A 121,896-nucleotide genomic window follows, 5' to 3' on the forward strand; every position below is an offset into this window, starting at 1 on the left:
TGAAACCCAAAACGAACAGAAATTACAACAAACAACTGAGTCAAATTCAAAACGAGCAAAAACTAACAAAAGTAGGGGTGAAAATCCCCATGCCTTCTCAAAATTAGAACGTAATTTGCACTTTATCGAAAAAAAATGATCACGGATTTTCAGTTTAATATATATTTAATATTATTTTTCCTTAAAGTTTTAATATGTTTTTGTTTATTAAATTGGAAAAAGCAAAAACATTTAAAATATATTTTGTTTTCAGTAAAGTGTAAATTATGCTCTGGTCTTGAGAAAGCATGGGGGTTGTCAGCCCTACTTATGTTAATTTTGCTTGTTTTGAGTTTGACTCGGCTATTTATTGTAACTTCTGATTGTTTTGGGTTTCATTTATCCATTGCTTGAGATTTAGAGTCGTTGAGATTTTTGAGACTCGTTTTGAATTTGACTCAGTTGTTTGTTGTAATTTCTGTTCGTTTTGGGTTTCATTTTTTTATAAACATTTTTGTAGAAAAGAGCATGATACTTCTACAGTAGGGTTCTCTGATACGTTGAATGCGATGGTGTGATTTTCGCTGAGATCGTATGACTTTTAGGGGGTGTTTCCCTCTATTTTCCAAAACAAGGCAAATTTTCTTAGGCTCGTAAATTTTAATGGGTAAGACTACATTTGATGAAACTTATATATTTAAAATCAGCATAAAAATCCGATTCTTTTGATATATCTATTATTATCGAAATTCCATTTTTTAGAGTTTTGTTTACTATCGAGCCGGGTCACAGCTTACTACAGTTTGTTACCACGAACTGTTTGACAAGACCTAAGAGCTCATATGATACTTGTGACGAGGTCGGAAGAGCCAAGAGCTCATATGGCATGAGCTCTAGCAAAATTCTGAGAATAAATAGATTGATTGAAAAGGAAATTCAGAGGCTTTGCGCCGGTCAGGATTTAAAATTAGAGCTCTGAGACTCTAATTAATAATCTAATAATCTGAGATATTTAGAGTTCCTCTAAATATCAAAATTCAGTACGATCTGATCACCCATTCGTACGTTAAAAATACCTCATTTTTTTCTAATTTTTCGTCTCCGTTCAGCCCCTCAGATGGTCGAATCGGGAAAACGACTTTGTCAAGCCAATTTGTGCAGGTCCCTGACACGCCTACCAATTTTTATCGTCTTACCACGTACAGAAGCACCGAACTCGCCAAAGAACTGGACCCCCCTAATTCCCACAAAGAGAGTCAATCACGTATCTACGACATTTGCTTATTCTACCCACGAAGTTTCATCCCGATCTCTCCACTCTAAGCGTTTTCCAAGATTTTTAGTTTCCCCCTCCAGCTCCCCCTAACGTAACCAGATCTGGTCGGGGTTTAAAATAAGATTTTTGAGAAACAATGTCCTTCTAATTATCAAATTTCATTAAGATCCGGTCACCCGTTCGTAAGTTAAAAATGCCACAATTTTTCTAACTTTTCCGAATTAACATCCCCTAAAATCCCCCAAAGAGATCGGATTCAGTCCGGTTATGGCAATGGCGTATCTACGACTTGATTTTATTCTTCCCATCAAGTTTAGTCCCGATCTCTCCACTCTAAGCGTTTTCCAAAATTTCCCGTTTTCCCCTCCAACTCCCTCCAATATCACCAGATACGGTCGGTATTTAAATAAGGGCTCTGAGACACGACTTCCTTCTAAATATCAAACTTCATTAAGATCCAATCACCCACTCGTGAATTAAAAATACCTCATTTTTTCAATTTTTCCTCTCACTCCAGCCCTCAGACGGTCGAATCGGGGAAACGACTGCTATTAAGTTAATTTGGTAGGTTTTCATCGTCCTAGCACGTCCAGAGGCACCGAACTCGCCAAAGCATTGTAAATCCCACTAATTCCCCCAAAGAGAGTGGATCCGGTCGAGTTATGTCAGTAACGTATCTAGAACTTGTGATATATTCATCCCATCAAATTTCATCCTTATCTCTCCACTCTAAGCGTTTTCCAAGATTTCCGGTTTCAAAATTTTTTTTTGTTTCTCCCCTCCACCCCCTGTGTCCCCGGATCCAGTTTGAATTGAAAATGGAGCATCTAAGACATAAGATCTTTCTATATTACAAGTTTCACTAAGATCATATCACCCAATCTTAAGATAAAGATACCTCAATTTTCACGTTTTCCAATATTCCTGTTTTCCCCCTCCAACTCCCCCCAACATTAACAGATCTAGTCGGGATCTAAAATAAGAGCTGTGAAGCACAATATCCTTCTAGATATGAAATTTCATTAAGATCAGGTCACCTGTTCGTAAGTTAAAAATACCTCATTTTTTCTAATTATTCCTAATTAATCCCCCCAACTCCCCCAAAGAAAGCCAATCTGCTTTGGTTATCTCAATCACGTATCTAGGACTTGTGCTTATTCTTCCCACCAAGTATCATGACGATCTCTCTACTCTAAGCGTTTTCCAAGATCTCTGGTTTCTTCCTCCAACTCCCCTCAATGTCACCGGATCTGATCAGGATTTAAAATAAAAGCTCTGAGGCACGAGGTTCTTCCAAAAATAATATTTCATTGGGATCCAATCACTCGTTTGTAAGTTCAAAAACCCCATTTTTTCTAATTTTTCTGAACTACCAAATTAGCCCCCCTCCCCAACTCCCTCACAGAGAGCAGATCCGGTCCGGTAATGTAAGTCACGTATCTTGGACTTGTGATTATTCTTCCCACCAAGTTTCATCCCCATTTCTTCACTCTAAGCGCCCCCCCGTCCCAACTCCCCCCATGACACTGGATCCAGTCAGGATGTAAAATAAGAGATCTGAGTTACAAGGTCCTTCTAAATATCAAATTTCATTAAGATCCGATCACTCCTTCGTAGGTTAAAAATACTTCATTTTTTTTTCTAATTTGTCAGAATTATCCCTCCCCTCAATCCTCCCAAAGAGAGCGGAGCTATTCCAATTATATCAATCACATATCAGGGACTTTTGCTTATTTTTCCCACCAGCTTTCATCCAGATCCCTCCACTCTAAGCGCATTCCAAGATTTCTGGTTTCCCCCTCCAACTCCCCCAATGTCACAGGATCCAGTCAGGATTAAAAATAAGAGCTCTGAGACACAATATCCTTCTAAAGTAAGTTAAAAATACTTCATTTTTCCGATTTAACCGTCCCCCCACTGCCCCCCCCCCCAAGATAGTTGAATCGGAGAAACGACTATTCCTAATTTAATCTAGTCTGGTCCCTGATACGCCTGCCAAATTTCATCGTCCTAGCTTATGTGGAAGTACCTAAAGTAGCAAAACCAGGACAGACAGACAGACAGATAGACCGGCAGAAATTGGACCGCTATATGTCACTTGGTAAATACCAAGTGCCATAAAAACCAAGCAGATTTAAAAAATTAATTTCTTAACGAATTGAAATGACTCAAATTCAATTAAAGGCAAACTGAAATAAATAAGACACTCCTTCCATAAAAGAAATTTTTAAAAGTAAAGTGAAGAGCTACATTAAATTAATGATGAGTAGAAATACAGTGAAATAATTTTTTAGGAGTAAAACTAGCATAAATGACCATAAAAAATTAAAACCCAAAAAAGACAGAAATTACAACAAATAACCAAGTCAAACTGAAAACGAGCCGAAAGTAAGACGATTAGGTCTGATGTCCCTATTCATTCTAATGGCCAGAACATAACTGGAACTTTACAGGAAACAAAATAGATTTTTCATGTTTACTTATTTAAAACTTTGAGTCATCTGAAATTAATGAGACTTTCAGCAATGAATACTAGCATATAAATTAAACTATCAATCCACATTTATTTGTTCCTTCAGTAATCTTGGTTTTGATACTGATTTTATTTCCCATTTTTACAATATGAGAAATATAAACGCATAGTTTGAAATAAGGATTGTTTTCAGTGCACAACATTTACAAAAGTGCATCATTTTCGAATTCATCGCTGCAGTTCGATTTCTTATCAAGATTATCAGTTGCTTCTGCCAAGGTCCGAGAACTTATAATATCTCCTTCGGAGAGAACCTCCACTGGACTGGTCACAAGGCCCATAGTCCATACCAACCCAACTGTAAAATCTGTGTCGATGTAAAGAATTTTTCTTGCGTAGCTGCTTCCAAGAAGAAGAAGCAAATGGGCCTAAGTCAAGGGACTAAGTATTCTCACAGCAAAGAGAAAGCTGCATCCAAGAAGAAGAAGCAAATAGGTCTAAGTCAAAGGAATAAGGTACTAAGTCTTTTCACAGCAAAGAGAAAGGAAAGCTGCATCCAAGAAGAAGCAAATGGGTCTAAGTCAAAAGAATAAGGGACTAAGTCTTCTCACAGAAAAGAGAAAGGAAAGCTGCATTCAAGAAGAAGAAGTAAATGGGTCTAAGTCAAAGAAATAAGGTACTACGTCTTCTCACAGCAAAGAGAAAGGAAAGCTGCATCCAAGAAGAAGAAGCAAATGGGTCTAAGTCAAAGGAATAAGGGACTAAGTCTTCTCACAGAAAAGAGAAAGGAAAGCTGCATCCAAGAAGAAGAAGCAAAGGGGTCTAAGTCGAAGGAATAATGGACTAAGTCTCATCACAGCAAAGAGAAAGGAAAGCTGCATCCAAGAAGAAGAAGCAAATGGGTCTAAGTCAAAGGAATAAGGCTCTAAGTCTTCTCACAGAAAAGAGAAAGGAAAGGTGCATCCAAGAAGAAGAAGTAAATGGGTCTAAGTCAAAGAAATAAGGTACTACGTCTTCTCACAGCAAAGAGAAAGGAAAGCTGCATCCAAGAAGAAGAAGCAAATAGGTCTAAGTCAAAGGAATAAGGTACTAAGTCTTCTCACAGCAAAGAAAAGGAAAGCTGCATCCAAGAAGAAGCAAATGGGTCTAAGTCAAAAGAATAAGGGACTAAGTCTTCTCACAGAAAAGAGAAAGGAAAGCTGCATCCAAGAAGAAGAAGTAAATGGGTCTAAGTCAAAGAAATAAGGTACTACGTCTTCTCACAGCAAAGAGAAAGGAAAGCTGCATCCAAGAAGAAGAAGCGAATGGGTCTAAGTCAAAGGAATAAGGTACTAAGTCTTCTCACAGCAAAGAAAAGGAAAGCTACATCCAAGAAGAAGAAGCAAATGGGTCTAAGTCAAAGGAATAAGGTACTAAGTCTTCTCACAGCAAAGAGAAAGGAAAGCTGCATCCAAGAAGAAGCAAATGGGTCCAATTCAAAGGAATAAGGGACTTATTCTCCTCACAGAAAAGAGAAAGGAAAGCTGTATCCAAGAAGAAGAAGCAAATGGGTCTAAGTCAAAGGAATAAGGGACTAAGTCTTCTCACAGAAAAGAGAAAGGAAAGCTGCATCCAAGAAGAAGAAGCAAAGGGGTCTAAGTCGAAGGAATAAGGGACTAAGTCTTCTCACAGAAAAGAGAAAGGAAAGCTGTATCCAAGAAGAAGAAGCAAATGGGTCTAAGTCGAAGGAATAAAGGATTAAGTCTTCTCACAGTAAAGAGAAAGGAAAGGAGATATCTATAAAAGAAATTTATAGAAAATGAGAAGCTTCATTTTGCAGTCAGAATTTTGTCAGAATTTTTGATAGGAGTCAGAGATTTGTTAGATTTCGAATTAATATGGTGTCAGAAAAATACTCGGAATTTCTGTGGTCGATGTCGGAATTTTTAGGGATTTTAAGCAGACGGCACGGAAATTTCTGGTTGGAACAAAGTGGGAACAGTAAATATATGAGCAACCTATATCAACTTAACTTTTGAGCAAAATACATCATATTAGCTTATGAGTAACTTTCGTATTTTGAATCTTAAACAGCATCGTTCATTAGTCACTTATTTTATGTTTACTCTTGAATAATATACCTCATGCCTAACTTATGGTAGGTATGTAGGTAGGTAGGTAGGTTTTATGTTTATCCGCAATATAAACATAAATAAAAATGCCACTACTAATAAATTATTGCAGCAAAAAGAAAGTCTTAAGGACTTGTGCTGAAAATTCCTGTTATGAAAATTTTATGTGCAAATAATCTCAACTTTAACCCTTGAATAGCATACCCCATGCAAAACACATGAATAATGTATCTCAACTTAACTCTTGAGTAAAATGCATCATAATAATTTATGAGTAACTCTTTGTATTTTGAATATTGAGTAATATAATTCAGGAGTCACTTATCTTATGTTTACTCTTGAATAATATACCCGATTCTTGACTCATGAGCAAAACATCTCAATTTTAGCCCTTGAATAGCATACACCAATGTATGCTTGTATGCTTGAATAGCACACAGCAAGCATAGCATATGAGTAATGTATCTCAACTTAGTAAAATGTTTAATACTCCCTTGAGTAAAATGCATCATACTAACTTATGAGTAGCTTTTCGTGTTTTGAATCTTGAGTAACATGTTTCATGAGTCACTTATCTTATTTTTTACTCTTGAACAAAATGCCTCATCGTTACCTGATCAGCAAAGTATCTAAATTTCGACCCTTAAATAACATAGCCCATTTATAACATGTGAGTAATGTATCTCAATTTAGCCCTTGATTGAAATGCATCATGCTAAATTATGAGTAACTTATCACATTTTGACTCTTGAGTAGCAAACCTAATGAGTAGTTTATCTCATATTTAATCTTGAATAGCATTTTCATGCTTAACTTAAGAGTAACATATCACAACTTTTGCACTTGGATACTGTATCCTATGCGTAAAATATGAGTAATATAACTCAACTAAATTCTTGAGTAAAGTGTATTATTCTCATTTTTGAAAAAAAAAACAGATTACATTTTAACTCTTGAGTAATGTATTCTGTGAGTTAATTATCTAATATTTGGTGTTGAATAATACATCTCATGCTCTGTTTATGCGAAATGTGTCTCAATTTTAACTTATCCCATTTTAACTCTTGAGCAATATATATCATGGCTAGTGTACAGCAGCATAATAACTCTTGACTGGTATATCTCACTTATCCCATGTTACTCTTGAGTAATACATCTCATGTTTAAAATACAAGTAATGTTACATTTTGACTCTTAGTTAACATTTTATGCTTTATGAATGAGTAACCTACTTTATGTAATTTTGATTCTCGAGTAAAATATTCAATGTGTCCCTTATTTCACTTTTACTCAGAAAAACATATCTTTGTTTCTCATATTATGAGTAACATTTGTCAATGATATTCCTTGAATAATGTGTAGATGCGTAACTTTTGAGTCATAAACTTTCAGTAAAATCTATCGTGCTAAAATATAAGTAACTTAACTAGTTGTAATTTCTGATAGCCTGCTCTACAGCTTTAACGAGTTCACCTTTCGATGCCCTGTCTTGGTTAAACATTGAAGCAGCTGCGTAAAAACCTTCATCTTGTATCGCAAGCGTGATCGAATGGCTTATGGCTTACTGAAAATACGAATGGCTTACTGAAAATGAAAATTTTGATGTAGTGTCACAACCCAAGAAGCCATCCAAGAGTAGAATTTCAGCTGCTGGGTTACTGAGGCTTTACTTCTAGAATACTGAGAGTTACTGCACAGCTTCGCACTAGGTTTGCTTTCAGTTTAGTAGAAAAGGTATTTGATGGTTTCCTTCGAGTGGTGAAGTAGATCCAAAAAATCTATACCGACAACAGAAACTTCCTTCGAAGTTGAGATTGAAAAATCTGTCTTCATAATGAGAAAGTCGGCATCGCCGGTGGAAGGGTGAAATTCAATTCCCCTCTCTTTCAACCGTAGCGCAATATCTGTATAGGAATTAGAAGCCGCGTTAATTCTAACATTAAAGTTCAGTGACAAAAAATTTTAATTTGAGAATTATGAAAAAAAATTGTATTTTTTCTCAAGGCGTATACGCGTAAGATACAATGTACAACCTAATGTTATTGCTACTACTACTAACAACCCACTACAGCACCATAACTCCTGAGGCCAACACAGCTACGCACGCCCCTCCATCTCAATTTTTTCAGAGCCTACCTGTTTACACACTACCAAGTAGTTATAATCTCTCTATAATATTTCCTTACGACATCCTCCAACCCCATTCAGGGACAACCCACTTTTTGTTGGACCCTAGACAGTTGGGCGACAAGGACAATATTTGACAATCTTTCATCCTTCATCCACGAAACGTGTCCCATCATATTTCTCTTATTATAGCTCTCGAAAGCAGGATTGAACCACATTTTTCCTACAGCTTACTATTCGAGATACGGTCAGTCAGTCGGGTTCCCAAATCAATCTGTAGGCCTTTTTTCTGGAAAACATCAGCGTTTTTTCGATCACCCCTCTCCATTTTTCAGAGCACCCACGCTTCAAAACCATTCTTGACCTCTACCATCATTGTAGCTTTCAATATTCTAATCTCGATTTGCAAACTTATCTTCCTGCCCTTCCGAATCTTCATTGCACCCACCGTCTTTACTAATAATACTACTTAGGTAAGTGGAAATGTCCAATTGATCGATCTTCTCGTTATCCAACATCACCTTTTCACCTTCACCTATTTCTAGTCTTAGCGACTTAGTCTTCTTGACATTCAATTTTCAAATCTACTCTTGCACCCTGAACTTCCAAGATCTCTAAAAGTTGATTCATTCGGATAACATTTTCATCTAGGATGCTTAAATCATTGGCATAAATTATGTCAAGGTGAATTTTACTTCTCAATTTGAATCCATGCTCTCCCATTATCTTTGGTGTGCTCATTAGGACAAAGTTCATAAAAATGAAACATATAAATGGGGATAGAACGCAACCCTGGGGATAGAACGAACCAGCTTGGCTGTGATAATTGAAAGGGCGACACACGCCCTTTTTATAACTTTTCAGGAGAGCCAAAAACGAAAAAAAGTTAGTCGGCTGCCGCAGCCGACACGGGGCTGCGGTCGCTCTGAAGGAAACATATGAAAGGAAGATAGAAAGGAGATAAAGGGAACATAGTCTAAACCAACTTTTTATGCTTATTTCAGTGGTATAGATTAAATTTAAGTATTCCGAGCGAATTACATCATTTAATGGCGTATGTCTCCTTTTTCCATGACAAAAAGGAGACAAATGACAGTAACCTAACCTAACCTCATGTTATAGTTCCATAGGATAATCTTCTTCTGTCATTCTGAATTGTAATAAAACTGAATAAAAAAAGACACACGCCACTTAGTAGCGTATGTTTCTTTTTATCTTCGTAATGGTACGAGATAAGACAATTCTGACTGCACCATCCGATTTTACTGATTTTACCCACGATACATACGTAACTCATCTTTGACAAAAATGGTCGAGTTACTAACCACATTTCCTAGCTTAACCGCAGCAATAATATTCTCGTGCATAACACTAATCACTTTAATGTATTGATCTAGTATACCTTACAAGAATAGGACCTTCGCTAAAGCCGATGAATCAAAGGCTTACTTTTTTTCTATAAGACTGAGGACTAAGGGCGTTTGATGACTCAGGCCCTTCTCAATCATTAATCTAAGAGTTTAATATTCTCGACACATCCTCTGCCATTCCTTAGATCTCACTGTTCTCTTAAAACCTTATCTACAGCATCTCTAATTCTTAAAAACATCATTATGCTAAGTAATTTGCTTCTTACAGAAACCAAGTAAATGACTCTATAATTACCACACTCACTCTTATCACCTTTTTTGTGGAAGGGTTTACTTAGTGTTTTTATAAGATCGCTAGGTACTTCCTCCTTTTCAGAAATCATACTCATAATCTTCAGTAATTTATCTCTGACCTCACAACTACAATGTTTAAAAACTCATTTCCCAAACTATACGCACTTGCGGCCTTATTATTTTTTAATCCTTTTAGTACCGTCACTAATTCCTTTTTGCAAAATACATCTCCCTTCAAATCCAAAGTGTCACATACCTTTTCATTCTTTCTTATATCTTTTCCTGTTACTCTATTACGGTTTAGCACATTCTCAAAACGTTCTGCCATTCTTTTTTTAAGTATTTCCTTCTCACTAAGCGTGGCCCCAATCTCATCTTTAACTGGGACAATTCGTTAAAGTGCTAGTTTAATATTTTACTTAATTCACATTTTAATGCTTTCTTCACTTTCTTTACACTTGATATTCCCCTTATTCATTATAAGCCCTACTCCTTGACTATGCACCCCATCCTCCCTGCCTGAGCAAAACATTATATACCACCTAATTTTATATTTCATGCCACTGGGATATGAATCTCTAAAACTCCTAGTAAGTCCAGTTCTAAGCCTCTGAATTCGTAAAAATGTCTGCACAATAGTTTTTTTTTTTAATGTCGTAACATTCAAAGTTATAATTTCCATATAATCTAGTAATATATCTATCTAGTAATAGATCCCTTCTAATTTATTAACATGCTAGTTCAATATTTTACTATTATGGCGTCGGGATACATCTTCCATATCTTTTGCAGTTTTATAAACGGTATTCACTTCACACCTTCTTAATTCACATTTTAATGCTTTTTTCACTTTCTTTACACTTGGCATTCCCCTTATTCATAATAAGCCCTACTACCTGACTATGCACCCCATCCTCTCTGCCTGAGCAACAAAATTCTATATAACCTAATATTATGTTTCATACCACTGGGATATGAATTTCTAAAACTCCTAGTAAGTCCAATTGGAAGCCTCTAAATTCGTCAGTCAAAATTTCTGTACGCTAGTTGTTTTTTTTAACGTCGTAACATTCAAAGTTACAATTTCCATATATTCTAGTAATAGATCTATGAAGTTTAAACATGGGCAACTTTACACATGTCCACTACCTCTCTTGTATGCTTAATGGCATAAAGAGAGAGACGAGAATTGAAACCATTCTAAGAAATTTCGTGATCAGATTTTACTTTTAATCCAGAGTTTTAATCCTGCTAAATTTTAGGATGAAAATCCTGTAGTGGATAAAATAGGTGTTTAGTAGCGAGGATTTTCCTTTCCTATGTCCGTTTTCTATGTTTATACCTATGGGTATTCAAAACCAATACACATTTAATTTCAATTGTGTTGCGAGAGCAACACTTTGGTTTTGTCCCGGTTTTTTTTTCTTATGCCGCCGATCTCAGCTTATTCCTGGAAAATGGTAAGGGTCTAACCTGTGCGGTTTTTAGGGAAAGTGTGGACCTCAGGCCGGATTGATGAATATGACATTAAGTTTTGGAAAGCTCTGCAGAACTCTTGGCTGGGGCCAAAAAGAATGGTTTTTGCTTGTCAACGAGCCAGAGCCTATGGTGTCCAGAGTGAAGTGGAGGTATACAGCCTATGTCAGAGAGGAGTATCTGAAGTTGTGCAGCCAAACTTTCGTTTCATCAAACCATGTTTCTGCTTTCGAGTGGAAAGCTCCGTTCTAGTAGGCAAGCAGGCAGGCACCACTTTCAAATTGAAGATGGACTAAAATCTATAAGTGTTAAATATATGCGGCAGTTACCCGGCCCCACAGCCAATATATCTTCTTTGAGTGATAAATAGAAAAATTTACAGAAGCAAAAATGTGGCATTTTCCCACGGGTCGGAAAATGATGCCATCTATTGTTTCTACCCATTTCTGTTCGTGATTTCAGCTGAGTTTATCATTCGGTTTTTCGGACTTGGGACTGCGGTAGAGAAATGGTATCAGATGTGCCTAATAAACTTTAAAAGTTCTCTCATTGCTAAAGAAATTGGAGCTTATCCTTTGCTCCTTTCTAAGTGGTGACGTTAGAAAGTTAGCCTACGGCAAAAAAAAAAAATCAACTTTTGAACTAATACAGATAGAATTTTTTTTTACAGCAATCGATAGCTCTTGATGAGCTGATCAAAGTACATGATATCCGTTTTTTGGTACAAAAATTCCTTCACGAGGTATACCAGTTTGAAAATTTCCAGGGGCTGACAACTTCAGTAGTAAGGTACACACTGAAACGAAATCTAGGCCGATACAAATTGTAAGACATATAGAGGACTTGTAAGCAACAGTCAGCTGTTAGGTAATAATCACCTTCGGCAATGAGGGGTTAACAACTTTTACTAGCTGTGTATCTAATATTTGTTTCCCGTGTATTTAGTGGTAAAACCAATTTGGTTTCAGTGGTAAGACATGTAGGGGACTTGTAAGTAATAATTTGCTGTTAGGCTACAGTCAACTTCAGCGATAAGGGGTTTGCAACTATGCTAGTTGGTGTACCCATTTATTTGTTTCCTGTGAACTTGATGCCTATCACGGGAGAGGGACGTAAAAGTAAGAATCGGTTCATTTTGGGCGAGAAACGGCTGTTAGCTCATAATCATCTTTGGCAATAAGGGGTTTGCCACTTTTGCTAGTTGGTGTACCTAATATTTGTTTCCGGTGTATTTGATGGTTAAACCAATTTGGTTACAGTGGTAAGACATGTAGGGGAATTGTAAGTAATAATCGGCTGTTGGGCTACAATCATCTTCAGTGGTGAGGGGTTTGCAACTTTTGGTAGTTGGTGTACCCATTTATTTGTTGCCGGTGAACTTGATGTCTATCACGGGAGAGGGACTTGTAAGTAAGAATCTGTTCATTTTGGACTAGAAATTTGTGCAAATTGGTGCACATTGTATTCGATCTCTTTAAATCTGACAGAATTTAGTGTTCACGCGATGGGTACAAACGATAACGTAAAACAATGAGGTAGTTTCGTGATAATTAGTGTCACCTATGGTATTTTAATCCTGAAAAGTTAGGGATAGCTTTATAATACCAACTAGATTATATAAGATATAGTTCCAAGTTTTCATCCGTCACGATGTCTACGATTGAAAAGGATAAAGTTCAACTGGCTGCAAAGTCAATTTAGTCCCTTTTTTCGATATTATTTTGTAGTTGGTATTTTTTTAACGCTGAGGAATAGCCTTTGGTCATGTGATAACTGATTGCGTTCTTGTTTGAACATATCGTTTTAAAAACTTCGATAGGCTGACAACTTCATCATTTAACCGATAATGAAGAAACAAGCACAAACGAGAATATAAAACAATGAGATAGTTTCATAATAATTAATAGAATGTCATCTATGGTATTTTGATCCTGAAGAGTTAGGGATAGCTTTATAATACCAACTAGATTATATAAGATATTGTTCCAAGTTTTCATCCGTCACGATGATTACTTCACAAAGTCAATTTAGTCCCTTCTTTCGATACTATTTTGTTGTTGTTTTTTCAACGCTGAGGAATAGCCTTTGATCATGTGATTACTGATCGATAGCGCAGAAACAAAACCAAAGTGTTGCTCTCGCAACACTTTAGTCGGCAAAGCCGGATAAAGGTTGCCGCTACACTTCACGTTGCCCGGGCAACGTAGGTCTAGTTATTATTGGGATGACCCAGTGCCCTTGCAAAAAAGCAATTTTTGCCATGCAATGTTTTCGTTTGAACTTGTTTCAGATTTTAGTACCCATGGTCTGTTGTTTGCTCTTTACTAGGTTGTAGCTTATCTGCAGCCATAATTGAAAGTCAAAGAAAAATGTCGATCTTCTCAAAATATTTTTTCGGCTTTTATTGGATACAGTGAAGATTTTTGTTCAGCAACAAGTGATTTAGGACCTTAAGCTGGGCCTCACTTGGACACAATTTCCCCCTCAATTTGTCTGGACATATAGTTTTCCAATTATTTGAACATTTTTTTTTTGTCCTAAAAAGTGTTTCTAAAAAATTGAGGGGGCACAGTATTTTGAATGGCAGTGGGGGTACGGTTAAAACTTCGAAAAAATAGATGTAGAGGGAAAATAGACATGATGCAATAAGTCGTAGAAAGCTAAAGGCTTAGAAGAGGGAGGGGAATTTTAGCTCTGTGTATTTTATATGCTATTTTTCTAAAAGCAGATGTTGAACGGCTTCCTGTTAGACCCTAGGTTTTTTAAGACCGACTGTTAGGTCCCCAGCAAGCCTCAGTTCCAAATCAGTAACAACATCCAATGCAAAAACTTTCACTCTCAGTCGTAATTTCTTAATATGTTACAAAGCAAACCCGTTTAGATCATCTCCGGGGGCCAGTCTTGTTGCGATAAAAAAAATCATACATGTTTTCAGTCCTAAAAGTTCTGGTAGTTAATAGATATTTTTTATTTAGTAAATAGGGGGAAAAAATGCGAAGACTCATTCTTCTTGTTCTGGTGTGTGATTCACTGTGTGATGAAAGTGAAAAATGTGGACCACTTTTTGTGGACCGATTTCTTATCACGAGACGTTGGTAAGTCAGTCAAGGACGTTGGCATAAATTTTCTACTGGTTGAGGGGCAAATATAAGATTTGGTATGAGCACAGAATTGAGGCTACTGAGAAGGAAAATGTTAAGGAAACACTTCTTATTTCATAATATGCAGAAAATTATAGTTAATACATTTGAAGGCGATTCAATTATACATTTACAACCACTCGCCCCCAACCTAATGTGCCCAACTTGTATATTTCCCTTTCTTGCCATGCGTCGGAAAATATTTATATTTTCACATAAGCTAGCTAAGATGGAAATGAATACATCACGTGATGCCTTTTCTTATTCTTTTTTCAAGTTAAATGACTGCTTCTGGGAGGAATTAGATCTTTAGCCCTTAAAAGGGCTAAAAGGGCCTAAAACAGCCAATAGAAACCAAAAGCTTCAAAATGAGTTTCTAAGAAAACTGTCTATTTAAAAAAAAAACTAGTTATGGTTGATTCAGGAACAGTAGTTATTATTATCATTCGTCGTAAAAGTGAAATATTAATTTGTAGTAAGTAATCGGATTAACGACGCTTCTTGACTACTAAAGTTTTTGCGTTGGCCCTGCAGGGTGTTGCTACAGCCTAGGTCCATCTCTAGTTCCTGTATTACAAAGCTAAGGTCAAACAACTGTGACATCATGTGACTGTTTTTTTTTTTTTTTTTTTTAAATAGCATCATAGGTATCATTTTTCATAGTACAATCGTGATTTTACACTCTCCTTCTCGAGAGGAGGATTCGAGTTCACACACCATTCTATGGCAACATTTCAAAAACACACGTCTGCGATATCTCAGAAGGGCATCAAGCCTTTTCTTTTTTTTTAAATAGCGTCATAGTAAAACATTGACATCATTTTCGAGGGGTCTCTGGCTCTTTTTTAAAAATTCCTACAAATTTGTTTGATGACATTACACTAATAAAATAATAATTACCCTTCCTGATCAGCCACAAATGGCAATCCCCCATACCGACAGTTTTCTTAGAAAAACAGGTTTAGTTAGGTTTCTACGGGCTGTTTTGGACCCTTTTAGCCCCTTTAACAGCTCAAAGTGCAATTTCAACCAAAAGCAATCACTGAACTTGAAAAAGCACAGAAAATCAAGTAATCCGCTCACTTTCATCTAGCTAAATTATGTGAATATTTACTCATACATCGCTCTTGTTTCAACCCGTGTTCCGAAAATTATATCAACGCTGACGAAATCAAGAAACATAAACACAAAGGGGAAATATATAATTTGGTAGCCCAGATTGGGTTATATATTTGCACTTTAGGGGGTTCTGGGGTAAAGTATTGTGAAACTACCCTCAAAATCTATTGACTAAAATTTTTCCGCATGTTACGAAATAAGAACTTTTTTCTTAACGTGTTTAATTTTCGACAGCCCAAGGCTGTATCCAGAAAAGGGGTTTTGCTGTTTAAACCCTTTTCCCCCGAAGTAATTTTTTGACTCGTAAAAATGTATTAAAATGCAAATAAACTAATTTTTTTGCGCTTTTTATAGTTTTTTTCTCACATTGTAAGTTGCAATAATAAAAAAAAAATTGTAGCCCCCCCCCCCCGCCAAAAAAATTCTGGATCCACCCTTACAATAGACCCAGTCCTAGGCTGCCATCTAACATTTGTTTTTCGGTAATGGGATGCCAAGATTTCCCGTAGAATTCCTGATTAGAACGCGAGTTACGTGAATGAAACGCAAAGGAATGAATCCAAAGCCTTAATGATCTATTGGGAGACTGCTTTGAAGCACCTACTTCCAGATTCACTCCTTCCCCCTTCACAGGGCTCTGACCTTTGGTGACCTTGTACAGTCTTTGTGTTATGAATATGAAGCTGTTCAACTATTTCTTGAGATAGTATGAAATCCAAAAACTAGAACTTTGCCCAAGATCAACGTTGCCAACAGTTTGAGGTAAATTGTTACAGTTTTCCAACTAAAATTGTGCCACAAAAAATTATATTGTACCGCCTGAAAGGTATATTAAAAAAAAATTGTTCGCGTTGTTCTTCAATGCTTACTGGCGGTTATGTTTAATTAATTTTTCTGAAAACGTCTCAGCTTGATTTAATAACAGCCATAAAACACTTTGATGAAAGTTTCAGCAAAATAAACACTCAAGTTTTTCATAGGTCCATGGACTAAGTTAGCCACCAGCTTGGGTCCTTGGGTCCATGGACCCCCGGCGAATTTCGTATTGACCACAAAATTCGTTGGTCATTCTACACAATTTCTTAGTCGTATTTGCTAAACGGAATAAAATTGATTTAACAGAAGTATTCTGACTCTATTGCTCAAGAAATCTGGTTAAACCTTACAAAGGTAGTTATATTGAAACATTGAAAAAAATATCAAAAGAGGAACTTTTGTGCTAGTCGGTCGTTATTTATTCCTGTTTGTTTTTATAGCCTTTCATTTCATATAGCCTTCTACTGTTTTTACAATTCTTTACTACTCTAGCGCGGACACACTGGGCGGTAAACATTCTACCGTCGAAACATTAGTCGATCCTATTATATGATAGAGAGATCTATCTTTTAGATCATAAGTAAACGTAACTAGATCATAAACTTATTTGCATTTTCATCTCAACACATTGTACATTGATGCTATATTCATATGACTTTATTGCACGTACTGGTATTAGGGGTAGGGAAGCAGTTAATCTAGAAGCTATTCTGAAAATCAATAGGTGGAAGTTTTTTTTAATGTAAACGAATTCTATTTTTTTTAAATACTATTTAATTCGGGCATGTAAAATGGATTGACAGTCAGTTTTTGTTATCTAGGATAATAAATAGCCTTTGTTTTTCTTAGGGTCAAAAGGAGGGACTAGTTTGGTCCCAACCCCCCTTACACTACAAACTTCCTTTAGGGTTTTACCACTTCCTAAATAGTGACAGCATAGTGAGTTTAATGGCAACCCTATCCCTTAAATCCCCGTCCCTACCCATTTTTTCAACTTCTTGAAGGTGCAGGTGCATGTAATGTAATAGAGAATGTTTTCTAAGAGATGCAGCTGTCTATTACGTCATCTATATATCTATCTTCTATCTATATATATAAAAATAAGTTGTCTGTGTGTGTGTGTGTCGAGTGACGTCATGTTTTTGTGTCGACTGACGTCATGTTTGTCGACTGACGTCATTATAAGGATTGAGCTATATGCGTCATGAAGTTGTTTGTCGACCGACGTCATGTTTGTCAACTGATGAAATTACATACTGTTACACCGGGACACAAATGACGACCGGGACACAGGGAATATAAATGACGACCGGGACACAGGGACACAACTACAACAGGGACGCCGGGGGTACAGGCGGGATATATAAATGCGACCGGGACACAGGGGTTGTTCGAATAGAAATTACAGACCGGGACACCGGGACCCAAATGACGACCAGGACACCGGGACACAGGGAATATAAATGACGACCGGGACACTCAAAGAGAAATTACAGACAGGGACACCCGGACACAAATCACGACAGGGACACAGGGAATAAAATGACGACCGGGACACTCAAAGAGAAATTACAAACTGGGACACCGGGACACAAATGACGACCGGGGCACAGGGAATATAAATGACGACCGGGACACATCATTAGAATAATGAGGTATATATCTGAATACGGATTGTTTTTCCCATGGACAATTATATGTTGCATGTTCAAGAGTCAGTAAACCTGACAATCTATTTATATGTAACATATATATATATATATATATATATATATATATATATATATATATATATATATATATATATATATATATATATATATATATATATATATATATATATATATATACTAGCTGTTGGGGTGGCGCTTCGCGCCACCCCAACACCTAGTTGGTGGGGCGCTTCGCGCCCCCCAAGCCCCCCCGCGCGCGTAAGTCGTTACGCGCCATATTGGTTACGCGCCATTGTAGTTGTGTCCCTGTGTCCCACCTGTGAATATAGATAGATTTATATATGTGTTTCAAACTACGTAAAAATTGCGAATATACAACATTCTTGGCTTTCCTATTGTCTGTCCATATACAAAGCCGTATGTACTAATAATGACGTCATATGCAAACGCTCTTTTTACAAACAAACAAACATGCATACACACAACTCGTTTTTATATAGATAGATAGATTGATAGATACAATACAAATTAACTACGTAAAACTTGCGAATATACAACAGTCTTCGCTGTCCCATTGTCTGTGCGTATAAATAGATTGTCAGGTTTACCGACCCTCAAAGATGCAACATACAATTGTACATTGGTAAAGCAATCTGTATTAAGATCTATACCGCATTTTTCTAGTGATTGCCCTTGAGCTTTGTTGATGGTGGTTGCAAATGCTAATCGAATTGGGAATTGCAATCTTTTAAATTGAAAAAGCAGATCCGTTGGAATCATGGGAATGCGAGGAATAAGAACAGCCTCACCCTCATAAGGCCCTGTCAAGATTGTGGCCTCTATTAGGTTTTCCATTGTTTTTTTTTTTACGGCAAGTCGCGTGCCATTGCAAAGCTTTGGTGGGTTGATATTTCTTAAAAGTATTATTGGTACGCCTATTTTTAGTTGTAGCACGTGTGGTGGAAACCCTGAAGGATCTATGGAATTTAAAAATTCAGATGGATAATTAACCGCTTCATTTGGTTCCAAAATACAAATTAACTGCGTAAAACTTGCGAATATACAACATTCTTCGCTGTCCAATTGTCGCTGCATATAAATAGATTGTCAGGTTTACCGACCCTCGAACATGCCACGTACAATTGTCCATGGGAAAAATAATCAGTATTAAGATCTATACCACATTTTTCTAATGATTGACCTTGAGCTTTGTTAATGGTGATTGCAAATGCTAATCGAATTGGGAATTGCAATCTTTTAAATTGAAAAGGCAGATCCGTTGGAATCATGGGAATGCAAGGAATAAGAACAGCCTCACCCTCAAAAGGCCCTGTCAAGATTGTGGCCTCTATTAGGTTTTCCATTGTTTTTTTTTACGGCAAGTCGAGTGCCATTGCAAAGCTTTGGTGGGTTTATATTTCTTAAAAGTATTATTGGTACGCCTATTTTTAGTTGTAGCACGTGTGGTGGAAACCCTGAAAGATCTATGGAATTTAAAAATTCAGATGGATAATTAACCGCTTCATTTGGTTCCAAAACTGTGTCGACTGACTTGTAAAGGACTGCCTGGTCTCGAATCTTGGTCAAAACAATATTGTTGATTTCGTGGACGTCTATATTTTTGGGTGCGAGAATCGCTCTTTCACTTAGCCATTTATTATTTTTATAATTTTTTAGAATATTCGGAAATACTTTTTCAATCAATGCATTTTTGGACGTCACTAAATTACAGAAATCAGCAGGTAGTTGTATACGTCCTGAAATTGAGTCTACTGGGAGCTTTCCGTTTCCCATTGCCAGCAATTGATCTGAAAATGTTTGACCAGAGTCATCGTTTTGCAATCGGACACGCATATTTGTAGTTAATTTTAATGTTTTTACGTGTGCCCATAAATTAGAATTTTTCAGGCAAGCCAAACAGCTTCATTACTGCTTATGTATCTTCCAGCCTGATATTGTACGATTTCATCGAAATCTTTGATTTCGGGCTGCAAGCCAAAAACTACCATGTCACTGCCTTTGTTGACGTATTTACATATGTATTTGATTGCCTTTACGGAGTTACAGTATTCAACGTTTATGTGTGCATTAAATGTTTTTGATAATAATGGGGAATATGGAACAACCCACTGGTTATCTACTTCGATGGTGGTACCGTTACACTTCTTTATTATTGCTGTTTTACCGCCATCTTCAGTAGATCTTCTTCTATATTGTGGGTAACCATCATTGCCAGTAATTGTGTTTGATACTAAAAGTCGAGGATATTGCTTTGTGCACCTTCCTTTGGCCATGCATGGTGAATTTTCGTTCAGTGCACCGCAAGGTCCATGTATCATATTTTTTACAATAATATCATGTAACCCCTTATCGACATTTTTATCGGGTATTTCAGCGGAAATCACATCATCAATTTCGTTCGAAGTAATTTTTTTATGTAGCCAGATTAGTATATGTGCGTGTGGCAAACCTCGTTTTTGCCATTCCACTGAGTACATCCAGCATCACACTGACCCAAACACTTCAAGTTTTACAATGTAGTTTATCAGTGATTTCAACTTTTGCTGGAAGACACGGGCCGTAATGTCATGCCTATGAACCGCCGATTGTCCTTGAAGTAAAAGCTGCAGTATCTCGTCCCAAGATTGATTACAGGTAAATGTAATAAATAAATCTGGACGACCATAGAGACGAATATACGCAATAGCATCTTGAGCATATTCATGCATATGACGGGGACTGTCAGCATATGACGAAGGTAAAATTGTTAATCTTCCAACGTTTGTGGTATTACCGTCATTTATAACTGCATCTCGCAAATGAATGTATTGTTCAGAGAGGAGCTTGGTCTGATTCAGGCGGATATATAGCAAACGTTCTGATTCAATTTTAGCATTAATATCAACGACGAATTGGTGAAACAATTCACGGCATTTTAAAATATAATTTTCTTCATCCTGCCGAATCATTAGTCTATAGGAATAATAATGCATTGCACTGCATTTATTATTCATTTCTTTGTTAGTGGCTGGATTCATCAATTTAATATTAAAGTGATAGCCGTCGGCTCCATCCCAAAAAATGATAGGATATTGTAGGGCATCGTAGCATCGATGAGTTTCAGCAATTCTTAACAACTGAGCGTTTCGCTTATGAAGAATAATATCTCGAGGTAAAAACTGATCACCGACCATAACGATTGCCACTTCGTCGATAGTTGGAGCATTGTATCTACGCACATGTTGGCCAGGAGGCGTTTTGTCAGCGGAAATAACAATTTTATGCGTATCAGTAGGCATCAAATCGATGGCTGTTTTGAACGCACTAAATTATTATTTTCGTGGAAAAGATGTTGCAATTGGGAAACGATTGTCCTTTCAACGTTGGGAGAAATTTCGCAACGTGCATTCAATTCAGAATTTCTATCACTGATGAAGTACAATTGTAAAAATTTATGATTCTCGCCTGAGAATGGTAGAAGGGACCCTGCTCTATAATAAATTTGCCCTTTTACTTTGAAAGTAGACATAAATTGATCTGGATTTTAGATTTGGGCTCCAAACGACGTCATTTGGAAACATGAGTTGTATTTTCTGATTTTTGACAAAAAACGCTTAGATTCTGACGTAGTTTCAGTAAGGAAAGTCTTCAATGGCTCTGGTGGTGCAGCCAATAGAGGAAGTTTAACTTTTCCTAAGGCGCAACACATTCCCATTGTTTCACCATTGAATTTCAAGGCCTTGCAATAGGGACAAATTTTAGACATTGTCCCGATTTGAACACATCTACTCAAGCTATAATCGTCAGGTTGCTCTGATTCCTCGGCACGCTTTCTTTTTTTACTTTCTCTATCAGCAGCAAGCCTGATTTCTTGCTGTTCTTGTGATTCCTCGGCACGCTTTCTTTTCTTACTTTCTCTATCAGCAGCAAGCCTGATTTCTTGCTGTTCTTGTAATTCCTCGGCACGCCTTCTTTTTTCACTTTCTCTTTTAGCAGCAAGTCTGCTTCCGCGTTGCTCTGGTAGTTCCTCGGCACGCTTTCTGTTCTTTCTTTCTCTATCAGCCTCAAGCCTGTTTCCTTGCTGTTCTTTTGATTCCTCGGCACGCTTTCTGTTCTTTCTTTCTCTATCAGCCTCAAGCCTGTTTCCTTGCTGTTCTTTTGATTCCTCGGCACGCCTTCTTTTTTCACTTTCTCTTTTAGCAGCAAGTCTGCTTTCGCGTTGCTCTGGTAGTTCCTCGGCACGCTTTCTTTTTTGACTTTCTCTATCAGCAGCAAGTTTTTTGGCATAGACTCTTTGAGCATCTTCATCGGCTTTTGCCATGGTAAGTTCATCAGTCATTGTAAACTTAAACATTAATAGATTTCTACGTGAACATATGTCTTAAATATCTTGAATGACGTCACCGTCAAAGCAAAAATGACGACAACTAATTTCATGACGTCAGTCAACACAGAAACATGACGTCACCTGATCCACAGACAGACACACAGACAGACAACTGGCCCATTTGTAAATCCTACTTACAAACATGTTATAACAGGGGACTTGTCAATAATAAAGCAAGATGATCTTCAAATTATAATGAATAAAGGGGCTAATTTACGTCTTTCTCATCATCTGAAACCATCGAGTGTTCTTGATGGCTTGGAAAATGATTTTGATTTATTTATTGATAAGTGGTGTAAGAAAGAGAATAAAAATAAAGAGAGTTTTCAAAGTTGGAAGAATTTAATTATTAGTAGAGTAAGAAATAAAATATATTCTAACTTAAATAATAGTAACACTAAATCATTATTTTATAATGCGAAGATTAAACAAGCAATTGCTAATCTAAAGAATGAATTTGTAATTGTGCCAGTGGATAAAGCTAATAATAATTTTGCCATAATTTGTCAGAAGCTGTATTGTGATATCTTAAAAAGGGAGTTATGCACAACTAATGTTTATGAAAAGGTAAATATAGAGGATGAGAATTTAATTGAAAAGACTGAAGAAATACTTTTTAAAAATTTTAATATTAAAATAAATGACAATGATAAAAAGTTCTCTTTCCTATATTGGACTGTAAAATTTCATAAGAATCCTCCTAAACCACGGTTTATTGCTGGAGCAGCTAAATGTCCAACCCGCATTGCTGCTACTGACCTCTCTTTAATTTTAAAGGAAATTGTAAATAAACTTAAAACCTATTGTTCTGGTATTAAAAAATTTTCGAATTTTAATCCATATTGGAGTGTTAATAACTCACTGCAGGTGATAGATTCTTTAACAATGGTTTCAGCTAAAAGAATTGAGTCTTTCGATTTTGCGACAATGTATACTAATTTATCACTTAATTTAGTGTTTGATAATTTAAAAACTGTTATAAAGAAATCTTTCCTCTTATCTAGTAAAAGGTTCTTAAAAATAGACAGTTATAATAAAAAAGCAATATGGACAAACTGCTTTAATACTACAGTTAACTTGAGATGTTACAGCTTGGATATGATTTTTGAGTTATTGGAATTTGTTTTATACAATACTTATATAAGATTTGGGGGCGATTTGTACAAGCAAATTATGGGAATTCCCATGGGGGGGAATGCCAGCCCATTTATAGCTGACTTGTTTTTAAGTCAACTAGAATATAAATATATGATGGATAAAAATAATCCAATTAATTTAAAACATGCTTTGTCAAATAATAAAAGATATTTAGATGATATTTTGGTCTTAAATTGTAAGGATTTCATTGATATTTCTAAAAATATATATCCATCAGAGCTTATTCTTGAGCCTAGTCATGGCGCTGGTCATGAAGATCATTTCTTAGATTTAAATATTAATATTTGTGATAATAATAAATTAAGTTTTAAAATGTATAATAAAACGGATGATTTTGATTTTGAAGTGATTAGTTTCCCATTCCCTGAAAGTAATATACACTCAAATATCACATATTCAGCGTTTTTCTCGCAGTTACTTCGTTATGCAAGGATTTGTAGTAATTATATTGATTTTAAAAATAGATGTAAAATCTTAAGCCAAAAATTGATATCAAGAGGTCTTTCTGCAAATAAATTAACTTGGCAATTTAAAAAATTTAGTTTTCATTATAACGAACTTTTAAATAAATATCAAAAGAATTATCTAGAAATACTTAAAGAAATTTTTAACTAATTTCGGAGGTTCGAGAAATGTTGTCACAGCGCCATTTATTTTGAATTATGTTTCTAATTGAGCGCATTTTTTAAAAAATTAGCCACATGGTAAAGATGAATTCTATAATTGTTTAGTTCATTCAGGTTTTTTGCAATGTGTTAATATTTGTGATTTGGTAAAATTTATAATATTTAGTTTACCTATTGTTGCTAAAGGGAGGGATATATTAACAGGATAAGCTTGTTTTGGTTTTACTTGGTTGTTTTAATTTGCTGTTTTTTCTTTCATAGGCATGTATTTTGGGGGTGATACCTGACGCGAGGATGCCATGGATATTCTGTGGTAGCCACAACACTGTGCTGGGTAGAGAATTTAGAGTGGCGAAACCCTATATAGGCCAGTGTATTCTCCTGATGAGCCCTTATGTTGGGTGTTGCCTCTGAATTATTTGTCTATATTATTTTTTCTATTGTTCGGTAAATGACGACTTATACTTATTGACGACATGACTGCCTGTCCATGGATTATTCTTTATGGTTGATTGTGTGTGGCTATGCTGTTTGACCTATGTGATTGTATGGATGAGTAGGGTTAAGGCCTCATTCAAGTGCTGGTCTATATTAATCACTAATTTAGGAAAACAGTCTTCCTTTTCTCCTTCTGTCTCTCTTTTTTTTTTTTTGTGTTTGTGCTGTAGCATTGGTGATTTCTCTTTTCATGATATATATATATATATATATATATATATATATATATATATATATATATATATATATATATATATATATATATATATATATATATATATATATATATATATATATATATATATATATATATATATATATATATATATCACAGGTGGGACACAGGGACACAACTACAATGGCGCGTAACTAATATGACGCGTAACGACTTACGCGCGCGGGGGGGCTTTGGGGGGGGGCGCGAAGTGCCCAACCAACTAGCTAGTCTATCTATATATATAAAAATAAGTTGTCTGTCTGTCTGTCTGTGGATCAGGCGACGTCATGTTTCTGTGTTGACTGACGTCACGAAATTAGTTGTCGTCATTTTTGCTTTGACGGTGACGTCATTAACGGTATTTGAACGCAAAACCGCGCAGTTAGATGAAAATCCACCTGGACAGCGAGAGTCAAAACATATCAAAACTGAAAATGATAGCGATGATGATAGGGTTTGGGATTTTGACTTGGATAAGGTCATCAATGCCTACCAGATTTAAGTTAAAAAAACAAAGGTTCGTCGATATGTACTTCATAGTGACGCTGAAAAATAAAGAAGAAAAAGAAAACTGAAAAAAGAAAAAAGGTAAAAAACTAATAAAAAAACTAAAAAGAAAAAACACTCAAAGAGAAATTACAGACCGGGACACAAATGACGACCGAGACACAGGGAATATAAGTGACGACCGGGAACCTCAAAGAGAAATTACAGACTGGGACACCCGGACACAAATCACGACCGGGACACAGGGAATATAAATGACGACCGGGACACAGGGACACAACTACAACGGGGACGCCGGGGGCACAGGCGGGATATATAAATGACGACCGGGACACAGTGATTGTTCGAATAGAAATTACAGACCGGGACACCGGGACACAAATGACGACCGGGACACCGGGAAACAGGGAATATAAATGACGACCGGGACACTCAAAGAGAAATTACAAACTGGGACACCGGGACACAAATGACGACCGGGACACAGGGAATATAAATGACGACCGGGACACAGGGACACATCATTAGAATAATGAGGTATAGATCTGAATACGGATTGTTTTTCCCATGGACAATTATATGTTGCATGTTCAAGAGTCAGTAAACCTGACAATCTATTTATATGCACAGACAATGGGACAGCGAAGAATGTTGTATATTCGCATGTTTTACGTAGTTAAAAACATATATTTATATCTATCTCTATTCACAGGTGGGACACAGGGACACAACTACAATGGCGCGTAACTAATATGGCGCGTAACGACTTACGCGCGCGGGGGGGGGGGGGCTTGGGGGGCGCTTCCAATCTGTTTATATGCACAGACAATTGGACAGCGAAGAATGTTGTATATTCGCAAGTTTTACGTAGTTAAAAACATATATATACATCTATCTATATTCACAGGTGGGACACAGGGACACAACTACAATGGCGCGTAACTAATATGGCGGGTAACGACATACGCGCGTGGGGGGGGGCTTGGGGGGGGCGTGAAGTGCCCCCACCAACTAGGTGTTGGGGTGGCGCGCTAGTTAAAACATATATATATATATATATATATATATATATATTCACAGGTGGGACACAGGGACACAACTACAATGGCGCGTAACTAATATAGCGCGTAACGACTTACGCGCGCGGCGGGGGCTTGGGGGGCTGCGAACCGCCCCCACCAACTAGGTTTTGAGGTGGCGCGAAGCGCCACCCAACAGCTAGTATATATATAAAAATAAGTTGTCTGTCTGTCTGTCTCTCTGTCTGTCCACATATGACCTCTGAATTATTTCATCATATACCAATTCAAAAACGAATGTATTCAAGTCGAAGTAGCTGAGTTGGTAAAGCGTTATGTTCCAGGTTCTAGGTCCGAGAGGCTCAAGGTTCGAACCTTGGCTTTAGCATTAATACAAAAGAAGAAAAAAAACTAAAAAAGGTAAAAACTACAAAAAAAACTAAAAAGAAAATATAAAAAAACTAAAAAAGCTAAAAAGCTAAAAATAAACAAAAAAAGGTAAAAAATTAAAAACTAAAAAAGAAAAAAACTAAAAAAACTAAGAAAAGGTAAAAACTACCAAAAAAATTAAAAAGAAAAAAAAACCAAAAAACTAATAAAAAATAAAAAAATTAAAAAAACTAAAAACTGAAAAAGAAAAAAAAAGAAAAAAGGAAAAAAACTGAAAGATAAAGGAGAAAAAGAAAACTAAAAAAATAAAAACAAAAAAAAATAAAAAAGGTAAATGTATTCAAGCCGAAATAGCTGAGTTGGTAAAGCGTTATGTTCCAGGTTCTAGGTACGAGAGGTTCCAGGTTCGAACCTTGGCTTTATAAAAGAAGAAAAAAAAACTAAAAAAGGTAAAAACTACAAAAAAAAAAACAAAAAAGAAAATACTGAAAAAACTAGAAAAGCTAAAAAACTAAAAAAGAACTAAAAAAAGGTAAAAAACTAAAAACTAAAAAAGAAAAAGAAACTGAAGAAAAGGTAACTAAAAAAATTAAAATAAAAAAAAGGTAAAAACTACAAAAAACTAAAAAGAAAAAGGAAAAAAAACTAAAAAAGCTAAAAAAGGAAAAAACCAAAAAAAAACTAAAAAAAAAGGAAAAAAACAAAAAATTTATTTCATCATATACCAATTCAAAAACGAATGTATATACAGACTGGGACACAGGGAATATAAATGACGACCGGGACACTCAAAGAGAAATTACAGACTGGGACACCGGGACACAAATGACGACTGGGACGTGTGTGTGGACTGACGTCATGTTTGTGTGTCGACTGACGTCATGTTTGTCGACTATAAATGACGACTGGGACACAGGGACACAACTACAACAGGGACGCCGGGGGGCACAGGGGGGATGAGAATCTATTTATATGTACAGACAATGGGACAACGAAGAATGTTGTATATTCGCAAGTTTTACGTAGTTAAAAACACACACACACACACACACACACACACACACACACACACACACACATATATATATATATATATATATATATATATATATATATATATATATATATATATATATATATATATATATATATATATATATATATATATTCACAGGTGGGACACCTGTGAATATAGATACCATGACACCATGTGTAATATGGCCCGAAACGACTTACGCGCGCGGGGGAGGCTTTGGGGGCGCGAAGCACCCCTACCAACTAGGTGTTGGGGTGGCGCTACACAGGGAATATAAATGACGACCGGAACACTCAAAGAAAAATTACAGACTGGGACACCGGGACACAAATGACGACTGGGACGTGTGTGTCGACTGACATCATGTTTGTGTGTCGACCGACGTCATGTTTGTCGACTGTAAATGACGACTGGGACACAGGGACACAACTACAATGGGGACGCAGGGGGGCACAGGGGGGATGTGAATTTATTTATATATACAGACAATGGGACAGCGAAGAATGTTGTATATTCGCAAGTTTTACGTAGTTAAAAACACACACACACACACACACACACATATATATATATATATATATATATATATATATATATATATATATATATATATATATATATATATATATATATATATATATATATATATATATATATATATATATATATATATATATATATATATATATATATATATATATATTCTATATTCACAGGTGGGACACAGGGACACAACTACAATGGCGCGTAACTAATATGGCGAGTAACGACTTACGCGCGCGGGGGGGGGGTGGTTGGGCATTGCGAAGCGCCCCTACCAACTAGGTATGGCGAAGGGTGGCGCGAAGCGCCAACTCAACAGCTAGTAGGGAATATTTTTTAAACGATGCCCGTGTTAATTACTTAAAACCCTAAGGATGTGGGGAAACCTTCAGGGGCCCCACCAAATCCGGATTTCGTAGGTTGTCAAACAGTTCGTGGTAACGAACTGTAGTAAGGAGCGACCCGGCTCAATAATAACCAAAACTCTAAAAAATGGAATTTTGATACCAATACCTACATCAAAAGAATCGCATTTTAATGCTGATTTTGAATATATAAGTTTCATCAAGATTAGTCTTACCCATCAAAAGTTACGAGCCTGAGAAAATTTGCGTTATTTTAGAAAATAGGGGGAAACGCCCCCTAGAAGTCATAGAATCTTGACGAAAATCACACCATCAGATTCAGCGTATCAGAGAACCCTGTTGTAGAAGTTTCAAGCTCCTATCTACAAAAATGTGGAATTTTGTATTTTTTGCCAGAAGGCAGATCACGGATGCGTGTTTATTTGTTTTTTTGTTTTCTTGTTTTTTTGTTGTTTTTTTTTTCCCAGGGGTGATCGTATCGAACCAGTTGTCCTAGAATGTTGCAAGAGGGCTCATTCTAACGGAAATGAAAAGTTCTAGTGCTCTTTTTAAGTGACCAAAAAAATTGGAGGGCACCTAGGCCCCCTCCCACGCTAATTATTTTCCCAAAGTAAACGGATCAAAATTCTGAGATAGCCATTTTATTCAGCGTAGTCGAAGAACCTTATAACTATGTCTATGGGGACGACTTACTCCCCCACAGTCCCCGTGGGAGGGGCCACAAGTTACAAACTTTGACCAGTGCTTACATATAGCAATGGTTATTGGGAAGTGTACAGGCGTTTTCAGGAGGATTTTTTTGGTTGGGGGAGGGGTTGAGAAGAGGGGGATATGCTGGGGGAACTTTCCATCGATAATTTGTCATGAGGGAAGAAAATCTCCATGAAGGGAGCGCAGGATTTACTAGCATTATTTAAAAAAAAAACAATGAAAAAATAAATATGAAAAAGTTCTTCAGCTGGAAGTAAGGAGCAGCATTAAAACTTAAAACAAACAGAAATTATTACCCATTTGAGGGGCTCACCTCCTCCTAATACCTCGCTCTTTACGCTAAAGTATTTTTAGTAATTTCAACTATTTATTCTACGGCTTTTGTGATTCTGGGGTCATTCTTAATGAATTGGGACAAAATTTAAGCTTTAGTGTAAAGAGCGAGGATCTGACAAGGGGCGAGCCCCCTCATATATGTAATAAAAATATGAGAATACAAAGTTTCTTTACGTAAGCTAATTTATAAGTTTCGTAAATCTTTTACTAATAAAAATATTCGTAAAAAATGAAAAATTCTAGTTGCCTTTTTAATTAACCAAAAAATCGGAGGGCAACTAGGCTTCCTCCCCCGCTCTTTTTTTCTCAAAATCATTTGATCACAATTATGAGAAAGCCATTTAGCCAAAAAAAAAAAAAAAATGCAAATTTTGTTTTAATTATTCCTCTGCGGAAAGCCAAAATCAAAACATGCATTGATTCAAAAACGTTCAGATTTTAAATAAAAAAAAACAAGTTTTTTTAACTGAAAGTAAGGAGCGACATTAAAACTTAAAACGACCAGAAATTACTTCGTATATGAAAGAGGCTGCTTCTTCATCAACGCCCCGCTCTTTACGCTAAAGTTTGTTACTGTTGTAAAAAGAAGAATTGAGAGAAAGAGTCAAACTTTAGCGTAAAGAGCGGGGCGTTGATGAGGAAGCAGCCTCTTTCATATACAAAGTAATTTCTGGTCGTTTTAAGTTTTAATGTCGCTCCTTACTTTCAGTTAAAAAAACTTGTTTTTTTTATTTAATTACGTAATAGGCTTTAACTGTTATCTTATAGTTTCTTTGATTCTTTAAAAAACCTTCAGGGCCCCACCAAATCGTGATTTCTTTACTTGTTACGTCATAGGGTTTGGGATTTTACATATTACAGAGTTTGTAAAAACTCGCGAGGGTTAGAGCTTGCAGGATTTCTTTGGATGTTGCTTAGTCAAGCGGGGAAGACCCGGTTGAAACTGAGGTGGACACGCATGTGGGTGGTAAGTAATGACAGGGGCACATGTGGGATATTAAGTAATCACAGTACACACATCGGTTTTGCATAATAATTCTTTCAAGGCTTTTTTTCTTTCAAGGCGTTTTTTTTTCTTTTTGAGATTTTATTTTCTTTCGAGACGTTTTTCCCAGAGAGCCTTTATATTTTAAAGATTTTATGTCCGCATTAAGTTTCGAAAGGGATTTCCCCTAATCGGAATGGAGTGCTAACCAGTTGCATTATAAAAGTCTTTCTTATATTTTGATTTACGTAATACTTTCTACATAATACGGTGTTTCTCATTCGGGGAATTCACTATCTCGCATACTAGAATGATTAAATAGAGTGCATGTTCCAATATGACTGCAATAATTAACACACACTGGGAAAAGCGATTATTGGAATTTGGTTACATTTGAAGTCCACATGCTTGCTAAGTAATGCTTTAGAAAGTATGATCAGATAATATTGCGGGTTGCTCTTAGCGTATTTTTTACTAATAGATTCTTTTACTCTATTAGAAATTGAATGTGCTATCAGAGATGAAATAAAAGCGAGAGTATCATTATGGCTAGAATATGGTACACCTTCACATACGCTCAAAAATCTTTCTTTTCTTCTTCATTTCATAGATTTTAAACTTATATTAGAGGCATTCTTGAACAAGCATACATATACATAGTTTACAAGGAGTTAAAGCACAACCAACGAAAAGGGAAAAAACTTATAAAGGATAAAATAATAGCAAAAAGGATGATGAATTAAAACAAGGTTTCATCCCACCGGGCATTTCATCCCACCGGGGGGCCCTAACATCCAATTCAACCGGGGACCTAGAAACCAATTTCCATGGGACCCTAGAGAATGATTACAGTGGATCCCCTAACATTCAATTCCACCGGGGGCCAAGAACCCTATTCCAGTGGGACCTTAGCGAGAAATTCCAGCAGGGCCCTAGCAACCAATTCCAACAGGGCCCATTCCAGAGGGGCCCCTAGTATATTTTTCCATCGGGGGAGGGAGTAATAGCAAGCAATTTTAGGGGAGAGGAAAAGCTATCAGAGATAGATTTAAGGCATATTAATAGATATTTCTGAGAGATTTTAATGAAATAGCATCGTTTCTTTGACTGGGTATTAGATGTCCGCCCCCCACCGCCGAAAAATTCTTTTAATACTACCTACCTTAACATTAGGATGTAGAACATGTTATTCCAAGAAATTCACACCACCATGGCAATCTACGGCTGGCCTGTGGCATCCACGTGATACGTATTATCATTCCAAAGGTTTTATTACCAGAAATTATAGACATTACTCATAATTCTACCAAAACTCAACCCTAATTCTGCTGTGATTCTATCCAAAGCCACTGATACTAATCTCTTAAATGAAGACATAAACAAATTATCGCCAGAAATTACTGACATTTCTGGTAATTCTACCAACATTCTATAACAATTCTACAGTAATTCTAACCAAAGCCACTGATATTAGTGTCTTAAATGAAGACATAAAGAAATTATCACTAGAAATTGTCGACAGTACTCGTAATTGTACCTGAAGCTACTGATACTAGCCTTTTAAATGAAACAAACAAATTATCATCTAGAAATTATTGTCATATTCACAATTCTACGAAAATTCTACAATAATCCTACCCAAAGCCCCCTGGTACTAGTCTTTTAAATGAAGACACAAACACATTATAACCAGAGATTATTGACATTATTCGTAATTCTACCAATTTTTTTTTAATCCTACTGTAATTCTTCCCAAAGTCGCTTGATACTAGTCTCTTAAATGAAGACATAAACAAATTATAACCAGAAATTATTGACATTACTCGTGAATCTACCTAAATTATACTAAAATCTACCATAATTCTACCCGATACCAATGATATTAGTCTGTTAAATGCAGACATAAACAAATTCACCTCCGTTTTTAATGGCTTCCACCCCGGTTCAACCGATTCCAATTCCCACTATGTCCACTCCGCTCTGATCCGAACTTCAAATCTCGCTCTGGTTTTGTCAGTTCCGGTTCCCACACTTCTGCTCTCGACTCTACAATTCTACTTCCTCCAATTCTACTCCAAGTTCCACCAATTCTAAGATTTTGTATGTGGCTGCCTCCGTAGTAATCTATGGCCGGTCATTGACAATAGATAGTTTATTGTATGTTTTTGATCAGTATCATTTTTACACTGGAAGGATAAAGACTTACATTATATTCTTAAGAATGAATATGAAGCATTCCAAGAAAATGTGCCAGCAACTGTGTGTGTGTATGTGCGTGTGTGTTTGTGTCTGTGGTTGTGTCTGTATGTATGTGTGTTTGTCTGTGTGTGCGTGTGTCTGTATGTATACGTGTTTCTGTGTGCGTGTGTCTCTATGTGTGTCTCTGTTCTTGTGTCTGTGTGTTTGTGGTGTTTGTGGTATGTGGTTTGTGTGGTGTGTGTGGGTTTGTGTGTTTCTTTTCGTGCGAATTTTGGAAAAATCCGGCAGATTTCTCTCTGGCTTTGGTAAAAAAAACCTGCTAGCTAACTCAGACTCTATTAGATCCCCCGTATGAGCCTGGTAGTAGTAGCTTTGTCTCTAAAAATTCCTTTTATTGTGTCTCCAACTTTTCAAACGTTGGAGCTGTTAGCATACCCTAAAAATAAGGGGTATTCATTGTTGATAATGTCGGGTTAATGGACTGCATCTGTTGTAAACCCATGAAAGTAGTAGTAAAGTTTGCTGGTGCTTTGTTTTTCATCAATTCATCTTTAATATTCTTGTTGATAATGTCTGCTAGTGCTCTTTATATTTTACTTGTGGTTTCACTGTCTATTACAACATTAATTTTATATGGGTCTTAGTTTTGCCACCTGGATAAGATATGGCTTATGACACTTTTACAGCAATACGCCTGTCTTCTTCCTGCCTTCTTTTGAATGCTAATACCAGAAATATGGTGATAAGATCTATCAATGAGTAACGTGGTACCCGAACTATTAGCAAGAAGCTTGTGCTCGTAATCAACTAAAAGTTTTACACTTGCATTCTCTTTGCGCACTACCATCTCTGAAAATGTTACTCTCGCATATCCACACTCAGTAATGTTGATTTTTTTAGGTATTTCAAATGAATTTAATGCCTCACGGTCATGACAACATACATTTCCAATAAGATCCCAATCAATGCTTCTTTCATAGCTCAACTATTTTCTTTTCAGTATTCAACGCAACTGTACCTTAATTATTTTCACACATTTATTTCAAACTATCTATTCATCATTTAATCGGTTTAATTTGGTTTTAGACTTGTTTGTGGGTTCTCTTTAACTTGTTGGATAGAGACTGTGGGGAAGGAAAACGTCACTATCAATCCTTCTTTTTACTTGGAACTGCGCTAGGTCACTACTAACGTTATATTTCGGGAAATAGTTTTTTAGTCAATAAAGTAGATATGAAGATAAAAATCCTTTAAACCTGACTAAAAAACAAAAATTTAAAGAATACAATGCACAAGTACCATAATATATTGACTTGAACACAAAAATACACTAGGTTTAATGAAATATTTGGAATAGGATTAATTAACCAAAAGTTTATCACTGATTTTGGTGTCATAGATTTTCAGGACAGAAGCGTTTGTGCTACATGTACTCAATCAAGTATCAGTTTAATTTAGGAAGGCACATACCCCAATGCCTTCTGCTATGTAATTTCACTTCTTATCTTAAACTTGCAACATTGAGGCTATCCATTGGCAACAAAATAAATCCCGAGAATCTGGAAAAACGAAGTAGTTATTGCAGGTATTAAACAAACAGAAAATAGAAAAGTTGAAAGTAAGTAATTAACGGGTAATTTCTGGAAAAAAGAATACTTGTATAACTCTACCATTTTGTCCAAATTTTACTTTTATATTTGCGTTAGAGAGTACCTGAGTCATCAGCCCTTTTAGTCCTTAGATTTATAGATTTTCATTAAGCGTGGGCATTTCCGATAGAACAGCTTTTGTGAAGGTACTATACTAGTACGCACATTAAAATGACTTGTGTCATGTGTCATGTAGAAGAACAATATGGCAGTGGTTAAGATAGGTTGGTAGCTGGTTTCATATGCAATCAAGAGTTAAGTAGGGCTGCCTTCTATCACCATTTATATAATCACCTTTCTATCACCATATCTTTTTCATGGATATTGTCCTAAAGGGACGTAACAAAAGCCACAGGAGAGCATAAATTCTAACAGGAGAATAAAACTCTCCCAGACCTTGATTAAGCTGAGTACTTGAGCATCTGAGACAAAAATATGAGCTAATGATTGATCTTTTGAGGTCTTTAGATTTCAGGGTGCGAGAATAGGTTTGAAAATTTATGTTAAGCCGATCAATTCGCTTAGACTGGGAATAAGCAAAGGTGAAGAGGTGATATTGGGTAACAAAAATATTGTTGAAGTGAATATCGTCACTTACATAGGTAGCGTCCTTAGTAAAGATAGTGGATGCCGTGAAGATGCTAAATATAAAAAAGCTATGGTTCAGGGGGCTGATTTAAATTTGAAAAAAAGTTTGGAAGAATAGGTCTGCGAACTGAGATTAGAATGTTTGAAGCTACCGTGACGACAGTAGTCAGGTATGGCTCTAAAACCTGAGCACCGCGAATGACAGATGAGGATTAATTTTATCTCTAGAGAAATTTTCAAAATATTATTTTGAGTACCCATCTAAATGACCACATTATAAACAGTAAGCTGTACGAAAAATGTGGTTATATCCCACTTTTTAAGTTTACAACAGTAGAATAGTTGAGATAGTCTGGAAACGCTCTGAGGATGAAATTTGACAGATTGCCAAAGAATATTATTTTCGGCCAACCCTCTAGGGTCATACAAAAGCTGGTCACTGCCAGATTGGATTCAAAGATGTCATATGGGTGGATTTAAGGGAAATTGCAACTTCTTGGGAAGGTGTAAATAAGATAGTTTTAAATAGATTGGGAGGGAAGAGGGGCGTCTGGAGTTGTATCGGTCTTACGCTGCTTGGCACTGCGGGGGGTTGTTAGCAGCAGCAGTAGTAGTTTTCCGCCAATCTCCGGCAATATTTCTCTTTTGATTTTCGAGTTTGTTCTTTAGTGCTTCTTCCACTGACGAGAATCATTTTACTAGAACTTCGTTTTTAATCGCCGTTTAATCGTTGTTTTGCTTAAAATCTGTTTCTGATGGCCAGCCCGTTCATCGTTTTGCTTATTTGCGACTTTACAAATCGCAATGAGGCCAATGAGTTTTAAAAGATAATTGTAAGATCTCTATGAAAATGGCTTGACTGGCTTGAAATATAGATGACGGCGTTTTTACTATTTTGGAAAGTAGTTGAGCTTACTGAAAACAAATTTTAGACTTAGATCCAGAGTCCAACAATGGTATCAACTGAAGGGGGACGCTCCCTCTTCCTTAAACTTAGAAAGATACTTTGGGGAATTCTTTTTACAATTTTTTTCGTATTTCCCTTGAAAAAACAACAATTCCACCCCCCCTATTTACCCTACCATTCCACCAATTTTCTTAGCTTTCCATTTCACCAATTTTCTCACCTTTGGGCAGTTTCAGTTGTTCACTGCAAGTAAAAAAACCCACGCTACTTCAGCCATCCATGCTTAATTCCTGTTTTTACTGAAGAACGCCTAACGCCCTCATTAACGACCACCGTGCAGTAAAAACGAAAATTAAGCACTTGAACATTCAACTTTGTCAGTTCAACCACTTCACTGAACCGTGATCAAAAATGCAGCTTATGTTATCTCGATCAAGAGTTCTGTTTCGACACAGACAGTTAGATTGCGTTCGAGCGTCTCTTACCAGATTTGTCTGGATCCTAAATTTCTGGGGTGTAATTCATAGGAGATAACAAGATTTGCTTCTCCGGCCACGCGTTAGCTGCATTCCAATGTGAATTTAGCATATTTGCCGATCCTTCAAAGTTTGCCCATATCCAGTATTAGCTTACTATCCCATTCTGTTTCCTCCAAGCAATTTTATATGTTCTTTTTGAGTTTCTGAAATTTGTGGAATTGTCTGTTTACATGTGACGTGTGTAACTTATCTGACGATCTATTCAAACCGGTTCAAGCTAAAATCCTCACGTTCTACAAATGAAAGATGACAGATTGCCAAATGTCGTCCTTTTTGGCTAACCAACTGGGGTCAAACAAAAACAGGCAGTCCCAGAACTGGGTAGGAAGTGGTCATAAGAAAGAATTTTAGAGAAATTAGAACTTCATGGGAGGATGTAATAAGAGATGTTTTAAATAGAGTCAGATTTAGGAGAAGCGTGCGTAGTCGTGTTGGGCTGCTGGAACTTGGTGCTGCAGTGCGTTGTTAGTGGTGGTAAAAGTGGTAATATTTATCGTTGCCGTTAGTACATTGGTGTAGCTTTTCTTTCAAGATTTAGTTGTCATTAGCGATCAACAGATGAAACATACTTACTGTTCTTACGGATGTAAAGCTTTGTCAGACTTAACCAGTTAGTTTTGCTTATTTAAATGGCCCAACGCGGTGATACTTACAAAATTAGATGCTGGTCTATAGACTTCATAATTTTGGAAAAACGAAAAGAAAAATATCAGAAAATCACAGTTTACAGTTATGAATAGAACTAACATGGGTTAAGTGTGGAGTAAAATTGATTTCAACACCACTGGAATGTAATATTGAAGACTAGGCTTAAAATATTTCCGTAAGGACGGAGATCAAGTCTTGGTGTCGCCGATTTAGTTGGAACAAGGATCATTGGTGCGACTCTGTAAGCTCAGCCAGAGTAGACCCAGCTCTAACTGGGTACAAGAAGAAATCAGGAAGACTCTGGAAAAATATAGGGTGGCTGATCCCCAACCCCATAGCACAAACTTAGGGTCAAGAAACGGAGATCAGTACCACCGGTTTGGATTATACAATCTAGTGGCACATTCTCCTCTTCCTCCTTCATGCTTCAGATAATCAATAAAGATTTCAAAACTTACTCTAAAAGTCTCTTTCAAACTTTAAATGATTACATAGTTTTATATTTGAAAGTTCTTCGCTGGAGTACATGATCTACTTAGAGTGTACCAGTGGTTTCCATATGATTTTCATTCTAGGGACTAGAGGTCCATTTAAATTTAGCAGTCGCTAGTCTTATTTCACTAAAGAATAACAATACTGCATACTAGGTGGTCTGACAAGATCAATCCTCTCTATGATTTGTATAATCAAGAACAATGAAATAAGAAAAATACAAACAATGATAATATTTTCTCTTTACGACATTCTCCCACCACATTGAGGGGCGCCTATTTTATTTGGCCGATTGGCTGACAAGGACAATCTTTAATTATCTGTCAGTCTTCATTCGCAGAGCGTGTTCTAGCCATCTCAACGTTTACCTCATTATAGAGTCATTCAAAAATGTTAGCATCAGATCCCCTTTTACGAAGATATACCAGTTTGTTAATTTTCGATTTGAACAGTATATTGACATAGTTTTCTGTTCCTGTTCGCACAATTTTGTATGTCTCAAATTCATAAATATGTCTCTGAATACAGGTATGCATGCTCGGAATGAATTAAGGGATGGTTAGAGTTACTTCAGTGCAATTAATCATTTATATATTTTTACTTTCATAGTACAGGTAGAACAACAGTCTTCACATCTACAACAACTATTACGCTGTTACCTACTGTGTTATCTACAGTGACTACAAGTTGTTACGTAAGAGCAAAAAAAGATTGTCCCCAGAGAAGAAGAAGAAGTACATATATAGAAGAAGCTCTTCACCAGGAACAAGTTTTCCCAGAAGAGATAAAAAATATTGAAGAGTAAGTATTGATTATTAATTACCACTGCAGAAAATCCAGTGATAGTCATGCATAAGTATTCTTCTTGTAAAGCAAAACACTATAGAACCAAATTAGGGAAAATGTACTAAAGGGTAGTAGTAGGAAGAGTAGTAAGAAAGAGTGGACACAGTTGAGACAGTTTTAATAGTTTGTTTTATTACCAAGTCACGCTTGATATTGACCGGGTCAAAGATGTTCAATTGAACAGTCTTTCAAGCGAACACCTTAAAAAAATTTATTGAACGTTGAAAGTGTGTCAAACTGCCCCCTTATCGGGGCAAGCTGCATCAACATGAGACAAGGTGTTAGAGTGATAAGGACGGTTGATATTTTGAAATGACTTTAATGAATAGATGGTTCCAAATTAATTAAAAAAAATTTCTTAACTAAACTCTAAATTAAGTATTAAGAACCTAGATTCAAAGACACCCCTTCAAGTTAATCACTAAACCGCTCTCGTGTTCAATTTGAATCCGAAACATTGGATTGTAATACCCCACCTGAGCTACATTTTTAGATGCGTAGAATTTCTTATCCAGTCCACGCGCGATATATGCCCGTCTTTTACATAAAATACACTGAACTTATCAAAACCAGATTTGGATTTTGAATGCCGCTTCAAACAAACGAAAAACACAGCATCTGTTTGCTGCACGGATTCTCGTTTTTATCTAGTGTCGGTTGCTATTTCTTTCATATTTATAATCAATCTCTTCATTCTTAACTTTCACACCTTTGTATTTGTTCCACTTCATTTTCACTTTTCCGCCTTAATACTTTCTTTATTAATATTTTTCCTTCAATTCTTCTTTCAATATTTCCTTAACATGCATATTCGTTAAAATTTCTTGCCTCTGGTTGTGTTTTTCTTTTTTATTGTTTTCTTTCGCATGCTCAAGGAAATGGATGTATCAAATGTTCAACTGAATTTACAATTCATGTTATATTTTAAGCCTCTGATAAGGTTAGCCGCAGGTCTTGGTTTGAATTTGATGAAGCAGCAGAGGAGTTACGTGGATCGATGATTCAATTTTCCCCTCAACGTCTCCTCGGATATTTTTTTCAATATCCTCAGTCTTAGCAGTACTTGGTACAGAAGTAGTAGTTCTAGTGACATTAGTGGTAGTAGTAATTGTAGTTGTGGTAACTGTAGAAGCAGGAGTAGTTGTAGTAGTAGTACCATGCAAATATGGTCTTTTTGGTCAGTTGATAATCTCCCTTATCATTTCCTGAAACTTCCTAATCAACACAAGCATTCATTCCTGAGTTTTGCCCTTTCGACAACCCATATCCACATAACAGGTTTTGATTTGGTTCAACACTCCCCTCAACATTCCCTGAAAGACTCATCTAAATTTTCTTGGTATTTTGAGAAATTATAAGTCAAACATACATGCCTCTTCTCAATAGCATATACTATGCATAAACAATGAAAAACTGCCTAACTGACAGCCCTTGCTCTAAAACTTCGGAGGGGGGGGGGCATAATCCAAACGGATAATTACTGAACCTTTCAACAATACTGGTGTGGGGTTGCTTTTAAATCACTTTGACTCATAAAAGTGGCACTGTAACATCCAATTCAAAATCAAGTGAAACCCATCCGCATTTTATACGACCACTTAGTCAATAAAAACCTTATATACCCCCATTGTATGACTCAAGGCCCTTTCCTTGGGGTTGTGAGGTTGTGTCAACCCTGGAGCCATTGTTATATATTCTTTTGACTATTTTAAACAAAATGGCCATCGCACAATTTCAATCAAATGTGTTTGGTGAAAAGAGGGCAAGTTGGGGGTGGGAGGCTAATAGAAATCCGTTATTTTTTACTCTTAAAAGGGAATTAGAACTTTCAATTTCAGCCAAATGAGGCACATCTAAAGTTTATACAACTATCACTTCTATAAGAACCTTAAATACAGGAGCATAAATACAGGGGCATAATTTACAAATGAGGGGCATAACTTACAACCATCCACCCCACAGCCTCTGATAGTTTATATTAATCCCAAAAAGCTTTGTTATATTATCTTTGGGCTACTTTGAATAAAAGGACTGTCTCAAAATTTCTATTAGATGCATCTCGGGAAAACACGACGTGTGTGGGGTGGGGGGTAGCTGAACTCTGATCACTTTGACTCTTAAAAATGGCACTTGAAATTCTGATTACCAATCCAATGAGTCCCCTAAAAAAGCATATACGGCCCCCCTTTCTATAAAAACCTTATATGCTCCCAGGGCATAACTTACAACCCTTGTCCTGAGAGCTGTGGGTGGCTGTCTTCCTTATAGACATAATTTCCGGACCCTTCAATTATGATGATTAAAATTGCTATCTCCAAGTTTTGATTGGATGTGTTTGGGGAAACAATGGGTGTGGGCGGACTGATTACTCTCAAATCACTTTTGCCTCTTAAAGAGGGCACTATAACTTCCAATTCCAAATCAAATGAGCCCCATCTTAGGTTTATACGACCGCCCACTCCATAAAAACCTTATATGTCCCCAGGGCATAACTTACAACCATATCCTGTTTTGCTCTTACATTTGGTTAATGTGGATATTATGAGATTTTATCTCCATGATTCATGTCTCACATCTTTTGCTGATTACACGGCTATTTCTTTTTGTGATATCTCTGTTGATGATCGGATAAATAAAGTAAATATAGGCTTAAATAACTTAAATGTGTTTACAACTATAACTATGTTGGCAATTAATGTAAAAAAGACAAATTTTATGGCTTTCAGTCGAATTGACACACCCGTACATCTGAGAGTGTGAATATTATTATCTGGCATATCCCTTGAACAGGTTGATTGGGTGAGGTATCTAGGTTTTCACGTGGATTGTAACATGTCTTTGAAACTTCACAGCGATATTATGGCATCAAAAGTTGCAATAGGCCTTCAAATTTTGATTAGATGTCTTCGGGGAAATGATAGTTGGGGGGGGGGGGGGCTCTCAAATTACTTTTGACTCTTAAAAAACGTAAAATAACTTCCAATTTCAAATCAAATAAGCATAATCTGAAGTTTATACGACCACCCATTCCATAAAAACTTCATAAACCCCAGGCATGACGTATAGCCCTATCCTTAGGGCATTGGGGCTGTGTCAGCCCTAGAGGCATTGTTATTTGTTCTTTGGAATATGTTGAGCAGAGTTATGGTCTCACAATTTCAAGAAGACTCCATTGGTGAAAAGAGGGGTGGTATGGAGGGGAGTGCTTGTTACCCTTCATCACTTTTGACTTTCAAAAGGGAACTAGAACTTCCAATTTTGAACCAAATGAGCCTCCTCTAAAGTTTCTACAACCCTTCCACAAAAACCTTATATGTCCCTGGGGCATGGCTTACAACCCTTGTCCCCAGGCTTTAAGGGTTTGTTTCAACCCCAAAAGCCTTGCTATATGATATTTAAACTATTTTGAATAAACTAGGTATCTCAAAATTTCTATTAGATGCGTTTACGGAAAATACGAATTTTGTGTGTGTGTGTGTGTGTGTGTAGGCGGGGATAACTGCCCCACAATCACTTTGACTCTTAAAAAGGGAGCAAGACCTTCTGATTACCAATCCAATGAACCTTCCAATGTTTGTAAGACCATGCTTTCTATAAATACCTCATATACCCCCAAGGAATAACTTACAAACCTTGCCCTGACGGCTTTGGGGGTTGCAATCCTCAAAGTCACAAATTTTTGATTTTTAAACTACGTTGAACAAAACAGCTATCTAAAAATATTAATTGGATGTGTTTGGGGAAATGATGGGGACAGGAGGGAGGTTAGTTGCCGACAATCGACCTTCAATACGAAGTCTCCTAGTCTAAAAATTAAGAAAAGAATAATATGCCAACCTTGTTCTTTACTTAGGCCGCGCTATTGCGCGGCTTATGATAAATTTAATCATGCTGGTGTCGCTGATTTGCTGTTGATTTAGATGTCTGGACTGAAACCTATGAGCTGTTAGCCATGGTTAGTTCGTAGCTTAGTCCTTCAAAATAATAAATTTACTTAAGTCAGATATAGAAAAAAAAGTTAAAAAATGCAGCAAAGGATACTAAAACAAAGCAATCTCTAATTGGAAACGTACCATTGGCAGGGCAAAAGAAAATTTTCGCAACCTCATCGTCAAAACTGGGTGACCAGCTGAAAAAGATCCTAAACAGACACGGCCTAAACATGACAGTCAGTAACTCAAGTAGGTAGGTAGGTAGGTATGCATTTATTTCATCAAATAAAAATTACTAAAATTGCACTTACAATCAATAATATGCTGCTCAATTTAGGGACCTAAAATGTCCCTGTTCAGCAGCAAAACTACAACAAATAAATGATAACTATTCATTCAAAATCAAAGAAATACGCAAAAAAAAGAAAGAAAAAAAAATAACAGACGAAACACTATAAAATCTCTAAACAGCCATCTCTCATCATAAAAAAAAAAGAAAAAAAAGGAATAAAAATTTAACCAATATAATCTATAATTTATTGAAAAAATAATTTTGTATTCTTACTTTAAATAACATAAGGTTTTCAGAACACCTAACACTCTCTGGAATTGAGTTCCAAGTAACAACACCTACATGTTTAATCATAAACCCAGATCGCGTTGTATGCCTGATTTCACTAGTCAGCTGATCAGAGCTCCTAGTAGAATAATCGTGATAATTTGAATTATATCGATAAAAACTTCTAAAATATTGAGGAGACAATCCATTTAAAACCTGGTATACAAAAATTAAAATCTGTTGAGATATAATCTTCCTGTTGACCTACCATGCAAGTAAGACCTAAACCAATCCAAACACTTCTCAAGGACTCCCAAACAAGCTAGCCTACTTAATAAAAGATTAAAATCAACGGTATCAAATGCTTTTTTAAAATCTATGAACACAGTAAGAGGGATAAGATTCCTTTCTAGGGCACTATTAACGTACTCCATTAGATGGTATGCCGCATGAACAGTTGAATGTTTAGTTCTGAAACCGAACTGTGCTTCACTTAATATTCTGAGCTTGTCTAAATGTTCATACAGCTGTCGATGTACTATTTTCTCGTATATCTTTGAGAATAGTGGTAACAAGCTTATAGGTCGATAGTTCGTCATATCTTGCTTATTGCCTGATTTGAACAGTGGTAGGACCTTTGCTTGCTTAAGCGCTTCAGGGAATTGGCTGACTTCAAGTGACAGGTTAACGAGGTAGAGAAGACATGGTAGTAGATACACTGAAACTACTTTGAATGCTTTCAGATTCAAACCGTCAATACCAGCAGCATTTGACTTTAAATTCTTCACAATTTTTGTTAATTCTTCAATTGACGCTTTTTCAAATTGAAATTTATGATGTTCACCTCGATTATCTTCAAAGAGCGTGTCACTTTTCGTTGGGTCTCCGTGAGAAGTGTCTTCCCTGATTCTACTTCCAATACCAGAGAAGAATTTACCAAACTCGTCAGCAATCTGCTGCTTATCAGTGACTGTAAAACCCTCGACAGTGATAGCATTTATGAGGCCATAATGTTTACCTGTGCCTTTAATCACGCCGTTAATGGTCTGCCAAGTCCCCCGCATATCTCCCTTTTGTTCATTAAATTTTTCGATGTAATATTTTTTTTTTTTTGAACGTCTTAACTTATTCACTAAATTTCGTTGACGAGTATATTCATTTTTACTTTCTTCAGATGAGTCATTTAAACTTTTAAAGAAGCAAGCGTTACGAGCATTTATAGCTTCAACACCTTCATCATCAATCCAGGGTTTTCGGGGGATATCTCGTTCTTTTTTCCTAGTAAGTTTCAAGGGACAAGCAGACTCAAATATCGGAGTAATTATCCCAAGAAAGTTGTCGAGGGCACGCGAGGGATCCGGTTCTTCATACACTTTCTCCCACGATATTACACTTATTTGTTCACGGAACTCATGTAAATTTGCCGGCCGAAGATCTCTTATAAGTTTACGCCTAGACTTTTCGTAAGACGGGCTCTGTTGCTTTATCGTACATGAAACAGGAAGATGATCAGATCCCGGATGGATCATGATATCACAATATGAATCAGGAACTAAATTTGATGGGAGAAACACATTATCAATAAGAGTAGCAGAATGTTCAGTTATTCTAGAAGGAAGGCGATTCATTGGAAAATAACCATGCGATAACATCAAGTTAAAAAACTCAAAATTATAGCTGTTCAAACATAACAAATCAAAATTAAAATCACCCATGATTATGCATTCATTTTTTACAGACAGAAGTTTACATAAATAATCATCAAATAAATTAAGGAACTCAACCGAGGGAGTGCTAGGTGGTTTATAAACCAAACAAATTACTATCTTTTTATTCTCAACAAATACAATTTCCACCTTCCCTTCAATCCAAAGGCATAAATCATCCCTTTCTTCAAAATTTATTCCATTTTTCAACAAAAAAGACAAACCTCCTTGTCTCATCCGATTTCTAACCTTCGAAATCATTTGGTAACCTGGAAAAATGTAAGACGAGAGACGGCTGTCCATAGATAAAAACGTTTCACAAATACCTAATACATCAATACTACTATTCATAGCAGACAAAAAATTTTCAATATCCTCAGACGGTGACGTAACATGGCAATTCCATTCAGACACACGAAAACTCTTATTTTCTTTCCGTATTGGAAATTCAAATGATACATACTGACTTTTTCTTACTGGCTCAGGGCATTTTACAACACTATCTTGAGCAATTTTACACTCTAAAATTTCATTAACATCTAAAGCATTATTTTCTAATTCATCCAACCGATCCTTCTGGTGTAACGGCAAAACTAATTATCAAGAAATAAGAACAATATAAACTGTACTGATTCCTATTGAAAAAAAAAAAAAACAATCTAAGCGACATCTTGCAACGACCATAGGCGACGGGGGAAAGCATCACTCGCAAGACGTATATAAATTCGACCTTGATCAGACCACACTTGTTTATTACCGTATTTTTCACGTGCTAGGTTCAGAATGTCCCGTCTCTGCTTTGTTAAATTTTCTGATACAAATATACCAGTGCACACTAGTTTCGACTTAAGCTTAAAAACTTTTTGGGCAATTTCTTTCGACCTGAATTTGACTAGGACCGGAGCTATGGTATCTTGACGAGTTGTAGAACTGTTTATTTTAAATCTTCTCACTTCCACAATATCACCATCAGACACTTCAGATATTTCCATTTTATTGCGAATCACACCCCCGATTACAGACTTTAAGTCACTAGTTGGAGGCTGTTTGATACCGTTGAAAAGAAGACTATCTAGCCTTAAGTCCTGATCATACATATCCAATTTCTGCTCTGCATTCTTAACTCTCTCCTCAAGAAATATTATTTGATTTCTTAGAAATTTCAGCTCGTTACTGAGGGCTAAGAATTTCGGTTCAAACTCAACAATCAAAGCTGAATAAACTTCACTAACGATAGTTGAACTCTGAGCTTTTATGGCATGCAAAGTGTCACTGGATAGAGACTGCCTACCAGCGGCAGTGGCCACTAGTTTTTCATCCAGCTTTTCGTCTATTTTTTTAGCAAGATTTCCCATCACACTTTGGATTTCCTGTTCTGTCGCGGAAATGCGAGTAATAATAGCCGACGATCCCGCTATAGTTTGTTGCCCAGGAATTTGAATTTGAGCTTTTAGCTTCTCTTTGCAAAGTTTTATATAAATGTTCGGTTGATGAATAAAATCATCAAATGCTCCCTTTACACCCTTGCTAGTAGATTTCATAGCTTCAACCTTATTTGCTTCAAACTGCATAAGCTGTGACTCGAGAACAAACTGGGTGTCACGTGACCCGTAGCAAAAAACCAGATACTTAAAGACTTTTGACTTTGAGTTCGCAGTCTTTGGATCCAAAACCTCAATAATACGAACTGGCCAATCGTGGAATCCTCGAAACTTTGCTAGAACCAGATCATAAATACTAAATTTAGCCATTATCTTTAGCTCAAATTTATCAAAAGTAGTTTACAGACCTGCTAATTGATTTCTTCACCGTACTGTTAAAAAATATCCAAATATCCAAGGATCCAAAATAATCGTGCCAAAAATCACACGTCACTAATTATCAGGGCTAGCGAAATGCGACTGCATTGAATGAATGCTAGATGCGAACTCAAATAAAAAAGAGACTTTTTACAACTGTGGGAAAGATGAGACCATCCCCACACTGGGAAGGGGTGTTTACAGGATCCCCTGTTCCTGCGGTCACTTCTATATTGATAGAATCTATATTGATATGATCTATATTGACAGAACAATTTATTTTTAAACCCGTATAAAGTAACAGACTCCCTCATGCTAGCCGGCAGATTATTCCAAACAGAAGGCCCCAGATTATGAACCACATATGATGATCTGACTTTTTTTCTTTTTTCATGGCTTAAAAGTTGTGAATTTCTTGTATCATAATTATGGTACTCCTGGTTTATGGAAAAAGAATCTTGAAAATACTCAGGGCATATATATGTTTCATGCTCTGGAACACAAAAATTGATGCCTGATAGTCACGAGTATGATCAACATTTAAAACACTACACGGGGAAAAGCCAGCAATAGTTTTGGATTCAACCTGCTCTCTTATGCCCGCAATCAATCGAATGCTTTTATTTTGGAAAATCTGGATCCTTTTATAATTAGAAAACAAAAACTGCTGGCCCAATGAACGCAACCGTAATCTATATCAGGATGAAGAAGGGAAAAATAAATGATTTCTAAAATCTTGAATGGAAATATTTTTTTTTTATACGTCTCAGGATTCCTAGACCCCTTGCCATTTTCGCACCAATAACACTACAATGCTTTTTCCAACTAATATTATTGTCTAAATAAAACCCCAAATACTTAATTTCAAAAACTTGTTTAATGGGTAAATGTCCAAAAAATATGTTATTATTATCATTAAGTAACCAACCTGTTCTACTAAAGATAATGTAATTTGTTTTAGATATGTTAACTGCTAGGGAACTACCAACTGTAAAACTGTGCAAAAGTTCAAGTGCTAAATTAGCCTTATGTACAACCTGCATCAAACAACTACCAATTACTGTTATCGCAGTGTCATCCGCGAAAGAGCCAACGAATTAACATAAATAAGATAAAGTAGAGGTCCCAGCACGGAGCCTTGAGGTACTCCACTCTTAACACCGAACTCTCTGCTTAATATATCTGATAAAGTAACTTTGATAGTGCGGCCATGTAAGTACAATGAAAACCATTTTACACAAGTACTACCTAACCCAAGCCCGCTTAGTCTACTTAGAAGAGTATTGAAATCAACAGTGTCAAAAGCCTTACGGAAATCTACAAAAACAGTTAAAGGAACCATATTGTTTTCAAGCGCATTATCAACAAAACTTAAAAGTTGGTGTAGCTGCATGACTAGTGGATTGTTTACTTCTGAAACCAAACTGTCAATCATACAATGATGGACATTCTCGAATTTGAAAAATTTGGTTTTTTCTTCGAATTCAAAAATCATACAATCGCATATAAATAACTTTTTAATAAATTTTCCTAAATAAAGGTAAAATGTAAATCGGTCGCCAGTTACAGGGATCCGAGGTCACATTTGAATTTTTTTTTTAAGAATGGAAAGATATGGCTGTTAACCAAGATTGGGGTATTAGAGGCTACAGTGAAGATAGTGTTGAGCTATGGTTTTGATGCGTGGGTGCCCAGAAAAACGAAGGAGGACTTGCTAGATGCTTTCCAAAAATTGCCTAAGGGTTGTTTTTGGCACCCGACTGACTTACCGTATTTTAAACAGTTAAACATCTACAAAAATGTAGAATTTTGTATTTTTTTACCAGAAGACAAATCACGGATGCGTGTTTATTTGTTTGTTTATTTGTTGTTTTTTTCTTTTTCCCAGGGGTGACCGTATCAACCCAGGGGTCCTAGAATTTTGCAAGAATGTTCGTTCGAACAGATAAACCCCAGGCATGAGTTATAGCCCTATCCTTAGGGCATTGGGGGTTGTGTCAGCCCTAGAGGCATTGTTATTTGTTCTTTGGAATATGTTGAGCAGAATTATGGTCTCACAATTTCAATAAGACTCCATTGGTGAAAAGAGGGGTGGTATGGAGGGGAGTGCTTGTTACCCTTCATCACTTTTGACTTTCAAAAGGGAACTAAAACTTCCAATTTTTTTGGAATTTTGCGAGAATGTTCGTTCGAACAGAAGTGAAAAGTTCTAGTGCCCTTTTTAAGTGACCAAAAAATTGGAGGGCACCTAGCCCCCATGGGAGGGGCTGCAAGTTACAAACTTTGACCACCAAATGATTTTAAAGCAGAAGATGTGGCTAAGTTGATCCCATCCTGCGAAAAAGCTGAGCAGATCGGTCAGTCCCGCACTTTTAGACTTTATTTCCCGTCAAAAGAAGCCTTGGAGGCTTATATGAAGGAATCTCTCAAGATCGGTTTTGAATGCTTTCGTATTGATGTTTTTCAAACATTACCACGCCGTTGTTTCAAATGCCACCGTGTAGGACATCTGGCGGTCGATTGTCATAATGCCGAGGTCTGTTCCCAGTGCGCAGGCTCCGACCATAAAAGTACCAAAGAGCAGCCATGCATGCAGAAGAAAAGATGTGTTGTGTGCAAAGCTTCGGGTCACTCATGTTATTCAGTGTCCTGCCCCGAAAGTTGACTGCTAAACAGTACAAATCTAACAGCTTTCAATGAATATTGATGGTTTTCTTTCTGTTATGTCATGGAATATTAACGGTGGCATTCTTGATAAACTACCAGTCCTGGAAAAGTTATGCGAATCCCTTAGTGTCATCTGTATTCAGGAACACTTTTCGACGGATTTGAATTCTCAGCTTTTATGCCCTTCCTCTAATGTAACATTACATCTCTCCCCTGCAAGAAGATTTAAAGCTAAAGGAAGGCCAAGCGGTGGTTTAGCCGTCGTGACAATTTGTCAATCAGAACTACTTGAAATGAGTGATTGCTATCTTGCTGTGACGGTTGATAACTTGGTAATAGTCAATCTTTATCTTCCAACCAATTAAAGGGACGAAGCTTCTGAAAGAAAATTTGCTATTGCTTGCAGAAAGGTGGCCAAACTGGTAAAAAAGATCGAGAAGATGAACAAAAAGTGTATACTTATTGGAGACTTTAACTGCGATCTACTTGAGAATTCAAGTGCTAGAGCTGAAACGTTTCTATCTATTCTACCAACCATTTACTCAATTGTACCGAAAGACCGAAATTATTCGTTTACTTCAACTTCTGGAAACACTTCTAATCTTGATCATGTAATCTTTCTCCATCCTCCCAATCCAGATCTTATTGTGAAATTCGGTTTGGAAGGTGAATATAGTGATCATATCCCTTTGTTCCTGTTGATTCCCGTCCCAGATACTCCCTCTTCTGAATTTGCCAAAAGGAAATCTAAATTTTTACATGTTAAATATTGGGACAAGATTGATAAGGGTATCTTCCAAGGGGAGTGTGACTTCATGCTAAATAAAATCCGAGTTCCGTTTCAACTGCTCCAACGGAAACCTGGGATGGACAAGTCTGACATTCGTATTGAAATGAATTTTTATTGTGCGCAGTTTACCCACGCTCTAAAAAATGCCGAAAAATTTGCTGTCCCAGTGAGAACGTGTAGATCTGGAACCGAAAAATTTGGATGGTCCAGTAACGAGAGCCTCAGATCCGCTTGTCAGTCCTCTAAATTTTGGTTACGTCTGTGGAATTATTGTGATAAACCTAGAAACGGAGTTGTAAATACTTTACGGTTACTTACTAAGCGCCACTTTCAGAAGGAGCTCAAACCTCACCGGGTTGGCCAAGGTTTTGCAATTGCGGAATCGATCGCGAATGACCCTAATAAGCTATGGAAAACTCGTTTGGCAAATAATAAAACTCGGGAAAGCAAAACTACAATTAGTGAGTACCAGTGGCATTCATATTTCAAAAGTCAGTTCACCGAACCTGACGTTGACATTCTCAAGAAATTTGAAACGGATTTAAATAATCGCTTACGTACTCCTGGACCAGGTACCTTTGTAGTAAGTTCTAGTGAATTATGTGATGTTATACGAAAGCTTAACAAAAGACAGTCCATGGGTTATGATGGCATATGCGCCCTTCATTTACAAAATGGGTCTGATAAGCTTATGTGTCATCTTTATTTGTTGTACCAAATGATTTTTTGCTGCGGTATAGTTCCAGATTCTTTCTGTGTTGGTCTTATTTCACCGATTCTAAAAAAAGGGAAGGATCCGTTTGAATGCTCATCGTATCGACCTATAACTGTTTCAAGCATTTTTGCGAAGGTGTTTGAATTACTTATAACTAATAACCTACGTTCTTTCTGTTACATGTCTCCTCACTAGTTTGGCTTCCAGCCTAAGCTTGGTTGCTTCCATGCTCTAAAATGTCTGTGCAATTTGTTGATCGATGCAGATAAATCCGGTGGTACTCTAGCGCTTGGAACATACGATGTTAGTAAAGCATTTGATTGGTTGTTGCATCCCCAAGCAATGAATGAGCTTTTGAACCGTGGTGTATCGCTAGACTTTTGACATCTTTTGTACATGTACCGCCATATGAAAGCAAAAATACGTATACCTGGAAGCAATTTGCTGACTGATGATATACCAATTCATATCGAGGTTAAGCAGGGTGCGGTTACTTCTCCCACGGTTTATAATAATGCAACGCTTCCAGCTCAGTGCCAACTTTCTTCGTGCTGTATATATAATGGTACTGATTGGTCGATATTATATTATGCAGACGACGTTTTTAATATTAGTAGGACTATCAGTGGGCTACAAAAATGTTTTTTGGAGATATGTAAAAACTACAGTGATATTGGACTTTCCCTAAATGTTGAAAAATGTGATGTTTTGATTTTTAATGAAATAGATACAACTAGATCAGATAATACATCAGATCAGATAATACAGCTTTGTCTTAAGTTGAAATAACTTGGCCTTCATATTGGAAAAAAATCTGAAGAAAACCAGGCTATTAATGCTAGAAAGTATGGAAACGAAAATCCGTTGTGCATATGGTAAAATTGTTAGTTCTCAGTTTCATTTGAATAGAGCCCATCTTGCGAGAATTTACAATAGTGTCGTCGTGCCACATATTCTGTATTAAGTACCGTTTTACCCTATATTTAGTGAATCTAACCTTCTTAGGATGAAACACGTTTTCTTCAAATTTGCTAAGTTTCTGTTGCGAGTTCCTCCGTGGACCCGCAACTCCTATTTGATGAAAAAATATAGCTTGCCTCACCCGTGCACTAACTTAGCTGAGCTGAATGTACACATGTGCTATAAGTAAACCGGCCATGAATGGCAAAATGTTGTTTTTTGACGTGTAATTATTTTTGATTGTATTTTAGAATGTAATTACGATATGTTGTTTCTTTCTTCTTTTTTTCCTTTTTTTTTCAATGTACTCCATCACTTCATTATTTTGTATGATGGGTTATAAATAAATACATACAAACATACACATAGTAATAGTTATTGGGAAGTGCACAGACGTTTTCAGGGGGATGTTTTGGTTGGGAGGAGCGGTTGAGAAGAGGAGTTATGTGGAGAAACTTTCCATGGAGGGATTTGTCATGGGGGAAGAAGATTTCCATGAAGGGGGCGCAGCATTTTCTAATATTATCTAAAAAAAAACAATGAAAAAATAAATATTAAAAAGTTTTTTTTCAGCTGAAAGTAAGGAGTAGCATTAAAACTTAAAACAAACTGAAAATATTACGCATATAAGGGGCTCACCTCCTCCTAATACCTCACTCTTTACGCTAAAGTATTTTTAGTAATTTCAACTATTTATTCTACGGCCTTTGGGATTCAGGGGACAAAATTTAAGCTTTAGTGTGAAGAGCTAGGTATTAACGAGTGGGCGAATTCTCTCATATATGTAATAAAAACATACTAATATAGAAGTTTGTTACGTAAGCTAATTCGTAAGTTACGTATATCTTTTATTAATGAAAACGTTCGTAAAAAACTAAAAGTTCTAGTTGCCTTTCTAAGTACCCTAAAAATTGGAGGGCCACTGGGCCTCCTCCCCCCTCTTTTTTCTCATAATCATTCGATCAAAACTATGGGAAAGCCATTTAGCCAAATAAATAAAAATACGAATTTCGCTTTAATTATTCATCTGCGGAGAGCCGAAATCAAAACATAGATTAACTAAAAAACATTCAGAAATTAGATAAGAAAAACAAGTTTTTTTTTTACTGAAATTAAGGAGTGACATTAAAACTTAAAACGAAAAGAAATTACCCCGTATATCAAAGGGGCTGTTCCCTCTTCAACGCCCTGCTCTTTACGCTAAAGTTTACACTGTTTTAAAAAGTAGAGTTGAGAGAAAGAGTCTAACTTTAGCGCAAAGAGCAGGGCGTTGAAGAGGGAACAGCCCCTTTCATATACGGGGTAATTTCTGTTCGTTTTAGGTTTTAATGTCGCTCCTTACTTTCAGTTAAAAAAACTTGTTTTTTTTTATTTAATCAAAAGTTAAGAGCCCGAGAAAATTTGCATGATTCTCAAAGAAGGTTGAAAACATCCTTTAACAGTCAAGGAATCTTAATGAAAATTCCACCATTAGATTTAGCGTACCAGAGAAGTTTCAAGTTCCTATATAGCAAAATGTAGGATTTTTTTTAAAAAGTAAGTTTATTAATTTCAGCTATTTATTCTACAGCCTTTGTGATTCAGGGAGCATTCTTAAGGAATTGAGACAAAATTTAAGCTTTAGTGTAAAGATCGAGTTATTGACGAGGGGGTGAACCGCCTCATATACGTAATAAAAACATACGAATATAGAAGTTCGTTACGTAAGTTAATTCGTAATTTACGTATATTTTTACAATCAAAAATGTTCGTAAAAAAATACAAGTTCTAGTTGCTTTTTTAAATCACCAAAAAAATTGGAGGGGAACTAGGCCTACTCCCCCGCTCCTTTTTTCTCAAAATCGTCCGATCAAAACTATGAGAAAGCCATTTAGCCATAAAAATAAATTAATATGCAAACTTTGTTTTAATTATTCTTGTGCGGAGAGCCAAAATCAACACATGCATTAATTCAAAAACATTCAGAAATTAAATAAAAAAAAGGTTTTTTCAAATGGAAGTAAGGAGCGAAATTAAGACTTAAAAAGAACAGAAATTACTCCGTATATGAAACAGACTGTTCCTTCCTCAACGCCCCGCTCTTTACGCTAAAGTTTTTTACTTTTTTAAAAAGTAAAGTTGAGAGAAAGAGTCAAACTTTAGCGTAAAGAGCGGGGCATTGAGGAGGGAACAGCCCCTTTCCCTCCTTGAGGAGGGATACGGAGTAATTTCTGTTCGTTTTAAGTTTTAATATCGCTCCTTACTATCAGTTAAAAAACCTGTTTTTTATTTAATTTGATCTGAAAAGGACATTTCATGATTATTTTGTAGACAACAGACTCGCGTTAGAATTTGTATCGCAATGTAAAACTCTCCGTTTTACAGAGAGAAATAACTGGATTTCCAGAGTTTATATTACGGTTGATATGTTTTTCATTTTGAGCAATGAAGTATTCTTCATTCAGTAGGTGAGACCAAGATGTTACCTCATAAATCTATAAATTATTTTATATGCTGTGTGACGACTTTAATCTTAATAATTTTATGCCTAAGTTTTTTAAATAATTTTAATTGTATATTGAAATTTACTAATTTCACAGTTTCCGTAGAAAATTGAAAAGTGTTATAGGTTCGTTTGTTGTTGTGAGGCTACGTATTTACTTTTTACTCTTAAATCAATATTCTTGGTTTTTACTTGGCTTTTGTGTTTTTAGTAAACGCTAGTTATCTGTTATCCTAGAAACATAGGAACATATCAACAGTAGATTTATTTGCATTACTTGTATTGATGTATGTTAGATAGGCTATGGAGTAATAATCATTGTTCGTTTTAAGTTTCAACTTCGCTCTTTACTTCCCTCGGAAAAACTTTGTTTTTTTTTTAAATTAATCTTTGGTCGTTTTTTATTAAAATTTAATTTAGAAACAACACAACACTATCATGGCCTTTTTTATTTATACTGAATAATTTCTATTCGCTTTAAGTTTTAATGTTGATCTTAAGTTTCAGTTGAAAACGTATTTTTTATATAATTTCTAGTCAACTCCAATTTAGGGGAAATAGGACACCTTAACCCTTATTAAGGAGCTGAACTAAGAAGGCGTACGAGAATTGAAAGAAAAATTAAGTTCAAAGTGAAAAAAAAACTCAAACACAAATGAAAAAAAATCAAAAATTTAAAGGGATAGCTCTCTCAATAATCTTCGTTCAATAGTTTGTTAAACCCTATCAGGCCAAAATGAGTTTTTCTGAATAAAATGGTGGAAACAAGCATGATATATTGTATGGTGCATTTGGTGCATTATATGGCTCTTTTACTGTTAGTTAGATTTTTAGTGCCCTTTTGGGCAAATTTTGTTTAGCTTGTTTTATTCCCTTGCAAAGAACTTAACTTGTTCGATCAATTTGAATGTTTTAGATGTCACTTAAAATATGCTACTTTATAGAGAGATGAGCCTGATTATCGATTCCGACTATCCAATTTACCGAGAACTTGAAGGTTCTCAAGTACTGGATCTGGACTGGAAACTAAGACTTTGGAGACTTTGGGGTGATTTCAGACTTTGGCCGTTTTTACCTATTACATTGCGGTACATCGAAACTGATGCAATTGTTTCTACAGTATCAGAAACATCAACTTTTACGACCACCAATTCAATTACAGTGGCTTGCAATCCTACATTTGCTGTTCAGTTTTGTCCATAGGATAATTTTTATTTGCATTTATTTAATTACTAATTTATTTAAATGATTAGCTATTTAACCAATTGACGATCTTGCTAAAACGGCTAAATTTTGTGCTGGTATGAGATTTTTTTTTGTCAAACATAGGAATTTTGCTTTTTAATTTCTTGATCTTCATAAAATTTCATAATTCTGAAATTTAGTTACAGTTTACGAAAATTGGATTTTTCAACTATAGTTTCTTCAACTATAACTACCACTGATTCACTTACAGTAGCTTGCAATCCTACATTGGCAGTTCAGTTTTGTCCATAGGATACTTGTCAGTTGTATTTATTTAATATTAATTTATTAAAATGGTTAACAATCTAACCAATTGATTATCTTGCTACAACGGCTAAATTCGTGCTGGTATGAGACATACTGTAATCCAGAATTGGGATGTTACCTTTTAATTTCTTGATCTTCATAAAACTTCATGGATCAAAAATTGAGTTATGAGTTATCAAATTAGATTCTTTATGAAATCAATAAAAATGTGACGAGAGACATAAAAAAAACACACAAACATAGTACACATCCTCAATATAATTTGCCACCATCCCCCAGTCAAAAGTATGTGGCTTGCTAAAAAAACAAAATCGTTTCAATTAATGGGACAAACAGGACATGTCTAACACACTATGAAGAAAATCCGCCACCTTTTCAAGAAGTCTTCTGACCTAAATTTTTTTTTATCGTGACGCATTCTCGATGTCCTTAGTCTTCGGAAAAAAAAGAAAAAAAAAGAAAAAAGAATACAAAGACAAAAACGCACAGCTTGTGCTCCCTTCTACGCATTCAAAACCTACTAACTCCGAGACCCGTTAAAATTTCAAATGAAAAGAAATTATTCTGCATAGGAGGGGTGTTGTCCCCTCCTCAATACTTTTGCTCTTTGCTTTACAGTTTTCAATACTTTTAAAAATGTTTTTTATTCTCATTAACCGGCTTTTGTGTTATCAGGTGTCCTTTGTAAAGAATTGGGACAGAAAGTAAAACTTTAGCCCAAAGAGCGAGGCACTGAGGATAGGATAACCCTCGTCATATACGGAATAATATCTGTTTGTTTTAAGATTGAATGGCTTTCCTTAGTTTCATTTGAAAAGAACTTCTTCTTCTATTTAACTTCTGGTTGCTTTTCAAATACCGCGAGAAAAGCCTACTCCCCCCATAGAAAATTTCTTCATGAAAAGTTAATCATAAGTAAAATCAACCCTATTGTGACCCCTCCAGAGAGCAATTCAATTTTCGCTGACAATCCCCTCCTTGCCCATCCCCTCCAAAAATTTTTCAGGAATGTTCCGTCAGAAAAATTCTTCTTTGAATTCTAAAAAAAAGACTTCGTCTCTCTGGAAACACGGCTTTAATTTTTGATCGAATTCCAAATCATACCAGATATTTCTCTTTCATGGAATTTTTGTCCCGAGAGGTGTTTCATGGAAACAGCTCCCGTGGATAATTCCTCCATGGAGAATTTCTTTAGGATAAAATTCCCGCTGGAGAATTTCTCCTGTGAAAAATCCTCAAGACAATCCCAAACCCGCTGAAAATTCTTGGACAACACCCCGGAACATCTCCACATACGACATTGAGTCGGAAAAGAGAAAGTAAGACAAATAAAGAATCCTGTATAGAAATTCTGGTAAATTCTCCAAGTGTGTAATTTCACACTGAACGTGAAATTTCACCCCGGAAATTTTCCTCCCCACGGAAAATAATCCCCAAACAAGAAGTTCCACCCCCAGCAGGAATTCTCCTCCCCCAAAAAATGTCCGTATGCTTCCAAATAACAAACTTTACACAGAAACAAAGAGCAAATGTCATAACATGCAACCCTTTTACCCAGGGTCATATTATTCCTAAAGGTATAGTTTTTCGTCTTTTCACATATGTTGAACAAAATGGCTATCTTAAAATTCCAATTGGACAACTGTGAGGGAAAGGGGATTGGGAGGGTGCTAGTTGCCCTCCAGTCTTCTTGGTCATTTCAGAAAGACATTATAACTTTTAATTTTGTTGGAATGAATTACTTCCCGATAATTTATGACCATTGGTTTGATGCAACTATTCCTGGGAAAAACAACGACAAATATACACGCACCTGTTCTTCTTGCAAATGCTACAAAATTCTACATTTTTGTATATGGAAACTTGAAACCGTAACAGTGGGGTTTTCTGATACACTGAATCTAATGGTGAAATTTTCATTAAAGTTCCATGAATGTTGGGGTGTTTCCGCCCTCTTTAGAAATTCTTGCGAATTATGCTCTTAGATTTCTATGAGTAACGCTACGCTGAATAAATCCTTTATATATATAGAATCAGCAAAAAATATTCCATTCTTCTTATGTTTCTATCGTTATCAAAATTACGTGTTTTAGAGTTTTGGTTGCTATCAAGCCGAGTCGCTCGTTACCTACGAATAAAGTGTGCTCGTAAATTTGTTTTTTAATAAAAATGTATTTTTACAAAAATGTTTATCTTTTCTTTCGAATAAATTGTTTTTTCGGGTTTCTTTTTTTATATATAGATGATTATCACCTTCAGCGACTACCGACTACCACTACCACTGCCACTTTCACTACCACTGCTACTACTACTACAACTAACACTGCTACTTTTACTTCTGTTACTGCTCTTACTTCTACTACTAATAAACCACTAGAACTAGTGTTTATACTGCAACTACTTGTACGGCCAAAAGTATTAAGATGAAAAGGGGATAAAAGGGGGGGGGATCAGAAACATTTTTGGAACGGCGTACCGCATCACAATAAAACTTCCTGAACCAGTACTATTAAGGCTAAGCATAGAAAGGTGAAAATTTGTGTGAATATTGAGGGGAAATTTGAATTAAATCAAAACACACCATATTCATGGAGATTATCAAAAGGGCGCATCTCAGGAATGTATTCGGGTATTAAGTTGGAACTTTCAGAGAATGCTTAAAGGGGAAGATCAATTGGCCAAAAGACAATATGTGCACACTTTTACTAATCAGTTCAGTTTGGTTCAATCGGGTTTAACAAAAAAATATATATATATATATATATATATATATATATATATATATATATATATATATATATATATATATATATATATAACACTCATAACATATATAATCTCTCTTCTCTATGCCAAAATGCATGCTGAGACCCTTATCGCCTCACACTTATTGATGCACTATGGCTCTCCCTCCACTCCTTCATACAATCATGGCCCCTACCTTCTACCATGGCCCTAACATCCTTAAAAGTCTCTACCACTTCATCCAGGAGCAAACCACTCCGATCCCTACTTAAAAACAAATATTACTGAATAATTACTAATATATCTTATCTATTTAAACTCTTCATTTAATTTAATCTATTTAAAAATAAGATATTTTTTTATTCTTTTTTTGAAAGAACCAAGGGAGATCCTACCTCTCAGTTCAAGTGGAAGGGTATTGTAGGCCTTAGTGCAGACGATGTCAGGCGAAAAATCTGACCTCACTGCTGGCATATGTTGAATTGGGATCTGTGCAGATAGTCTTGTATTTGGAAGGTGCTGTTCGGCTATCAAACGGAGTAGATTCCTAAAAGGTGACGGAAGCAAGCTGGAGAGAAATCTGAAAACAAAAACCAAGCAGGAAAGCTCAAACAGCGATTTCAGCGAGAGATAATCTTCTGTGTGTTTGATGATCTTTAAGGCATTCTTGTGGATGGAATCTAGTCTTTTCAGATGGGATTTGAAAGTCGACTGCCATACCATTGCGCAATACTGTAAATGGGGTTTGATGAGCACATTGTGGAGAAGGTTAAGGATTATACGTGGGAATGTATGCTTCAGTTTCTTCATAATGCCCAGATTCTTTGAAAGATTTAATTCTACAGTATGGATGTGGGGAAAGAAAAAGGTTTTCATCCACTATTATTCCTAAATATTTTGCTCATCCATTCCCTGGTCGTTGAACCTTTCCACGAGACGTCACAATTCCTGTTATTTCCGGGTGAAGTGTTCCTGCCTTAAAAAATAATAGGATGCAAAATCTTCCGACATTGATGACAAGTTTGTTGGCATCCATCAATGGGTAAGTTTCTTTTAAGATGTTTTCAAGCTTCTGGTGGAGTGAAGGCATGTCGATTTCGCAGCCGGTCATTGTAGTGTCGTCTGCGAATGCTATAAGTCCATCCTGCTCGTTCGTAATGTCCTCAGATGTTTGATCAAAGCATAGGTTTTACAGTATTTTGGAACTTTGTGGTTTGGGTTCAGGACACGAGTTAGGTCATTTACATGGACTAAAAACAAAAGAAGACTGGGGATCGATCCTTTAGGCACAGCGAATTTCACAGTAATGTCGTTCCTTGGGTCGTCAACAATATAGATGCACCTATTTAGAAGGTAAGATTCAAACCATTGCAGGGACATCCCTCTCACTCCAATATATTCTAGCTTTCCCAGTAAGATTATATGATCTATACTGTCAAATGCTTTCTTGATGTCAGCCAATATAGCAGCTGGCAGAAGACCTGAGTCATGTGCCCTGTTGATGATTAAGCTTAGGGATGCCAGAGCGTCTTCTGTTGAATGACCAGGTCTGAAACCGAACCGACGACTATTAAAAAATCCTTTTTTTCAAGAAACTGCTAAAGTAGTATTAGCAAGGGTTTTTCAAATTTTTTTGAAAAAACAGATAATATTGATATGGGTCGGAAGTTCAATGGATCATCCTGAGGGCCATCTTTATACAGAGGGCTAATCTCGCTTTTTTCATTATCGAAGGAAAAACACCACTTCTTAGAGACAAGTTTACCAAATAACTTAATGGCTCTAGGATAGAAGGGAGGACTGCCTTCAGGGCTGTCGTATGTATCCGGTCAAATCCAGATGCTGATGCGCCTTTCAAGGTCTTTACAATTAGATCTTCTTCAGTTGATGTCGCAAGAATTATCGCCATTGATTTGGTGCATGTTGAGGCAAAGTAATGCTTGTAAGGTCTCCGAGGACTTCTCGCAGAAGCTCAAGGAAAAGTGATTCAAAAATACCTTCCACATTCCGGCTTAGTTGGTTGTTAATATGCACAGCATATTTATTCCTCGCATAAATAGCCAATCCTCCTCTGCGAGCTTCTTTTCTATGTAGAGACTTTGATGCATAGTCTGGTATATCTATCCGGGTATATCCGTTTGTCCCGTTAGAAATTCAATTATGTTGGGTTGCAGCTATTGTCATATTGAAGTTAATTCCGTAAACGACGAACATAGTCCTTGACAGATAAGTTGAAGCACAGAGAACTGAGAGTCAGATGGCCCCTTTGTCAAATCTATTGAATCAACATATTTACTTCTAGGAAATTTACTTTCACTGAATAACGGCAATTCATAATCATTACTTATTTTTTCATAAAAATTTTTCTCCAAATCGAAAAAAGAATTCTCTAATTGTTTTAATACGATATAATTTTGCGGTAATGAAGAGGTAACTAGCCCCTGGGATGAACAATAAGAACTCAGTGCTTACTTAATAATTTCCAGGAGAGGAAGGCCATATCGTGGAGTGAAGCAAAAGCCATCAGAAATACACACACCCGTAGGAATTTTTTTTAGCTCTGAAAGAGAAAAACGAAACACAGGAAATGGAATAACTTGGAAAATCACTTAAATACACATTTTAGACAGAAAAATGTAAGCAAGCGGCAATAAGCTTATACTGACAACTACTTATGAAGGAGAGGAATAAAAAATATATCAAAAATCAAGTAAGGTTCGAGAACTTCTGACGCTGGCAAGGATGGGGGATTTTCAACATAAAAATCTAATAAATCGGCAATCAACTTATACTGACAAAACTTATGAAGGAGGGGAACACACATACTTACATCTCAGAGTCTGATTCCTCAGGTTTGATAGTTGGCTATTTAACTAGGTCAAAGCAAATACTTCGCCCACTGTGAATTTTCAGACTGTTTCCCAACTACATTCTTAGGCCTTGTTGAACAGGACGAGTTTCTGCAACTTTCTCAGCTGTCACTTTAGATGTTTTTAGCTTGTACCCTAATGAAAAAAGTTCCTTTCTTCTTCTGTTAAATTCCACTGGTAGGTCCATCGATATACTTAACAACGTCTTCTTATGTTTTCCACACTCCTTCATAATCACCGACCGATTGAAGCAATCTAGGCTTACAAAAATGGCCCTACAACTTTTTTTCGCTGCGTCCCACTTCAGAGGCTCAGACCACTCTCTTGTTCTGGTCGACTAGATTTCTTGGAAATACGATAAACGGCACTCATACGTATTTAGTCAGCGTTTGGTGTTCCAAGCTTAGCCTAAAAAGATAAGGCTACAGTCTATCGAAGATTTTCCGAGCCTTAAGAAGCTTCAATTTCGTGTATAATGATGTTATTTTTTCTTGCATATAGTTCTGTTCGCAAATTAAAAGTCTTCACTTGGACGAGCTCAGTCTTGAGCAAATTATTTTCGGCTTTGAGTAGTTTATCTTTAGTCTGTAACTTCGAAATTAACTGTAGAAATTCGTCCGTCCGCCAGTCAAAATACTCTTTTGTATTTGCCGTTACTGATTTCTGACGATAGTGCCGCTTTGCCTATTTGGTATACTTAAACTTCATCGAGTGAAACTTACTGGCAAGGGCCCCGTTTTGTAATAAAACCAGTTATTACCACAGTTTATATACCAATACAGTTATGAAAACTCCTATCTTGCCCATGAGAAGCTTTTGGTACAGAGCTCTGTACTTGGCACCTCCTCCAAGCCCGCGCTCCGACGCGTAGATCGTACTACAACACCATAGGTGGGAATTAGTTAGGTGGGATATTGGTATCTAAGCTGTGAATTGCTCCAACTTTCAGATTCAGACTGCCAGTTTCCTGTCTGCAGCCGCTAGCATCACTACCGCGCACTGTGTCCCGAAAATAAATCGAGTTTTTCGAGTCAATCGATTCACACAGCGTGAATTCTCAGCGATAACTGAATGAATGCTCAGCGATATCTGAATACTGCTACTACTACTGTTATTACTACTGCTACTCCAGCTATTATTTCTATTGCAACTAAGGCTAAGAGCATTAAGATGAAAATTTCGAAAAGTGCTATGGGAGGAGTTAAACAAGACCGAAACTATGAATATACAGGTTATCAAAATAATACATAAGTAAAGGTATATATCATAGCAACGATTAATTGTATTAAGTTAAAACTGCCAGGGCTTGATAAGGAGGATAATCAACTGACAAAAAGGCAATATGTGAATGCTGCTACTACTTCTGCTATTAGTATTAGTGCTTATACTGTTAATACTACTAGTCCTGTAACTAGTAATACTAGCACTACTATTAATACTACTGCAATAACTTTTACAACTATGCATAAGGCTAGGAAGGTGAAATTGTCAATGAATATTGAGGGAGGAAAATGAACTGAATCACAACAGGCCACTTGAATGGAGATGGTCAAAAGGATGTATCAGCAATATCTTGGAACATTTTGGAGTGGAAAGTTGAAACATACTGCTACTACTTCTACTACGACTATTGTTCCTACTCAAGCTAAGAGTTTTAAGATGAAGCTTTCAAGGAATATTCAGACAAATGTTTAACTAAATCAAAATGAACTATGAACATGTACTGTCAAAAGGGTTACACAGCAATATATAATGAACAGCTTACATTATTAGGTTGGAACTTTCAGCTTAAGTAAATAAAATGCAGTATGTGTATAATATTAATACTACTGCTATATTGCTGCAATTAATGATGCTAAGGGTATTAAGGGGAAACTTTTAAGGGAATTTTAAATTAAACGAAAACAACTATATGCATGCAGGTTTTCAAAAGGGCATAGAAGCGTAGAATCATAAGAAATGTCAAAAGAGCTTATTCAAATGGAAATTAAAAGTTCTACTGCCCTTTTTAAGAGTCAAAAGTGACCTGAGGGCAAGCAGCCCTCCTCCCAAATCCATTAATTCTCCAAACACATCCAATCAAAATTTATTGAAAGTCGTTTTTTTAAGTAGAGTTGAATGGTCCAGTAACTATGATTCTAATGATACTGGGAATGTCAATCCCCCTAGGTTATGCAATTTGCCTATAATGCCCTAAGACTTAATGTTGCTTTAAATCTAAATCAAAAGGCATTGTGTGCATGCTGGTTGCCGATAACACGTCTCAGCAATACCCCAAGAACGACATAGGGAATTAAGTTGAATTTTGCAGGGCTGCTAATATTACTACTTCTGTTCTTAAAATTGAACTAAATCAAAAGGGTGCAAATGTATCGTGGTTGTCAAAGAGATTAGATGCAATGTTTTGATAGGTTTTATTTATCAAGTCAACTTAAGGAGGCATAAAAAATGTCAAAAATTACTTAAAAATTTTCTGCAGTATAGAAATAGCAAGGCAAACTATGGATTCTTATGGAAAAAATCCGAAAAGATTTAAAATATTTGTTTTCCTTGAAAAAGGTTATGTCAATAAAATAGCGTACAAAAATTGATTTTGAAAACCTCCCAAAAAATAAGTTTTTCAGAGAAAATAAAGAGCTTCATTAAACTAAGAAAGAGCAGAAATAAAGTCAAACAATTTTCCGAGCTTGAAACTACCGTAAGTCACCATCAATAAATAAATGAGCCCCCCTGCCCCAAAGAAAATTACAAACAAATTAAAACAAATAACTGAGTCAAACTCAAAACGAGCAGAAATTAGCTTGAGCAGGGCTGACTTCTGAGCAGGGTAGCTTGTAGTGTATCAATTGTATTTATGGGTATATTCGCATCTGTTCCTATTGTTGTTTCAATTTGTTTAATAAATTTTAAGGATTGTCCATTTCATCTTAAAAGAAGAATTTTTTTAGGTCAGTTTTAGTCATTTGAATAAATTGTCCTATATGGATATCAAATTGGTCAACGTTGGTTTCTCCCTCGTATTCGGGGAGGAATCTTTCAATTTCTAATGAAGTTCCGACTACTTGTTTTTCTCTAAGTAGATTTTGTGCTTTATTTGCCATTTCTAATTTCAGCTAGTTTTTAAACAAGATCACTTTATCTCTGAAAATGGTAAGGGAAGATAGTTGTACACTTAAAAAGGGACAACTAAAAAGCACTGGGTACACTGGGTACTATTTGTGTTTACTTTACAAGCTCAATACATCTCTGTGACATGCCTCTCATTTTAAAATGAAATACTGACCGTGCCACATGAGACGTTTGTATACGTGCAAGTATTTGACTTGTTTACATATCTTTTGGGAATTCCCTGAGACTACAGAGATGCAAACCTGTGCTTCGAAGGCAAACAGTAAACAGTATAGAGACAAGAATGATTTATTATTTACATAGACAAAGGAAATACAGAGTAAAATAGCTTACAAGAATAACATCAGTGTCTTAGCTCCACAAAGCCGACGTACAAAGTCGATCCTATCTCGCAGTATTTAAGGAGTGCGTCCGTTTGTGTCCGGTGAGGGTTTTGAGAGGATAGAGTCCTTTCCGAACTAAGCTGTATTATATGGTACTCGAAAGTATTATTACCTCTCCCATTTTCCCTCCAGTGTTCAATAATTTTCCTTGTACACGAGGAAAGTTCGATACAAAACCAAATTTATATTGGGATCATGAAATTCTTTTATTACTTCCTTAAAGATTTTCAACGGTTTTTGTAGTTACTGCTTTTGTGAATATTTTCAAAAGAGATTAATAAAATACTTCTTAATTATTTGAACCTTAATTTCTTATTACACTTCGGTATGCCTCAATGGATGCGTCCCATTATTAAGATTGATATAAAATTACAACTTGCTACGGTCAATTTTATTTTACAAAAGGAACTTGCTACTATACCTAATGCAACAGTCTCTCTCACTCTGGCAATAATTCATGTACGGAAAAAACAGGTTATAAGTTCTGTTGATTTTGCAATTGAAAAATTAAGAGCTAGTGGAAATAATATCAAACTGCTCGTTCCACATACAATCATAAATCAACGAGATGTTGCTAAGGGTTCACGTACCTACACCGACTTCACATTTATCAATGGTGAAATTTCTTCAAAATTTCTTTGGCTTTTGTAAAAAAGCTAGTGCAATTGGAACATGGTCAAATTCTCCACAGAAATTTGAAGTGCTTGGACTTTTATCTCTTGTATGTAAAGCAAATGAAATTCCGCTCTACAGTTTATCTTTTGATAAATCCTACAGAATCCTATATGAATTGACAATGTAATCCCTACATGGAGATTCATAGCTATTTGAAAATGGTATACCCGATACAATGTTTGCAAAAACTCTTGGCTATCATTGTGTTGGATTTGTCTGGTCCTCAAGATATGAATATTGTCCGAGTGTCCCTTTGCCGAGGGATTGACAGAGAGTGTAGAATTCATCCCACTAAATCAATTTGACATCTATTGGAAAATTAACCCTAATGGCAGTGTTCTATTAAACTTGGCACCACGAAAACAAATTAAATCAATGTATTCAACATGGATCCGTACATGTTCAAATACAAAACCTATTGCATACCCTCGGATTTCCTTGAACATATTCATAACGCTAGCGATAGCATTATCATTGATAATAGTAGTCCGTCAACTGTAAAATGGGTCATTGGCTATGCATCTTTCAAGCAGTGACGAATACTGAATGTTTCGATCCTCTTGGCATACCGTATGCATTAAACACACCCCACATCAAAAATTTTGTTGAGCAAAGTGGAAATCTATTATTCAAAATTGTATGCGAGTACAAGATTTATCAACCAAAAGCTGTGGTTTTCATGTACTACTATATTTTATCTTTTGATGTCATGGCTATACCTGCAGTGACTTTCCCAGCATTAATGTAGACAATCCTCGATTGAACAACTTTACAGTTGAAAACACCCGCCCTACCGGGTGTTATATAATATTGATTTCAGTGCCCTAATAGTAAAGTGCTTTGAAAATATTTGTAAATGTATTTATTAATAGAAAAGTATGTACAGTAAGTGTTCATTCCTTGTATTTCTTCTTCCAAGTATAGGTAACCATCGGCAACGATAAGTGGCGGCAGCCCGTCAGGATTCAAGTTCTACCCATCTTGACATGCAAAGTCAGGGGCATTTTTTCTACAATTAAATAAAAAAAGTTTTTTTAAATGAAAGTAAGACGCGACATTAAAACTTAAAACGAACAGAAATTACTCCGTTTAAGAAAGGGGCTTTTCCTCCTCGACGTCTCACTCTTTACGCTAAAGCTTAACTCTTTCTCTAAACTCTACGTCTTAAAACAGTAAAAACCTTTAGCGTAAAGAGCTGGGCGTTCAGGAGGAAAAGTCCCTTCCATATACTGAGTAATTTCTGTTCGTTTTAAGTTTTAATGTCGCTCCTTACTTTTATTTAAAAAAACTTGTTTTTTATTTAATTTCTGGACGTTTTTTAATTAATGCATGTTTTGGTCTTGGCTCTCCGAGTATAAATTATTAAAACGAAATTTGCATATTAATTTTTTTTTGTTCTCATAGTTTTAATCGGAAGATTTTGAGAAAAAAGGAGAGAGGGAGGAAGCCTAGTTGTCCTCCAGTTTTTTGATTACTTAAAAAGGCAACTAGAACTTTTAATTTTTTTAACGAACATTTTCTTCTTTCTCTCAACTCTTCTTTTTAAAACAGTAAAAAACTTTAGCGTAAAGAGCGGGGCGTTGATGAGGAAGCAGCCCCTTTCATATACGAAGTAATTTCTGTTCGTTTTAAGTTTTAATGTCGCTCCTTACTTTCAGCTGAAAAAACTTTATTTTTTTATTTAATTTCTGAACGTTTTTGAACCAATGCATGTCTTGATTTTGGCTCTCCGCAGAGGAATAATTAAAACGAAATTTGCATATTTATTGTTTTTTGGCTAAATGGCTTTCTCATAATTTTGATCGAATGACTTTGAGAAAAAAAGAGCGGGGGAGGAAGCCTAGTTGCCCTCCAATTTTTTGATTTATTAAGAAGGCAACTAGAACTTTTAATTTTTTACGAATCTTTTACTTAGTAAAAGACATACGTAACTTATAAATTAGCTTACGTAAAGAACTTTTTATTCTCATGTTTTTATTACATATATGAGAGGGTTCACCCACTCGTCAGTACCTCTCTCTTTACACTAAATCTTAAATTTTGTCCCAATTCATTAAGAATGACCCCTGAATCGCAAAAGCAGTAGAATAAATAGTTGACATTACTAAAAATACTTTAGCGCAAAGAGCGAGGTATTAGGAGGAGGTGAGCCCCTCATATGGACAATAATTTCTGTTCGTTTTAAGTTTTAATGCTGCTCCTTACTCCAGCTGAAAAAAAACTTTTTCATATTTTTTTTTTTATTTTTTTTTTAAATAATGCTAGTAAATCCTGCGCTCCCATCATGGAAATTTTCTTCCCCCATGAAAAATTCCTCGATGGAAAGCTCCCCCAGCATATCCCCCTCTTCTCAACCCCTCCCCAACCAAAAAATCCTCCTGAAAACGCCAGTACACTTCCCAATAACCATTCCTATATGTAAGCACTGGTCAAAGTTTGTAACTTGTAGCCCCTCCCACGGGGACTGTGGGGCAGTAAGTCGTCCCCAAGGACATAGTTATAAGGTTTTTCGACTACGCTGAATAAATTGGCTATCTCAGAATTTTGATCCGTTGACTTTGGGAAAATAATTAGCGTGGGAGGGGACCTAGGTGCCCTCCAATTTTTGTTCACTTAAAAAGGACACTACAACTTTTCAATTCCTTAGAATGAGCCCTCTCGCAACACTCTAGGACAACTGGGTCGATGAAACAAAAAAACAAACAAACAAATAAACACGCATCCGTGATCTGCATTCTGGCAAAAAGTACAAAATTCCACATTTTTATAGATAGGAGCTTGAAACTTCTACAGTAGGGTTTTCTGATACGTTGAATCTGATGGTGTAATTTCGTTCAGATTCCATGACTTTTAGGGGGTGTTTCTCCCTTTTTTCTAAAATAACGCAAAATTTCTCAGGCTCGTAACTTTTGATGGGTAAGACTAAAATTGACTAAACTTATATATTTAAAATCAGCAATAAATTGCAATTCTTTTGATGTAGCTATTGGTATCAAAATTTCATTTTTAGAGTTTTGGTTACTATTGACCCGGGTCGCTACTTACTATAGTTCGTTACCACGAACTGTTTGAAAGGGCTTCTAAATTTGTAAAAATCTTATTATTCTAGTTAAACGGCCATTGTGTGTCAGGAGTCATACTTAAATAATTGGAACAAAAAGTCAAACATTAGCGCAAAGAGTGAGATACTGAGAAGGGGGTAACCCCCTTATATACGTTATAATTTCTTTTTGTTTTTTGTTTTACTGTTGTTCCTTACTTTCAGTTGGAAAAAAAGTTAATTGTTTTTTGCTTAATAACAACCACAAGCCGAAGACATACAATATCTTTGGTTTATTATCACATAAAATTCATAGTTAAGAAGCTAATAATAATAAATGTCGAGATTGACCATAAAAATAACACAAACAAAATTATTCCTTATATCGGCCATTATTTTACAAAATTTGAACGTTAACGTTTAGAGCGAGATATTGACGAGGGGGCTAACTTCCTCATATACGTAATATCAATACCTTGCTGTTTACGCTAAAGCTCAAATTTTGTTCCCATTCTTTAAGAATAGCCCCTGAATCCCAAAGACTGTTTAATTAGAATTAATAGCTCTTTTGAAATTACTAAAAAAAACTTTAGCACTAACAGCGAGGGATTGACGAGGGGACGAACGTAATATACGTAATAATTTCTCATCAGAATTTGATAAAACTTATATATTTAAAATCAGAGTAAAATTCGATTCTTTCAATGTACCTATTGGTATCCAAATTATCCGTTTTTTAGAGTTTCGGTTACTGTTGAACCGGGTCACTCCTTACTTACAGCTTGTTACCACGAACTGTTTGATTCTGAAAAAGGGTTATGCCAGCTTTGCCTTTCACTGAGACTATCTGTTTTGGCTTTATAAAGCAAGTATCCCAAGTGATATTAGAAAATGCAGCTAATAAAGGCCTGAATGTTACTTTTGAGCATGTGACCTCCCAATCATGCCCTATGCATTTTGCTTCATCGAAGTATCCTTGTAATTTTTCTCTTTCTTATCATACAGAAACCTTTTGCTCTGCACAATATGTTCTTCCCGAAAAACAAGGTCTTATGCCATTCCTAATCTGTACAATCTAACCACCTTCTAACCAATTCTGTCTCCTTCTAACCAATTCTAATCCACCTTCTAACCAATCTGTACATCTTCCTGTTAAATTTCTTGCAACTAATCTTCGATGTAATTGGTTGAAACCTAGGCTTAGGTACTGGTGAGTTGATCGGAAATGAACTATTACCACGCCTAGGACTGAGTCTCTGAGATCCGTGTGAACGGAAAGTTTTTGCAAAGTCGCAGTCGTAGTCGCGACTACGACTTTGACTAAGCCTGTGTGAATGACCACTCAGGCCCCTAGTAAGTCTCCATTCCAATACTAACAACTTTCAATACAAACTTTCACTTTCATTCATAATTTCCTAATATGCTACAGAGCAAACCCGTTTAGGTCTTTCCGGGGGTCATTTTTGTTGTGGTGCAAAAACCATACAGGCTCAGTTCTCAAAGTGCTGGTACTTGATAAATATCTTTTTTTTTAATAAATAGGAAAAAAATATGCACAAATTCTGGTGTTTGCCCTGGTGTTCTGGTGTTCTGCTTGCCCTGGTGTTTATTTCTCAGTGTGCTGAAAACAAAAAACGTGGACCACGATTTTTAATTGCAACAACGTAAGTCAATCAAGGACTTGGGCATATTTTTTTCATTGACGGAAGGGCAAGTATAACATTTTTTAGTAATTGTGTGCCAAGATTCAAGTAAAATTATTGATTAGTAGCTTCTCTTTATTTTTGAAAGTAGTTTAGCTAGGATAATAAAAAAACCCAAGAATGGATCCAGAGCCTTAGTGATGTCCTTGGGAGGTATCTGAAATACCTACATTCGCTCCTACCACTTTCAAAGTGCACTGACCTTTGATGAGTTTTTTACAATCTTTTGTTATAAACATGAAGCTGCTTAATTATTTTCGAGATGGCACGAAGCCCAAAAACTAGGACTTTACCCAAAATTCCTCATGTGATAGATAATATAGGAACGAAAGAATAGTTTCTGGTTGTAAGATATACCCCCTGCAGCTCAAAAAGGGAAGTGAAGTTATTCCTAATAAAATATATCTAATAATAATACCTAATACTAAAATATAATAATGAAATATTTATATTTTATAAATATAAATAATAAAATAAAATATAATAATAATAAATATAATAATAATAATAAAATAGTAAATAAAATATAATACTTCGGAAACAAATTTGGGCTAGGTTGTTTGTTTATAGTTTGAAAGCAATGTTTTAAGCCTTTTTTATACCCCAAAACTAAAATATTTTGGTCATTTTCAACAACTCAAAAAGGGCTTAAATTTGAATTTGCAAAAGAAGGGAGGCGTAAAAGGCATCGATTGGTATGTTCACTTCATTCGTAAGTCAATAATCTGAACAACAAAAAATTACCTTATTCTGACATTATAAAGTAATAATTGTTTTCTGACTTAAAACTGTCCAAATACTAATGTGGAAATATATAGCCCAAATTATATATTTCCCATCTATTCTGTCAATTCTCTTTGTCTTTTCTCACGCTAAGTTGAAAGAAACTAGTGAAAGAAACCCATTTAAAGTGCGTCAATGCATGAATAGCTTGGGCTGCAGGGGGTATATTATACAACTACCTAGTCCCTATTATATTTTCAGTTAAACACCCTTCGCATGTACAATGATCAAGACCATGACCTCCCGAGCTGCCCTTTCAAATGATACCAGATATAGCATTACGTTATATTAAATAAAAAAAAACTATTTTTTTTTAAAATGAAAGTAAGGAGCAACATTAAAACTTAAAACGAACAGAAATTACTCCGTATATGAAAGGGGCTTTTCCTCCTCAACGCCTCGCTCTTTACGCTAAAGTTTGACTCTTTCTCTTAACTCTACTTTTTAAAACAGTATGAAACTTTAGCGTAAAGAGCGGGGCACTGAGGAGGAAAAGCCCCTTTCATATACGGAGTAATTTCTGTTCGTTTTAACTTTTAATGTTGCTCCTCACTTTCATTTAAAGAAACTTGTTTTTTTTTAAATTTCTGGACGTTTTTGAATTAATATATGTTTTGATCTTGGCTCTCCGCACACAAATAATTAAAACGAAATTTGCATATTAATTAATTGCAATTAATCGGAAGATTTTAAGAAAAAAGGAGCGAGGGAGGAGGCCTAGTTGCCCTCCAATTTTTTGATTACTTAAAAAGGCAACTAGAACTTTTAATTTTTTTCAAACGTTTTCATTGGTAAAAAATATACGTAACTTACGAATTAACTTACGTAACGAACTTCTATATTCGTATGTTTTTATTGCTTATATGAGGGGGTTTCAACCCTCGTTGATACCTCGCTCTTTACACTAAAGCTTAAATGTTGTCCCAATTCCTTAAGAATGACCTCTGAATCACAAAGGCCGTAGAATAAAAAGTTGAAATTACTAAAAATACTTTAGCGTAAAGAGTGAGGTATAACGAGGAGGTAAAGCCCTCATAAGCGTAATAATTTTTGTTCGTTTTAAGTTTTAATGCCGCTCCTTACTTTCAGTAGAAAAAACTTTTCACATTTATTTTTTCATTGTTTTGTTTTTTAAATAATGCTAGCAAATCCTGCGCCCCTTCATTGAAATTCTCTTCTCCCATGAGAAGTTCCTCCGTGGAACTATCCTCCCATGTAAACCCCCCCTCAACTCTCCCCCTAAACCAAAAAAATCCCCCTGAAAACGTCTGTACACTTCCCAGTAACCATTACTATATGTAAACACAGGTCAAAGTTTGTAACTTGCAGCCCCTCCAACGGGGACTGCGGAGGAGTAAGTTGTCCCTAAAGACATAGTTATTCGGTTTTTCGACTATGGTGAATAAAATGGCTATCTCAGAATTTTGATCCGGTGACATTTGGTAAAATATGAGGGTGGGAGGGGGCCTAGGTGCCCTCCAATTTTTTGGTTACTTAAAAAGGGCACTAGAACTTTTAATTTCCGTTAGAATGAGCCCTCTCGCAATATTCTAGAACTACTTAGTCAATACGATCATCCCTGGGGAAAAAAAACAAACACACATCCGTGATCTATCTTCTGGCAAAAAATGCGAAATTCCACATTTTTGTAGAAAGGAGCTTGAAACTTCTACAATAAGGTTCTCTGATACGCTGAATCTGATGGTGTGATTTTCGTTAAAATTGTATGTCTTTTAGGTGGTGTTTTCCCCTATATTCTAAAATGAGGCAAATTTTCTCAGGCTCGTAACTTTTCATTGGTATAACTGATCTTGATGAAACATACATATTCAAAATCAGCATTAAAATGCGATTCTTTTGATGTAACTATTGGTATCAAAATTCAATTTTTTAGAGTTTCGTTTACTATTGAGCCGGGTCGCTCCTTACTACAGTTCGTTACCACGAACTGTTTGATACAAACTTAAAAAAAACACAATAAAATAAAATTTCGAACTTTATTATGTATAGAAAATTCTAATTAATTATATTTTCAGAATTCTCCCAATTTTGTAGATAAGCTAAGGTTATATCTGGCTTTGTTAGGACGGATAGGGCACATTATCAGAGCAGCGACCATTATATTTAGAAAAATGTTGAATAGGGATTATATTGGTACAATTATTTTTTTTTGGTTATTACTGTGTTTCTGTCAGAGGAGAAATTTTGGCATAGTTTTACCGATTTTTTTCTGGGAGGCTGTGAAATCTTGTTTAATGTCCAAAAAATTTCATTTCGCATATTTTTATTTATTCTTGGTTGAATTTTTTGGCCTAGACAGGATGGAATATACTAACCTTTCTTCGGGTATTGAGCTTGCGAGGATCGCGGGCCCCATTCTAACATCTATTCATGCATTTCAGTTCCGTAAAAGATTGAGTGGTAGGCAATCATTCGAATTGTGTTTTTAGAATCTTAGAGTAATAATACACCAATTCAGGCTAAACACCTACTTCTGTGTAAATTTGTTAGCCTTTGAAATGGGGAATTAGTACAGACACAAATTTAGGGGCATCTTCTCAAGGTATAATTTAGGCCGTAAATTTATTCCTCACAGTCTTTCTTTCCAATCACTATCCAAATTTTTTATTTTTTTTTTTTTTTGGGGGGGGGTCAAACCCCCTGAATACGGCCTTGATCTTGATCATATAGTTTGTTGTGCATCAATTATTTGCAGGGTATCATTGTTATAAACATATTGTTAACACTTCTTTGCCGTGTTATTTAGGTTTTTAATATTATGCTTTACATTCTCCAACAATAACTTGACTTGTCACGGAAATTCTCTTACGATGTCCGCTAACAGTTTTTATTTGAATAGTCAAACCCTGATTATTTCCGCTCTGAAACTTATTTGATTTGTATATGTTACTGTGAATGTTCGTAAAGTGGTTAATGTCGACATTCACAGGTGGATGTCTGGAATTTCTTTTTCTCTGCTTGGATTTAATTAGCTTTGCGAGAATGCTTTTTCAGTCTTCTGCAAACTACAAGGGTAAAAGTTTATGATTGGTTAAATTTGTTTATAAATATCAGATTACTACTAACAACTCACCGCACTACCAAGCCGCCTGAGGCCAACACAGCTATGCGCGCTCCACCTCCATCCCAATCTATTCAAAGCTTCCCTCTTTGCACCATCCCAGGAACTTTCCATTCCCTTTAAATCTTCCTTTATGACATCCTCCCACCCCAGATGACGACGACCTGCTTTCCGTTTAGCCCTATACTGTTGGCCGAAGAGGACAATTTTCGGGAATCTGTCATCCTTCATTCGCAGAACGTGCCCTAGCCATCTCAAGCTTTCGTTCATTATAGAAAGCGGTATTGAATCACATTTTTCGTACAGCCTACAGTTTGAAATAAGGTCAGTTAGCCGGGTACCCAGAACAATCCGTAGGCAATTTCTCTGGAAAACATTTAGGAAATCTTTATCCGCTTTTCGGAGCGCCCATGCTTTAGATCCATGTTTGACCATTGTCATCACCGTACCTTCCAATATTCTAGTCTTGGTTTGCAGACTTATCTTCCTATTCCTCCAAACTTTTTTAAATGTGAAAAATCACCCTGAGGCTTGGCTATTCTACTTTTAGCATCTTCACTGCTCCCACCGTCTTTACTAATATTGCTACCAAGGTAAGGGAAGTTGTGCACCTGGTCAATTTTTTGGTTACCCAACGTTCCTAGCCGTAGTGACTTAGTCTTCTTAACATTAATTTTGAAGCCTATCCTAGCACCCTGAATTCGCAAAACCTCTAAAAGTTCATTCATTTTGCTCACGCTTTCATCTAGGATGCTTAGATCAGCAGCATAATCTAAGTCCTGGATAGTTTTTCCTCCCCATTTGATTCCGTTGTCTCCCATTACCTTTCCTGTGCTCCTTAAGGCAAAGTCCATCAAAATGATCCATATAAAGGGGGTTATAATACAACCCTGCTTAACTCCTGATTTAATACAAAACTAGCTGCTAACCTCATTTCCTACCTTAACCACAACAGTATTATTCTCGTGCATAGCACTAATCACTTTAATGTATCTGTGGTATAACATACAAGGATAAGGCCTTTGCTAAAGCTCTTCTATCAACACAATCGAACGCTTGGTTTTGATCTATAAAACTGAGGACCAAAGGTGTTTGACAACTAAGGCATTTCTCAATTATTAACACAAGAGTGAAAATTTGGTCGACATGTCCTCTACCTTTTCTAAAACTGCACTGTTCTTCTCTTTGTCCACAACATCTCTCAGTCTAAAAAGTATCCTATTACGAAGTAATTTGCTGTCTACATAGACCAGACTAATGCCTCGATAATTCAGACACTCTTTTCACCTCTCTTATACAGTTTTTATGGCAATTGGTACTTAACAAGTGACATACATCGATCGCAAATTCTGCCGGTCTATCGATCTGTCTTTCTGTCCCGGTTTTGCTAGTTTAGGCACTTCCAGATAAGCTAGGATGCTGAAATTTGGCAGGCGTATCAGAGACCAGACCAGAGTAAATTAGAGATAGTTTTTTCCCCGATTCAGCCATTTGGGTGGTGAGTGGGGGGACGTTTAATTCGGAAAAAATACAAAAAGATGTGGTATTTTTAACTTACTAACGGATGATTGGATATTAATGAAATTTGATATTTAGAAGGATATCATATCTCAGAGATCTTATCTTAAATCCTGGATGAAACTTGGTGGGAAGAATAAGCAAAAGCCCAAGATACGTGACCGACATAACCAGACCTTATCCACTCTCTTTGGCGAGTTAAGGGGGAGGGAAATTAATACAGAAAAATAGAAAACATGAGGTATTTGTTACTTTAGAACGGGTGATTAAATCTTAATGAAATTCGATATTTAGAAGGATCTTGTGCTACAGAGCTCTTATTTTAAATCCCGATCAGGTCTGGTGACATTGGGGGAAGTTGGAGGGGAAACCGGAAATTTTGAAAATTGAGGTATCTTTATCTTACGAATGCGTGATCGGATCTTAATGAAAATTGATACATAGAAATATCTTATGTCTCAGATGGTCCATTTTCAATTCAAATCAGATCCGGGTACATAGGGGGTTGGAGGGGGAAACAGAAATCTTGGAAACCAGAAATCTTGGAAAACGCTTAGATTGGAGAGATCGGGATGAAACTTGATGGGAATAATAAGCACAAGTTCTAGATACGCGATTGACACAATTGGAATGGATCCGCCCTCTTCGGGGGAGTTGGGGGAGGCGGGAATATCCAGTGCTTTGGCGAGTTCGGTGCTTCCGGACGTGCTAGGACGATGAAAATTGGTAGGCGTGCCAGGGACCTGCACAAACTGACTTGGTAACAGTCGTTTCCCCGATTCAACCATCTGGGGGGCTGGATGGAGAGGAAAAATTGAATAAATGAGGTATTTTTAACTTACGAATGGGTGATCGGATTTTAATGAAAATTGATATTTAGAAGGACATCGTGGCTCAGAGCTCTTATTTTAAAACCCGATCGGCATTAAGCCTCCGATTTTCCTTTTAAATCAATCTATTGATTCTTAGAATTTTGCTAGAGCTCGTGCCATACGAGCTCTTGGCTCTTCCGACCTCGTCACAAGTGCCATATGAGCTCTTAGCTCTTGTTTAATTAAGGTTTTTCCTAAAATGGTTAGGTACTTCCCCTTTTTCAAAAAATATTCATAATCTTCAGTAGCTTATTTCTAAGCACAGAGCCATCATATTTAAGAAACTCATTTATCACACTATGAGCACCTGGAGCCTTATTATTTTTAATCCTTTTAGTACTTTCGCTAATTTTTCCTCGCAAAACAAATCTTCCTTCACATCCAAGGTATTGCAATTTTTTTTCTATTTCCTCTATATCTCTACCTGGAACTGTATCTTGATTTAAGAACATTTTCAAAATGTTCCGCCCATCTCTCATTATTTCTTTCCTTACCATTAATTGTGCCGCAATATTTTACTATTTTGCTGTCTATATGCATCTTCCATATCCTCCATATAATTTTATCCAGGGCCTCCAATTCACACCTTCTTAGTTCATATATTAATGCTTTCTCCACTTTCTTTACATTCCTTATGTTTTCATATGATCTATCACTTAGATAATTCTTGTACGAACCCCTTTTTCTCTCTATTAAACATAAAAGTGTAAAGTGCACGCTCCTGTCACTTCTGGCCTCCTTTTTATAAACCGTTTTTCTTTTCTTTTTGCCACTTCTGGGTTTTTCAAATTTGACAAACCTATTCCGGAAATAGATTATTTATTTAATAATATAGATATCACCTAATAAATTTCAAAAATAATAATTCCCTAATAATAATTAAGTTATAATCCCATAAAAAATCCCTTAAACCTGACCAAAAAAATATAATTTAACGAATACAAAACCTCATTCAGAATTAACATAATATATTGACATGAGCACAAAAATATATACAGTTTAACAAAAGATTCTTTTCAAATAGATTTTCAGAACCGGAACGCTACATGTAGTCAATCAAGTAACAGTTTAACTTTGGAAGGTAGGTGCCCCAGTGCATTTTGTTGCGTAATGTTACTGCCTTGTAGCCTACTTCCAACATTGAGGCTATCGATTAGTGAGAAAAAAAAACAGAGGTACTAGATAAACCAAGGCAGTTTTTGTATGAAGTGAATAAACGGAAAATAGAAAAGTTGAAAGTAAGTAACCAACAGATAATTTCCGGGAAAAAAGAATGCTTTTGTAATTTCACCACTTTATGCAAATTTCTACATTTTGGTTATTGTTAGAGAAGTGCCTGAGTCATCAACCCCTTTAGTCCTTACCTTTATAGATTTTGATCAAACGTTTGCTTCTGCCGATAGAAGAGCTTTAGTAAAGCTACTATACTTGTACTTAAAAAAAAAATTCAGCAAATGAATGGTTTTTTGAGGGGTACTTATTCACTATATTGTACACACTCGAGAAGTGAAGTTAGATTAATCCTAATGAATATACAAAAATATGATGAAAATACAATACTTTAGTAACAAAATTTTGAAAACTGCACCAAATAATTAAGGTAGGGGGCCGCACAAAACGCATTATATTAAGTACCTAACCCGACCAAAGTAATATCTCTATATATTAGATATTTAATAAAAATATACCTTACAACGTAGATTTCAACTGAGTCTCAGCTAATTTTCTATAAATACTAACAAGTATAAACCAGTTATTGTCTGGTCTGTAGATCCGAAGAGTTTGTACCATACAACACACAAGTACCTTTTGAGGTTTGGAGAGGCCAGGGCGCGAGAATAAGTTTGAGAATTAACGTTAAGCCAAATTTTGATATCATGATGACAAGCATGCAAGGGCCATTGGCTCCTGCTGTCTTCCATAAGAAGCAAAATAAGAAAGAGGATGGGAACAGAAAGAAACTAAATGAAAACTTAAAACAAAGGAAAAACGTGGAAAATTCACAAGCAGTAATAGTTTTACTAATTGCGTCGCTTCTTTTTGTCCTACACGGTTTAACTTAAGAGGGTATGTACCCCAATACATTTTGTTACGTAATTTCACTTTCTATCATGTACTTGTAACATTACGGCGATGGTTAAGCGATAAAACGATTCCACAGATAATAGAAAAATAAAGGTAGTTTTTGTGGTTAGTGCATAAGTGAAAAAAGACGGATATATTTTGGGAACAGGAGGAATACTTGTGTAATACCACCATCTTCTGGAGATTTTTAAATTTAAAGTAATTTTTTGAGGCGCCTGAGTCATCAGATCCCTTTAGTCCATAACTTTATAGATTATGAGCAACTGTTTGATTCAGCCAACGAAAGAACTTTCGTGAAGGTACTATACTGCATACCAGATAAATATGTTTTAAAGTATTTTTTTTATGTACGAGAATAGTTTTGCTGCGGTTAAGGTAGGAAATGAGGTTTGTAGCTAGTTTTGTATGGAATCAGGAGTCAAGTAGGATTACGTTCTATCATCATTCATATGGATCGTTTTGATGGACTTTGTCCTAAGGAACACGGCAAAAGCCACGCAAGAGGATAGAATTGTCCTCTACGCAGATTGCGCTGATGCTTTGAGCGTCTTTGGTAAAATTTTGAGCAAAATGAAATTTTTTGGAGGTCAGAAGGGATCGTTGGTTCAAGAATAGGTTTGAAAATTAACGTTAAGACGGCTGAATTGCATAGACTGTGAATAAGTACAGGTTAAGAGGTAATATTGAATAACAAGAAGATCGATCAAGTGAATAGCTTCATTGACCTAGGTTTCATTATTAGTAAAGATAGTGGAATCAGTGAAGATGTTAAAAGGAGTTTCTATTTTAAAATTGAAACAAGTTCGGAAAAATATAAAGATAGGTCTGCAAACTAAGATAAAGAATATAGTAAGCTATAGTGATGACAAGTGAGGTCAAATGAGGTCTATAGTGAGGTCAAGTATGGCTCTGAAACGTGAGTGTTCTGAAAGGCAGATGGCAATGCAAAAGACCTTTCCCAAAGGAATTGCTTATATATTGTATTGGGTACACGTCCGACCGTCCGTATTTCAGACAAAGCTGTATGAAAAATGTGGTTGTATCCCACATTCTAGAGTCACTTTGAGAGAGGCTGAGATGGGACACGTTCTGTGGATGACAGATGACAGATTACTAAAGATTATCATTTTCGGTCACCCATCTAGTGTTAAACGAAAAGCTGTTCGTCCCCTTATTTGACGGGAGAAGGATATAAGGAAGCTGTTAAGAAAAAACGTATTTCCTTTGAAGTGTGTAAAAAGGGATTCTTTAAAGAGATTCATATGGAGGAGAAGCGTACGAAGCTCTGTGGGTCCGGGAGCTTCATACGCTCCCGGCCTCAAGTGCCAGGGTTCGGCAGTGAGTTGTTAGCAATAGTAGTAGTTTTTACCATTCTACTATATTTCTCGTTTAATTTTCCAGTTTGAGTTTTCTAGCTCCTTATTGTAATGACAAGCTGGCACTTTTCTGTTAGCCAGTACACATTCGAGATTTTGGATCTATAAAATCATACAATAACCGGTTTATTGCTGCTGGTATACGGAGACAGTTAGCTTCGGCTCAGTGGAAAAATACATTCTAGCGATATTTTGATAAATATTTACTTAGTATTTTGATTAGGTTAGGTCAGGCTACATTTTGCATGCAGCCCTGCTGTACTTAACCCCAATGCGCAAATATACAGCCCAATATATATATATATATATATATATATATATATATATATATATATATATATACTAGCTGTTGGGGTGGCGCTTCGCGCCACCCCAACACCTAGTTGGTGGGGGCGCTTCGCGCCCCCCCCAAGCCCCCCCGCGCGCGTAAGTCGTTACGCGTTATATTAGTTACGCGCCATTGTAGTTGTGTCCCTATGTCCCACCTGTGAATATAGATATATATATATATATATATATATATATATATATATATATATATATATATATATATATATATATATATATATATATATATATATATATATATATATATATGTTTTTAACTACGTAAAACTTGCGAATATACAACATTCTTTGCTGTCCCATTGTCTGTGCATATAAATAGATTGTCAGGTTTACCGACTCTTGAACATGCAACATATAATGGTCCATGGGAAAACAATCCGTATTCAGATCTATACCTCATGATTCTAATGATTGCCCTTGAGCTTTGTTGATGGTGATTGCTAATCGACCATTCCCTGAGTCGCCATCGTCATTTATGTATCCCCCTGTGCACCCCGGCGTCCCCTTTGTAGTTATGTCCCTGTGTCCCGGTCGTCATTTATATTCCCTGTGTCCCGGTCGTCATTTGTGTCCCGGTGTTCCAGTCTGTGATTTCTCTTTGAGTGTCCCGGGCGTCATTTATATTCCTTGTGTCCCGGTGTCCCGGTCGTCATTTATATCCCCCTGTGCCCCCCGGCGTCCCCATTGTAGTTGTGTCCCTGTGTCCCGGTCGTCATTTATATTCCCTGTGTCCCGGTCGTCATTTGTATCCCGGTGTCCCGGTCTGTATATACATTCGTTTTTTAGTTTTGTTTTTCTCCTTTATTTTTTTCCTTTTTTCTTTTTTTTCTTTTTTAGTTTATTTAGATTTTTAGATTTTTTAGTTTTTTTATTAGTTTTTAGTTTTTTTGTAGTTTTTACCTTTTTTTAAGTTTTTTTAGTTTTTTTGACTTATGTCCTGGTCGTCATTTATACTCCCTGTGTCCCGGTAATCATTTGTGTCTCGGTGCTTTGTTGATTGCTAATTTATATTATATTTATATTTATATTTTTTATATTTATTAATATTTTTTTAGTTTTCTTTTTCTCTTATTTTTCAGTTTTTTCCTTTTTTTTAGTTTTTTCTTTTTTAGTTTTTAGTTTTTTTTTGTTTTTTACCTTTTTTTAGTGTTTTTAGTTTTTTTTAGTTTTTTAGCTTTTTTAGTTTTTTTATTAGTTTTTAGTTTTTTTTTAGTTTTTGCCTTTTTTTAGTTTTTTCAGTTTTTTTTAGTTTTTAGTTTTTTACCTTTTTTTAGTTTTTTTTAGTTTTTTAGCTTTTTTAGTTTTTTTTCTGTTTAGTTTTTTTTGTAGTTTTTACCTTTTTTAGTTTTTTTTCTTCTTTTGTATTAGTGTGAAATAATTCAGACGTCATATGCGGACAAACAAGACGTCACTCGACAGACAGACAGACAGACATAACCCACAAACAACTTAAATTTACATATATTTATTCATATTTTTTTAGTTTTCTTTTTCTCTTTTATTTTTCAGTTTTTTCCTTTTTTTTAGTTTTTTTCTTTTTTAGTTTTTAGTTTTTTTTAGTTTTTTACCTTTTTTTAGTTTTTTTTTAGTTTTTTTAGTATTTTAGCTTTTTTAGTTTTTTTATTAGTTTTTATTTTTTTTGTATTTTTTGCCTTTTTTTATTTTTTTCAGTTTTTTTTTAGTTATTAGATTTTTACCTTTTTTTAGTTTTTTTTAGTTTTTTAGCTTTTTTAGTTTTTTTTCTGTTTAGTTTTTTTTGTAGTTTTTACCTTTTTTAGTTTTTTTTCTTCTTTTGTATTAGTGTGAAATAATTCAGACGTCATATGCGAACAAACATGACGTCACCTGATCCATCCACAGATCCACATACAGACAACTTATTTTTATATATATAGATATATATATATATATATATATATATATATATATATATATATATATATATATATATATATATATATATATATATATCCCAAGCGTCTCAGTTTTTTCAACCCCATACCTGTAGATCCAAATTCTCGAGTGTGTACTGGCCAACAGATACATACAGACAATAATTTAACTAATTTACCTAAATCAAGACTTCTGTTTCAGTACTAACAGTTAAGAGTGTGCTCCAGCATCCCTTACCAGATTTATCCGACTAGTCCTAACCTTCCCAGATGTAATCCATGCGAGATATCAACAAAACTTTTTGCGGCCACGTGCTAGCTGACACACCTATGGACAACTAGGCGAGTAGCAACAGTGATTACAAGCACTCCAATGTGAATATAGCTAATTAACAAATCCTTGAAGGTGTGACACTTTTACTATTTACCTACTGTCCCATCTTTTAGTGTTGGGCGATAATCAATATTGATATTGGTATATCAATATATAAGAGCAAATATCGATATTGAATATCGAAACTAAATATCGATATCGAAAACAATATCTGAAAAATCTTGACTATTTTCTGCTTTGAAGAAATAAATGCTTTTGAAGAATTTTCGATATTTGCTTCCTGCTTTAAAGAATAAATGCTTTTAAGAACTTTCTTTGGAACAGATCCAACTAGAAAACTGTTACAGAAATGGCCGAGAAGAAGAACAACGATGTATTGCCACATATCTTGATCTGCGTTTCATGAAAATGTATATTTCCAGTGACGATGTTATCCGGGGTACAATAGAGAGACATATGGATTTGGCCTTTCTGGCCACTAAATCTTTATCAATAGATGCATTCACCAACTATCCCTGTGATTCACCCAAGATAGAATCAACCTAGTCTGTGGGGAATCTATGGCGAAGTTTCAGCAGTCAATGCAATGCATGCTCTGCCAGCAGCCAAATCTGTAGAGGCTGCAGATTTTCAATATGGAATCTTTAGTTCCAAGAAAAACTTATTCATTCAAGTCATGGAAGTCTTGTTATATGAGTCTCAGAAATATGTGTTTGAGGTGATACGAGGTGATCAGTTCCAAGGCAGGTGATCTAATCAAACCGTTGGTGGTATCAACCTGTAAGTTAGGAGCAACTCGGTCGAACAGTAATCAAAAATCTAAAAAAGGAATTTTGATAACAATATATACATAACAAGTATTGGCTTTTTATGCTGATTTCAAATATGTAAGCTTCATTAAGCTTAATGTACCCATCAAAAGCTACAAACCTGAGAAAATTTGCGTTATTTTTGAGAAAGGGGAGAAAACCCCCCAAAAAACTCAAGAAATTTTAATGAAAAGGGCCCCATCAGATTCAGCATGTTATGGAACCTTACTTTGAAGGTTCCAACCTCCAATATGGAAAACATGGAAATTAGTGTTTGTCAAAATATGTGTTTTTTGTTATTGCTGTTTTTGCTTGTTTTTTTTTTCACCTCGATGATCGTGTCAAACCAATGGTCCAAGAATATTGGGAGAGGGCTTGTTTGAACGAAAATTAAAACTTCTAAAGCCCCTTCACAGTGACCAAAAATACTGCATGGCAAATAACCCCCCTCCCACACCCTTTTCCCCCGAAGTCATCCAATCAAAATTTTGAGATCTCTATTTTGTTCACCATGTCTGAAAGATATAATATATAAGCATCTAGAGATGATATTACCCCTCACAACCTAGGGAAAAAACTGTAAGTTATAAATTTTGCCTGTTGTCTACGTATAATATTTTTATTTGTAAGTAAATAGACATTTTTCGGGAAGGGAAAATTTTCCCGGGAGATTTTCCACGGGGAGGCTTTTCCATGGGCAAGGAAGAAAACTTCCTGAGTAAGGAAATGAAGTTTCAAGAAATTTTCAGGAATGAACTTTCAAGGGGGAGTTTTACATGGAAAAATTTGCCAGATCATACGAAAAAAATTTCTTCTTCCTCTTTGCCGATTCAATTTTTCATCTAAAATATTCCGGTTAAATTTTATGATACTTCACAGTACCAGGGTGAACGCTATTACATTATGGAGATTGCTTATGATTTGCATATATTATTTGTTATTTTGAAGAAAACACACATTTTTTGCTAAGGGGGTTTTTCCACTGGGAGAATGTTCCATTAACAGGGAAGTTTCCGGGGATGAACTTACAAGGGAAACTTTACACGGGAAAATTTCCCAGAACTCCTAAAAGAAATTTATTTTGCTTTATCTTCGTGATTCAGTTTTACATCTTGAGATGTTCCAGAAAAGTTGTCCGGGGAAAATTTTCCGAAAAGTTAAAATTACCTGGGGTATTTTTTTTGTGGAAGGGAGGGATGTTCCGCAGGAGAAATTTTTCGTGGGAGAAATCTTCATGGGAGAATTTTCTGCGAGGAAAAATTTGCATTGGGAGGATGGAATCTAGGAAATATTTCCGACCAAGGGGCTTTTCCGGCATGATCCGAAAATAGATTAAGAATTAAATGAAAAACATTTTTTTTTTCAAATGAAAGTTGGCAAAAGAGAATTTTCTTGGCTAAACTGTCCAGAAGAAAATTTCTGGGCGGCATTTACAGCAGGGATGGATTTATCGTGGGAGGGGGAGATTTTACCTAAGCTTAATTTACCATGGAGAAATTTTCATGTGGGAGGATGGGTTCTCCAAAAAGGAAAGAAGTAGATTTTCCGGCATTGCTGGAAAACGATCAGAAATTACAAAAAAACTGAAACTAGGGAGCAATATTTGAACTTAAAGTGAAAAGAAATCATACCGTATATGAGGGGAGATACCCCTTCCTCAATGCCTTACTCTATATGCGAGAGTTTTGTTTGACTTTTTGTCCAGATTCCTTAAGAAAAACTCCTGAAACACAAGTGTCGTTTAATTAGAATAAGAAGCTTTTTAAAATACTAAAAAAACAAATATGAGGGGCATCCCTGATTTCTATTCGTTTTAAATTTGAATGCTGATCCTTACTTTCATTAAGAAAAAACATTTTCATCTATTTAGTCAATGATAGGTAGAATCAATTCTCAAAGGAAAATATCGACAAGCTACTGATTTTGAACAGCCAAAAGTAGCCAGAAGGTTACCTTCCCTTGTTCTGAGCCCCAGCAATTTCAAATCTGGATTTCTATAATATTGATTTATGCATTCAAAGTTTGTTTTATTGTTTGATTTAATACTATTCAAAATTTGACAAAAATTTTACAAAATAAGCTTTAATAACAATTTTTTATTAAACTTTTGCAAAGCCAAGAGTTAATCTGAACAAAAACAAGAGCCAAGAGCTCATATGGCACTTGTGACGAGGCCGGAAGAGCCAAGAGCTTTTTCCCACCAAGTGTCAATTCGATCTCTCCACTCTAAGCTTTTTCCAAGATTTCCCGTTTCCACCTCCAACTCCCCCCATGTCACCGGATCCGGAACATCTATCTTGTTCGCTCGTCCCCCCCCCAGATGATCGAATCAGGGAAGAGACTATTTCTAATTTAATCTAGTCTGGTCCATGATAAGCCTGCCAACTTTCATCTTCCTAGCTTATCTGGAAGTGCCAAAACTAGAAAATCCCTCCAACTCCCCCAAAGAGAGCGGATACGGTACGGTTATGTCAATAACGTATCTAGGACATGTACTTATTCTTCCCACCAAGTTTCATCCCGATCTCTACACTAAGCGTTTTCCAAGATTTCCGCTTTCCCAATCCAACTTCCCCCAATATAACAAGATCCGGTCAGAATTCAAAATAAGAGCTCTGAGACACGAGTTCCTTCTAATTATAAAACTTCATTAAGATCTGATCATCTGTTCGTCAGTTAAAAATCCGTCATTTTTTCTAATTTTTCCGAATCACCCCCCCCCCCCCAGCTCCTCCAAAGAGAGTCAATCCAGTCTGGTTATGTCAATCACGTATCTAGGACTTGTGCTTATCCTTCCCACCAAGTATCATCAAGGTCTCTCCCCATTAAGCGTTTTCCAAGATTTCCAGTTTCCTCCTCCAACTCTCCCAATGTCACCGGATCTGGTAAGGATTTAAAATAAGAGCTCTGAGACACGAGGTTCTTCTAAATATCAAATTTCATTAGGATCCAATCTCCCTTTCGTAAGTTAAAAATAAGTTATTTTTTTCTAATTTTTCCGAATTAACCCTCCCCCCACTCACCCTCCCCCCCGATTATTGAATCGAGGAAAAGAATATTTTTAATTTAATCTGGTCTGGTCCCTGATACGCCTGCCAAATTTCGTCGTCCTAGCTTATCTGAAAGTGCCCAAACTAGCAAAACCAGTACCAACAGACCGACATAAATTGCGATCGCTAAATGTCACTTGGTAAATACCAAGTGCCACAAAAACTGATCAGAAATAACGAAATCGATATATCGATTCTCGCATGTCGAAATCAAAAATATAGATATATAGATATATCGTTTAATCAAGTTATCGCCCAATACTACCATTTTGTTCTCTGTAAACCATGGGTGACGGCAGGGGTGAGGGGGAAAGGTTAGCCAGCTGGTAACTAGGGACTATAAACTAATTTTTTTTAAACAAAGGAAAAAGAGCCGAACCTTGTGACGTTGCTAAATAAAACTGAAACCCTTAGGGTTCCTATCTTGTTTTATTTGTAAGTAGACCACTGTTTTGGGTGTTTATTTTTGTAACATCTTTTCTGTTTATACTACTTTATGCTTGTTATTTCTCTTGAAATCATTTTTCATCACCTTAAAAAAAAAAAAGATTTCTCTATGCTTTTCGATCCATCAAAAATGAGACAAAGAGCATTGAAATATTGACTGTTTTTCTGCTTTAGCAAAAGTGTCTTGCTTATAAAATTATATAGTTTCACGAAATGCATTTAAATGAAAAAAACAAGTTTTTTTTTAACTGCAGCTAAAGAATAAATTTTAATATTAAAATGAACTGAAATTATTTATTATGTGAAGAGGACTGTCCACCTTAACTTCTCGCTCGTTAATCTACAGTTATTTAGTTTAAAAAAAACAACAACAACTTCTCTTTACAATTCAATGGCTCTTTTGTGTCAGCAAGTTTTCTTACTGTTGGATTAAAACTCAAACTTAATGTAAAGAACGAGGAGGTGAAGAGAGCAGAGCCCCTCTTATGTAACTTACAATTTCTTATGGTCTAAGTTTTAAAGTTGATCCTCGCTTAAGTTGAACAACTTGTTTCTTTTTCTTTTAAATTTAATTTGCGATTGGTTTTCGAGTCACAACCGGGCTCAAAAGGATAGGATGTGGAGTACCGAACCTTCTTTGAATTTGCATATGTCAATGATTGTAAATTGATTGGTAGTTCCACTTTTTAATTTTGTCTGCTCAAAGATTAAAGTGCTTTATTCCAATTAAAATATGAATAAAATTTCAATGTATTTTCAAAATTTGTGATGAACAGAAGTTTCATTAAACATATCCTTAATAATATTTTTACTACATAATTTCGGATGGACGAAGAAGAGTATTATTGTTCATGTGGAGGGAATCTCTGTGTAACTTCTAATTATTTCCTTGGTTGAAACCTTCACAGCCTCTGCAATAGGGTTCTTTGATGTTCTATATATATATTGTATAAATATGTTTAAATATATTAGAATATTTCAGTTTATATAAACAGACAAAGAAAAATATTAAACAGTTCATGGTAACGAACTGTAAGTAAGGAGCCACCTGTCTCAATAGTAACCAAAACTCTGAAAAACGGAACTTCGGTACAAATAGATACAGCAAAAGAATCCGATTTTTATGCTGATTTTAAATATAGAAGTCTCATCACGCTTAGTCCTACCCATCAAAACTTTGCCAGAAAAACCAGAGAAAATTTGCCTTGTTCGAAATACTGAAATGCCTATGCCTATGCTTATAGGCAGTTCGAAATACCGAAATGTCTATATAAAAAAAGGGGGAAACACCCCCTAAAAGTAATGGAATCTTAATGACAATCACACCGTCAGATTCATCGTATCAGAGACCCCTACTTTTAAACCTACCCTGGGTTTCGAAAGGTTTCAAGCAAGAAATTTTTCCTTATTTGTTTTTCCCCCAGGGGTGATCGTACCAACCCAGGGGTTTTAGAATGTCGCGAGAGGGCTTATTCGAACGGAAATTCGAAGTTTTAGTGCACTTTTTAAGTGACCAAAAAATTGGAGGGCAACTAGGCCCTCTCCCACGCTTCTTTTCCCAAAGTCAACGGATAACAATTCTAAGATCGTCATTTTGTTCAACATATTCGAAAAAGCCAATAACTAGGTCTTGGAGGATGACTTAACCCCACAGTCTCAGGGGGAAGGGCTGCACGTTATGAACTTTACCCATTATTTACATATGGTGTTGGTTAAATGGGACATTTTCAGGGTGATTTTTTTTCTGGTGGGGTGTCGGGAAGATAGGGTTACATAGGAGGATCTTTAAATGGATGAATTTTTCATGGGGGAAGAGAACTTACATGAAGGGGGGTTGGATTTCCCTATATTATGTTAAAAAACAATCAGAAATTAAATTAAAGAGAACAAGTTTTTTCTTCTGAAAGTAGGGAGTAACATTAAAACTTTCATATCTCGCTCTTTACAATAAAGTATTTTTAGCAATTTCAAAAGAGCTATCTATTCTAATTAAACGGCTTTTGGGGTTCAGAGGGCATTCTTAAAGAATTGACGAGGGATGAACCGCCTCTATTACGCATATGAGAGAGTTTCTTCCCCTCGTCAGTACCTCACTCTTTGCGCTAAAGTTAGAATTTTGTTAAATAATGGCCGATATAAATAATAATTTGCTTGTTTTATTTTTCGGCTAATCTTAGTATCTAATATTATTTTAAGTAGCTTCTTAACTATGAAAGTTTTTAAGTTTTTTTTTACCGTTTTAAAAAGTAGAGTTGAGAGAAAGAGTCAAACTTTAGCGTAAAGAGCGGGGTGTTGAGGAGGGGACAACCCCTTTCATATACGGAATAATTTCTGTGAGTTTAAAGTTTTAATGTCGCTCCTTACTTGCAGTAAAAAAACGTATTTTTTACTTAATTTCTGAACGTTTTTGAATTAATACATATTTTGATTTTGGCTCATCGCACGTGGATATTGAAAACGAAATTTGCATATTAGTATTATTTTTTTGGCTAAATGGCTTTCTCATAGTATGATCGGAGGATTTTGAAAAAAAAGGTGGGGGAGGAGGCCTAGTTGCCCTCTGATTTTGATTACTTAAAAATATAACTAGAACTTATAATTTTTCTTACGAACATTTTTATTAGCAATAAACATGCGTAACTTACGAATTAACTAATGTAACGAACTTCTACATTTGTGTATTTTTATCACGTACATGAGGGATTCTCCCCCTCGTCAATACCTCGCTCTTTACATTAAAGCTTGAATTTCATCCCAATTCTTTAAGAATGACCTCTGAATCACAAAGACCGTAGAACAAATAGTTGAAATTACTAAAAATACTTTGGCGTAAAGAGCAAAGTATTGTGGAGGAGACGAACCCTCTTATATGCACAATACTTTCTGTTAGTTTTAAGTTTTAATGCTGCTCCTTTCTTCCAGTTGAAAATGCTTTTTTTATTTATTTTCTCACTGTTTTTTTTTAATAATGATAGAAAATCCTGCGCCCCCTTTATGGAAATTAAATAAAAAAAACAAGTTTTTTTAAATGAAAGTAAGGAGCGACAATATGAAAGGGGCTTTTCCTCCTCGACACCCCGCACCTTACGCTAAAGTTTTTTATTGTTTTAAAAAGTAGAGTTACGAGAAAGAATCAAACTTTAGCGCAAGGAGCGGGGTGTCGAGGAGAAAAAGCCCCTTTCATATACGGAGTAATTTCTGTTCGTTTTAAGTTTTAATGTCGCTCCTTACTTTCATTTAAAAAAACTTTTTTTTTTATTTAATTTCTGAAAGTTTTTGAATTAATACATGTCTGATTTTGGCTCTCCGTACATAAATTATTAAAATGAAATTTGCATATTAATTATTTTTTTGGCTAAATGGCTTTCTCTTAGTTTTGATCAGACGATTTTGAGAAATAAGGGGTGGGGAAGGAGGTCTAGTTGCCCTCCAATTTTTCGGTTACTTAAAAAGGCAACTAGATCTTTTATTTTTAACGAACGTTTTTATTAGTAAAAAAAATACGTAACTTAAGAATTAACTTACGTAACAAACTTTTATATTCTTATATTTTTGATTATATATATGAGGGGGTTGGTCCCCTCGTTAATACCTCGCTCTTCACACTAAATATTGTTTTATCCCAATTCTTTAAGAATGACCCCTGAATCAGAAAGGACGTAGAATAAATAGTTGAAATTATTTAAAAAAAATTTAGCATAAAAAGTGAAGTGTTTATCTCCTCCTAAATACCTCGCTCTTTATGCTAAAGTATTTTTAGAACCCCTCATATGCGTAATAATCTCTGTTCCTTTTTAAGTTTTAATGCTTCTCCTTACTTTCAATTGAAAAAACTTTTTCATGTTTATATTTTCATTGTTTTTTTATAGTAATGCTAGAAAGTCCTGCGCCCTTTTCATTGAATTTCTCTTCCCCCATGAAATATTCCTCCAAGGAAAGATCCTCCCATATACCCCCCTCCCCTGAACCCCACACCCAAACCAAAAAAATCCCCCTGATAACGTCGGTACACTTCCCAGTAACCATTACTGTATGTAAACATTGGTCAAAGTTTGTAACTTGCAGCCCCTCCCCCAGGGACTGTGGGGGGTAAGTCATCCCCAAAGACATAGTTATTATGGTTTTCGACTATGCGGAACAAAATGGCTATCTCAAAATTTTGATCCGTTGACTTTGGGAAAAAAATGAGCGTGGGAGGGGGCCTAGGTGCCCTCCAATTTTTTTGGTCACTTAAAAAGGGCACTAGAACTTTTCATTTCCGTTAGACTGAGCCCTCTTGCAACACTCTAGGACCACTTGGTCGATACGATGACCCCTGGGGGGAAAAAAAAACAAAAAAACAAATAAACACGCACCCGTGATTTGTCTTCTGGCAAAAAATACGAAATTCCACATTTTTGTAGATTGGACCTTGAAATTTTTGCTATAGGGTTCTCTGATACGCTGAATGCGATGGTGTAATTTTCGTTAAGATCCTATGACTTTTAGCGGGTGTTACCCCCTATTTTCCAAAATAAGGCAAATTTTCTCAGGCTCGTAACTTTTGATAACAAAGACTAAATTTGATGAAACTTATATATTTGAAATCAGCATAAAAATCCGATTTTTTTGATATATCTTTTAGCATCGAAATTCCGTTTTTTAGAGTTTCGTTTACTATTGAGCCGGGTCGCCGGCTCGCCGGGTCTTACTTCGTATATGAAAGAGGCTGCTTCCTCATCAACGCCCCGCTCTTTACGCTAAAGTTTGACTCTTTCTCTCAATTCTTCTTTCTAAAACAGTAAAAAACTTTAGCGTAAAGAGCGGGGCGTTGATGAGGAAGCAGCCTCTTTCATATACGAAGTAATTTCTGTGCGTTTTAAGTTTTGATGTCACTCCTTACTTTCAGTTGAAAAAACTTGTTTTTTTTTATTTAATTTCTGAACGTTTTTGAATCAATGCATGTTTTGATTTTGGCTCTCCGCAGAGGAATAATCAAAACGAAATTTGCATATTTTTTTTTTTGGCTCAATGGCTTTCTCATAATTTTGATCGAATGATTTTGAGAAAAAAAGAGCGGGGGACGAAGCCTAGTTGCCCCCCGATTTTTTGGTTAATTAAAAAGGCAACTAGAACTTTAAATTTTTTACGAATCTTTTTATTGGTAAAAGATTTACGTAACTTATAAATTAGCTTACGTAAAGAACTTTTGTATTCTCATGTTTTTATTACATATATGAGGGGATTCGCCCCATCGTCAGTACCTCGCTCTTTACACTAAAGCTTAAATTTTATCCCAATTCATTAAGAATGACCCCCTGAATCACAAAAGCCGTAGAATAAGTAGTTGAAATTACCGAAAATACTTTAGCGTAAAGAGCGAGGTATTAGAAGGAGGTGAGCCCCTCATATGGGTAATAATTTCTGTTTGTTTTAAGTTTTATTGCTGTTCCTTACTTCCAGCTGAAAAAGCTTTTTCACTTTTATTTTTTAATTGTTTTTTTTAAATAATGCTAGTAAATCCTGCTCTCCCTTCATGGAAATTTTCTTCTCCCATTACAAATTCTCGAAGGAAAGTTCCCCCAGCATATCCCCCTCTTCTCAACCCCTCCCCCAAACCAAAAAAATCCTCCTGAAAACGCCTGTATACTTCCCAATAACCATTACTATATGTAAGCACAGGTCAAAGTTTGTAACTTGTTGCCCCTCCCACGGGGACTTTGGGGGAGTAAGTCGTCCCCAAAGACATAGTTATAAGGTTCTTCGACTACGCTGAATAAAATTGCTATCTCAGAATTTTGATCCGTTGACTTTGGGAAAATAATTAGCGTGGGAGGGGGCCTAGGTGCCCTCCAATTTTTTTGGTCACTTAAAAAGGGCACTAGAACTTTTCATTTCCGTTAGAATGAGCCCTCTTGCAACATTCTAGGACAACTGGGTCGATACGATCACCCCTGGGGAAAAAAAAAACAAACAAAAAAACAAATAAACACGCATCCGTGATCTGCCTTCTGGCAAAAAATGCAAAATTCCACATTTTTGTAGATAGGAGCTCGAAACTTCTACAGTAGGGTTCTCTGATACGCTGAATCTGATGGTGTGATTTTCGTTAAGATTCTGTGACTTTTAGGGGGCGTTTCCCCCTATTTTCTAAAATAACGCAAATTTTCTCAGGCTCGTAACTTTTGATGGGTAAGACTAAACTTGATGAAACTTATATATTTAAAACCAGCATTAAAATGCGATTCTTTTGATGTAGCTATTGGTATCAAAATTCCATTTTTTAGAGTTTTGGTTACTATTGAGCCGGGTCGCTCCTTACTACAGTTCGTTACCACGAACTGTTTGATTCTCATCCCTCGTGATAAATTCTTCCATTGAGGAATTCCAATGTAACCAACTCCCCCAACCCACCCCCACCCCAACTCGAAAAAGTCCCCCTAAAAACGTCTGTATACTTCCCGATAGCCATTACTATATGTAAACAATGGTCAAAGTTTGTAACTTGCAACCTCTTCCCAGGGGACTGTGAGGTTAAGTCGTCCTCAAAGAAATAGTTATTAGGTTTTTCGAATATGCTGAACAGAATGGCTATCTCAAAATTTTGATCCGGTGACTTTGAGAAAAAAGTGAGCGTGGGAGGCGGCCTAGGTGCCCTCTGACTTTTTTGGCTTAAAAAGCCAAAGTGTCCTAGTGTCCTTTAAAAAGGACACTAGAACTTTCTATTTCCGTTAGAATGAGCCCTCTCGTGACATTACAGGACCGCAGGGTCGATACGATCACCCCTGAAAAAAAAAACAAATAAAAACGCATCCGTGATCTGTCTTCGACAGATTGTCGGTTGTCGGATACGCTGAATCTGACGGTGTGATTTCGTTAAAATTCTATGACTTTAAGGGATCTTCCCCCTATTTTCTCAAATAAGGCAAATTTTCTCAGGCTCGTAACTTCTGATGGTTAAGACTAAACTTGATGAAACTTACATATTCAAAATAAGCATTAAAATTCGATTCTTTTGAAAAAACTATTGGTATCAAAATTCCGTTTTTTAGAGTTATGGTTACTATTGAGCCGGGTCGCTCCTTACTACAGTTCGTTACCAAAAATTTTTTGATTTTTATGTGATAATAAACCCAAGGTATTGTATGTTTTCGGTTGCTATTAAATAAAAAAAAAAGTTTTTTTCAAACTTAAAGTAAGGAACAACATTAAAACTTCAAACCAACAGAAATTATTACGTATATGAGGGGTTTGCCCCTTTCTCTGTACTTAACTCTTTACGCTATTGTTTGGCTTTTTGTTCCAATTATGTAAGAATGACTCCCGACACACAAGGACCGTTTAGTTAGAATAATAAGCTCTTTACAATTTTACAAAAATTTTAAACAAAAACAACTTAGAAACAATTTTCTCAAGACAGTGATATTCAATTCAGTTAATTTTTCAGCCCTATGCCCAAGGGCCGTCTATGATTTAATGAAATAGATGATAAATCAAAAAGCTTTAAAATAAACGTCTGTAACTTTTTTTTCTGCAATGAGAAGAGGGATATTACCCCACAGAACAATTATTCAGGCGTAATTTAAATAAAGGAATATGAGAGAATAATTCATCCTCCCCCTCTATCAATTTTTATATTTATTCTAAAGCTCATGGAAAGTTAGCTGTTTGGGAGAGAAACTCCACTTTAGGGGTTTTCGAGATACTGGGAATCTTTTCCTGAGAACTTTTCTTTTAAGAATTAGGTGTCTGGAACCAGCACATTCTTAATCTTTGAAGTTTTAGAGATGAAAGTGCTGCCACGCTTTCCAGTTAGTTTTTGCCTGTTTAAACAGCTCAACGTGGTGACACTGGCTAAATGAAGCTGCTGCCCCAGAGACTTCATTATTTTGAAACTTCAAAAATATACATCCTAGAAAATCAAAGTTTACACGCAAGAATACACTTAACAAAGGATAAGAGGGGGAGGGGTAAAAACATTCCTTTTTTTAAATGCATGGTATATAACAATTCTTCATACTGCAGCAAAAGGTTAGCATGGTAGACTTAAAATCCTTTGTCCACAAGGACGGGGGTTCAAGTCCTGCTGTCGTTGGCTATTTGGCTTGGAACGGGGGTCAATAGTATGAATCTGTAAGCAAGACCAATGGGTAAGGGCGCTCTTAGAACATTCTTTTTTTTTTGGGGGGGGGGAATCTGCAATTGGGAAGCGTAAATGTAGTTTTTTGATACTGCTAAATCGGTTAGCTCATTAGAGTTCTAAACTGGTTGTACATTGGTCCTCTTTGGGACCAAGTCGTGGTTTGGTGCAATAAAATGGTAGAAAACAACTCTTTCCCGTGGCATAATCCTTATTGTCTCTTAAATAAAAAATAAACCTTTAATTTAGTTTTGAATAAGTCCTCTCCCAATTTTTTAGAACTTTCTGTTTGTACGATCGCCCTGGGAAAAAGCAATAAACATTCATCCACAATCTTTCTTCATGAAAAAATATTGCAAATTTCTGTGTTTTGCGGATTGGAACTTGAAACCTCTACGGTGGTGTTCTCTGATACGATGAATATGATAAAGCGATTTTCAACAAGATAATTTTCCTTTTTTGGGGGATGTCGTTCGAAAATCAGGCAAATTTTCTCAGATTCGTAGCTTTTGGTGGGTAAAAATGAACTGAATGAATTATATTGAGGATCAGCATGAAAAGCCAATTTTTTTTTATGTCTGAATTTTCATCATAATTCTATTTTTAGTTTTGGTGAATAGTAGCCCAATTGACTCCTTACTTAGAGTTCGTTACAACGAGCTATTTGATAAGATTTTATTGTGATAAATTTTTTATTTGAACCCATTTATTTTATTTAGCTAAATTGGAATAAAGGAAGAAAGGAAGTCAGTTTGACAGCTGGATTGTCAGAAGACATAAGGGATTTCAGTTCGAAGTGGGGGCATTGTCCTGTTATGTAAGGGGTATATTTAAACGGCTATAATAAAACCAAAACCCGGTATCTAAGAAGAGAGGGCGAGTTATGAGTACGGACCCGTTGAAATGTAAAGATCTTGACAAATGCACACTTTAGAGGCTTCTGACATCTTGGGAATCTGTTGATTTAGGGCAGATAACTGAAAGGTCCAGGAATGACATTAGAGCCTAAAATATCCTCCTGGTAGGTTTTTCTGAAGCTCTTGCTTCTACTCCTTCTTTTGCGTATTCTAAGGCTTAGGCAATTGCATAAGGACGAATCTAAGCATGTTCCAATCTTGGGAAGTAATAAGTCTTTCAGTTAAGTCTTTCGGAGTCTTATTTTCTTTTACTCTAAGTTTCGGACATAATGGATTAAAATTAAATGTATAATAATTAAAAGCGAGATTAGAACATTGAATGCCTCAGTAATGACAGTGGTCGGGTATGGTTCTCTAGCGTGGGCTCTCCAAAAAACCTAAGAGGATTTGCTAGATATTTTACAAATAAATTGTCTGCGGACTGCATTGGGTACCCGACTGACGTACCATATCTCGAACAGTAAGCTGTAAAAAAAATGTGGGTCGATCCCGCTTTCTAGGGCTACAACAAGAGAAAGGTTGAAATGGCAAGGACACTTTTTTTGTGGATTAAGGAAAACAGATTGCCCAACATTGTCCTGGTTGGGCAACTGATTAGGGCCAAACAAAAAGCAGATCACCCCTGAATGGGGTAGGAGGATATCATAGAGAAGATTTAAGGGATATGACAATTTCCTTTAAATATGTAAAGAATGTGTACACGGCAGGCGTAGCTGTGTTCGCCTCAGGTGATTTGGTGCTAGAGGGAGCTGTCAGTAGTAGTAGTTGTAGTAGATCCCTTTTCTAGGAATTCTCACTATTTAACATTTGCAGACTTTTGCTGTATTTTCCATGCAAAGTTAGTTATTCTTTTTATCTAAGATTTTTTTTTCTTCTAACTGCATTTAAAGATATACTTTTTTTAATGTATTCCTGTTCCCAACCCCACCACTGCTATTCTGGTGTCTGTTCCTACATCCCTTTCCCCCTAGAAATTTTTTCGCGAGCACCCTTATCCACTGGTCTTGCTCTAGATAAGAATTGGATCATTTGTAATACCGTTTCAGCCCAATAAAGCCATTTGAGTACTTGATACTCAAATTATGGATCTACCAAGTCCTGGCTATATTATGTACTTATCAAATCCTGAGTTAAATGTTCAGTGCCGGATTCCTAATCGTAGTTAGGTGCCAATACAGGCTCCAAATATGGTTTTGATCATAACATCATAATCACTATCATTCTGTGTCGACTATCAAATAAATATAGAAGCCGTTTACCACACATAATAGATATCACAAGTCCAAATAAAAAGAAATGACGGTTCTGTTCAACCTGGCCTTGTCAAGCAGCTTCAACGTCAACTTCACCTTGATTATAGAAGAAAATGCCGAGGAGTTTTACGTTCCTTATGCAAAGAGAAATAGAAACTGTTTGCTGCAAAAAGGCAGGAGTCAGCAAGAGAGGTCTCTGGTCCGTCGAAACCACAATGAAAATGCTGGGCTAGTCAAGAAACATGAAGTTAGTTGACAAGTATTGGTCATACTGTTCTAAAACGGAGCATAGGAAGTAAAAATCAGAGGTTAAAAAATCGTCCTAAATAGACTGGCAGAACTACTGGACGGAGAGGGTGACTTTGTGGAGGTTCTAAGTTCTAAAACACAGAAAATCCGTAAGCTCTACCAATTGCTAAATCATGCCACTGGAAGGAAGCATCAGGTCTCTGAGACTATTTACTTTAATGATTGGGAGATCTTAAAGAGCATGCCTGCAAGAATACTAAGATAGAAAGAACATTTCCAAGGACCCCTGTGCTCATCCTATCCTCACACACAGCCCGAAGCTTTTTTCCAAGGTTCTCCCGACCACCTAATGGTGTTTTTCTTTAACCTCCTGATTTTGGTCAAGTAAGGAAGGCCGTTCGGTCACTGTAAAAACAAAAAGTGTCCTGTTAAAGACAGTCCGCACCCAGAACTATATACGTAAAGCCGGTGATGAGATTATTGCAGCTCAGTTCAAGCCACTTTTTGACCAAATTTGTTTCAATGAAATTTCCTGAATGAATGGAAAAAAGTGACGAAGACCACACTGCCTTTCCATAACAAACAAATACAAAGTTGAAACAATAGGGAAAATCTTTTCAGGACAGTGGAAATCAATTCTGTGAATATTTCGGTCCTATGTCCAAGGGCCGTCTTCAGCACAATACGAGAAAGAGAGAGAGAAAAAAATATATGTATATATAAATAAACTTGCATTAAAATTAATAATGTTGAAAACTTTTTTTTATTAAAATAGCCCTAGCATCCTTACTTCAACAAAGTTCAACCAGGACTTGAACTTCGTTGAAGTAAGGATGCTAGGGCTGTTTTAATAAAAAAAAAGTTTTCAACATTATTAATTTTAATTCTTGCATTTTAATGTAAGTTTATTTATATATACATATATTTTTTTTTCTATCTCTTTCTGATATTGTGCTGAAGACGGTCCTTGGGCATAGGACCGAAATATTCACAGAATTGATTTTCACTGTCCTGAAAAGATTTTCCCTATTGTTTCAACTTTGTATTTGTTTGTAATGAATGGAAAGTTTCAATTCTTCTTTCTCTCTTAAAAAAGGTGACAAGTCACAGTGCAAGATATTGCATAGTGCATAGTGCTACCGTCGAATTTATCTTGTTGATATTGTGGCAAAGCTGTTTACCAAAAAATTAGATTCTATGAAGAGACTGTCGGAAGCACTATTCTCAATGCGTGAAAACTGCTGGTTGTCAAAACTCACATTTTTAGCATCATCTGTTTTTGCGTTACTAAGTACATCACATTTATTGAAAAAGAAACACAGATGGCAGTTCGACCACTGGTATAAATAGATGGAAAAGGGGGAAACGTGGATGGCGAGCAGGGAGAAATGAAAGAAGAAGGCGTGGGGGATACGCTATTCCGGTAATTGTTACATGGCCTCTTGGCACAATATCTATGGGTCGTGATGTGTTCCTTGGAGAAGAAGGTCCAACTGACCTTATCTCGTTATGTGCTGTTCCCTGGTTTGCATCACGAAAATTTTGTGCAGCTGGGATCCCATGTTGATTTGGAGGTGGAAGTTTGAACATGCAATCGAAAAGCATATTCTATTAACCTCTGCCAGCTTCACTCAGCTCACTATGGAATCACTATGGAAGTGTTGAAGCATAAGCCTCATTGCAAAAATTAAAGTCGACGAGGAGATCGTCGGAAGCACTATTCTCAACGCGTGTGAAATGCTGGTTGTCAAAACTAAGAACAGTATAGATTATGCCTTTGATCACAATTGCTTCCATTGGATCGAAGCGTCCAACACCATGAAAGGGCATCCATTAATGAAGTCTTTAAGTACTGTAAACAACCATACTCAGTCTTGGAAATTGTAAATAGAAGACGGCTCGTGTGGCTTGGCCATTGTTTAAAGCCTTAAGACCCCCTATGCATCATGAAATCCGCTATTAGGCATAGCAGCTCGAACATTAGAAACGTTGCCCTGGAGGCCAGAAGAAAGATTGGTTAGTAATGGTTAATATTAGGCATAGCAGCTCGAAAATTAAAAGCGTTGCCCTGTAGGCCAGAAGAAAGATTGGTTGGTAATGGTTAAAAACCCCGTAGAATCGTTTAGAGGTTACTATCCCTTCAGTTGGCTTTGGGACAGACACTGGATCTACTACGTCAAAGCAGTTTGACATGACCGCGCCTCATGAAAGACTTCTCTTAGGGAAATTATGGAATCCAGCCAAGATGGAGCACTGTCTAGAATCTGCCAAAACGAAAGTAAATAAGTGTACCGAAATATACCGGTTTGTTATTTAGATTTAAATAGTTAATTATCATAGTTTGCTCTCCTGTTAGCGTAATTTTTTTTCAATCTATAAATGTTTTTCTAATTACAGGTATGCAAGCTCGGGATGAACTAAGGCATGGTCGGTAGTTATATCAGTGACACTTAGTAATTTAAACATTTTTATTTTCATAGTACAAGTACAAAAGTGGTCTACACATCTGAAACAACTGAACTTTCTACAGTGGTTACAAGTTGCTACGTAAAAGCAAAAAAAGATTGTCCTCAAAGAAACAGAGGAAGCAAGGAAGTTTTTCTACATCTGAAGAAGAAACATATGAAGAATCTTTTACAAGACGAAATAAAAGCTATTGAAAAGTAAGTAGTGACTATTAATTACCAACGCAAAATCATGCATAAACTTCTAATCTTGTAATGAATATTGAATGCATCTTGTAACCTAGGATTTAATCATCCCTGTGTAGCAAATGCTACCACAACATTATCCATTCCATTCAACACTTCAAAAAATAATGAGGACTACAGTGACGCAACGTCCTGCCCCTTGAACGGGGTTACATACAGTCTAATAGGGTACCTCATCGCTTGTTCACCGACCGGTACAATCATTACATCTCCAAAGAACAGCCCCTTTATTCTTTATTAGCCATTAAACAAATAAATAAATAAAAAAATTTCCAAACGAAAATACTAAAACAACAAGTAGGGAATTTTTTTTATATAAGACAGTGGAACGCTACTTTAAATGAATATTTCGATCCTATATCCAAGGGCCGTCCTCAGAAAAACGAAAGAAGAAAAAACGAATATAAAAACTAACATTAAAATACAATCTTTAAAACTGAAATATTTTCAAAACAGCCTACAAAACTAGCATCATTACTTTAAATTTCGCATTTCATGACTTCATTAGCTTTAAATTCTAGAAGTATTGAAGGCAATTGAAATTAAAATCAAAATAAATAGTAATACTTCTTTATATAGGGATTTTGGGGAATATTCACTTAATACCCTTTTATCAAATTTAGCTAAATTGATTTAACTAATTGTATTTAAAAACCAGTAAACAATTCCACTCAACCTGTTGCGGATAGAATTATTGGGCTGGCTGCGAAAAAGGCAAGATTAGCTTTAAGAGCTTGTTTGTAAATGTTTTTTATTCTATTTGAATAAATTGTCTTTTTTTCACTTCGCTTGATGTACCAGTCCTGGTTGAACTTCCTTGAAGTAATGATGCTAGGCTGTTTTGAAAATAGTTTAGTTTTAAAGATTGTATTTTAATGTGAGTTTTTTATATTCCTTTTTTCTTCGCCCGTTTTGCTGAGGTTGGCCCATGGACATAGGGTCTTGGAGTTCTTTTATATTCGTTTTTTCTTCATTTGTTTTGCTGAGGACGGCCCTTGGATATTGGGTCGAAATATCCATTTAAAATTGCGTTCCACTGTCTTATATATAAAAAATTACCTTATTGTTCTACTTGTTGTTTATGATGAAAAGGCAGTGTGGTCTTCGTCGTTACTTAATGAAGATACTTTAGTGTAAACAGCGAAGGACGAGGAAGGGACTCCCCCGCCACTTACGACATAATTTCTGTTTGTTTTACGTTTTAATACTGTTTCATGCTTTCAGTTAATTTACATTTTTCTTTATTTAGTTTCTAATCATTCGTCAAAATCAAGCCAGAAAATCCCCTCCAGAAACGTTTATCTCCTCGGCTAATACTCCCTGTGAAGAATCCCTCTGGATAAATTTTGTTTTTCCTCCCAAAAATTGTATACGTTCAAATAACAAATACTATTTGTGAAAAATAGGTAAATTGCATCGCTTGCAACAAGTAGTCTCTTGCTATCAATCTACATAAGTTTTGGTAGGATGCGTAACTCCCTGCTAGTTGGTGTACCTATCAACAACCCCATGCATATATCCAGAGGTGTTTTTGCTTGGAACCACGATATTTTTTTCGTAGAGAATTTCTGACAAGACTGGAACCACAAAGTTGTTCGTGGATCTATACCAAGACAAATTCTTGGACTCATATTTTATATGGCAAATGCTTGTGTTTCTTTTCCCTGGATTTTCTGAAACATTCTGCAAGAACTAGGAATTAGAACTACTGCTGTTTTCTAGTTTTTATCTATGAGTGAAGGAACCATAGACAAGGCTTAACCGAGGCAATTATAATTAGTAGTAGTATTAATTTAATATCCAAAAGAAATAACACAGACAAAATTAATCGGTAGCACACCAAAAGCGTCGCTTGCGAGGGTGTGCTACTAACAAAAAAGAACAAAAATAGAAGAGAAAAAAAAATAAAAACAAAGAACAAAAAAAACAACAGTGAGTTAATAAACAATGGAAGTTTTTTGGGTAAAAGGAGGGGCAAATGAGAGTGAAAAGCTTGAAAAAAGGCTATATGAAGTCTTAAGCCAGAGAATGGAAGTTGCATGAGTTAAAAGAAGACCAGGTGAGACCGAGAGGGCTCGGAAAGATTAGAATAAAGTCCAAAGGCAAGGAGTAGAACTTGCCTGGGTGAAAGGACGGTCACTTGAGTGTGACAAGCCAGGAAAAAGACAAGAGCAAGTCGTAAGGTGGGTAATGGAAGGGAAAAGAAGCCAGGTGAAATCAAAAGGGTTGGAAAGACTAGACCAACTCATAAGAAAAAAATGGAAGAAGGAAGAAACAAGATAAGACCAAGATTGTTGGAAAAAGACAAGAACAAGGCATAAGGCAGAAAATAGAAGGGGAAAAAGCCAGATGAGACTAAGAGGGTTTGAAAAGGCTACAACAAGTCTTAAACTAGGGAAAAAGAGGGCCAGATAATATCAAGCGGCGTGTAAATGACTAGGGCGGTGAAAACAGGGTCATCAGACTTTAGCAAAGTGGAAAGAACAATGAGAATATGACTAACGATTATTATCTGTATACAAGAAAGTAAGACTTTTATGTTATTTAGTATTCTTTAGACGTCTTACGTGTAGCCTAAATTGGATATCGCCGTTAGAGTTAGAGCGTAGCAGGCTCCTTGGCAAAATTCCAGGGCCTTTCTGAAGCGTAGGAAAGTCAGTGAACTCGTACTTGACCATATATTCGTTAATTAGCATTAAACGTTAATATAGTGCTTAAGGCTCTTTTTTGGATTGTTATATCAGTACAAAAGTCATTGCAGAACAAAATCTTAGCGTCTGCTCGCTATTAATGACAGGCAACAAGTTTTTCTTTCTATCTTTTAAAATTTTTATTGGAGTCATGAAACATTGTCTTTCTTTCTTTTCGCTCCTATATTTTCCTCTTTCGTTTTCTGCTGTATTTTCTAGCAATGCAGCTTTTTGGGAACAATGTATATGTGTGTTTTCTTTTTTTGAGTTATGTATATAATTAACTTTATTCTATCCACTTTCATTTTTTTAGATGTCACTACAAATAATCTATTTTTTAGAGAGGTAAGCCCGACTACTATTGAGCCTGCTCCGGAAATTGAAGGTTCTCAAGAACTAAAAGAAGAGATTGGACTTGAGGGTAGTAGCAGACAAGCCCGTTTTTGGCCAACTTCACTTTGGCGTTTTCTCATTCCGTTGCCCTATATTTTTCGTTTTTGGCCAACATTACCACCTCCAATTACTTTACTGTACATTGAAACTGAGTCATTAGTTTCTACAATATCAGCTACTTCAACTATAACTACCACTAATTCACTTACAATAGATTGCAATCCTACATTTGATGTTCAGTTTTGTCCATAGAATAATTTTCAATTGTGATTATTTATTTATTAATTTATTAAAATGATTAAGCATTTAATCTTTTGGCGCTCTTACTAATAATTTGTTGTATACTAAATTTTTTATTGGTTGGAATGTTGGTTGAAGTTGGTATGGGATATAGTGCAGATAATTTCGAGGAACACACTGCCTTTCCATGACCATAAATAAAAAGTTTGAAAATAGGGATCTCTTATCCCTATTTTCACAGTAATGCTGTAAATCAGTATGATTACTGGTGATGGTTACTACAAATATGACCGAAATATCTAGTATTTGTAGTGAAACAATATTTCATTACACTGTTTTTAAAAGGATTAAATGAAAAAAACTAGTTTTTTTATCTTAAAGTAAGGAGCGACATTAAAACTTAAAACGAACAGAAATTACTCCGTATATGAAATGGGTTGTCCCCTCCGCAATCCCTCGCTCTTTACGCTAAAGTTTTTAATTGTTTTAAAAAGTAGAATTGTGGCAAAGAGTCAAACTTTAGCGTAAAGAGCAAGGAAATTATTAAAAATTATTAAATTAATTAAATGAAACATGCATAATAATTCTTTTTTTTTTGGCTAAATGGCTTTCTCTTAGTTTTGATCAGACGATTATGAGAAATAAGGGGTGGGGAAGGAGGCCTAGTTGCCCTCCAATTTTTCGGTTACTTAAAAAGGCAACTACAACTTTTAAATTTAACGAACGTTTTTATTAGTAAAAAATATACGTAACTTAAGAATTAACTTACGTAACAAACTTTTATATTCTTATATTTTTGATTATATATATGAGGGGGTTTGTCCCCTCGTTAAGTCTTCACACTAAATCTTAAGTTTTGTCCCAATTCTTTAAGAATGGCCCCTGAATCAGAAATGCCCTAGAATAAATAGTTGAAATTACTAAAAATACTTTAGCATAAATAGTGAAGTATTTATCTCCTCCTAAATACCTCGCTCTTTATGCTAAAGTATTTTTAGAACCCCTTATATGCGTAATAATCTCTGTTCGTCTCAATTTTTAATGCTATTCCTTACTTTCAATTGAAAAAACTTTTTCATGTTTATATTTTCATTGTTTTTTTTTAATAGTAATGCTAGAAAATCCTGTGCCCTTTTCATTGAATTTCTCTTCCCCCATGACATATTCCTCCAAGGAAAGATCCCCCCACATAGCCCCCTCCCCTCAACCCCACCCCCAAACGAAAAAAATCCCCCTGAAAACGTCGGTACACTTCCCAATAACCATTACTGTATGTAAACATTGGTCAAAGTGTGTAACTTGCAGCCCCTCCCCCAGGGACTGTGGGGGAGTACGTCATCCCCAAAGACATAGTTATTATGGTTTTCGACTATGCGGAACAAAATGGCTATCTCAAAATTTCGACCCGTTGACTTTGGGAAAATAATGAGCGTGGGAGGGGGCCTAGGTGCCCTCCAATTTTTTTTGTCACTTAAAAAGGGCACTAGAACTTTTCATTTCCGTTAGAATGAGCCCTCTTGCAACACTCTAGGACCACTTGGTCAATACGATGACCCCTGGGGAAAGAAAAAAAAAAAAAAAAACAAATAAACATGCACCCGTGATCTGTCTTCTGGCAAAAAATAAAAAATTCCACATTTTTGTAGATTGGACCTTGAAATTTTTTCTAATCCTATGACTTTTAGGGGATGTTTCCCCCTATTTTCGAAAATCAGGCAAGTATTCTGAGGCTCGTAACTTTTGACTGGTACAACTGATCCTGATGAAACTTATATATTTAAAATCAGCATAAAAATGCGATTCTTTTGATGTAACTATTTGTATCAAAATTCCATTTTTTAGAGTTTCGGTTATTACGTTCGTTACCACGAACTGTTTGATTTATCCCTATTCGAACTTTTATTTATCGTGATATGACGTTTTGATCAGACGATTTTGAGAAATAAGGGGTGGGGAAGGAGGCCTAGTTGCCCTCCAGTTTTTCGGTTACTTAAAAAGGCAACTAGAACTTTTAATTTTTAACGAACGTTTTTATTAGTAAAAAATATACGTAACTTGAGAATTAACTTACGTAACAAACTTTTATATTCTTATATTTGTATTATGTATATGAGGGGGTTTGTCTCCTCGTTAATACCTCGCTCTTTAAACTAAATCTTAAGTTTTGTCCCAATTCTTTAAAAACGACCCCTGACTCACAAAGGTCGTAGAATAAATAGTTGAAATTACTAAAAATACTTTAGCATAAAGAGAGAGGTTTTTATCTTCTCCTAAATACCTCGCTCTATATGCTAAAGTAGTTTTAGAAACCATCATATGCGTAATAACCGCTATTCATTTTAAGTTTTAATGCTACTCCTTACTTTCAATTGAAAAAAAAACTTTTTCATGTTTATTTTTTCATTGTTTTTTTATAGTAATGCTAGAAAATACTGAACCCTTTTCATTGAATTTCTCTTCCCCCATGACATATTCCTCCAAGAAAATATCCTCCCACATAGTCCCCTCCCCTCAACTTCACCACAGACCAAAAAAATCCCCCTGAAAACGTCTGTACACTTCCCAATAACCATTACTGTATGTAAACACTGGACAGGGCTTTTAACTTGTAGCCCGTCTCCCAGGGACTGTGGGCGAGTAAGTCATCCCCAAAGACATAGTTATTATGGTTTTTGACTGTGCGGAACAAAATGACTATCTCGAAATTTTGATCCGTTGACTTTGGGAAATAATGAGCGTGGGAGGGGGCCTAGGTACCCTCCAATTTTTTGGGTCACTTAAAAAGGGCACTAGAACTTTTCATCTCCGTTAGAATGAGCCCTCTTGCGACATTCTAGGACCACTTGGCCGATACGATGACCCCTGGGGAAAAGAAAAAAAAACAAAAACAAATAAACACGCACCCGTGATCTGTCTTCTGGCAAAAAATACGAAATTCCATATTTTTGTAGATAGGAGCTTGAAATTTTTGCTCTAGGGTTCACTGATATGCTGAATGCGATGATGCGATTTTCGTTAAGATTCTATGACTTTTAGGGGGTGTTTCCCCCTATTTGCCAAAGTAAGGCAAATTTTCTCAGGCTCGTAACTTTTGATGAAAATGACTAAATTTGATGAAACTTATATATTTAAAATCAGCATGAAAATCCAATTCCTTTGATGTATCATAGCATCGAAATTCCGTTTTTTAGAGTTTCGTTTACTATTGAGCAGGGTCGCTCCTTACTACAGTTCGTTACCACGAACTGTTTGACAGACAAATAAAGATCATGGATGTTTGATCATCTTCGAGATCATAGGCAGCGCAATAGCGCTGCCTAAGTAAAGCACGATGTTGGCACAGTGTATTTTTTGTTTTTGTTTAGACCAGCACTTCGTATCGGAGGAGTTGTCGTAGAAACTTGACAAAGGGCTCATTTCATTGGAAATTGAAAGGGCTAGTGACCTTTTTAATAGTCAAAAGTGATTGGAAGGCAACTAGAGCCCCTCCCATGCCCACCATTTCCCAAAACACATTCAATCATAATTTTGAGATAGCAATTTTGTTCAACATAATTGAAAGATCCGGAAATTATGTCTTTGAGGATGAAAACCCCCCATAACCCTCAGGGCAAGATTTGTCAGTTATGCCCTAAGGGCATTTGAGGTTTTTTTTATGGAAAGTATTGTCGCAGAAACTTCAAAAAGGGCTCATTCGATCGGAAATTGAGAGGGCTAGTACCCTTTTTAATAGTCAAACTGATTGACGGGCAACTAACCCCCCTCCCACGCCTACCATTTCCCCAAACACATCCAATCAAAATTTTGAAATAGCCATTTTGTTAAACGTAGTTGAAAGGCTCGGAAATTATGTCTTTAAGGAAAACAAATCCCCCCAGCCCCCAGGGCAAGAGTTGTAAGTTATGCCTTGGGGGTATATAAGATTTTTATAGAAAGTGTGGTCGTATAAACTTCGGAGGGGGCTCATTGGATTTGTAAGCAGAAGTTCTTGTGTTCTTTTTAAGAATCAAAGTGATCGGAGGATAGTAACCCTCCCATACGCACACACACGTCGTATTGTCCCGAAATGTATCTAATAGAAATTTTGAGATTCAAAAAAGTCTAAACATTATATAACAAGGCTTTTGGTGTTTAAACAAACCCCAAAGCCTAGGGACAATGGTTGTAAGTTATGCCAAGGGTTTTTATTGAAGGGATGGCTGCATAAATTTTATAAGAGACTCATTTGGTTAAAAATTGGAATTTCTAGTTCCCTTTTAAGATTCAAAAGTGATGGAGGGAAGCTAGCCTCCCCCTCCTTTCTTCTGACAACCCCTCTTCACCAAACGAATCTGATTAAAATTGTGATATAGCGATTTTGCTTAAAATCGTCCAAAGAACTAAAACATTACCTCTAGGGTTGACGCAACCTCTCAGTGCCCTTGGGATAGGGTTGTAAGTCATGGCCTTGGGTCATATAAGGTTTTTATGGAAGGACTGGTTGTTTGACTTTGGAAGAGGCTCATTTGGTTGGAAATTGGAAATTCTAGTTCCTTTTAAGCTTCAAAAGTGATGGAGAGCATTTAGCCCCTCTCTCTCTCCCCGACAACCCCTCTTTACACTAAACGCATCTGATTGAAATTGTGAGATTGAGATTTTGTTAAAAATAGTTCAAGAACATATAATAATGTGTCAAGGGGCGAAACAACCGCCCAGCGCCCTAGGGATAGGGTTGTAAGTTATGCCATGTGGACATATAAGGTTCTTATGGAATGGTAGGTCGTATAAACTTCAGACGGGGATTATTTGATTTGAAATTGAAAGTTATAGTGCCCTCTTCAAGAGTTAAAGTGATTTGAGAGCAACCAGCCCTCTTAACACCTCCAATGAAAATTTGAAGACAATAATTTTTTTCATCGTTGTTGGAGGTTTCAGAAATTATGTCCGTGAGGAGAACATTCCCCCCCCCCTGCATCTCTTAGGGGAAGTTTTGTCCTGGGGATATATAAGGTTCTTATAGAAAGGGTGGTCGTATATGATTTGGACAGGGCTCATTCGATTGATCATCAGGAATCCTAGTGCCCTTTTTAAGAGTCAAAATGATCAGAGCGCAGCTGAAGCCTTTTTGGCTCTATACTGTAAGAAAAGTATAGCACTGTCTCTGAGTTAAATAGCTGAGTTAAATTTTCCCTTCTAATGACCATCCGAAGTTATATACACGAAAAGAACCCACTTTCCCCCTAGTAGTTCTTCCAACCTACTCCATGAGCAAGGCACCGTTTTGTTCTTTTTGCCAGGTACCGTCCGATGCCGGAATAAACCCTACTACCTACCGTATTAACTTTACTTCTGCCACGCTTCTTTTGGAAGGAGATTTATTTTGCGGAAATATGCCTTTTTTACGTTTTAAGAAATTTAAGGACATGTTTAGGATTTGAAACAATTTAAACTTATTACAGAAAATTGAAACAATTTAAATTTATCAATTACAAAGTGTGTGTTGTTACAACTCCTAGACTTCCTTCTTTCTTGAAAGTTCTTAGAAAATTAAAGGAAACAAAATAAGAAAGTGAAAGAACTTCTAATCCTTAACGCAAAAATCTGGGTTTTACACCCATTTCTTCCCTAATGTCTGAAAGCACTGATTCAAAAGTTTGACTATAGTCTAGAATTAGGATATGGATTAGTTATATAATACAAGCTTTTTTTCAGGGTTGATCGTATCGACCCAGCCATCTTGTTCAGCATAGTTGAAAAACTTAATAACTATGTCTTTAGAGACAACACTATCGCAATCACACCATCGTATTCTGCGTATCAGAGAACCCTAGTGTAGAAGTTTCAACTTTCTATCAACAAAAATGTGGAATTTTGTATTTTTGCCAGAAGACCGATCACGGGTGCGTGTTTTTTTGTTTTTTTAAGGTTGATCGTATCGACCCAGCAGTCCTAGAATGTCGCAAGAGGGTTCATTCTAACGGAATTTAAAATTTCTAGTGCCCTTTTTAAGTGACCAAAAAATTGGAAGGCACCTAGGCCCCAAAATCATTTTTTCCCCAAAATCACCGGATCAAAATTATAAGATAGCCATTTTGTTTGCCATCATGTGAAATAGGATCTCTATATTAGCTGAAATGAAACCGAAAAATCGTGTTTGTATGGTTGTAGACAAGAGGCTTCATGAAGTCCTCTTATCATTGACTCCCAGATTTGCCGGCTTCGTGCTAATTATAGGCATAAATATCCATATCATTAAAAGACAACAATCAAAAATTTTTCTTTTCTTCTTCGTTTATAGGACGAAGAACTTTTAGATTACCAGAAATTTCCATGTCTATATTATTTTATATAATGGAAGGGAGGCACCATATGGTCAAACATTTTTAAGGGAGCTTTACTTTTCTTTGAAAAACATGTTTTATGGAGTAGTTTTTTAATTAATTTACAAAGAAAGAGAAGTATATAGTTAGTGTCTAAACATTTTTTCTGGGAATTAATCAAAACACACAGACCCTAAAGAATGATAATTTGATTATGGCTTTTATTAATAACACATCATTATACCACAAACAAAATCAAAAATTTTTCTGAGCAAAGAGGCCCACACTATGACCACACCCCGTAAATCGATTATACAACTATAGAACTATTGACTATAAATGTTGTACAGTTCGAACCGTTTACTTGCGTAAAAAATAAACAGCCGAACCAGCCACGCCCTTAGAGTCATTGCTCGCACGATCCTACCAAGATTGCGGACTTGGAAATGCGGAAGATAGTGAACAACGTATATAATGAAACCCAAAAGGGATGTCCAGCAGTAAGCAAGAATCCAACTTTAAGCAAACAGCTTATTCCAAGTACTGAATTCTAAGCAAAGGGAGATGATTGAAAAGGTAAGAAAATCTTCAAGTACAATTAATGTGTCATAAAAGATAAGCGCAATTGATGAAATTTTTGCAGATTCAAATCAATGTTACCTATAGGGGCTTGGGGCCCACCCTTTCTCGAAACACTAAGTTCTTGTAATTTCGGGGCACTTTTTATTCAAATTATTGAATTTTTTTATTGGGCCCTAAATTTTCTTTTTATTGTTGCCCCCTCCCTCCCAAAAAAATTTCCCGTGTACGGTTGCCCATTCAAAAAATGGTATAGAAAAAATTTAAAAGTACAGCAACAAAATTTTATCCATAGGTCTAAAACCTTAAAATACAGACTCGTACGTGGTAACAGTAGGCGGCTGGGGAGGGTTGAAGATTTTAAATAAGTACTGAAATTTTCTTATGATTCATTTCAAAGAATATTCGGTAAAATGAATGTTCGAGTCTGAGATGCTTCACCTTAGTTATTTGTATACACAAGACTGTTCCGTGAATAAAGGTCGACTAATAAATAAAAAAAAATCATTAGTAAATTAAAAAGATCTACTCATATCCTCTTTTGTCTGAACAAACATAAGATGCATAATGTTGCTACGACTGGTTGCATGAACTCGTACTCATAAACAGAGAGTATTACTAGAATTACTGCTGTCTGTTTTGCCCTATTCCTGTTCTCTTAAAAAAAAGTAATAGAATAGAAATATATGGGCTCAAACCGTAAAATAATCCAATAAACTCATCAAAATAACCGATTTTCACCAAATATGCCCAAGATTTTAATGCAAACTGGGAAACCTTTTGAGAACTAATTGAATTGTTTGGGTGCCAAATTGACAAAGGTTTGTACCGGTATTGGGAATTTGGTTAAGGTATTCAGAATTCGTAATAAAATACAAAGATCATTTGGACACAAAATTGAGACGTAAACGATGATAAAAAAAAGATTCTGAGTTTGATTTTAATGCACGATTAATTTGATTTCAAAATTTTTAGTTATTTAATGTTCACTTTTGTCGTTGTTTGCTAAGGATTTTATACCGAAAAGTTATTAAAAATTAACACATAGTACAGGCGTATAAAAAATATTTTCCGGAGGGTGGGGCAAAACAGTTGATCAACGACAAATTGTATGCTTCTGAGTGGCATTGTAGCTTCTCAGCTTGTTCACAACAAATTTGTGTCAAATATTACAATACAGAATTTCAAAATCTAATCAAAATAAGCACATATTTAAAAAATGGCTTTGATTTTCACCAAGATGTGCGCTGAAAGATTCCTGAGCTGTGTGATCACAAATCTGAGGCTAAGATTACAATCAGATATTGATCAAAATTGAATTTTGAAAGCATAGTTAGGTCAAGCTATTAAATCTGAGGAGTACATAAGTTAGAATCCTTGGGTCCATATTCCCTCTGGCCCCCCATCCCCTCCCACAAACTCCCAACTTCGCACATATGCAATTGCGTCGATTATCAAGAATAGATACTCCAGGATTATCTAGCGGAGGGTCTTAAATTGTTAAATGTTCATCGTTAGAAATCCTCAATAAAATAGAATACTATCCTAGATCAAACCATATGAGCACATTTCACAACGTAACATTTCCTTCAAAATTGGCATTTTAATAATTTTTAATAATAATTATATAATAATTTATAATTTATATAATAAATTTATAATTTTAATAATAATTTTAATAATTTTAACAAAATCAGTTGGATTACGAATCTGAGGCTAATCGTTGAAACTGCAATTTTAACCTCACATCTGCATAGAGTCTTTTGCAAAAAGGCCTAAGACAAGGATGAATAGCCTATTTTAAAACAAAGACTTTGTTGACAAATTTGTCTGGATAGGTACAGGACCCTAAGCTACCTCTCTTCTCCTAAAGCCTCATAAGTACGTGCATATTGTACTTTTTTGAATTGTAACTGTGTAGGGATCATTTAACGAGAGTAATTGAAGCCCTCAACAATCATACTCATTGGATACAAGCCCAATATTTTCAAACAGACTTTAAGGAGCATAACATTCTGGCGAAGTTTCATTCTTCCTCGTCTTATTCTATTGACTGATTCATCGATAAATTTACTTCGCAAAGTCATTATTTTCTAGTCAGATCATGTGGGCCATCCTTATAATGGGCTATTACATTTTTATTGTATTATAATTCTAATTTTTATAGCAGATCTCCTTCCTTTCTTCCCAAAAGTTACACCCAGGGGACCGTATGTTATCTGTAGTCCATTTATATTTTTGCTATTTTTTTTCTGTGGCCGTTTATCGTTTTTTTTATTTTTAATTCAAGTTGGCCGTCTGTTTATTCAGAGTTCACCAAGTGTTTATTACCTGAAGAGTCATTGACTTCGAGAAGTCATGTGCACCAGGTGGTATTGTGCACCAAACATGGCAAAACTGCCAAACGTTGTGGCCACTGTGCTGAGCACTTCAAAAGTGTGCCAGACATGTCTTACCTGTGAAAAACTTCTGTTGCTTCGATGTGTACACCAGGTGGCTGACAGTGGGCCACCCCTTGGTATTAGATCAATGAAGATATATTACATCAACATAGCTATGAATTAGCTTGTAGTAAAAAGTCTGAGAGACAGTCGACATCCCGTCGGCATTTTGCTCTTTAGCGCTTAATTTGTGCTTTCTGCTAATGTGTCAGCTTTGAAAAGTATAACGAACACAATTTTCTTTGCAGCAGTTTCAAATACAAAACTTGTAAATTATTCGCTTAATTGGTTTAATTGGTTTTAATTAAAAAAACATAAATACAAAAAACATCAATTTTATGGCATATTTCATCAATTTATGCAGTTTATGATTTCCGCGAAGACAAGGAAAAAACGGACTTTTTTTGTCATGAAAACACGAAAAAATAATCATAAAACATTTTGACAATCGAATGCCCGCCGTTTAGACGTAAAATTAAATAAAATGAAAAGTTCCTTGTCGTGTTGACAGAGATGCTAATTCAGACGTGGCTGATAATTAGGCATTAGAAAAAAGCGTCTGAAGTAAATCTACTGGGGCCTTTGCTATGCCAGGGGAGTTGACAAAGCTGCTAATAAATGGTCCAAGAAAACGTTACAATGATCCTCTAGACAAATAAGTCAAGTACAAATTTAAGAGAGGGACGATCTTAATTCCAAGACAATTTTAAGATTGTCAATGGTGTTCATTCAACATGTCACAATTGATAACAAATACTTTTAACGAATTTTAATCAAAACGACCGTATGGTAAGAATGATTTCACTGTCTTTCATAATTAAGAAACTTTTTAGTTAGACCGACTTTTTGATTGACCAGTATGTATACCACTTTCCTGTGAATGTGACTTAATAAAAAACTTCTTCTGTCTACCAAATCCTTGGGTTAAAATAACAAATACCCTATGTCTCTAAATTAGTAGGTTTCAGTATTTCTCTTCGTCCCCAAAACGCTCTGGGTTCGTACTTAAATAAGCTTAATTAAGCTTTAAATAAAGCTGTAAGTAAATATCAGCTAATTTATTTCTTTAATTATTTCAGGTTATTTTACTGGCAACTGTACTGACCTTAGTCAAATCAACTCCAGTATTACTCGGTACTCCTCATCTTGCTTACAACAGTTTATACCATCCTCACTATTATTCGCATCCATACGCAGTGAGAAGCCCGGTGGTCGTTCCACACATAACAGCAAGTCAATATCATGCCCAAGATGAACTAGGACAAACTAGCTATGGCTATGCTCATCCAGGTCAATCCAAGGCTGAATTTAGAGATGCCTTCGGTAATGTAGTTGGAAGTTATTCTTACATCGATGCAAATAATAAGGAAGTAGTTGTCAATTATGTATCTGATGCTAATGGATTTCGAGTGGTTTCAAATAATTTACCTGTTGCAGCCATGGCAAACGAGCAAGAACAAGTTCAAGAAACCCCAGAAGTTATAGAAGCAAAGCGTCAACATTTTGCTGCTATTGCAGAAGCAAAGGCCCGTGTTGTTGAAGCCAAAACAAGAGGCAAACGCTCGATCCCAACCGTCTTGCCATTCCACCCTTTCGCCACCAATACCCTTCCTCTTACTTATTCATACCCACTAACTATTCCATCAATAACTGCTACGAAGTATCATTCGCAAGATGAACTTGGTCAAGCAAGCTACGGATACGCTTATGCTGGACATTCACATGCTGCCACACGCGATGTTCACGGTAATGTAATTGGCAGCTATGCTTATATCAACCCAGAAGGCAAAGAAGTTCGAGTTAGGTATACAGCAGGTCATGGTGGGTTTCAAGTCATTTCTAACGCCTTACCCGAAGGAAACAATCATGATGGATTTCCTGCAATTGTTGAAGACACAGCAGAAGTTATTGCAGCAAGAAATGCTCATCTGAAAGCTTTTAAAGAAGCTAAAGATAGAATAAGGCATAAAGAATGATTCTAAAATCATTGCGTATTTATTAACTAACTTATTTTTGTGAGATATACACCATTTTTTCCAAAATAAATAATTTTATCGAAACCTAGTACCTTTATCTCTAAACTCAAGATTTTATTCTAGGGATAGAATAATAAGGAAGGAGTTAAAAACAGACAAAAAAGAATTCCATAAACTGGATTTTGGACAGCTGATCAAACAAGCAGCTTCTATTGCTAAAGTTTACAAAAACTTCACAAAAAAATACCAATTTTATTGCACGATTATAGCGCATAGGTTTATAAAATATACCGTTTACTCCAAATCTAAATTTAATTGAAAAAGGGAATGGACCTTATTTAACAAAACGGCTAGCTCACAATTTCGATCAGATACATTTGAGGAAAAAAGGGCGTCAAGGGTGGGCTAATAGCACTGTATCACTTTTGACTCTTATAAGGGAATTAAAACTTTCAATTTCCGATTAAATGAGCCACCTCTAAGATTTATGTAACCAAACCTTCCATAAGAACTGTATATGGAGGGCAAAACTTACTACCCTTCCCCCAGGTTCTAAGGGGTTGATTTAGCCCTAGAGGCTGTATTAAATGATTGAACAAAATAACTATTTGAACAAAATAGCTATTTTGAACAAAATAACTATCTAAAATTTTATTCGGATGTATTTGCTTTAAAGAAGACGTGAGGAGAAGTTTTTCCTCCTGTCACTTTTGATTTCTAAAAAGGACACTGGGATTTCTGATTTCCAGTTCAATGAGCCACCTCAGGTTTTTCAACTCATATACGGTTATCTCAAAATTTTGGTCGGAAGTATTTGGGAGAAAGGGGCATGGGGTTGCTATCTTATCACTCTTAATTTTAAAAAAGAACTGGAACTTTTGATTTTACATTCATTGAGCCTCATCCGAAGTCTATATAACCACCTTTTCCGAAAAAAATTAAATGTTAACAATGGGCAGATAGTGTAGCTTATAGCTTTTGCCCTGTGGGCTGTAGAGTGTTGTCACCCTCAAAGACGCAATTTTCAGACTTGTCAATTATGGGGAACAAAATTGCTATCTCAAAATTTTGATTGGATGTATGGGAAAATCTTGATTGGATGTATGGGACCTGAGGGGGGGACTGTTTGCCCTAAAATAACTTTTTAAATGGCAGTAAAACTTCTGATTTCGAATTTAATGAACCCGCTCTGAAATTTATACACCCATTCTTTCCTAAGAAAAAACAAACATATACGCCCCCATAGAGTTGTATAACTTACAACTCTCTGATTGCTCTGGGGAGTTGAAATTTTCAGATACATAAGTACTCGAACTTTCAACCACGCTGAACATAGTGGCTATCTCAAAATTTCCATCAGGTACATTTCGGGAAAATATGACATAAAGGGGGGGGATAGCTGCATCTTGATTACTTTTACTCTTAAAAATGGAACCACAACTTCCAATTACCGATCCAGTGAGCCCCACTGAAGTTTATACGATCCCCCTTTCCATAAGAAAAACCTTGTATGCCCCAGGGCACATCTTACAACCCTCACCTGAGGGCTACAGGGGAGGTTGACATCCTCAAAGACATAATTTCCAGACCTTTCAACCACGCTGAGCAAATGGGCTGTCCCAGAGTTTTAATTGGATCTGTTTGGTGAAATGATTCGCTTTCAACTATTCAAAAGGGCACTTGAGCTTCCGATTACCAGTCCAATAAGCCCCCTCGGAAGTTTATACAATAACCCTTTAAAAAGAACTTTGTGCCCCCAGGAAATAACTTACAATCCTCACAATGAGGGCTGTGAGGGTGGAGGGGTCGTCCTCCTCAAAGGCCTAATTTTCGGACTCTTCAATTACGTTGAAAATGGCTGTCTCAAAATTTTAATTGGATATATTTGGGAATGATTGGCCTGGGGATCGGGCTGTTTGTCCCTTGGTGTCTTTTGACTGTTAAAGGGGGCAATAGCACTCTCAATTTCCAATTGAATGGGTCTTTTTTGAAGTTTCCACGACAGTTTATTCTATACCAAGTGCCCTACATTGTGCCCATATTGCTCTATGCTTAGGCTTTTGCCTATTGTGTTGCCTTTGATTACATACACAAAATTCATAAAGTCATATGCCCCCCTTCAAGCATTAAAACCCAGCAAATTTGATTTATTTTTGAAAAAGCCGTAAACGCCCTTAAAAAGTCGTTGGGGAGGGGACAGGTCCCCTAATATACAAGTAGTATCCCTCCTGTGAGTTTAAGTGCAGCCCTATCCTCTAAACTTGTCTTCTATAGTGGTATAAGATCATAAAGAAAGTTTAATGGCGATTCCACCTATACTGTAATCTATATAACCAAAGTGATAAATGGCGTTATTGTTAACTAAAGATACAGACATTTTTTTTAGCTTCTAAGCGGCCTTTTTCACTTTTTTTTATGCAATTTATGTCTGAATCCTGAATCAAACGCGCGACCCAAGATTCCTTATAGTTAAAGATAGATAGATAGATAGTTTATTTTAGCCCACCATCAGAGCAGCAACATGGCGGAGTATAAAGAAAAAAAAATAAAAATAAAAAAAAGAAAAAGAAAAGGCAAAAAACAATACTTCAAGATTAAACGATTAGATTGCATTCACTACATACATTCATAGCTCATTTATGACGTGCAACGGCAGATAATCATAAAGGTGCTCAAGGGCACCTTTTCTAGCATTAGTTTCCTGCTCTGCCACAGATTCACGGGGATCTGGAATTTGATACTTATTCAAAAGAAATGAGTTTCTCTCGAATAGCGGTATGCGTATCAAAAACTTCAAATATCTACAAACTTAAGTCTCAAACTGAGTCAGACCTAACTTTTAGTCTCCATGTTTCTGTGAACCATTCCCAAAGCGGGGAAAGATAAAGGTCACGTGGTAATGCCACTGCTCTGTACATCCTCGCCAAAATTTGCCGATTTTAAGAATACTTCAGCGGGGCTAGTTTAGCATAGCTCACTCGCAGGTTAGACACAAGGGTATCAAGGCAAAGAATTCTTGTAGATTTCTTATCTCGGCCGAACAGAAGACCTAAATATTTGAGCGAAGAAAACGGTGCGATAATAGCACCATCTACGGATACTTTTGGTGCTGGTGCCTCTTGTTTCGCAGAGCTGAAAACCAGAAATTCAGTTTTCTGACCATTAACTTGTAGACCAATAGCGCTATAACCAGATACAAGCTCATCTAAATTATCCTGTAGTACGCTCAATGAGAAACTCAACATAAGTAAATCATCAGCATAGCTTATTAAACTCAAATCACAAGTATCAAATCTTAGTCCGTAAGAAATTTGTTTTGTAACCTTAGCTCAACGTGTTAAATAATATCGGACTTAAGATGGAACCTTGTCGAAGTCCTCTCTTTAGTTTAACTGGCTCACTGAGTTTTTCAAGCCCAAGTTTCACTCTTATATAGCTATTAGAGTACCATAATTGATAACATAGCTACTATATGGGCGTTCAAACCGGCATCTAGCAAGGTCTGGAACACAGCAGACTGGATTACTGAATCAAATGCAGCGGAAATGTCAACACTGCATATATGTACGGATAACTCAAGTGAATCAGCCTTGACAAGAATACGCTTCAGAAGTCTATGGGCCAAAGCACAGATGAGATGTTTTCGAAACCCAAACTGCCTGAAGTCTATCACACACTTCGATATAACTTTGCGAAGGACCAATTTTTCCAGCACCTTGCTCAATATACTTGAGACCGTAATCGGCCTGTAGCCTCCACGCTCATTTGCGTTTTTTCCTTTCTTCAAGATGTTTGTAACGACTACGGTATAAAACGATTTGGGGACGGTGGCACTATCTATACACATCTGAAAAAGTAGTTGCATATGCTGGATCAAAAGCGGTTAACCATTGCGCAGATGATTACCACTGACACCATCAAGACCTGGAGCCTTGTTAACTTTTAACTGGCGAACAGCCCTCAAAACATCATTCACAGATATAAAAAAAAATAATTTCTCTTTTTCAACAGTAAATCAAAACGCGATTTAAGCGATTCATCATATTCCTTTTCCAAGGGAGTATCTTTAGACCCAAAGATTTTCGAGTAATGTCTTAACCACTGTTCCTCTGGTATCATGACACATGGCCTGGACTGCACTTTGCTACTTTTGAATTTTTTCCACATATTTTGTGGGTCATGGATAGCCTCTTCCGAAGCAGTTTCTGCTTCCTTCACTTTCAGCTCATCCACACATGCTTTGTATTCTCTTTTTTTTTACGAAAGAGATTGAAGACAGTGCCGGTTCTCGGCCTGCCGGAGTCGCGCCACACAGAATACCACATCTTAGACCTCCATTTGGCATGCTTCACGTAAGGATGGTCACTCCATCCTCTTTTCCTTGTACCTTTCCTAATAACTGCACTAGGCACGGCTGCAGACTCGGCAAGTTTTAGCGCGTGAGTAATTTCAGCACAGTATGTATTGAGTGCAATCTTGTCATCGCACCCATGGACAAAAAGCTGGAACGAGACTTTTATTTTGTCCAAAATTTCGTCACACGTCGACTGGTACAGACTGAGGTTAATCTTTTTCCACTCGCGTCTTTCTGTATAATCTGGCCTTTTTTATTTCACATCGTGACTAAAAGGAACATTACACTTAAGACCAAGATGATCACTTGCGGTATGCTCTGAATCCACATGTACAGGTGAGGGAATAGAAAAGTTAGAAAACATGTGATCAATATTACTTGTGCTTCCTGAATTGTGAATGAACGTAAAGTTTTGGTCTTTAATATATGGAGAACAGTCACTTGGAATACATGCCATAAGAACGTTCTGTAACTTTCTTTTCGAGAAGGGGTCACACTGGAAGTCACCGCAGACTAAAAAACGCGAGCTTCCCAGCCTATGGAGTAGCCTTCCAATTCGACCGCAAGCCTCAGCATACCGTTTTTCACTACGATCAGTGTTTCTGTTAATTGGTAGGTATACATTGATTAGCGTGAAAGCACTTGGGCCTGGAAACTTGACTGCTATATAGAAATCGCACGACTCAAGTTTACGACAGTCTTTGCTCTCGTCAATGAATATTGCAAGTCCACCACTAGGTCAGCCTCTGGCGCTAGAGCGCTTAGCCTCATGAATGTGCACGGATTTATTAGGAACCGACTGAAAGTGCCCAACGTTATCGGTAGTTAACAAGTGTTCTTGGACGCAAACAATATTATAAGCGAGGCACAAGTTCTTGACGTAGTCCAATTTGGCAGCATTATGGCCGTAAACATTGCGGCAAAATATAGACAGTTCATTCATTTTCTTGTTTGAGGAGAAACTTTCTGCATTGCTCGTCAGAATGCTGGGCACAGGAGACTAAAGCTAGGGTGGATATTATTAGTATCAGGGCACAAAGCGCATTTCAATGTTTGGGAATCGCAAGAGCTTTCTCTACTGTTCTCGTGGGGTCCAGTACATCTGGAGCATCGCATGCTATTGGACAATCTTTAAAAAGATGATCAAATGACTGACACTTGAAGCATCGTTTTGGAATTCGTCTGAATGGGAGGACTTTGATGTGAGTATAATCAATGAAAAACCCATATTTGACTGCTGTATTTCGGGAGTCAGCGTCACTAAAGGTAAGTTTGATTGTCTCAGATTGACCATATCGCTTGGCACCGACTAATTTGGAGTTAACAGAGAGAATATCATCATGTGTTGTAATAAGTGGCACAAACTTGGTGACCGCGAAGAACTTTCCCTCACGAAAAGACGCACTTATATCAGGGGAGGACTTGAGGGAGTTAGTGAGAGTAGTCGACGACTTGGGGCTGTTCATGTACGCAACCAGGCCGGATTTAGTCTGTTGAATATGATCAATGCCTCCATCAATAGCGTGTCTTTCGACAAACTGCTTCTGCTTGGAACAGGAATCTATTTCTGAGGTAGGTACATTGCTGAAGAAAACCCGGTGTAAAGATTTCTCGGGCTGAGGGAGACGAGGCCAATCATTCTGAGACGGAAGGATAGACTTACACAGTTCCATAACACTGTCAATCATATCCGTGCGTTCGTTAACTTTCACGCACGATGTTGTAAAAGTGTCTTGTGGAATTTTCGTTACTTCAGATAATTTCCAGATGGTGAAGCGGGTCTTAAACTCTTAGAGTGAGCTCAGTAATTTCACAGTATCATACATGTCACTGGCTAGGGTTTCCCTCGAAGCTTGACTATGTCTTTCTGTCACATACAGCTCCCCAAAACTATCAGCTATCTCGTTCATTTTTTCGCGGTTTTCACGGATAGTATCTCCCGTAAAAATAAATTCACCGCTGTATTCACTGCTGCATCTTTTGTTACGCTGTCTTGATATCGCAGCGCCATTTCTATAAAGTTCAATACTGGCGCATAAACATAACTGTGGCCAGCCATTTTTACGTCACTACCGTAACTATTCTGCAATCAGTTCACTAGCAATCACAAGTCGTTACCCGTAGGGCAGGTTAATAATAATCCAAGAATGTCTAATTTAAGTGCACGCGCCGAGTGCTGAATGAATACGAAGACACGTTATTCGACTGGGCCAACATGTCGTTAATGATATTATGTTCTTAGGAATACATTCTAGTCAATTAATGTATGGTATCCGGGACGCTGGACAACTGATGTTAAGGGTCACAATATCATAACAAGTTGCCGATTTCAACTTGAATCGATTTCTCAATTGGATTTTTGGTAAAAGGTATCAGTGATCTACTTTCGGCTCCTTTTTTGGCATTATTTCGAGGATATGCATATCCTCAATCCCAATTACACAACATGCACCTATGTCTCTTAGAAAACACTCCCTATTAAGTAAAACGCAAACCCTATTACGTAGGTGTGCTATACGTGTGCGCTATAGTATTGTGTAAGACCCAATAACGTATGGAGTGACTAGTAGCTCTAATAGTTTACCCCCTATCTGGATTCTTAAAACTGGAAGTCCATCACTATTGTTAATATACTAAAAATGCTCAGACTTTCATGAATAAATACATATTAAATTGACAATTTACATACAAGAGTTTTTTGTCAGTAGTTTTGGCTATTATGGTGATTTTATTTCTTTTTTTGTTGATGCTAAAACAATTCGCACCGTTCAAAATTATTGTCAATATAACAGAAATGGCGTTCTAGCCCTGAAAAAGCATAGGAGGTGTTAGACCAGCTCTTGTTTGTGGTAGTTTCTGTTCGTGTTAAGCTTGAATTTTTGTATACGAAGTAGTTTCTGTTCGTTTTAAGT

The 121,896-nt window shown here is 36.2% G+C and overlaps 2 protein-coding genes across 3 annotated transcripts; both read left to right on the forward strand.

Moving 5' to 3' along the window:
- The first annotated feature begins 14,039 nt into the window (after positions 1–14,039).
- LOC136043942 (uncharacterized) lies at positions 14,040–103,405 on the forward strand. 2 transcript variants are annotated; one of them, XM_065729010.1, is made up of 4 exons: positions 14,040–14,201; positions 38,264–38,455; positions 99,782–99,964; positions 103,044–103,405. In XM_065729010.1, the coding sequence occupies exons 1-4, from the start codon at positions 14,098–14,100 to the stop codon at positions 103,345–103,347; spliced, it is 783 nt and encodes a 260-aa protein (XP_065585082.1). In that variant the 5' UTR covers positions 14,040–14,097; the 3' UTR covers positions 103,348–103,405. The 2 variants fall into 2 exon arrangements, 1 of the variants encoding a protein (XP_065585082.1); XR_010621755.1 differs by lacking the exons at positions 14,040–14,201; positions 38,264–38,455 and adding an exon at positions 69,970–70,174.
- Positions 103,406–110,082: 6,677 nt separating this feature from the next.
- Positions 110,083–114,714, forward strand: LOC136043943 (uncharacterized). Its single transcript, XM_065729011.1, has 2 exons — positions 110,083–110,210; positions 113,734–114,714. The coding sequence occupies exons 1-2, from the start codon at positions 110,199–110,201 to the stop codon at positions 114,628–114,630; spliced, it is 909 nt and encodes a 302-aa protein (XP_065585083.1). The 5' UTR covers positions 110,083–110,198; the 3' UTR covers positions 114,631–114,714.
- Positions 114,715–121,896: the final 7,182 nt, after the last annotated feature.

The sequence above is a fragment of the Artemia franciscana genome, chromosome 2, assembly GCF_032884065.1.
Source record: "Artemia franciscana chromosome 2, ASM3288406v1, whole genome shotgun sequence".
Taxonomy (NCBI): Eukaryota; Metazoa; Arthropoda; class Branchiopoda; order Anostraca; family Artemiidae; genus Artemia; species Artemia franciscana.

What these genes read in the sequence shown, in the direction of transcription:
- LOC136043942 (XM_065729010.1), top strand. Translation starts at nt 14,098, where the DNA reads ATGCGAAGACTCATTCTTCTTGTTCTGGTGTGTGATTCACTGTGTGAT. An exon ending in TTTCTTATCACGAGACGTTG is followed by an intron (nt 14,202 to 38,263) that starts GTAAGTCAGTCA and finishes TTACTTTCATAG; the next exon opens with TACAGGTAGAACAACAGTCT. An exon ending in GAGATAAAAAATATTGAAGA is followed by an intron (nt 38,456 to 99,781) that starts GTAAGTATTGAT and finishes TTATTTTCATAG; the next exon opens with TACAAGTACAAAAGTGGTCT.